At 42.0% G+C, this 118,332-nt stretch overlaps 3 protein-coding genes across 3 annotated transcripts; 2 read left to right on the forward strand and 1 right to left on the reverse strand.

Moving 5' to 3' along the window:
• The first annotated feature begins 5,439 nt into the window (after positions 1-5,439).
• On the forward strand, positions 5,440-7,986 carry LOC137294261 (disintegrin and metalloproteinase domain-containing protein 10-like). The gene has a single exon (XM_067825267.1). It carries the CDS (start codon positions 5,440-5,442, stop codon positions 7,984-7,986), a length of 2,547 nt encoding a protein of 848 aa, XP_067681368.1.
• Positions 7,987-25,732: 17,746 nt separating this feature from the next.
• LOC137295444 (kelch domain-containing protein 2-like) lies at positions 25,733-69,767 on the reverse strand. The gene is made up of 11 exons (XM_067826816.1): positions 69,581-69,767; positions 65,595-65,777; positions 64,264-64,456; positions 63,724-63,991; positions 62,992-63,117; positions 51,752-51,939; positions 31,632-31,828; positions 30,037-30,128; positions 29,838-29,892; positions 27,395-27,492; positions 25,733-27,229 (listed from the first exon to the last, which is right to left on the reverse strand). The coding sequence occupies exons 1-11, from the start codon at positions 69,640-69,642 to the stop codon at positions 27,000-27,002; spliced, it is 1,692 nt and encodes a 563-aa protein (XP_067682917.1). The 5' UTR covers positions 69,643-69,767; the 3' UTR covers positions 25,733-26,999.
• Positions 69,768-85,275: 15,508 nt separating this feature from the next.
• Positions 85,276-86,508, forward strand: LOC137294263 (uncharacterized transmembrane protein DDB_G0289901-like). The gene has a single exon (XM_067825270.1). The coding sequence runs from the start codon at positions 85,276-85,278 to the stop codon at positions 86,506-86,508; it is 1,233 nt and encodes a 410-aa protein (XP_067681371.1).
• The last annotated feature ends 31,824 nt before the right edge of the window (positions 86,509-118,332 follow it).

The raw sequence follows: 118,332 nt of genomic DNA on the forward strand, positions 1-118,332 counted from the left end.
AACCAGGGGGTGTAAGGGACAGGGGTATGTGTATATAAATAACCAGGGGGTGTAAGGGACAAGGGTATGTGTATATAAATAACCAGGGGGTGTAAGGGACAGGGGTATGTGTATATAAATAACCAGGGGGTGTAAGGGACAAGGGTATGTGTATATAAATAACCAGGGGGTGTAAGGGACAGGGGTATGTGTATATAAATAACCAGGGGGTGTAAGGGACAGGGGTATGTGTATATAAATAACCAGGGGGTGTAAGGGACAAGGGTATGTGTATATAAATAACCAGGGGGTGTAAGGGACAAGGGTATGTGTATATAAATAACCAGGGGGTGTAAGGGACAGGGGTATGTGTATATAAATAACCAGGGGGTGTAAGGGACAAGGGTATGTGTATATAAATAACCAGGGGGTGTAAGGGACAAGGTTATGTGTATATAAATAACCAGGGGGTGTAAGGGACAGGGGTATGTGTATATAAATAACCAGGGAGTGTAAGGGACAAGGGTATGTGTATATAAATAACCAGGGGGTGTAAGGGACAAGGGTATGTGTATATAAATAACCAGGGGGTGTAAGGGACAGGGGTATGTGTATATAAATAACCAGGGGGTGTAAGGGACAAGGGTATGTGTATATAAATAACCAGGGGGTGTAAGGGACAAGGTTATGTGTATATAAATAACCAGGGGGTGTAAGGGACAAGGGTATGTGTATATAAATAACCAGGGGGTGTAAGGGACAAGGGTATGTGTATATAAATAACCAGGGGGTGTAAGGGACAAGGGTATGTGTATATAAATAACCAGGAGGTGTAAGGGACAGGGGTATGTGTATATAAATAACCAGGGAGTGTAAGGGACAAGGGTATGTGTATATAAATAACCAGGGGGTGTAAGGGACAAGGGTATGTGTATATAAATAACCAGGGGGTGTGAGGGACAGGGGTATGTGTATATAAATAACCAGGGGGTGTAAGGGACAAGGGTATGTGTATATAAATAACCAGGGGGTGTAAGGGACAAGGTTATGTGTATATAAATAACCAGGGGGTGTAAGGGACAAGGGTATGTGTATATAAATAACCAGGGGGTGTAAGGGACAAGGGTATGTGTATATAAATAACCAGGGGGTGTAAGGGACAGGGGTATGTGTATATAAATAACCAGGGGGTGTAAGGGACAAGGGTATGTGTATATAAATAACCAGGGGGTGTAAGGGACAGGGGTATGTGTATATAAATAACCAGGGGGTGTAAGGGACAAGGGTATGTGTATATAAATAACCAGGGGGTGTAAGGGACAGGGGTATGTGTATATAAATAACCAGGGGGTGTAAGGGACAGGGGTATGTGTATATAAATAACCAGGGGGTGTAAGGGACAGGGGTATGTGTATATAAATAACCAGGGGGTGTAAGGGACAGGGGTATGTGTATATAAATAACCAGGGGGTGTAAGGGACAGGGGTATGTGTATATAAATAACCAGGGGGTGTAAGGGACAGGGGTATGTGTATATAAATAACCAGGGGGTGTAAGGGACAAGGGTATGTGTATATAAATAACCAGGAGGTGTAAGGGACAGGGGTATGTGTATATAAATAACCAGGGAGTGTAAGGGACAAGGGTATGTGTATATAAATAACCAGGGGGTGTAAGGGACAAGGGTATGTGTATATAAATAACCAGGGGGTGTAAGGGACAGGGGTATGTGTATATAAATAACCAGGGGGTGTAAGGGACAAGGTTATGTGTATATAAATAACCAGGGGGTGTAAGGGACAAGGGTATGTGTATATAAATAACCAGGGGGTGTAAGGGACAAGGGTATGTGTATATAAATAACCAGGGGGTGTAAGGGACAAGGGTATGTGTATATAAATAACCAGGGGGTGTAAGGGACAAGGGTATGTGTATATAAATAACCAGGGGGTGTAAGGGACAAGGGTATGTGTATATAAATAACCAGGGGGTGTAAGGGACAAGGGTATGTGTATATAAATAACCACGGGGTGTAAGATACAAGGGTATGTGTATATAAATAACCAGGGGGTGTAAGGGACAGGGGTATGTGTATATAAATAACCAGGGGGTGTAAGGGACAGGGGTATGTGTATATAAATAACCAGGGGGTGTAAGGGACAAGGGTATGTGTATATAAATAACCAGGGGGTGTAAGGGACAAGGGTATGTGTATATAAATAACCAGGGGGTGTAAGGGACAAGGGTATGTGTATATAAATAACCAGGGGGTGTAAGGGACAGGGGTATGTGTATATAAATAACCAGGGGGTGTAAGGGACAAGGGTATGTGTATGTAAATGCTGTAAATCACGAAATCATCTGAAGTAAATCCAATCACATATTAAAGTTTGCCGCTAGTCTTGAATACCATTTAGTGGAGTACTTCTGCATGTATGCAATCAGTGATGTTTTCCTAAAAACAACACTTGCTGCATAGGACATATAAGCTTAAAACAGTTCAAAGGGATTAAATTAAATGGTAGGACTCTAATAAATTGGCACTGATTAAGGACCAGTTTAGTCAGTGTCAGCGAAACTGTTGTCAGTGTTGATCTTCAGATAAGTGTCATGAAAGCTATCCACGCCCGCTGGATGGTCTCCAAGAAATGTGTGTTGTGAGGTTGGCGCCTGTCTGGAGTATCGGATGTACTGATTGAGTGACTTTTGTTCAGGTATCCATTGTTTGACACGTGCCACGTGAGTACAAGTAATGCTAGTAATTAGTCACTCTTCGCGTTGTTGTCATTGCTTAATAGATGTATTGTCTAGATCTATTGTTAATATATATGAAGTGGTGAACAGTAAAGTGAAGATAGGACAGGTTGTTTGCTGATTATTCATTGCATTATACCAGCAAACTGCGTCATGATATTTTTCCAAGCTTAAGTCATTTGCAATTTTTGCAAAAATATCATGCTCATGTCGCAAAAATTTAATGATTGACAGTAATCAGGAGGATGGTAGGGACAGTTGTATAGGTATATAAATATACGTGCAGAACATTGCAGAAGTTGCAAGCAAAATACACTAAGTTATGGCAGATCAAAGTTGTGAGTTATTTCTTGAATTTTTGTTGCTTCTATGCCCAAATGAGTTACAAGAAAACATATTTGACAGCTTACTTTGAAATTATGGATTTTGAAAATTTGTGCACTTCATTAGGTTCAGCTTGTATTTTTTACTCAACAAGTAGTTTGTTTCCCTTTATGGTTTTTCTGAAATCTCGTCAACTGTTTGCAGAATGACTGAATATTTATATGCTACAATGGCGATAAATGGAAATAAACTTTAGTGAGAGTGTTTCAGCCCAGTGTAAATAACCAGGGGCTGGTAGGGGCAGGCAAATGTGTATAAAAACAACCAGGGGTGGTAGGGCCAGGTTAAAGACTTGCAAATGCTGAACAGCAGCCGAATACATACTTCTTCTCATTGTTGACATCCCTCATTCGACGCCCACTCAGATCTCTGCATGCTTCTCTGCTTGTTGTCTTTTCAATTTGAGCTCCAATTGCTCGCAGCATAGACCCAAATCCTGGAACCCATGAACAGAGTGTTTTCGAACATTGAACTAGGTTGGTGAAATAATTAATACCATGACATTAGCAGTTCACCTTAATGTGAGTGATAAACATCTGCAAATATATTCAGCCTTTTATCACAAAAATCATCAAAGATTTTTTGCATGAAGAAAACATTATTTAAAACATTCTGTGAATGATATGCCAGTAATACAATGCATTGTTGATGAAAAGAAATATGTGGCACCTGGTTTATTTACATATCACCTGGGACCAAATAGAATTGCAAGAACTCTTAAATCAAATCAAAAGCCGCCTTCACATCTACTGTGTAGCCTTGTACTAGTTACCTCCCTTCCCTGCCAGCAATCGAGGGACACACTGATAAACTTGGCCTTCAGCAATGTCCTCCTCATCCTGTGTGAGGCGACCATTACAAGTCACAAAGAAATCTGCCTCTTTAAATAACTGCAACGTTACATAAAACACACACATTCAACGTTTAGCAATCATGGATATAAAGAAAGCAAACACCCTGTAACAGTCATCAATACCCCTGAAAATATAATCAGCATATTAGTCCTTATTTATCAAAAGTATGCATTTTTCAGAGTGTCTGTCTGCTGTTTTGTGAAAGTAGTAAATGTTCATTACAGGTGCCTGTGGTTTTGAGACAAAAGTCTTTTGTCATACAACCTCCATCCAGTAAATGGGTACGGTGAATGTAGTTATTTCTTAAACTAATTCACCTACATTGTGTGATTGTTTTTGACTTAGATGTAATTTGTGTAATGAAATTATGCCGATATTACAATTCATCCATGATGACTTATACTCTATGAGAAATATATTTTTGATAAATTATAGCTATTTGATATCATACAGTACTCACAAAGATACATATGTCTCTGGTTCCCATAACAGTTATGAATTTACTGATGTAAGAATTGCTTGCATTACACAGATATATATCCATTTACATGTCAAATGTTGAAGGTTGATTCAATCTAAATAGTCCTACAAGCTTTTTCATTTCCCTCATCTTTCAAGCATTTGTAATCAATCACCACCATCGACCCCTCCCTGCCCTATTTTTAATATTTCTTACTGTTACTGTAACTCAGCCTCATGACACACTGTTCTACCTAAACCAATTTACAACTTTATCTGTTCTTTTTGCTTATGCCTCATAAATCTGTTATTCAATGCAATGATAATGGTCATTGGTGTTTATAGTGTTTAGGTTGTTCTTGGTCTGTCATATTTTTTCACCTCAGCGACTTGTTTAGCTGTCGTGTTAAACTCCGCCAAACAAGTGCTTATTTCTTCTTCGTTGTGGGAGGTGCAGCAAATTACAAACATATCCACATTTAGCTACATGATTAATGAACTCTTTCCCTAATGGAGCGACGAGGAAATATATCATGAAATACTGTCATCAGTTGTGCTTCAGAAGTAAATAGATGTTTCAAAAGAACGATCCTCATATGACCCATGATGTTTATTTTTAGGAAATAAGTTTTCAATATACATTAAAATATCAGCTCCGTTAATCACACAACACAATGACATAATCGCAAGTGAATAAAGTCAACTTACGTTCGAAAGAAACACATTTTTCACATCAGATACCTTCTTCAAATAATTAGAGATCACATATGTCTGTCGTGGATAAGTGTGGATAACTAAGAGAGGCGAAGACATTGTGATGTCGCAAACGACTTCCAAAAATCGCTTTCTGAACGTCACGGTAAAAAGACCGGAAGGAAGTAGAACCGCGATTAGAGCCTCGATTTCGACCAGGTAATGTAAGACACGCGTCAATTTATTCCGCTCAAAGTGAGAAGAGCGCGATGTTCAAATTGTGAACCAAATTACATAGGTTTAGCCTTTTCTTATAATGGCTTGTCCCCCATCCTCTTTGTTTGTGTTTTCAGTGATTTGTCAGATTACATGCACGGCCACAGACTTTGAACAGACAAGGAACTCGTGTCTTACAGCAAGGGCGTCTGTAAATATTAAGCCCCAAGTAAAGAAGGTGTTTGATCAGGTGCAAGAAGTGGAGAAAGTGTTAATCAGCGTCATTCACGCCAAACATGAGGATAGCCACACCTATGTGCGGAAACTATATTTCAGGAGTTTTGGTGTGACGTTTCATCTAATTCTAAGGAGACATTCAATATTTCATAAAGACATGCAGTTGCTGGATGGAAGCGAGCAGCCAGTAGAAATAAATGCGATGAAGAATTACTTGCCGATTATATATGTGGGCTCACCTTCACAGGCATATACATCTCCAGCATATAGATCATATGGTAAACTTGTTGGAAGGAAATTTGAAGTATTCATTCAAAAAGACAACATTTCCTACTCTCTTGAGTGTGATCTTGATGACAATGACAATGTCTTGTACTCTACATATGGATTTATGCACCACACCATGGATAAGTGTCGTGTTTATCGATGGCTCAACCCCCAGATGCCCAAGGTCATGTCAGAAAGTGACAGCTGTGACTTGAAATTAAGAAAGTATAAAGATTTTATACACAAGACCATACCCGAAAACATACACTATGCCATTAAACATGATCGGCATGCCAGACTCACTGAGAGAAATTCGACATCACCAAAGGGAAACTGTGTAATTAAACTTGTGGCAGATCACCTGTATTTTCAACATATTGGTAAAGGTGACGTCAGACAAACCATTGCGGAAATGGCTGTCAGTTTGGCTGAGGCTGACCTGATATTTCGACAGACAGACTTCAATGGTGATGGAAGTGGGGACAACATTGGCTTCAAAATAGGAAATATCACCATTTACAAAGAATACCAGAACTACAGAATGAAGGATGAAAATATAGACGTGTACGCATACCTTGATAGATTCTCTGAATATGACTTCAGTAATTATTGTTTAGGTGTAGCATATGCTTACAGAAACTTTGAGGATAATATTGTTGGACTTGCTTGGGTTGGTAGTTCCAATGTAAATGGAGCTGCAGGTGGAATATGCCAGAAGAGACTTTGGTATCGACCAGATCAGAAATATTATAGCTTTAACACAGTACTTGTCACACAGTTCAGTCATGGCAATGCAATTTCCTCGTACTCAACAGGTTTGATCCTTGCCCATGAATTTGGACATAGCTTTGGCAGCAGCCATGATCCGAAAGAAAACTCATCTTGTTCTCCTGGTGGGTATTTTGGGAACTATTTAATGTACCCCTACACAAATGATGGCAGTCTTGCCAACCACCGACGTTTGTCTTCCTGCAGCATCAACAGTATCTACCCTGTTTTGGTGAAGAAAAGTGCAAGTTGTTTCCAGATTGATCTTGGTCCAGTTTGTGGTAACACACTTGTTGAGGGAGGGGAGGAATGTGACTGTGGAGTGTCAGATGATGTTTGTCAAGACATTGATCCATGTTGTACTCCTGAGCACCCATCGATCTTCATATCTGACCCTCCTTGCAGTATACGAAAATCCTGGGGCTTTCAGTGTTCCCCTAAGGTCTCCCCCTGCTGCACCACGAGATGTAAATATGTCAGTTCCCCCAGCCGAACTGTGTGTCAACATGCCACTGAGTGTCTGCTGGCATCCACCTGTCAGCCTGGCAACGATACATGCCCGACCCCCGCACTTCACCCAGATGGAACATTATGCGATGCAGGACGGAGGCTGTGCAGAAGAGGAAGGTGCCAGGGCAGTGTTTGTGAGTCTCTCGGTCTCCAGGAATGCCAATGTTCAAGAAAACTGCAAGATGCATGTTATGTCTGCTGTATTGCCACCAACATAAGCAGCTGCAATTGCTCCCCCATCAGCTCTTACCAGAGTGACAAGACCCATCTGTTCCGGCATAAAGGAGATCCTTGTTTCAACTATGAAGGATTCTGTGATGATGCTGGTCAGTGTATTCTAAATGATAGCAGTATCTATGATGACCTGAATAAACTGTTTGGTGATGAAACTGTTGTGAATGTTGGCATCTGGTTTAGTAAATATTGGTATTACATAGTCATGGGCATTCTCATAGCTACAGCTCTTGCTGTCATTGTATCTCTGTTTTTCAAACCAAAAGCAGATGAACACACAGAGGCACTGAGGATTGGCAAACTATCATCTGTACTAGCGAAGGTCGAGCAAATCAAAACCATGTTTGAAGACAAGCTGGAGGACTGTGAAGCAGCATTTGAGAGTGTATCCAGTCACTTGCCAAAGCAGCAGAAGTCCGTGACTGAGGCAGTTGCAAGGCTGACAGTGTTCTTCCCTACAGCCCCACTCTCCCTACTCATCAAGACAGCCATGTCCAGTTCCTCAGAAGATTTTGCCGTTAAAATGTTGCTAGTGAGGAACTTTCCAATGCAAAGGTTTAGTGTAACTCTGCCTTTAGAGGAGGTCAAATCTCTCACAACACTTAGACCAAAACAAGCAGTGTCTGCATGAACAACTGAAGTCTTAAAAGCAAAACAAACTATAGTTAGATGATTGCTTTCAGACTGGACAGAATTGAGAGTAGGGGCTATTTTGAAGGAGACAGTGTTAACTGTTAAGGGCCATGTTCCTGCATTCATGGTGCTACAAGAATCAGTACCAGGGAATGGGAACCAGGATGATGTGAGACAAGGTGGGGCTTGGTCACTCCTTAAGAAATCATTTTATATTGAAATAGGAACTATATATACTGTTTGTATAAAACTGTCTCGTCTAAGCCTTGGGTGGATGGAAGCCTGGTTCATATCATGAAATAAATGTAATGTTGGCAAGAATCTGGTTACTGTTTGTTTGATTTCATTTGATTTTGAGACCAATGAATTGCTCACTAACACAAAATGTTATGATTGCAACACCACCAAAGTTTGCACACATGAACTCTACAGACAAACTCAGATGAGCTATGGCACAAGAAAGTTGTTTAATAAATGATCATTACATTGTATCCACTTTATTTACTGAGGGGAGTGAGGACCCCCACTTGCTGCTATAACAGCCAGGTATGCCAGCTGCAGCTGTGAAAATGAAATTTCAATGCACCCATTCAGTGATTAACCAGCTGTTCTAAAAGCAAGAGGTCTCCATTGTTAAAAAATATTGCAATTATTACATTTTGTATTTACATGCAATTCACTGTCTCAAATGAAATCAAACAGACTGTAATTCCTTGGCTAGCCTTGATGGTGTTTGTTCTAAAAATATCTCAGTGAGTTTGTGTTACTTGTTATGTAGATAAAAAAAATGAATGTTTTCTCCGAAGATTCCTGTGTATATCAATGGCAAGTATAAGCCCTCAGTAAGGAAGGCTTACCATCTATGGACAAAAACTTTATTATCATGAGAATGACATTTAGGTGTAGGATCAGGACTGCAACAACCTGGTGAAGCCAGGTAACAACATCAGGTAAACATCACACAGCTTAAGACAGAAGCCTTAACAATTGAAGCCTGTGGTGTAAACAAATGTAATGTGAAGCTCGGTAATGTGGTATAAGCAGGGGCATTAAGACTGAAGGTTGACCTTTGATAAGTTGATAGTATGCCAGAGGCATGTAACAAAGGGCACAACCGGATTGCACTGTATATATACCATTGTAATTTTAGTTGGATCAAAAAACAGAACATGCAAAATTGAGTTATGTTAATCATAAAATGCCTATTTGCAATAGCACACAGCTGTTAGCCATGTTAAAATCAGAAAAGAATCCTATGAACACATTTCAAGGCACCAAAGGTTGAAAGATGTTGAAAACAGAAAAATCTAGTGCTTTTTCATGTAGGAAATGCTAATCATTCCAGGTAGACTACTCAGGCTTTTGTTATTGGCATTATTGCAAAGTCCACATAAACAAGTTTCATATTGATACATGGTGTTGAACGTAAAACTAAACCTCAGTTTTGGATGAAAATGTAAATCTTCAAAATCATACTAATCCAAGAAAAAAAACCAAAGAATAAGACTTTGTGGTAACTGAGTGAGTTTAGTTTTTACGCCGCACTCAGCAATGTTACAGCTACATGGCAACGGTCTGTAAATAATCAAGTCTGGACCAGACAATCCAGAGATCAACAGCATGAGCATCGGTCTACGCAATTGGGAACCGATGTCATGTGTCAACCAAGTCAGCGAGCCTGACCACCCAATCCTGCTAGTCGCCTCTTACGACAAGCACAGTCGCCTTCCTTTCATGGCAAGCATGGGTAGCTAATAGTGAAACAATATGGTAGCTATGGTGTAAAATGAAACTGATGACAACTGACCCATCAGTGAGACACAAAGTCAGTATTGGAGAACACATCAGTGAGATTCCATGTCAGTACTGGTGAACATATCGAGACACCATGTGAGTATTGGGGAACATATCGAGACACAATGTCAGTATTGGAGACGCCATGTCAGTATTGGTAAACACTTTATGGATAACAACTTCTTTATTATGATAGTGCGACATTTCGGTACAGATTCTTGCAGCGTTGTCAAGCAGGAATGAAACATACAGTGGTGGCAAAGTAGTGAGGATAACAAAGACAACAAGATAACAAGGTAATTAAAACAACAGGATGGGGACTGAGGTGATGAAGCCAGTGGGCAGATAATGGGGGAGGAAGTAGAAGTACAAATGTAAGGGATAGTTTAACAAGGCAGAGAGTTTATACAGCTGATTGGGCTTGGAGGAGTGCATCATAAGCTGATGGAATGTAACATCCTTGATCTCAGTTGATAGTAGGCTTTTTACATTTGATATGAATGGCTTCGGTGAGTTTGCGTTTGGTGAAGTCCTTTTGGTTTTTGTCCAGGATGGGGATGATTACACGGTGCCATTTAGAAAGTGGTCAAATGCAACATATGTCACACTTGGGATTTCACTTTCCCAGCAAAGTACAAATGCCAGCACTTTCTTCGGTTGAGTCCCATCCGGGACTCGAACCCGCACCCCCAGAGCCAGGCACCCAATCGCCAGCACACAAAGCCAGCCGCCCAGCTGGCGATTGGGTGCCTGGCTCTGGGGGTGCGGGTTCGAGTCCCGGATGGGACTCAACCGAAGAAAGTGCTGGCATTTGTACTTTGCTGGGAAAGTGAAATCCCAAGTGTGACATATGTTGCAGGATGGGGATGTCAGCCCAGTTAATGAGGTGATTGGGGTTAGACTGGATGTGATCAGCGATGGCTGATTTGCTGTCGGACCTTGTGACTGATGTCTGGTGCTCTTTCACATGGGTGTTGATTGGTCAGGATGTTTCACCTATATAGCTCTGTCAACAATCACAGTTTATTTTGTATATCATGCATTTTGGGTTTTAGGTTTTCTTCCGTTAGCATGGAGGAGGCTGTTGAGGCTGGATGATGATGTAAAAGTGGTATCGATGTCTGCTTGTTGTTTCAGGATTCAGCTGATTTGGTGTGATGGTTTACCAATATAGGGGATGGTTATGGGGGATGACTCAGGTTTGGGCCTTTCAGAGGGAGGTGACAGGGTAGCAGCTATGGTTCTGTGGACTATTTGGGCTGGATAGTTGTTCAGTTCTACGAAGGTTGTCTTCAGGTGTTGGATTTCATCGTTCAGGTTTGTGGAGCAAATATTTTCCGCTCTTCTTGTAAGGGTAGATATGATGCCAGTCTTAATTTTGGGAGGATGATTGGAGTTGTAGTTGATGTACTGATCCGTATGGGTTTTCTGTACACAGTGGTTTGGAGATGGTTGGAGGAAATGTGGGTTACAAGGACGTCTAGGAAGGGTAGTTGGTTGTTCTGCTTGGTCTCCATTGTGAATTTGATGCGGGGTGCTGGTTGTTTAGGTGGGTGAAGAGCTGGGTGGGGTCATGTTCAGGCTGGAGGATGGCAAATGTATCGTCTACTTTCCGGTACCAGCAGGTTGGTTTCACAGGTGAAGTTTGTAGTGCTTTCTCCTCAATATCTGTGATGTAAATTTCAGTTAGAATAGGGGATAGAGGTGAACCCATGGGGAGTCCATGGATCTGTTCATAGAACTCATCACCCCAGGTAAAGTAGGTGGAGTTGATACAGGCGGCAGTGAGGTTGATGATGGAGTCGGTTGAAAGGTTAGTGTTGAGGGGTTGTTGGAGGTTGTCGATTCGGTGTCATAGTGCTGACAAGGCTTCTTCTTTTGGTACACTAGTAAAGAGATCAACATCATAACTGACAGTGGAACCAGGTTTAGTTATATCACAGATTTTGCTGCAGAAATCGGTGATGAATGAGTTAGCAGATTTGCCTAAAGGAGAGAGTACTTGGGTAAGGTGTTGAGCCGTGTTGTGGAACATAGTATCACGGGAGCATACCAGAAGGTGGGTTTCACAGGGTTCTTGTGGATCTTGACTGTTGCACGTTCATAGATAGGGTGGTTGAGGATGGGATGTAGAGAGAGTTTCCGAAACTGATGAAAAGAGAGTCCATAGGTGTCACGCAGGGTTTTCAGGGTGGCCTTGTGTTGGCGATGCAGTTTCGCAGTTTCGATCCTCTTATAGGTAGTGGTGTCGTTTAGCTGGTTGTCTACCATAGTGTAGAAGTGTTTTTTGTCTAAGACCACAGTGGCCCTGCCCTTGTCAGCAGGGCCGATGATGATGTCTGGGTCTTGTCTCAGTTGTTGATGGCTTGATTCTCAGCTATGGTGATGCTGGGTCTCTGAGGTCGGCCTTCTGCAGAATGTTGGTAATCTGGTGTCTGAGGTAGTCAACTTTTCCCCCAGGTGCCAGTTGGTGGAGGCCTTTATCGATGTTAGCAATGAATATGTCAGAGTTAATTCTTGCGGACGTGGGAGCAAATTTGAGACTCTTAGCTAAGACATTTACCTGTTGGTTCATAAGGGGTTTGTTGCTGATGTTGACAACTGCCTTGTTGGTGGCAGGGTGTAAGATCTTGTTGGTCTTGGTTGTTGATGTGGTGAGTTGCTGCAGCTTCTTGATATGTCCATTCTTCGTAGTGGTGTCTAGTTTGGTGTTGGTGCTAGTCTGGGCTGTTCATAGGGAAAAGAACAGTTCTGGTTCAAGGAAGGTGCCGAGGGTTTTGTGAAGTTCACTGATGGCAGCTATGGAGGTAGCCTTGATCTTTCGGTGATGTCCGATGCGTTTGGCGAGAAGTTTTCTGGAGGCGTTTGTAAGATATAAACTTTGTGGACTTGACGGTGTCAAAGAGAGAGTGGTTATCCACAATACACTGAATTGGAAGTCTTGTTTCATTAGTCCCACCAGTTGTAACTTCTGAATAGAGGGTGCTAAGGAATATTCCATGATCTATTCCATCTGCCAATGCAAGTGTCTCACCCGCTAACGTGCTTCGCACAACATGCCTGATTTTCTGTGATTGCCAACACAAAGAAGGGAACTTAGTGTCATCTCCCACCAGCATAACCACATGACCACCTTGTGTCGCCCTATCAGGCAAGTTGCCCAAAGAAGCATCACTAAACACCACAAAACGTAGATATTCACAGGGTCTGAGATGCTGGAACTTCAGGGTCACATCCTCATTTTTCAGTTTTCTGATGACTTTATTGGCTTCCCTCATGGTTTTCACTGTAGCTTTGTTCATTGACGAAGCCAGGCAGCATGGGTCAAAAGCGATGTTCGGTCTGCTCTGTTGTGCAATCCATAAGATCTGTCCAACGTTTGATCTGAACATGTCAAGTTCAGGAATGCCTCCTTCTCTGACATCCTATCCATATCTATGTTCAGACGAGTTAGGTTTCCCACATAGTCTTGCTGATGTAGAAGAATAGTCTCACAGTCACAGAGTAGTGTCATGGCGACATACTTGAAGGTTTTCTCTTCTTCATGTCCAGCATTGAACCGCCCCAAACAAAATCGTGCACATGGCTAGCGCGCACACAATATAGTTTTCCATTTAATATGACATAGAACACTGCTGGATCAACTTGATATACTCTTGCTTCACTTGACTGCAAAGCTTCACAGACCCTGTATTACCAATATAGTGATGCATCTGCCAAGTCATACACACACTTCTGTAGTTTCCACAGGACTCCTTTAACATGAGCTTCCATTTAGTCAGGTCATTTGTAATAGATTATCTCCTGTGTCATATTTTGTTTCTCCACATGTGTGAATCAATGTGAGTGTGAATCTTATGATCAGTACTTTGCTTTGTCTTGTGAACAATCTCCGGCATCACTTTCAGCAGTCGACTATGATGTACTCTCACATGTGAGCCCCCATGTCTAACAAAGACTATTGCTCCATCTTGGCCAATGACAACACCTGGCCCTTTCAATTCCGTCTGGTCAGGTCATTTGTAATAGATTATCTCCTGTGTCATATTTTGTTTCTCCACATGTGTGAATCTGTTTCTGAACAGCTCTTGGTATCCTTTCAGAGCACTCTGCCTCCATAAAGGCCTTTCTTGCTGAATGCTTGGTGATGATGTGAGATTCAACTACCTTGCTCATTGTCTTTCCTTCAAGTGTTGGGGTTTTATCACTCAACACCCATGGTAGATTGGGATTCCGCCCAAAAAACTGACTGGCATGGGCTACATGCATGAACATTCTGTAAAGAGTTCTTGGCCATCAAGGCTCAAGCCATTGCTGTTTCCCAGTCACAATCATTTTTCCGTTTTGCTTTCAGTGTGTGTGTGTGTGAGTGTTCGGTTGTCGTTCTGGCAGTCCGTTACTCCAAGGTCTATAAGCGGCAGTGGTTTTCACAGTGAGGTTGAAGTTTTCTGTCATATCCCGCCCTTCAGAATTATTATACTCCCCTCCATTGTCACTGTACAGTTTCTTTGGTTGCCCATGAATTCCAATACAACATCGGATAAAATTAGTAACAAACTCTGAAGCAGCCTTCAATGTGGTTATACATCCTGCACTGAAGCTTGTAAATTCATCTATGATGTGGCGCTACCAGATGCCTTGTCCTAATTTGTGTAGCCACTGTTTCGTTGTATTCTGTAGCCAGCAGAAACCCTACAGTTGGTCTTGCATTAGGTCTTTTATGTTGCATGCAAATGTCACATTTCCTGACAATTTCTTCCAATATGGTGAAGGTCTCTATATCCTGACTTCCTGCACTCTTCAACAGCCATTTCAGCATGTCCAAACTGATGATAAAGTTTTGTTAATGTTCTTTTCTTTTCTTCAGTTGTCATAGAGTCGGTGAAGTACCTCATTTTCTGTTACAAACTCTTCACTGGGCTTCGTTCTCTTTTGTTTAGGATATTGACACAGTAGTGTCCACTTGATGTAAAGGCTAAGGCCACAGGCTCCCCAAACAGAACTGCTCTAACATTCATCAGATCAAGGATGGTTCCAACTTTCTTTAGCGATGACTTACTGAGAAGTAAGGACAATTCTATGTTAACTACTTCTGTCTCAATAATACAAGTTGTTTTTCCCAATTCTTGCAGGCAAAGGAACTAGTCTGATAAGAATACACAATATTTTCATCGCCAAACTTGAATGCCTTGTTGTTCGGTTTCTTCTTTACCAAATATCTATCTAGACAGTCTATTTCAGACACAACATTTTCTAGTCACTTCTTTCCAAAAACAGTTCTGGTGCATGCCATATCCATAATTGCCATCCCAAGATTCTAATGACAAAATTTCCAAACTCTGACTTGTTCTGTAGTAGTATTATTAATAGCGGTTCTGGACCATGCTCAATATAAGCTCTATAATTTATATATGACGTGAATCTAGACCCGTTTTAGAAAAAGTTCAAAACAAAAAGGCACTGCCCGTCTTCCTTCAGACAAGCCCACTGTAGGGGTTGCCTCCACTGTGGGCCGGCCTATTCCCTTTACTACTCAAATATTTAAATGCGAATTGATCGATACCGACTGAGAGAGTTGGGGTTCACGCAGTGCAGACAGCCTCGATACAGTCTTCGCTGACTGATACATCCGACCCTGTCGTCGCACACCACACAGCGATGTTCAGTTGGTTCTGCCAAAACTGCATTGGGTGTTGATTCCAGTTTACCACCACCTGTGCGAGAGCTGGTTGCGGCCTCACACAATCAATAAAGTGACAAGCAGTTAGAGAAATGATTCATATATACTATGAACCCAGTGTAACATGACTACAGTGCATGAGTTGAAAAGTGAGCACGTGAACGTGATATGCGGGAATATTCTCGTATGAGGAAGTCTGAGTTACTAACTTTATTAGGGGTAGGATATCAAAAACCTGATACTATGAAAGAGTTGAAAAAGTAAGCATGTGACCATGGAATGCAAGGGTATTCACGTATGAGGAAGTCTGAGCTCACTGAATTACTAAAGAAACAACAACCTATAGAATTACAATTCACGCCTACCGTTGAGAGGTGGATCATACTTACCCCTCACTAAACATTTTAAGGATAAGCACGCTATGGTTAACTTTGAAACCCGTGGTAACAACTGTATGAGGATAGCAATAAGATCTGCTAAGTTTCCAGCTGAAACACATTCTGACAGACTTTCCAGTTATCTGGAAGATGATGGGATCAATTGGGAAGGTATAGATGAACCCTATCTCTCAGATCAATAAAATAGAAAAACAAAATCCAGACTCAGCTATAAACGTATTCGGACAAAAAAGTAATAGTGCACAAGATAAGTCCTTTATTGTATAAGAATGGATGTAGAACAATCAATATATTTATGATACAACAAGGGGGAAAATATCACTAACCGTGGATTAAGAGTTTTAGTAGACTGTTGTACGATCAATCGAAGTATGAGGGAAAGAAACACTTTGGTGAAAGGTGCCTCCACAGGTTTTCTAGGGCTAATCTGCTCAATTCACACACAGGTGATTGCCGAGGTGTAGGGGAGAAAGCCGTACGTAAATTTATCAACCACAAAAAACAGATGCCAGTACCATACATTATCTACACAGATTTTGAAGCTATTATTAAACCAATCGATACAGTGGCCCAGGCCCCTAATCAAAGTTTCATGCAGAAAAATCAAGAACACGAAGCGTGTGGGTTTTGGTATGTGATCGTTCGTTGCGATGGCCAAACTAACCCTCCCGCCATTTATAGAGGCCCAGACGTGGCTGGGAAATTTCTAAAGGCTTTACAACAAGAGGCGAAAGTGATCAGGAAAAAATTGTACGACAAAACACCAATGTGTATGACTTGAGCAGATTGGAAAGCCACAACCAAAGCATGCATTGTCATGTGTGCCATAAAAATCTGAATGATGATTCTGTTAGAGAACACTGTCACATTACTGGTAAATACAGAGGTGCGACTCACAATGAGTGTAATTTAAAGTTAAGAATAATTCCTAAACTTAATCATATCAAAGTGGTGTTTCACAATCTACGCGGATATGATTCACACTTGATTATGCAAGCTATTTCAAAGGAAACATATCCTGTATCCCAAACAATATGGAGAGATACATATCCTTTTCGCTAAATGGGTTGAGATTCATAGATAGTGTTCAGTTTCTGTTGTCTGTAGACAGCTTGGTAAAGGGTAATAACCCTGACGACTTAACTATAACTAATCTGTACACAGAAGAGAATACTAGAGCTTTACTGCTACGTAAGGGTATTTTAACCGTATGAATATATATATATGGATGACTGGTCTAAGTTTAATGAGACAGATTTACCTCCCATTGACTGCATCTATAGCAAGCTGTCACACGCGTCTGTCTCGCAAGATGATTACAAACACGCGAAAAATGTATGGGAAAAACAAGGCTGTATATTTGAAAACGGATGTGTTGCTGTTGGCTGATGTGTTTGAGATATTCAGAAAAAACGTGTGCGAAGCAATACGGGTTGGACCCCGCATGGTATTATTTGAGTCCTGGGTTATCGCGGTATGCCCTACTGAAGAAAACAGGAGTGGAGTAAGAATTATTCACAGATTACGATATGCATCTGTTTACTGAGAAAGGGTTACACTGGGGGTTTTCCATGGTATCCAAACGTTATCTAATGCTAACAACAAGTATGAGGAAGGCTGTAACCCTAATAAACCTACAAACCACCTACTATACCTCGATGCCAACATCTGGGCTATGAGTCAGTATCTATCGACAGGGGGATTCGAATGGTTACAGCCTTTGGGTATGGGGTATGGGGTGTGGGGTGTCACCACTGGTGGATGTCATGAGCATAACGCCGGATTCCCCCACCGGCTATATCCTAGAAGTGGACTTAGAGTACCCGTTGGAACTGCATCAGTCTCACAACAGTTACCCACTAGCACCCGAACGGTTGAGGGTTAAGCAAGACTGCATGTCTGAGTACCACCATAACTTGCTTGGGGGTAAGGGGGTGTCCCCCATTGAAAAACTGGTATCGAATTTGATGAATAAAACAAAGTATATCGTTTACTATCGTAATTTACAACTGTATCTATCTCTGGGTATGAAGCTGACTAAAGTACATAGAAAACTGAAGTTTGATCAAAACCCCTGGACGGAACCCTACATTAGAATGAACACTGACCTGAGAAAGGTGGCCACCAATGACTTCGAGAAAAACCTGCACAAACTAATGAACAACTCCATATTCGGTAAAACAATGGAGAATTTATGAAAACGTGTTAACGTGAAGCTAGTCAGGTTGAATGAGGAAGACAAGGTCAGGAAACTGATAGCGAGTCTGGCGTACAATGGAAGTACTATATTTGATGATGACTTGGCAGCTATACATATGAAAAAGACCCATATTAAACTTAATCGCCCAGTTTGTGTTGCTATGAGTACTCTAGACCTATCCAAACACCTGATGTATGACTTTTACTACAAGGTCAAGAAGCTGTATCCGGATAGGGGTGCCCCTACCTGTGAGGTGTTGTACACGGATACTGATTCACTGCTGATGGGAAAACTGTCACATGGTTTGGTCAAAATCTGGGCATTCATCGTCGCTGTGGCTGGACTGGTGTGCGTTGAGGCAAGGAGATTTTTAACCAAATGAGACACAAGCCAACAGCGACCCCTCCAACAACCAGCGCTGTTTTACAATCAATGTGTTGCTGATTGGACGCCTGCATGGCGGGGGAGACTTTCAGTCAGCTGTCCGCAGGACCCCCCCCACAATCCTTGACTCTGGTGGTGATGCCACTATACCCGTTTCACCAGTACGCGTTGATGGTTGTATGTGGGAGATGTTTATATCAGCAATTTACACACAATTTTTTATCAGTCGTGGCGATGATAATTTCAATGTTGTAACCCATTATTTTATTGATTCTCAGATGCATGTCGCTAGGAGCCATGTACAATCCCACAACAAAGCCATGTACAACTTTTGACCGGGCATATTGTAACGTGTCCTGGTGTTGTTTTATAGCCTAAGGTAGATCTTCCGCGTTCGAGTCATTCAAGCAAATGGTGCCAGCATGAGTGAACCCCTCTGATGTTTTTGAGATCATGTTCGTCCAGGCAGTGGCTGAGCCAGGATCGGTTTGCTTTATGTAGCTGACATGGATCTGTTTATTTGTTGTGGGGCCCATAAACATATGGTATCTGGTTTTGTACAGACCACCAGTGTAAGTGAGTCTAAATGTTCTGGATTTATAGAAAAACGTGTAGAGTTTACCAAGCCCGTGGTTCACACCAGGAAGGTGAAAGTCTCTGTTCGTGGGAATCATGAACTCCCCACAAATACGTTTGTACACGCGTTTTTCGTATGGGTTATTGAACTGACTTCAACCTTTATCTCGGGGAAGTGGAGCACTTATTTCTTTCAAGATCCGTCTCGTTTGATAATAAACATGAAACAAGGTGACTGCCTTAGTCAGTTCGTCTATGCTGTAGTGTAGTGATACATCCGACCCTGTCGTCGCACACCACACAGCGATGTTCAGTTGGTTCTGCCAAAACTGCACTGGGTGTTGATTCCAGTTTACCACCACCTGTGCGTTACTGACTTGCATAATGTAGTTTTCGAAGATATCAATAAAGGTTGTTTCACCACGATTTTCATGTGTGTGAAGTCGGAGGCATTTATGTTGTCGCTTTGGGGGTTACATATTTTGGGTTTATGCATATTATTATTATATATAATTTATATTATAATATGTACATTACACCTCCAGATATAACGAACGGTGAGACCGTTCAACTTAAACACACCACTGATAACACGTCTGGTCAACTCGAAATAGCACTATGCGATATCACCTACTACCTGCGATGGACAAACGTAAACCACAAAAATAATGAGCTGTTCATCAATAGAGTGCGAAACAAAAAAACTGATGGTTACTACAGCGTGTGTTCTCTCAGCGATGAAATTTTCAAACCCTTAGGAGCTGAACTCAAAATAAATGACTCAAACGGAATAGTGGTGTTAGACAACAATAATACAAAAAACACACTGAGACTCAGTCACCGTTGGCGAAGATATTAGGACTGCCAATAAGCAATATAAACCCTCAGTCTGTCATCACTGGTACAAAAGTACCAGAGCTAATTCCATACCATGAGTTATGCGTTCATCTCGACCAACTTAGCACAATGGATAATGTACAAAGTGAACGTCCTTCTACGTTGTTGAGGGCTGTCCTGGATAAAACAGAAAAATACAATGAGGGTCGCACTGAGTCATTTTCATCGCGTCAGTATGAAAAATTAACAAATAGTAATATTTCTGAATTAAAGATATCAATTTTAGATACAAAAAACAATGCTGTAAATATGGGATACCCAAGCGTAACACTATATATACAAAATGGCTAGTAATCAAGGACCAGGAATGCGAATAAAAAGATGTGTTAATACAAGTTTATCAGACCTAGGTCATACTCGAGGGTTTGATGACATAGGAATAGATGGTAAAATATACGCTTTTAAGCTTATGAACAGTATTTACAAAAGAGTTGAAGTGCCTGCCGCTGGTGGATCTGTTAGTACTTTTACCCTAGATACATTAGGGTCTGCCAGCAACACACAATACGATATAGTTTGCAAGACGAATGGAGAATACACCCAGCGTTCAGTGGTAAATTGTGTGATTTAGAAGACTTTGATATGTCAACTCAGAGGAGTTGAAATGAACAAACCACAAAATATAACACTCAACAGCGATGCCAAGTGGATGATGTTACCATCTCAAATCAGCTGGCTTCTCAGTGTAACACTAATTTCCCCATATGTTTTCATAGAAAACAAAGACCGTTACTTGAACAAAGTCGTGAACAACGGAATCCTGCTTGCGGCTTACGGCCCATTACATAAACAAAGTGTAACCATCACACCAGTCTCGATTAGAGCAGCTCACATGCTGTTGTGTAAACCCAGAGAGAATGCGGTATTGCAGGTGGTTCCTGCCATGCTAGAAAACATCTAAGATAATACCACGCTAGCCATGCAAGTCTTACTAAGTTAACCACTGCAGAGTGATATTGAGATTGTGAATGGAATCAAACTGAATTAAAAAACATAAGGATCAAATTTGCACAATTTACGAGTGGGTGGGGGGTAATTCACACACCAGTTTGCAAGGTTTTACAGTTATAGTGGAAAACACTATATCTCTAACCAAGATTTTTCTATCCGAGCACATAAGTTTTTTTAGTTTAAAATATGTAGAAAGTATATTACCAGGAAAACAATTGGAAACTATTTTCTAAGTTTTATATATACAATGGTAAGCTATAAAGTAACACTCTGTGATCTAGGAGACACAAATGAGTTCAATTTACCTGGTGAGGAAGACACCCAGTATCTGTTATACTTTAAAGATAACGTATAAAAACGAATGCCACTAGCAGATATTACAGAGCTTGAATGGGTAATTAAAATAACACTAACCAACCCTTACATCATTTTTAATCAAAATGACCTCGTTTCCAAAATTAATAACGACTTTCTTCTCACATCCTTCAGTCCCATAAGAGATAATTCTTTACAAGTTTTACAAATATCACTGGCAACATGTTAGCCCCAGTCAACTCGGATGCCAGTTTATACACTGGCAGAACATATGATTACCAACGTCTTTGTTTTTTTGAGTTCATGTGATATAAAACCACACACAACACTAATTATAGACGTATATCTAGCAGAGAGTCCCTCCAGTCCAGTAGACATTTCAAATGGCCTTAGAATAATTTGGTACAAAAGACATGGGAATAGACGTTGCCGAATCATAATAAGAGGAGGTTTTCCATCAACAAGCCATATTATGGACGGTTACAGACATATTAGTATCCCACCCATTTACCTATATAATAATATGAACCTTATAAGCTTAAAACATGTCAGTCAAAAATTAACTGACTTACAATTAAAAAGTAGTTGTTAGAATTTTTTAGACCCCAAAAGTCACCATCCTCAGAAATCACCCTATTAGAGATTGTTCACACCTATGTCAAATATATCTTTGACTGATGTTGAACCTCTGATTGTTAACAAACTCAAAGTATTAGGGCACAGCATCTATCAGTTGACTACTGTTATTAGTGAAGATGTATTCAAAGAGTATTTTCTGACTGACTTCATTGTTGATAGTTTACGTAACGACATGATAAGACAAGAATACGACATTGAGCCCATAATCAATATAGATACTCTGAATATAGCACATGATTACTGATAAGGTTGTGACCAACTCTCAGCCGGTGCAGACTTTATCGAGGGCGTCTGCAATGTGTGACCCCAACTCTCTCAGTCGGTGTCGATTGATTCACATTTAAACATTTGAGTAGTAAAGGGAATAGGCCAGCCCACAGTAGAGGCAACCCCCACAGTAGGCTTGTGTGAAGGAAGACGGGCAGTGCCTTTTTATTTTGGATTTCTTTGAAAAGGGGTCTAGATCCATGTCATATATAAATTATATAGCTTTCATTCAGCATGGTCCAGAACCGCTATTAATAATACTACTTCCGTTCTTTTGTGAAAAGTGACGTTACCATGTTCAACATTCTCAGGCACATTGTCAGGATCAATTTCTTCTGCAATGTGAACTGATTCTTCCTACACTGTACAGTCTTTTGCCCAGTGACATGTACTCTGACAGACAGCATATCGGGAGCCCTTGGTTTGTACCTCTTGCTACTGCATTATTCTGTGGGTTGCTTGTGCTTGAACTGTTCCTGTCATAGCGTTTCTTCTAATAACCTCGATTCCTCTGGCCTGACTTATGTTGAGTCCAGTATATGCAGATTCTTGTTTTATTTGGATAGCTTCTGCTGCTGTGTTCTGGTTCATACTTCACAGCGTAGTCAAGTGTAGGAATCTGAAGGCGACTGATCAAGACCATTTCAGGCATGACTTAACCAATTCTGCACTTGTCCAGCATCCCCCTGATGATCTTGAAGATCTTGTTGAGGGTTACAATAAGACTCTATCCAATCTCATCAATACGCATGCTCCTGTTACTGTGAAAAATACCAACCCTAAAAAATCATCTCCCTGGTACTCTGAGGTAGTGCAAAATGCAAAACTACATCGGTTTGTCCTATCTCTCTGACAGAGTAAAATCTGTTTGTACTGGTGACTGCAGCTCAGAACCAGCGGTCTTGAAGTACGGTGTTCCCCAGGGATCAGTGCTCGGGCCAATCTTGTTCAGTCTGTATACTTCAAACCTAGGGAAGTATATCTCATCAACAGAAATGCTACATCACATGTACGCTGACGATACTCAGCTACTCAGTGTTTTCTATCCTGGGGATTCTGCCCAAGCTGTCAGTGCGCTTGAAGCTTGTGCTGATGGGTCAAGTCATGGATGACCCAGAATAAACTCCAGCTAAATGATAGCAAGACTGAGGCACTTCTTGTTGGTACTCTCCAAAAATCATCTCTCTGCTCTTGTAGTCATGGTGCAAGTAGGGGACTCGGAACGTGTAAGAAATCTTGGAGTTCTATTTGACAGCAATTTCTATATGGACGATCATATAGGCAATCTGTGTAAAACTTGCTACTTCCACTTGAGGAATATTGGATCAGTTCAGGATTACCTCTCAACTCATATGACCCATATGCTGGCTAGAACTCTTGTCCTGTCTAGACTGGACTACGCGACAGTTAACAAAGTTACAGTGCATGCAGAACACGGCTGCTCGCATTGTGACTAGAACAAAGAACACAGTACATATCACACCTGTACTTGTGTCACTACACTGGCTCCGCATCGAAGCTCGTGTCCAGTATGAAATCTTGATTCAAACATATCAGTGCTTCCATCAGACTGCACCAGAGTACCTGACAGAGTCAGTTGAGCAGTATGTCCCATTTCGTGCATTGAGATCAGCAGATCAGATCCTTCTTAAAGTGCCCAAAGTAAACCTAAAAAGTTTGGACAGAAGTCATTTTCATTCCTTGCCCCATCACTCTGGAATGATCTACCTTTTCAGCTGAGGGCGTCTACATCATTGACTATCTTCAAAACCCACTTGAAGACATGTCTTCAAAAGACTCTACAATGAATGATACATCCAATGACAATACATTTGTACATATATTCTGTAGTGCATAGAGCAGGCACTTAGTGCCTGGAGATTCTGCGCAAGTTTACTTTACTATTATGTTACAGATTAAGATTAAAATGCAGCAGAGAGGGTTCGGGTGATCCTGGCACAGTCAGGCTGGTAAAGCTTATCATCAGCTCAGGGCCCTCGCCCCCTGTACACGCAGCCCAGACAGCGAATGGGACTTCTCCCAGGAAACACTGCCTAGTCGAACCCACCAAGAACTTTCCGGAGAATATGGAGGCTTCCCAACACTGCAGCCTTCTGCATTACCCAGATTGTCAGAAGGGCTGTGCTCCCGGTGGAGAACCCGGGCACTCTCCTGATCTGCGCCAAGAGATCAGGAGGTACCAAACCAAGGGCACCGAGAACAATGGGGAGCCTGACGACTGTGTACTTGGGATGCAAGCGAGACATTTCGAAGGCGAGGTCCGCATATTTATCATGCTTTTCCTGAATCTTGCCAATCACATTGCTGTCAAAAGGGACAGAAAATTCAATGATATAAATAATTTCATTGGCTTTATCAAAAAGGACAAGATCAGGTTTGTTGGCTGGAATTCGTCTCAGGCTGTATATTGGCCTATTCCAGAGAAGTTAAAAGCATCATTTTCCAGGACGCCCTGGACATGTTCAGGGTCGTACCATGGATGGACCTCGGAGTCAAAGCCACAGGCATGGCAGAGACGATAATAAAAGCAGCAAGCCATGCCATCATGTCTTTTAAGATATGCAGTTTGTGCCAAGGAAGGGCATCCACTGACAAGGTGTTGGACAGTCTCTGTAAATTCATTGCAAAGACGACATTTCATATTTTATTATTCATATTATTATTATTATGTTACAGATTAAGATTAAAATGCAGCAGGGAGGGTTCGGGTGATCCTGGCACAGTCAGGCTGGTAAAGCTTATCATCAGCTCAGGGCCCTCGCCCCCCTCTACACGCAGCCCAGACAGCGAATGAGACTTCTCCCAGGAAAAACTGCCTAGTCGAACCCACCAAGAACTTTTCGGAGAATACGGGAGTCTTATTATTATTGTTATTACTACTATTCTTATGGCACTCTTCATGGAGGCAAACTTCAAATCTCCACATGCTGTGCGTGCTGTCTTTCTTTGACTTCTAAGTTTGCATTGTCCAGTATTTTGAATGATAATACTGCATCTGATAGAGTCCCACAAACGTTTTTGACCTGTTACACATTGGTTCGAATTCCAAACTATATTCAGTCATGTACACATAGTCCAAATTCTGGTAATTTTCAAAGTCCGAATAAGCTTCATATGCACTTTCTTTTCTTACAAAACTGCACCATCCACTATTACTGTTTTCACTATCTAAATCGTTGGATGGAATTTCAAGTGCCTTGTCTCTTGCATTACCTGACAATGATAATGCTACCACTAAAGCCTACTTCTCAGGTTTCAGTTCGGTAATATTCTCCGCCATATTGCTATCTCAGTCTTCCGTTCATCATACGTTTGACTTTCAAACTTCGGAGACATTTTGAAGAATGTGGCCACTTTCTGTTAGCCCTGCCACACACTAACACTTTCTGTGCCCATTTCTCACAGTTATGCTCTGCTACGAATGTTAAGCGCTTTATTCAGCACACAACATAAGGGTACATCTGTGCTCACCATGTGCTTTTACTCGACAGCCTTCGAACTGGAAAAAACAGGTGGCACTCTCACACACTTCCAGTCATACACAGCTCCAGGGGAAGCATGCAAGCAAGGACCACATGGAGACAATGTGCCGATGTTTGTAAAAACAACTTTGACACTGTTATTTGCAAACACCACACTATGTCAGTATTTGGAACGTGAATCTGAATGTGGCCTTTATTTGGACTTGTTTTCATGAATTCATCCAACTAAACCAACTTTGAGACAGAAAATTAATGGCACTAAAATGTTTATTCATCGTAAAAGGACAATCAAATGATTTATAAACATAATTCTGTGAAAATGAGGTATTTACAGATGAATCTGTACTATAAAAAGCACTCATGAACAGTAAAATTAGAAACAGTAAAATTGCATCCATTAGATTTTCTTTCCAGATCTCTATGAGAATACAAACACCTTAAAAAATGTGAGAGTAAAACTGTTGGAGTACACCAAATATACATGTTTATATAATTTAGCAGTGCCTACATATAAACAGGGTAAATAGCACTGTCCAGTGGGCATCCATGGGTTTGGCTGACAACTGCATGAAAATATCTGCTTAAAATCAAATGAATTAAAAAAAATATAAAAAATAAAAACCCAAAAAAACAAACAAAAACATTTAAAAAAACAAACAAAAAAAAACAAACCCACACACCAAAAAATCCAAACATGAAGGCAAGAGTTACACAAGTATCTAGCAATTATATCCATCATGCTTGTGAAGAATGGCTTGCTTCTGCTGTTGAAAAACACGATTATAGTGTCCTATGTATAGAAAAAGTATAGAAATAGTAATCAGTGCTTATATGTACAAATACAACACAATACAGAACAAGGGCTGTTCACTCCATTAAAAATACAACTGGTAGATGTACTGCCACAAACTGGCCACTGACAGGCTTCCTAGATGATTCAGGTCTAGGCTGCCTTCACACTTAAGCAAGGAGGAAATATACATCACCAAAATGTGGTAGTTGAGGGTGCAGAGAGGGGGATGCAGGGGGAAGGACAGTGTGAGATGGGTGAGGGAAGGACAGTGTAGGCGAGATGGGAAGGGGAAGGACAGTGTAGGGGGGAGGGGGAAGGACAGTGTAGGGGAGATGGGCAGGGGAAGGGCAGTGCAGGGGAAATGGGAAGGGGAAGGACAGTGTAGGGGAGATGGGCAGGGGAAGGGCAGTGCAGGGGAAATGGGAAGGGGAAGGACAGTGTAAGGGAGATGGGAGGTGGAGGACAGTGTAGGGGAGATGGGAGGGGGGAGGACAGTGTAGGGGAGATGGGAAGGGGGAGGACAGTGTGTAGGGGAGATGGGAAGGGGGAGGACAGTGTAGGGGAGGGATGGGTGTGAGGAGTGTGTGCAGCTAACATTGTTCAGCTTCTGACCATCAAGCCTTCCCTCCCTTCTGCTCCACCAATACATCGTCAAGGACTGGGTTGAAGGGGATGCACAGGCTGAATAGATCGTTGAAGAATGTGCCGTCATTGTCTCCTCCCCCGAAGATGATGACCTCGTCCTCCTCCTGGTTCTCATGGCTGTAAGGCAGACAGATGGACATGTGTCCGGCTCTTGCAGTGGGTGCACCCTCCACATGGATGCAGCTCCAGCTCCGCTCGTCTGAAAGTTGGATCAAGAGTCAAGATACAATATATCTGTCAACAATGACTTTGAAACAGGACTAGTGATGACCTGAGACAAAAGCACTTCATATGAAAAAGATATGCCAACAGATTGTACAGTAAAGACATACTGTATGGAAAAATGACTGAACTGAGATCTTACCTAAGTTGAAAATGTGGGTGTCGTCCAGCGCATTGTTGCCATCGTAGCCACCATGAATGAGGATGCGGTTGTTGCTGAGGGCACAGGAAGCATGCCAACTGGGGGAAAAAAGCCAACACCATTCACAGACCTGACTGATGGGTGGAGACACAAGGTGCCGACAAACCTGTGTCAGAATCTACATGACCCATAACTCACTAACATGCTACCACTAATACAGGTGTAAACAAATCCACCCACCGACACGGTGTAACAATGCACCTCACCAATGTAACCATCAGCGGTTCAAAAATCCCATTGCTCGATGCCCGGGACAAATCAATTTTAATTTTGGACAAATCAAATAATGGTATCTTACTTGTCTGTGGACTACTAGATAATTTCCACTTATGGTTTCAAACTGCAAATAATCTTGGATTTCATTTCATATCTGTTCATAATGAAGCTATTAAAGTTAGCACTAATAATATGGTAGAGCTAGTAGAGAGTGAAATTATCACTCTTTCATGTTACCAAGATGTTGTAACCATCCACCCTCCAATGTAACCATCCACCCACACAGTGTAACTAGCAACTCAGATGTTGTAACCATCCACCCACACAATGTAACTAGCAACCCAGATGTTGTAACCATCCACCCACACAGTGTAACTAGCAACTCAGATGTTGTAACCATCCTCCCACACAATGTAACCATCCACCCACACAGTGTAACTAGCAACTCAGATGTTGTAACCATCCACCCACACAATGTAACTAGCAACTCAGATGTTGTAACCATCCACCCACACAATGTAACTAGCAACCCAGATGTTGTAACCGTCCACCCACACAGTGTAACTAGCAACTCAGATGTTGTAACCATCCTCCCACACAATGTAACTAGCAACTCAGATGTTGTAACCATCCACCCTCCATTGTAACCATCCACCCACACAGTGTAACTAGCAACTCAGATGTTGTAACCATCCACCTACACAGTGTAACTAGCAACTTAGATGTAACCATCCTCCCACACAATGTAACTAGCAACTCAGATGTTGTAACCATCCACCCTCCAATGTAACCATCCACCCACACAGTGTAACTAGCAACTCAGATGTTGTAACCATCCACCCACACAATGTAACTAGCAACCAAGATGTTGTAACCATCCTCCCACACAATGTAACTAGCAACCCAGATGTTGTAAACATCCATCCTCACACTGTAACTAGTCACAGTACAAGTATGATTTGGCTTAAAAAAATCACATTCAGAACTCAGTGTACGAATTTGGTTTTTTTCACAAGCTACACCAAGTGCAGTTAACAGTCTGATCCAGACTGCACCTGAGAGAACAAGACTTTGGTGTGACTTGCATCAGCCTTTGTAACTTTTGACAAACAAACAAATACTGACTTTGGCAAACCTTGGTGAACATATCTGATAAACATTATTTCCTGCTCCATTGTGCTACAGTCGGCAGTGCCATCGCACAACACTGAGAAAAACTCTGTGTTTTTTAGTTCAGAAACAACTTCACTCACTATCCATTCATTAATAAACTCAATGAATTCCCTGGCCTTTTTATCTGATGAATAGTTCATGCCTATATTGTCAACTCCTGCAATTGACATTAATTCCAAAAGCTTTGGAAAGTCACTGTAAGGCTTTTCATTTATTGCCTGTACGCCGTTCATTTCTAAATGAATATGATTTTGGCTTTTTCACCTTTAATTCGTTATGACCATGTTTTTCTGAACTCGCATGTTTCCCCTTCATACCGATACTTGTAGGTGTACATGGTTCGTCAGTTGACTTCTCCTCAACATTTACAGTACTGGGGCTTGTCGTGGTGTCTTTAGGCCTATCTCCACCAACATTGCTTTCTTCACAATCTGAACTTGCTATTGTTTTTTCAACAGGAAAGTAGCTAAGTATTTTTGACTGTCCTGCTGGTCGAGACATTGTGTTATTACACGTGACAGTATACACAAAACCGGAAGACTTTGTTACTAGGTGACGACAGTTTCTGCCTAGTTCCGACGGAAATATCCAGAGACATATGAGCTAACAGTCTTCCAACTTTCATTGGCTGATACCAACGATGACATTATATGCATTAGCCAGCGAACTGAAGCAAGCATTTGTGATTGGTTCATTGTTATGACGATATGGAAATGATCAAAGTCGTTATTTAGGTCAAAACTATTTTTAACATGCAGAAGTAAATTTTTGTTTACGTTTCAAACCATTTGCTTTTCGTTTTATTAATTCATCTTCAAATCAATGTAACATGACAATATATTTCAAACTGCACCTGGTGCAGTCCAGCAACAGGTTCAAGCTGCACACAGCAATTTTTAGCTGCACTGGTGCAGAATTTATATAGTGAATTCGAACGCTGGAACTTGACCTCTCAGTTAGTTACATACAGGACAATGTCATCAAAGAGTCTCACCTCCGTGCTTTTGGTGGCATGCCCTTGACCTCTGGTTTGGACCAATCAACAGTACCTGAAACCAAGGTCAAATGTCAGTTGGGCATCAAGGCGGTTTTAGTGGCATGGAACAAAACACATTTGACTTTATCTTCTTGCCCATAAAAAGGATGCAGAAACACCATCATCCACATGAAAGATGATGTATGGATAAACTCACCCATATCTAGGATATACAAGTCGTTGAAGCAGATTGGGGCATCCCATCCTCCAAACACAACCAGTTGGTCCTTGATGAGCGTGGCAGAATGTCTACATATAACAAAAGTACACAGCACACTAATAGTTTGGTCACAAAAATGTCAGAATAATATATCACATTATGTTGATACACGAAATACATGTCTATCGAGTTATTAGAATACACAGACACTACATCTATCCCTACAACCTCATACTGAACCCCACATCATTCCCTCTGCCATACTGAACCCCACAACACACCATCCCCTCTGCCATACTGAACCCCACACCATCTCCTCTCCCAAAATGAACCCCACAATCACACTGAACACCATCACCTCTGCCATGCTGAACCCCACATCATCCTGTCTGCCATACTGAACCCCACAACCACACACCATCCCCTCTGCCATACTGAATCCCACACCATGCTCTGCCAAAATGAACCCCACAATCACACTGAACACCCATCAACTCTGCCATACTGAACCCCACACCATCCCCTCTGCCATACTGAACACCACATCATCCTGTCTGCCATACTGAACACCACAACCACACACCATCCCCTCTGCCATACTGAATCCCACACCATGCTCTGCCAAAATGAACCCCACAATCACACTGAACACCCATCACCTCTGCCATACTGAACCCCACACCATCCCCTCTGCCATACTGAACACCACACCATCCTGTCTGCCATACTGAACCCCACAACCACACACCATCCCCTCTGCCATACTGAATCCACACCATCCCCTCTGCCAAAATGAACCTCACAATCACACTGAACACCCATCACCTCTGCCATACTGAACCCCACACCATCCCCTCTGCCATACTGAACACCACACCATCCCGTCTGCCATACTGAACCCCACAACCACACACCATCCCTTCTGCCATACTGAACCCCACAACCACCCCGTCTGCCATACTGAACCCCACACCATCCCCTCTGCCATACTGAACCCCACACCATCTCCTCTCCCAAAATGAACCCCACAATCACACTGAACACCATCACTTGTCATACTGAACCCCAGAACTACAAACAATCAACCTGCATACTATCAAACACAGTAGAACACAATGAGCACATACTGAACACCACAGTCACACTGAACAGCATCACTTGTCATACTGAACACCAGAACTACAAACAATCAACCTGCATACTATCAAACACAGTAGAATACAATGAGCACATCACCCCTGCCATAATGAACACCACAATCACACTAAACACTAGGACAGTATGGAAGGGGTGATGGTGTTCAGTGTGTGGTTGTATTCTGAAGTATGCAGGTCATCTACCCTGAGCAGGTGCTCGTTTGTCACCAGTGACAATGGGGTTGGGATTAGGGATAGACTCACAGCTGGATGCTGGTCAACACGGAACCTTAGTGAGGTGAGTTTGTCACCAGTGACAATGGGGTTGGGATTAGGGATAGACTCACAGCTGGATGCTGGTCACCACTTACCCTGAGCGAGGTGCTGGCTTGACACTAGTGACAATCGGGTAGGGGTTAGAGATAGCGTCACAGCTGGACACTGGACACCACTTACCCTGAGCGAGGTGCTGGCTTGTCACCAGTGACAATGGGGCAGTACCAGTTCTCCATCACAGGGCTGAAGATGTGGATCTCATTACTACAACCATCAGGATTAGGGTCTGGGCGGGGATACACTCCACCAAATATCCACAGCTCATGCCGGTACAAGGTTGCACTGTGGTATGATCTTGTTGGGGCTTTGCCATTAACCTGTGGAAGTAAATAAGCTTTTATGTATGATCTTGGCAATATGCTGCAGTAATTTACATCCAAAGAGCCTGAAAGCTGAAACTGAGAAAAGGGCTTTGCATATTTGGTCAGTTACTTCAATCAATTATTAAAAAAATCAATCAATAAGTAAAAATTATATGTATCTATGATCCATATAAATAACCATAAACATTTCATCTTTGGACTGTTACCATTCTGACATGAAACCAATTGAGCAACTGATCATGTTTTCTCAGAATAGATACCGAAGAGTTTTGGAACATAATAATATTTTTCACAAGGTTGTTTCTGTCATTAAATTTACATCTGTGTTTATCCTTTACATCTGAGTGCATAACATAACATAAAAATTTGACAAATGGTGCTCACCTATTATTTTCGATGACTGAATGGAACCCATCAACAATTATGAGATTTTCACCAGTTCCCAACACTACCATTTGGTATACACAGTGCAAACTTAATATTTGGTGTACATGGTATAAACTTAGACAAACCTGTAGATGTTTCCAATTCTTTGAAGAGAATAGTCCTTGGGGTACATATATGCATTTTCTGCTGCCCGAAAATGTCATGTGCCAGCTGTATCAATGTTTTAATAAAATATTGTACAAAAAACAAAGCGCCTCACCATGTGGTGTCACCCCTCTGCCACGCATCCGCAGGCAACCAGGTAAGCATCCAAGCCCGTAGCATCATTCCTTCTGCTGAATATAGCAGTGAACAGAATTGCGGTGAGGCGGGTGGCCCTACCCAAAGGACAATTCTCTTCTAGAATTGGAAACCTCTACAGGTTTGTCTCATTCTTTTTCACAGAGATCATCCTTGGGGTACATATATGCATTAACTCAGACTCCAAAAGACCGAAGGCTACGAAGGAAGGAATACTGACACAGAACGTAATAATAGTAATAGTACAATTGTAATTATGAAAATTAACTTATGCTGAAACGCTCACCTTAGATCTCCCGAAGCTTCCGACAGGGAGCAACTGCACTGATAACAGACCCCAGAGCTAAGAATGATGTATAGCACTGTAAAAAGTGCAAACATAACCCTGCCCATATTTTGATTTCTATAGAGAGCACCGTAAGGGGGAAAACCCAACCTATAACTGACAACAAATCGCACTCGATCAGCCACTCATGGGACACATCATCAGTGGAGACAGAGCACTAACACGCAGTAACAGCAGCGTCAACTGTCAATTAACCAAGACTCACTCTGCCAGGGTGGCAGGAAACTGTCTACTGGAGAGAACAGTAAGGCCAAAGCGTGCTCTATCACGTGAGTGCGTATCAAGCTGTTAATGCTTAATAAACGTGCTGGGCCTGTTCCAAATAGCAGCAGAGCAAATCTCCGCAATGGGCAGTGTCGATGGGAATGCTTTGGAAGCAGCTACTGCCCTGACTGAGTGAGCCTTCAACCTGTCACCACCGTAATAGCAGAACAGATGGGTACCCATACGAATCCCTTGTGTTCATTTGATATAGACCTTGGGGGTCTTACGGACATCCAGGGGGTGAGTGCTCGTTGTAGAGATCCCCGATGTAGAAGGCTGGGTGAGAGTAGAAAGTTTGATAGGAGCAGTCACATGGAAAGCGAGATCAATCTTCAGACGGTAAGAATCACAGTCAGCGTGGAGTCTGCTGACATGGCATGTAAACCACCAACTCTTCTCCCAGTTATCGCCACCAGAAATACCGCTTTCTATGTCAACAGCTGAATGGAAATAGCTGACAGACATGAGAAAGTGGGACCGGACAGCCAATCAAGCTGTTCCAGGTGGACAAATCCCAAGGTGGCTGGTATGCATGATAGCAGGTCGAACCTGATCCACGCCAGCCAAAAAGTGCTGCACAAGAGGGCGCTGGACCAGAAGAGCACCATCGACACAGGTGTGAAAAGTAGAAATAGCGATGGAGTAGCCACGAATGGTCGAAGCCGCCAAGCCTTCATCCAAATGAGCTTGCAAAAACTCAAATACTCAGACTAAATCTACAGAAAAGGGATCTGCAATCCCCCTATCTGAACATCAGCGCGCATAGCGAGACCACCTATCCTCCTACTGAATACTTGTCGAATCCTGCCTCAAAGCCAGAAATGTGTCTGCAACTGCTGCAGGAATTCCGTGTGCCTCGAGGCTAGACCTGACAGAGTCCAAACCAACCACTGAATCCTTGGATTGGGGTGAAGCACAAGCAGCCGAGCTGGCTGGGAGAGGACCTTTGGAATCAGGGGATGTGGTGGAAACGCCCACAAAACCTATCCCGTACAATCCAGCAGGAAGGCATCACACACCAATGCCCTCTGGTCTGGTATTCGAGAGCATAACATGGGTATCTGATTTGTCCCGCTGGGCACAAACATATGCACCTGGAACGATCTGTATAACCGGGAGATAGGTCTCAAATATCCACTGATCAAGCATCCACTCATGCGGGGGCCAGGATCTGCTCGCACATTCTCCATCCCTGGGTGATAAACCGGAATCATCTGACAGTCGTACTGAGGAAATCCCATGTCTCACAAAGGACCGCTTGGGATACCGTGCCTCCGTGCTTCAGGATGTAAGTCATGTCCGTATGGTTGTCCAACTGAAGACAAACCACCTGGCCCCTGACATGATCCAGAAAGCGCTAAAAAAACCCAACCACATAGGTTTCAGTTCAAAGACATTGATGGGAAGACTGGCTTCAGCTTTGGACCAGCGTCCGGACACCGACAGAGTGACCGAATGTCCCCTCCCCCTAAGCTTGTGAGGGACACATCAGTTTGAACTGTAAGAGCTGGACCCCCTTGGAGAGATTCCTGACATCAGTCCATCATCACTAAAGGTGAGGAGACAACCACCCGGGAACTGCGAAACACCTCTCCAGGTCCTCCGAGGGAGCCCACAGACTCGCCAAAGCTTGCTGTATGGGGCGTATCCTCAACCATGCCCGCCATACCACAGAGACGGTCGCTGCCATGTGACCCAAGAGATGAAGCCACGTTTGCGCGGGTGCTTGCGTCTGTGAGAGGAAGGAAGACACCACCTCTCGTACTCTGCTGACCCTGTCGGGGATAATGACACTAGACCCTGATGTGTTGTGAACCTCGTCCCGAGAAAGACCAAGTCCTGAGTGGGTACCAGGTAGGACTTCTTGAGGTTAATGATCCACTCCAGGCGAACTGGAACTTCTATCACCGTGTGAGTAGAATCTTGACTCACTGGTTGAGATAGCGAACCGAGCAATCAGTCGTCCATGTAACGTTGACGCCTTCCTTGGGACCTGTCTAGAGGAGCTGGCACTCATATGAATCTGATGAACACCCTTGGGGCCACAGAGATACCGAAGGGGAGTACCGTGAACTGGTAACACACCCCATCGTAAGAGAACCAAAGGAACTGCTTGAACGAGGGGTGTAACGGCACATGAAGATACGCATCCCTGAGCCAATCGCTGGGCGGAACCTGCTGTCCTTCTAAAGAGCTGCTACACGCTCTATTGCAGACTTGTCCAGCAAAGCCTGAATGACGTCTTGCAGAATACCTGCCTTAATTGGACAGGATGGAACCGAAGTGAGCCTTATGCCGACAAACTTGGGCGGGCCTCGCTTCCTCAGTGTCCATCACGAAAGGTGGACAGCACCCAAGGATTTTGCGTTGCCTTCTCCCATTCCAAGAAGAAAGGGTCAGCAAGGTCTGCTGTGTTCCTGTTGAGTAATGAGATGACGACAGCCACAGCTTGCGCATCTCCATAACTGCGCACATCACCATAGACGCTGCTGACCTCAACGAGTTCTCTTCCGCCTCCAGGGCTGACCTCTGTAATGAGGAGAGGTAAGCCGCATGGACCAATACCCGCACCTGCTGCATGGCATTCCGATAGACATCCTTCTAGGTCTGGTATGAATGCTGCAAGGGGGCATCCGACTGACCAAAAGGGCGACCGATGTGAAAACACACTCATCCAAAAGCGAATCGTCCCCCAGCTGGTAAGGCTGAACAAGCTTGGGCAAATCAAAGCGAAGGCGAGTACCAACAAGGAGGGGATCCATCACATCCCACACCAAAAGTAGTATAGGGAATGGGGGTTCTGGCTCACTTTCAAGAAAATACCTCTACAAAGCCTTATTTACTAAATAAGGCTTTGGTTGGGCTATTAGCTCTTGCTACTATTACCCCTACTATAAAAAAGTTGGCGGTAATTACTGTACCTTGGTAGGAGGTAACACTGTGCCGTACGGTACGATCAATAATTCTTCTCTTACAAATCCCCTACCCGGCCCATCCCTCAAGTAGTATAAGTTGGGTTCGTCGGCTTTTATATCCACTTTATCTATGTTGTAAGTTTTGACTGACCATATAGGATCGGTGGCTCGCTTACGGCTATCGCCCCTATGTCATGTTTATATCGATGAAACAGTTTAACGTGAACCGCCTACGATCTCCTTGGTGTTCATAATAAAGGCTTGCTGGGCTTTTTGTATTCCCTGTGCTATGTACTTTTTTTTCTCGTCCTCGCTGATAGCAGACTTACGAGACTTGGATCGAATATCTTGTTTCATTACGTTATATTTTTTGAGTTCAGAGAGGATTGAACTAAACTCCTCTTCTGAGATCTTACTGTCAGAGAGTGCCGTGGAAATTCGCTCACTCACTGTGTTCAGCTTTGCTTCGGCCAGAACCCTGATCTCGTCGTGTTTCAATGCCTTACGATTAAGTCTGCGTGATACTAACTTAAGCACCAACCCTACCAACCCTGTCACCCCAGCCGTTATTTCAATACCTAGCACTATAGGTGCAGCCACGATGGTGGTTAACAACCCAACGCCTGCCGCCCCTAGTCCCATGCTGGTTGCCATAAGGGTAGTGTCAGCCCCGTTCACGATATTGAAAGCTCTATTATACTTTTTACATAGAGCTTTCCGCGTGTCACGGTCTTGTTCTAGTTGACGTTTCACATCACATAACTGCCTCAAGCGGAACCCATCTACGGTTTCCAACGTCTTCGCTACTTCCTCTACGACTGGGTACAGACCCATCCTATAATATATATTTTGAAAAATATTTTAATTGGGTTTCAGTTAATAGTCTATCAATGTATTTGAAGCCTATAAGGAATAGATCATAACTAATGCTAAGAGGTGAGAGGTTAATAGACTTTTCTGTTGTAATAAAAACCCCAGGGAGGCTTATTAAACGTTTTATAGAACCCGTGGGGGTATCCCGTTGTATAACAATACGGCAATATTGATCTAAGTGTTCGGTAAACCAGTGTAATACCACCCCGGGTAAAAATTGACGTCCTTTCGAGGAGTTTTCCTGGTCAAAATACGTAAACATGACTTCTATGATGATTGTGTAGGGGGAGAATATCTCAAGCTGCCTTTCGTGTAAATAACTACTGCTAAATGTTAATTTACTTTCTATTCCAGAAATTAATCCAATTTTTCCTTCATAAAAATATACCTTGGCTGTTGCTTCATTCCCCGTAATGAAATCCCCGGGCCAGATACCGTTATTCCTAATCTTAGAGATAAACCTCCACCCCTCTTTTGTTGTGATATAAGGTGAGGCGATTGTTAAGTTGATCAGCCATTTGGGTTCTTTTAAATCTGGTAATGACACCAGTCTGTACACGTTGTCTTTGAAGTGTAGGATGTATAATTCATCTTCCTCACCAGGCTGATCGAATCCCTCCGTATCTCCCAGGTCGTTAAGCGTAGTGTTGGGATGATGACTAGTCATTATTATACTATTATGATATAATTTCCAACTGGTTTTCTGATAATAATTCAGGGGTTAACTTCATACCCATGAAGTGTATGTTGTCAGGCAGGAAGATATTGATAAGTGATATCTTGTTTTCCACGATCACGTTGACCCCCTGCAGACTGGTGTTGGAGTCGACACCCACCCGCACGTAAACGTTGCAAACTTGAAACTGGTGTCGTTTCACCCACCCGAGTTTGATCCCCTTCACGATCTCGACATCATTCCCCGATGGTTCCCCTAGGTAGACTTTGATGAACAATGTTGAGTTTGCCGGTAGATCCTCTAGTATCTTGACCACGCCTTCGAATTCAGACACCAACTGCAATTTCACGTTTTGCATGGCCGGTTTACTCGATAGCATGTGGGCTGCTATAGTGTTGACTGGGCTGACGACTATACTACGTCTCTGAGTTGGGACGTAAGCCACGAGCAGGGTTCCATTGTTCACGACTTTGTTTAGGTGGTTGTCTTTGTTATCCGTGAACACGTAAGGGGAGACGAGTTTAATATTGAGAAACCATTTGTTATCGGGTAACAACACCCACTTGTCATCTTCGGTGAAGACGAGCATATATGGTTTGTTTTTGACGACGGTAGTGCTCTCAACATCGTCTAAGTCGAACAGTTTACCACCGAACGATGGGTATATTACCCAATTATTATCACCGGTGTTGACAAGGGTGTACTTAGTGTTGACTATTGCTCTTGTGGTATCTACTATATCACTTAGGGCTCCACCGGAGGGGATTTCAACGCGTTTGTAAATGTTGTTTTTCAGTTGCAAGGCGTACGATTTACCATCTACTCCGGGAGCGTCGAAACCGCGCGTGTCTCCAAGGTCGGAGATCCCGATATTGACGCATTTTTTCACTCCGGGCCCTTGTGCGCTGGTCATGTTACGTGAAGCGTTAAGCTGAGGTATCCTATATTTACAGGATTATGATTTATATCTAACACCGATATTGTCAGCTCAGGTATGTTGCCCTGGGTTAATCTCTTATACTGCCGTGGTGAAAACGACTCGGTTCTACCGTCGTTGAATTTCTCAGTTTTCACCGGCACTGCTCTCAGTATAGTGGAAGGGTGACCTCCTTGAATGTTGTACGTTGTGCTCACCTGATCGAGATGAATGTACAGCTCTCGGTACGGTACTAGGTCGGGTAACTTCGTGCCTGTGACGGTTGTTGTTGGTTTTATCTCGTCAGGAGACATACCGAGCATCCTTGCTAATGGTCGGCCGAGCCTCAAAGGGTTTCTTCCATTGTTGATTAACACCACTGTACCGTTTGAGTCGTTCATCTTGAGTTCGGCTCCCAGGGGTTTGAAGACCTCGTCGTTTAGCGAGCACACGCTGTAGTAGCCGTCAGTTATCTGGCTGCGAGCCCCACTGACGAACAGCTTATTGTTGCTGATATTGATGTTAGTCCATTGTGGTAGGTAGGTGATATCGCAGAGTGCGACTTCGAGTTGACCTGACGTGTTATCGATCGCGTGCGTCAGCTGAACGGCCTCACCGCTCGTTATTCCTGGAAGTGTTATGTACATGTTAGAGTATATATACTCATTATATAATAGTTTTAAAATGTATTCCCCTGGTGTGTTTTACCCTAAACTGGATGTAGATTTCTCCCCCATGAAGATCGTGGTTGCTCCTGAGTTGTATTTCAATGCCCAGCTTTTAGATGTGTTCGATAAGTATAAGCTTATGGTGACTAACATTGAGGCAGTCCACGCGTGGTTCAACAACCCTATGCAGTTCTGGCAGAATCAATTCAACTTTGCTGTGTGGTGCGCTACAACGGGGTGTGGTGTGGCATTGGCCGACTCTCAGCGTGGACCGCTGAGTCAGTCTGTGTTCAAGTTCCACGTGTACTACCAGGTCAGACGTATCCTTAAAGAGATCAGTGCCCCCCTCCCACAGGACAAAGCGTGGGACGCAACAAACAACCCATACGATAGACGGGCCTACGAACGTATTTGTAATGAATTCGAAATAAACCCGAAGACGGATTGGCGTTTGCCGGGGCCGAACCACGGGTTGGGTATTCCTTCTGATGGCGTGCGATCAGTGAAAGAACTAAGTGATCTTGTACTGAAACAAGGTAAACTACGCCCGGACTTTGCTTTGTCGAGTAATGAATGGAGGGATGATCGTATGAACTTTAAAGGTGGTGTTGCTTTCACAGTCCAGAAAGTGGAGCAGTCAACCGCAGACGGGTGGAAAATGTTCATGCTGGACACATCGAAAGGATTCACTCGTGCTGGTACAATACGCTTGAACGACTCGATTCGAACGTACGTGTGGTCGCTGTTGGGTGCGCAGTCGCAAACGCGTTCCAACATCATCGGTAAGGGAACTGCTTACGACGCTCAGAAACAGTTCGTTTCCAACGTTGAGGATGCTATTAATTCTCCAGTTGATCTCCCGCGGGCCATCGAACGCTACCAAAACGTGTTAGAATACGCCAGATCGAAAGTCAACTACGTGTTCGGCGTGGGGCTGTACATGTCTCCGAGTGATATGCAACTGAGAGTAAAAAAAGTGGTGGGTTATAACAACAAAATAGTCATAGCCACGGCGGACCAAAAGTTGGGTATCAACCCCGATATTAACACCCCCTATATCCCACACATCCCACCACGTGAAACGGGTATAGTGGAGCCACCCCCGGAGCCTAAAGTTCATGTGGGGGTACCCCCCACACACCCCCATATTCAGGCCTCCAATCACATCGATAATAAAACAGCCCTAGTGGTTGGTGGGGTAGCTTTGGGACTTATTTGGTTAAAGATTTCTTAGCCGCTACGTACACCAGACCCGCCACGGCGACGATGGCTGCCCACAGGTTTTGACTGAGCCACATGGCAGTTTTAGACAGAGCGCTCAACAACCACGAGACGATGCTACCCAGGATGCCGGGAAGGGCTTCGGCGGCTTTACCAGACAGTTTAGCTAGGCGTTCCCCGAGTTTTTTAATCCAGTCTTTAACACCACCACCACCGCTGGGAGTTCCCCCTCCGCCGGCAGGCCCCACAGGGGTTCCTCCCACCAGTGACACCACGAGGGTTGATATGATGAAACCCAATGCAGTCAGAATACTGGCGATGGTGATCCCTTGCTCCCGGAACAATATCCGAATCCTGTTGGCTAAAGTTGTATCCTCATTCAGTATTCTATCGATTGTTTCCCGAATACGACTGATCTGGGATCGAAGCTGTTCACGATTCGAGGAAGCGGATTCCAATCGTGTACGTCTCTCGTCTTCTAAATCACGTAGTCGTTCATTGATACGGCGCTTCATATCATCGTTTTCAGTTTCGTTGAGTTTGGTTTTTTCCCTAGCGATGTGCTCGTCGATTTCATTCAGTTTCCCCATGTTGTTCACGAGTTCTCCACGCACGCGTTTCACGGCTTCGTCTAAGCCGCGCAGTTCCCTTACCGGAAAGTCAAACCCCGGTAACGGTTTGTCCCAGTAGGTGCTCAACAGTTTTTCTATGCTGTCCGAGGCTTCTGTAGCACGCTGTGGTGTCATTTCATCTCTAGTGGTGAGGTGGGATCTGGTAGCTTGCAGATCTTCTTTAACGGCCTTAGGTATTGCACCACCGTAATCATTCATGTTTAGATTTTTACGGATAAATTCAACACCATAGCGGCTGGCTAGAGTTGACAAGGCCAGTGGTTTTTTATTGCTCTTGTTAAAGAGGTCAACCCCTGGGTCAGACTTAAGGCGTAGAACACCCTTTGTATCAATAAAAAAATCCTTATGGTATCGACCCTGTGGTTCAACGTAGTTTTTATCTCTTCTTAAACTTTCGAAATAATCATTTACCGTTGTTTCCAAGAGTTCTTGGTTCAATGGTGAACTAGTAAATGAGGTCTCCTGCTCATCATCGAATGCCTGGGCACTAGCGCCCGGCATCTCATCCATAGGTATATCTTCATCCATTAGTATTAAAAATATATTTCTTTTATATAACAATGTACGGTAGAAAATTAGATCCTTTCAGAAAATTGAGAGAGCCATTAGGTGCCAGAGCCGTGCGACAGTCGGTGACCATCACCAACAATCCCAGCAAGATAGACCAGAATCAAACTCTGCTGGTTAGATTTCCAAACCTTGGTGAGAATGACCTCATTGTACCAGGCACTGTTCGACTGGCGTTCAATATCACGTTGACCTCCGACAACGACAAACGCGAGCTAGTGCGGAACGTGGGTCGAGCTATCATCAAGAAAACGACCGTCAAGATCAGCGGTAACGAGGTGCTGAGCATCGACGACAGCGACGTGTTTCACTGCTACAAGGATCTCTGGAAAAGCGAGGGAGAACGAGTCAATGATGTGTACCAGGGCATCAGCAAATCAACCCGGGCGCGCATAGGATACGTCTTCACGACAGACCAGCAAGACAAGCTATCGGACGGTGAAAAAGCCATCGCTCTAGCATACGGGAATCGATTCTGCGTGCCGCTCGACTTCGAGTTGCTCACGGGACACGCGCCGTTTTACCAGGCCGCTCTGGGTGATAGGCTCGAATACGAGCTCACGTTTAACGACTATAGCAAAGTAGTGCGTACACCGAACGGTGATGAGGCCAGTTATGCCATAGACAACATCTCTCTGGAGTTCGACATGGTCACTAGCCCGGAGCTGGCCAGGCAGGTTCGAAACCAGTATTCTGGGAAGATGGCTATCCTGTACGATCGCGTACTGAGGCATAGATCAGTCGTGCGAGATAAGAGCGACACTGTGTGGAATATCAACCTGAACGTGCCGGCGCGATCGATGAAAGGTATCCTGGTCGTCCCCGTGGAGGATTATGGGCCATTCCGGAGGGACAGCGAGAAGTTTTTCAACCCCGAGATTGAAAAGGTGGAAGTTACCATCGAGGGCGTGCCCAACCAGCTGTTCAGTCATGGTATGAGGCCACACCAGCAGTGGGATGAGATAAAAAAGCTACCAGTGGGGGACTACATAACAAAGGACCTGGACCTCGGCTCCGTGCAGATCGGTGAATACCTGACCACCAAGTATGCCCTATGGTTGGACATGCGATCCACGGATGATGATAAACTGCACGGTAGCGGGCGTCGTATAGATAACGGCAGCGAAGGGATAACCATCCAGATTACTAAGAAGGCTCAAACCGCTGGTAAGTTGAAATTATATCTGTACGTTATTATGGACGCGCAACTTAATATAGACAATGGGAGATTCGTGCAAGCCATCTACTAGTGGGGGAGACCCCCTGGGGTTACCCACTGACCCACACTGCGCCATAGTGTGCGGGCAGACTGGCTGTGGGAAGACCGTTTTCGTGTTGGATATGTTGGAGGGTTACTACAAGGATGTGTTCGATAACATCGTTATCATGTGCCCTACTCTGAGCATGAATAAAACGTACGCGCGACCTTGGGTGATGACGGACCCGGACGTACACAAAATCGACCCTGGAACACGTCTGCAGGACTGGTTGAAAGCTCTTCACGAGAAATTTAAAGGGGAACCGACGCTGTTCATACTGGACGACTGCAGCGCTAATCGCGAGATAACAAAAAAGAGAGACATGCTATCGTACCTGGCCTTCTCCGGCCGGCATGCAAATCACAGCGTCTGGGTGCTAACGCAGAAGTTCAACTCGGTGTTGAAAGACCTCAGGGAGCAGACGCGATGGGTGGCCTTATTTCACTGCAAGGATAGGGATTCGTTCGAGGAGTGTTTGAGAGAGAACGATGTGATGAGTAAATTAGAACGGGAACGGGTGAAGAAACAGCTCGCTGAAACTAAACACGCTAAGCTCGTTCTAAAGACCGACCAACCAGTAGCATATATAGTGTGCTAAGCAAAGCTAAGCAAAAGCTAAGCAAAGCTAAGCAAAGCTAAGCAAAGCTAAGCAAAGCTAAGCAAAGCTAAGCAAAGCTATGATATTTGAAGTATTTGTCGTGTGCAACTTAACCTTCATTTCTCTGTGTTTTGCCTGTATCGGGTATTATGTAGTTAAAACTAAATCTTACTTGTTATATTATAAGATGGAGTGTGAGGAATTGCTCGAACAATTGTCGTTGGAGTGTCCGCCGGCAGGCCCCACTGATGACAAGCGAGAGAAACTGGTGGCGTTGGCTGTTGGCGGCAAAGCCAAACATTACTTTGGAGACTACACTCCGGATAAAATTAATAAAATGTCAGCCGAAGAAATCGATAAGCTATACGCTAGATACGAGTCCCGGCTCGGAGCAGAAATGACAAAGACAATAGGATCGGCTATGACCCAGATATACACCGGTATTGTGTCACATTTCCTTCCCATTCCACCAGAGCGCCGACTTTACCTGTGGGAGGACCTCGAGAAAGACCCTTTTATCGAACACGCCGTGAGCTCTATCAGCTGCGGGCTGTACCACAAATATGGTATGTTGTTGGCTCCAGTGACGGCGGCGATTATCACGGCAAAACATTGTCAATTTGAGAGAAAGAATAATAATAATAGTATAGATGGATGCTACACAGGAACCAGTGAGTCCCGAGGTGATACCCCCCATACCCCCAACAGTGAGGGAAACCCCAGTGGAGGAAACCCCAACAGTGACCCCTTCACAAACAGTAACCAGGCAGAAGAATCCTAAGAGAGTAGCTGCCGGTAAAAAACGGTGGTGTAACCAACATAAAGTGGCCAACCCAACCCGACTGTTGTTGGCTGTAGGTGTAACTGCTGCCTTGGCTATCTCGTGGTTATACGTGGGGGTACCCTCCCACAGTGAGCCACCACCCACCCACAACAGTGGGGGTATGGGGGTATCCCCCATGGTAGACCCGCATATCATGTTATAATTTTAATATTTTTATATCATATACATAATGTCTGAGGGGAAAACGTTCGTCAACGACGCATACCACGCCACAGTGGTCGCCAGTCTAGCCGTAGGGTACGCTTGGTTGACTAAAATGGTGCTCAAACAACCAACTATCAAGCTAGATTTCAACCTGCAGGATATGGGTATGCTCATAATGAACCTTGGTATGGCGATGGCCACAAAAGACATCCTAGTAAAACAAGGAATAATACCTGATAATATAATGAAATAAATATAGGGATGGCCACGATAGCTATGATGGTCGGTGGGGCGTTAGTGAATGCCCTGGCATTTTCCGGGAGTAATTTCCTCTTCTCGAAAATACGAGATGATCACGCGGCTGAAATACAGGAAGAAAGGAAGCGACACGATCTCGCTACTGAGAAATTACAAAGGGCACAGGCTGACTACGCTAAAAAACGTCTCCAGAGGATCGATTTTATTAACGAACAACTCCAGCGTGAAAACCATGCCATTAAAACATTCTACGATGTCGATGAAGCAATGAAAGAATACTATCTACTAACTGGTAAACAATTGGAACCGCTCAATAAACCCACACTCGCTCAGTACTACACACCATCCAAGGGACAAATGAATCGTGAACTGGGCTTCATAGTGTTGGGTATAGCAGCTACTGCGTTGGTTGCTAAGCAATTAAACTAAAATACCTATATAAGTAAACATGAGACCCGCTCCATACCGATGCGAATACATACTTATGGGGAAGACCGAGGCCTGTGGTAGGAAATGCAGGAATCAGGGGTTCTGTTGTTTCCATATGGGAAGTCCTAACTACACGTGTTCTGTGTGTGGTATCGGGGTTAAAGGACACTACTGTCTATGTAAAGCTCACGGAGCGAACGTAGTCAGACATCAACTCATCTACGAGAATAAAAAAGGCTATATAAAAGAACGTAGGCGACTGCTCAAGATAGCCACTTAAGAGTTACCTCCCCTTACTGTGAACCAATTAGACATTAGTTCTCTTAGGTGTAAACACGATGTCTACTGTAAGCGAGCTCAAGAGGGTCGCAAAACAGAGAGGTGTTATCGGGTATTCTAGAATGCGGAAGTCAGCATTGTTGAGATTACTAGGTTTAGAAGCCCCTCCTACGGTAAAACAATTAAAAGCTCAAGCAAAACAGCTTGGGCACACGGGTTATTCAAACCTGGGGAGAGCCGGGTTAACCGCATTGTTATCACATACCCCCGTAGCACGTCCCACTGTAAAACAACTGAAAGCCGAGGCACACGATTTGGGTTTAGGCGGGTATTCCCGTATGAGAAAACCACAGCTTGTAGAATTATTACGACAGAATAGAGCTACTGACCTACAGTTCGTGCGCACTAAGCACGCTGTAGGTAACTATTTGGGAAGTTGGCGCATGCACGTTGATAGAAACATAGACATTATAGATATCAAGCCTCTGATAGCTGATAAGGTCAACCAGGAACTAAATAATCTAGGAAGTATCAAGTTTCAGATCACAGTGAAAATGTCGCTCGATAAGCAGGTTGGGAGTACCACTGAGTATGTTCAGCCTTACTTCCGAGGTCAACAAGAGGTCGTCACACATGCAGAGACCATTGACGCATCAATCGATACCAGTTTTCAGCAGATACGAGAATACCTAGAACGCTACACACACTTGGGGTCCGGGTGGGCTGTAGATAAAATCGATAATATCTATCTAGACATAGCTAACTACGTGCCGTTCAGAGGCGGGTCATACCTAGCCTTGCCTCCCTACTATAGGAACAAACATGCCATAGTAAACGTTAAGAATAGAGGAAACGATTGCCTGAGGTTAGCTATCAGGTCAGCCTTATTTCCAGCTGGCAAGAATTCAGATAGGCTTTCTAGCTATCCCCAAGATGATGGGCTTAATTGGGATGGTATAGATGAACCCACCCCCATATCCCAGATCACTAAAGTAGAAAAACAGAATAATCTGGCTATAAATGTCTTTGGGCACGAAGGTAACACAACAATAGTACACAGGGTCAGCCCGGTGAAGGATCGTCAAGTTATCAATATATTCATGATCCAGCGAGGTGAAAAGTATCACTACACATGGATAAAACATCTCAGCCGGTTGTTGCACGACCAATCGGCACACAGAGAAAAGAACCACTTCTGTGAACGATGTCTACATGGCTTCACACGAGCTGATTTATTAGAATCCCACCGGGATGATTGTCAAGGTGTGGGGCAGACGGCCATACGAGTCGACATGCCTAAGGAAGGTGAAAATATCCTAAAATTCAGTAACCACAAGAACCAAATGTCTGTACCTTATATTATTTACGCCGACTTCGAAGCCTTAGTGGTTGGGGAATCCCCCACCCCCCCTAGTGTGGGTAGCTTCACCCACAAGACACAAGAGCATAAAGCCTGTTCGTTTGGATACATTGTCGTCCGTTGTGACGGGGAAACGAAAGCTCCGGTAGTGTATAGGGGCCCTGACGCGGCTGAAAGGTTTCTAAAGTGTTTGCAGGAGGAAGAAAAAATTATTAGGAATGCATTGTATAAAATCGCTCCCATGCGTATGACCCGAGCCGACAGGCTAGCTCACGCTAGTAGCACTAACTGTCACGTGTGCGACTCACCACTTAACGGTGATTCGGTGAGAGATCACTGCCACATAACTGGTAAGTATAGAGGCGCCGCTCACAACGCGTGCAACCTCAAGCTTAAAATCAACCCTAAGACAATAAACATCCCCGTTGTCTTTCACAACTTGAGAGGGTACGACTCACATTTGATCATGCAGGCCATCGCGAAAATCGATGGTAATATAACGTGCATCCCCAACAACATGGAGAGATACATCTCCTTCAGTTTAAACGGACTTAGGTTCATTGACTCGTTTCAGTTCCTCCTGTCGTCACTCGACAGTCTGGTCAAGGCCAACAATACCTTCCCTATCACCGATCGATACACAGACGCCGAGACTAGACCCCTGCTTATGAGGAAGGGTGTGTACCCCTATGAGTACATGGATAGTTGGGCCAAGTTCACCGAGACCAGACTACCCCCTATTGACTGCTTTTATAGCAAGCTGAATGAGGCGTCCGTCTCACGAGATGATTACTCGCACGCGACTAACGTATGGAATAAACTGGGTTGTAAGAACCTGGGTGATTATCACGACCTGTACTTGAGGACAGATGTACTGCTGTTAGCCGACGTGTTTGAAACGTTCAGGCGGACTTGTTTAAAGCAGTATAAACTCGACCCCGCATGGTATTACACCAGCCCAGGTCTGTCGTGGGACGCCTTGCTTAAAAAGACCGGAGTTAATTTGGAATTGCTCACAGATTATGACATGCACCTATTCATTGAGAAAGGCTTGCGAGGTGGGATTTCCATGGCATCCAAACGATACGCGAAAGCAAATAATCAATACGTGAAAGGTTACGATCCTAACAAGCCAACCAATCACATTCTCTACCTCGACGCAAACAACCTGTACGGCTGGGCCATCAGCCAGTATCTACCTACAGGGGGATTCGAATGGGTACCCCACGTTGATGTTATGGGGGTTGCACCAGATTCGAACAAAGGTTATATCCTCGAGGTTGACTTAGAGTATACCAAGGAATTACACACATCACACAACAGCTACCCCCTGGCCCCCGAACGTATGAGGGTTAACCCAGACTGGATGTCTGAGTACCAACATAACTTGTTAGGTGGGCGTGTGACAGACGTTGAAAAACTTGTGCCTAACTTAATGAATAAAACCAAGTACATCGTTCACTATCGCAACCTACAGCTGTACCTGTCGTTGGGTATGAGGCTGACCAAAATACACAGGGTGCTCATGTTCGACCAGAGCCCATGGATGGAGCCCTACATCAGAATGAACACAGACCTACGAAAAAAAGCCACCAGTGATTTTGAGAAAAATCTCTACAAGCTCATGAATAACTCGGTGTTTGGTAAGACTATGGAAAACCTGAGGAAACGCGTAACCGTGAAGCTGGTTAGATCTAGTGAGGAAGACAAGCTCAGGAAATTGATAGCCAGTCCGGCATTCAACCGTAGTAAGATATTCACAGACAACCTGGTTGCCCTACACATGAAGAAAAGCCACATAAAATTTAACCGGCCTGTTTACGTGGGGATGAGCATCCTCGATTTATCCAAACACCTGATGTACGACTTTTACTACAACGAGCTCAAGAAACAGTACGGCGACAGGTGTGAAGTGCTGTACACTGACACGGATTCCCTGCTGATGGAGATTCGAACCGAGGACGTGTACGAGGACATGAAAAAACACCTTGATTTATACGACACCAGCGATTACCCTAAGACCCATACCCTACACAGCACGGTAAATAAAAAGGTCCTAGGTAAGATGAAGGACGAGTGTGCTGGCACGCCCATAGCCGAGTACATAGGTTTGAGACCTAAGATGTACTCCATACTGAAAGCCGACAATAGTGAGATCCGGAAGGCTAAGGGGGTTAAGAAGTATGTGGTGAAACAACACATCAAACACGCCAGATTCAAGGAAGCCCTGTTCAAGACCCGTACCTTTAGACATAAAATGAACACACTTAGAAGTGATGGACATAAGATATACGGACTGACTATAAACAAGACGTCCCTATCGCCTATGGACACGAAACGTTGGATAGCTATTGATGGGATAAACACATACGCGTATGGACATGAAAAAATTTGAGGCTATTTACTACAGCCCGCGTGGGTACTGGAAAGGAGCTAGCGCAGTAGATAAGCTAGCTAAACTAGCGCGAGTACCCCCGGAGGAAGCCAAAGCGTGGCTTGAAAAACAAGCCCTGTGGCAGATCTATTTACCGGCACCACGCTACGTGCCTAGAAGGAGGTTCGGTATTAACATACCTAATAGCATTCACCAGGCAGACCTACTGTTCCTACCCCACGACAAGAGGTACAAGTATGCCTTAACTGTAGTGGATGTAGCCAGTCGTTACAAGGAAGCCGAACCCTTGACCACGAAAGATTCGGCCCAGGTAGCCAGAGGATTTGAACGCATATACAAACGCAGCCCACTGACGTGGCCAACAGAGCTGCAAGTTGACCCCGGACGGGAGTTCATGGGTGCCGTGTCACAACTGCTAGCCAAACACGATACAAAGGTCAGGCGTGGCACGGCCGGAGCCCATCGCAGCCAAGCTATAGTTGAGAGATTTAATAGGACTTTGGCTGAGCGCTTGTTCGGCTATCAGTATGCTAGGGAGATGACCACCCCTGGAAAACGATCGACTGAATGGGTCACGAGGTTACCCAAGGTGGTGTCGGCAATCAACCATGAAGTCACCCGTCTCACCGGTAAGAAACCGGCAGACGCTATCAAACTAAAATCAATAGTTGCAGAGTCGGCCGCTCCATTGCGTGGGAAGGAGAAACAAATACCAGATAGGGCCTTAGTGAGGTATCTATACCAGCCGGGGGAACACGAGGGCGATAGCCGTAAGCGAGCCACCGATCCTATATGGTCAGTCAAAACTTACAACATAGATAAAGTGGATATGAAAGCCGACGAACCTAACTTATACTACTTGAGGGGTGGGCCGGGTAGGGGTTTTGTAAGAGAAGAATTATTGATCGTACCGTACGGCACAGTATTACCTCCTACCAAGGCACAGTAATTACCGCCAACTTTTTTGTAGTAGGGGTAATAGTAGCAAGAGCTAATGGCCCAACCAAAGCCTTATTTACTAAATAAGGCTTTGTAGAGGTATTTTCTTGAAAGTGAGCCAGAACCCCCATTCCCTATACTACTCCAAAGGAGGGATAATGTGGAGCTGCGTCTGCAAAGGCTGCCTAGGAGCAAACGCCTTGCTCGACAAGCGGAACTCAGCCGAGTCCGGTTGGCTAGTCGGGATTGCAGCCTGGGGAATACCATGTGCGATCCGCTGACGCACCTCCCGCATGGCCAAGGAAAAGTGGAAAGCCCCCCTTGGACTCCTTAACTTCCCCGATGTCCATAGACTCGATCTCCAATTCCGATCCCAAATCCGGATCCTCTTGGAAAAAAGACCCACATCCGCACCCAGTGGACGACGAGTCCTCCGCTCTCATGGGGTGTGGCAGGGGCCGGAACCCCAGGAATCCTCAATGGACCCTGCGCCAGCACTGAGAGAGGGACTGGGAGCGAATCCTCCCTCTCCGGGGTAGCTGAGGTGTCCGGACCCGAAGCCAAAGGCAAGGAATTGACAGCTGCCTCCAGGCTAGCAGAGCTCGGTGATTCACACCCCTAGACTCCCCGTCTCCCGTTCAGAGTGAGTGAGGAACGAATGCCGGAGACCTCCAACCGACTCATGGAGGAGGGATTTCACCAAGACCATGTGCTGCTGAAACAACTGTGTAGAGACATGTCAAAACCATGACTAGACTGAGAAGAAGAGGGCTGCGAAGTAGGGGCAGAAGACTTAGGTTTACTGCTGGACTTAACCTTATCCTTAGACTTATCATGCTTAGTCTTTTTAGCCTTAGCGTATTTCTCCTTTGGGTCCGGGGGCTGAAGCCCAAACACAGCTCACACACATCGTGCTTATCTTGAGGGGGGAATATTCATCCCATATGCAAGCATAAGCTAACGTCCTACACAGCAGCACATACCTAGCACGTACAAAACATTAAAAATTACGTGGACACCCGCAACATGAACTAACTGGTAATAAAACGCAATGCTTCAACACGTGGGACGCTTACATCCCGCCATGGGAAAGCAACATGCAGAACCCACAGCAAAGCCAGCGCTAAATACAATTGTTACAGACAATATAACTTAACTGCCAGGTTTAATAAAATGTTCTGTTCCCTATTAAATGAATGAATAAACCACACACACAGTAGAAGACTCAAGACATCTTCTAATCACACAAGGGTAAAGGCACAGGGATGTAACCTGTCTTTGCCATTTCCCAGCTGACAATTCTTGTTTAGCAACCACATTCAAATTTCTCTAAGTAGCCATTCTAGTTTGGGAACGAAGTGATTGGTGCATCTGCAAATGGATTAAGTTTAGCACTATATTGTCAGATGAACTGCTGCACATTACTTGCAAGTGATTAGTTGATTGTAACATTCCCTTCATGTGGTGTACATAGTATAAACTCTCTATCTGTAGAGCTAGTGCACAGGGTAGAAATTCTATGAAGTGACAATTTACCCAGTACATTTTGTCAACCGGAAATTATGTGACAATAAAGACTTTGTCACGTCCCACTTTGACCCTGACATGCGTTGTTCGAATGCTGACATGTTGACACTGAGAAATCACCTTAACCAGCTGCCACTTCCACTCGTCCACATCCAACATATGCACATCATGAAACCACTTCAGGTTTTTAGATCCACCATACACGTATATGCATCGAGCTGTGGGGTCGTAGGTGGCGCTGTGTCCCATACGGTACTCAGTTTTCTGACCCTCTAGCGTCAACTCAGGCGACCGCCACCGTCTGGTGTCTACAACACAACAGCAAGTACACAAACTTATACAAACCTGTAGAGCTCATATGAATTCTTTGAATAAAGTCCTCCTTGGGGTACATATAAGCATTTTTATGTCCATTAAAAATTCCTACGACAGTTGTAGCTATTTTTGATAATAAAATATTTACAGACGGTATGTATTATCAGACGACACAGGTAGCTAAACACAGGTAGATCGAGAGGTGCAGTAATACAAAGCAAATGATCGATCTTTGGGCGGTATGAATCCGGTAAGCGTATGCTAACCCGATCCTTATGGAACATAGTTCCGGGTCTGAAAAATATGACGTGTGAGTCGCTAACATGTCCACCAGACGCAACCACCACTAAAAAAGCAGTTTTAAAAACTTAACAGTTGTAACGACAGGTTGGCCAAGTTATAAACAAGAGGAGTGGGCAACCATCCCAACACTCAAAACAAATTTCACGACCGGACGCAGTCTGTCACGCTTGCAAAAAAACGCTGTACCCGGGGGGTATTGTCCCAACAAGGCACCCTCAACGGGTATGTGGAAGGCTCTGAGAATTGAGAATCCCTCTACTTCCACACCAGCGCACATAACAGGCCCAACTATCCTCACACTGTACATTCGTGGGATCCTTCCGCGAGGACCGAATTATGTCTGCAACTGATGCAGGAATGCCGCTCGCTCGGAGGCGATTCCGGACAGTAGCCAGGCCACCCACTGAATCCTGGAAATGGGGTGTGGCTTGCTGTTCTGGGATAGTATGCTTGGTCACCATGGTAATAGTACAAGCAGCTCGCACTAGCGACCTGAGTATTACCGGAAACCAGCATTGAACCGATCACAGAGGTGCAAGAAGCACAAGTGAGTGAGTGAGTTAAAAATTAATGTCACATCGGCAATATTTCAGCCATATCGTGACGTGAACGGAACATTAAAATGGAATATATGAGTATTATAACAATCAGTCGACGAAGGACAGTAAAACAACTAGAACATCAGAGAAGTGAATGTAAAACTAGTAGCTATGCCTAAAACAATTTATCTATAGAGGACAATACAATATAAAACCGGGCTATAGATTGCCAACAACTGAAGGTAGATCACCATACTAGGGACCATGGGGACTTACAGTACTTTTGCTACCTGCATGGACCCTAGCTGGATTTACATCATCCCCTCAGCCGTCAGCAATTTCGGAAATCTAGCCATACAATAAAAATACACTTATACTACCATTAAAAATGTGGAAATTTAGAATTTACTTTGTATGTTTGTGGACTTACGTACCCTCTCAGGAGGACAATAATTTGACAATACTTCAACCCCCTTTGAGGGTACAGCCACCAACAATTCAAGTTACTAATTCAAACTACCAGTCATTAAAATACATCTATTTACAGAAACATATTATTCAAAATTCAACCAAAAAATCAATTTCTTTTAAAAAAACTATAATTAAATGAGAATTAACGCTGGTAAAAAGATCCTTAATTGTTTTAACTGTAAAATACTTATCCCTTGTGATGGAGAATTCAACACAGTCAAGCAGAATATGCTTGACCGTGACTCTCTCATCACAAGGGATACAAAATGGAGGATCTTCACCTTTTAACAGGTACGCATGAATGTATCTAGTGTGGCCAACACGACATCGTCGCAAAATAACCTCTTCAAATCTGGACTGACAACCCAAGTGGGTATAACCAATGTAAGGTTTTGTCTCATGTAATTTATTGATACCCACTTGGGTGTCCCACTTCTTTTGCATCAGATCACGGATATAAGATCTAATGGTGGCTTTGTAATCACTATAAGGAATAAGAAGTGGTGTCACAGATTTGTTGAGTGCTGCTTTAGCAGCAAGGTCAGCCAATGTGTTACCAGAAATGCCTACATGGCTGGGTAACCAACAAAAGACGATGTCGTATTGGCCAGTAGCAAGATCATTATACAATTCAATAATTTCTATTAAAAGTGGATGTTTGCAAGAAATATTTTTAATAGCCTGAAGGCAAGAAAGAGAATCGGAATAGATTATATATTGTTTACGTTTCAGGTGTCTTTGAATATATTTGAGAGCTGTTAATATGGCGTTAGCTTCAGCTGTAAAAATAGAACTATTATCTGGTAATCTAGAAGATATTGTTCTGGATCCAATGACAGTGGCACAAGCCACTGCGCCACCATCCTTGGACCCATCTGTAAATAAGGGTTTGTAATTGCTATATTTATGCTTTAATTGATGATATTCTTGTTTATATTGTAAGTCATTTGTTTCTGATTTTTAAAAAAATGTTAATGTTAGGTCAACTTGTGGCCTGACCAACTGCCAAGGAGGAGAAGAAAGAAGACGGGAAGGCGATATACTTTCCAGCTCAATACCGGCAGAAGAAATAAATGGTTTAATTCTGTGCCCAAGAGGTGGAACAAGAGAAGACTTTTTGTTATACAAATCCTCATAAAGGGGATTGAACACACAGTTATAGGCAGGGTTAGATTCATTAGAATATAATTTAGTAATGTATTGTAAAGACAATTTTATACGACGCTGAGTAAGAGATGGTTCATCGGCCTCAACGTAGAGACTATCAATAGGTGAAGTTCTGAAAGACCCAAGGCAAAGTCTTAAGCCTTGATGGTGGACAGAATCAAGAAGTTTAAGGTTGCTGTTGCAGGCTCCACCATATACGATGGAACCATAATCGAGTTTCGAACGTATGAGTGATCGATACAGGTGTAAGAGGGTTGCTTGATCCCCACCCCACTTTGAGTTGGAAACAACTTTCAACAAGTCAAGAGCCTTCAAGCATTTAGTTTTAAGGGACTTGATATGAGGCAGAAATGTTAAATGTGAGTCAAAGATTAGGCCCAAGAACTTGGCCTCCTTTACAACTTTGATGGGAGTGCCATCTAGAGATAGTTCAGGGTCCTTATGTGGTTTATATTTTCTGCAAAAATGTATACAGTTAGTTTTGGATTTAGAAAATTTAAAGCCGTTTTCAAGACACCATTTATTTATTTTGTTTAAACACAACTGCAGTTGTCGTTCAATAGTATGCATATTTTTCCCACGACAAAAAATATTAAAATCATCCACAAATAACGATCCATCAATTGAATCGTTTAAAACTTTGGATAAACTGTTTATCTTTATGCTAAAAAGTGTGACAGACAAAATACTGCCTTGTGGAACACCCTGATCCTGATTGTAATGATCAGACAGGGTAGAACCCACTCGAACTTGAAACTGTCAGTCCTTTAAAAAATTTGCTATAAATTGAGGTAAACGACCTCGCAAGCCGTAGTCATGTAGGTCTCTTAAAATACCATATTTCCAGGTTGTGTCATATGCTTTTTCGAGATCAAAAAAGATAGACACAGCATGTTGTTTATTAATTAGTGCATTTTTAACAAATGATTCTAAATGCACTAAGTGATCGACAGTACTTCTGTTTTTACGGAAACCACACTGTATATCAGTTATAAGGTTATTTGTTTCCAAGTACCAAACTAGACGATTATTTATCATGCGTTCCATGGTCTTGCAGACACAGCTAGTTAATGAAATCGGACGATAATTGGATGGATCCGTATGATCACGTCCAGGTTTAGGTATGGGTACTACTATGGCGTCACGCCATGAGGGAGGAAAGTTACCCGATGTCCAAATATCATCAAAAATATTGAGAAGAGTTTCTAGGCAGGATTCTGGTAAGTGCTTCAGGAGTTGATAATGTATGTTATCAGCTCCAGTAGCAGTGTCATGAGCTTGATCAAGAGCAGTATGGAGTTCATGAATAGAAAACGTTTCATTATAATCTTCCCCATTATCAGAATTGAAATTAATAGTTTTCTTTTCTTCTTGTTTTTGATATTGCTGGAATTTTGGTACATAATTTGAAGAGGAAGAGTGTTTAGCAAGGGTTTCACCTAGTTTATTAGCAATATCTGATTTATCAGTAAGCAATTGATCTCCATGTTTGAGATGATGGACAGTAGATTTAGTACCTTTACCTTTGATTTTCTGGACCATGTTCCATACCTTGGACATGGGTGTCCGAGAATTTATTTTGGACACATAATTTTGCCAAGATTGGCGTTTGTTTTGTTTAAAAGTACGCCGCGCTTTAGCATTTAAAATTTTAAATTTATTTAAATTATGTACCATAGGATGGCGACGGAAATAATGTTCTGCCTTTTTCCTTGCCTTCCTAGCTTGTTTGCACTCATCGTTGAACCATGGTTTTCTTATGTGTGGAACTACAGAGGAATTTGGTATACACTCATCAGCTATGGAATTCAGTTCATCAGTAAAACATTTAATAGCATCAGGAATGTCAATAAAAAGTTCAGGTTTAAGTTTTTCAGCACACAGTGTTTCATATAAAGTCCAGTAAGCCTTTGTAAAATTCCGCCTTGATGATGGAGGAACATCAGATGGAGTTACAGCTTTTAATATAGTAGGAAAATGGTCACTTCCACAGAGGTCATCATGGACTGACCATTCGAATTCATTTAATAGTTCTGAATTTGTAAGTGACAAGTCGAGAGCAGAATAAGTCCCTGTACCAGGGTGTAAATATGTGTTGGAACCATCATTATAAATACATAAATCATTGTCAGAACAAAAGTCCTCCAACAAGTTACCTCTAGTGTTTGTATTTACACAACCCCAGAGTGGGTTGTGGCCATTTAAATCTCCCATTATAATACAGAGCTTCAGGAGCTGATCATATAGAGCTTGAAGATCGGTTTTGGCAAAAGCCGAAGATGGTGAAATATAAAGAGAGCATAGCGTAAACGCTACATGTAAAATAATTCTCACTGCAACAGCCTGCATATTAGTATTAAGTGAAACAGGGCTTTGAATAACGTTTTGTTTGACTAGAATGGATGATCCGCCAGTGGCCCTATCACCCAGAGGTGAAAAACAATGATATGCACTAAAATGACGAAGGTCAAATGCATCTGTTTGTTTTAAATGTCTCTTGGAGACATAACGCTGAAGGTGTGAAATCTTGGACTAATAGCTGTAATTCATGTAAATTAGTCCTCAATCCTCTGCAGTTCCATTGTACAATATTATTGGAATAAACTATCTTTTGGGGGGATTTTTTGGGGATCTACCCTGCACTCTTTTGGAGGGCGACAAGCTATGTGCCCTAGAATGGACGTTTTCAGAAACGTCCATATCTTCAAGAGACCCATATTTATTAAACAATTGAATTTTATTTTGTGACCCCTTAGGAGCTCTGCCACTTTGTTGTTTTGAAGCATCAGACTTAGGTTTGGGTTTAGTTTTAACAATTTGTTGTCTATCAGCTGTTGAATGAGACTCAGAGCGTGACTGTGAAGATGACTTATGATCAGAGGACTTTGATGTATTAGGAAGTGATTCCTCAGTCTGGGATGATATAGCAGGGTATAAAACCTGTGGGGAGTCGGAACTGACCCAAGTCAAGGTAGTTTGGCATCCTGTGGATGATTTTGTTATTTTAGAGCTGGATTCAGATGATGATTTTGCTACTGTAGCATAATTTTCTAGGTCAGATCTCTTCACCAGTTTCTTTGCCTCAGAAAAAGAGATATTTTGGGTGAACTTTATTTTGTTAATCGCCATTTGCTCTTTCCATATTGGACACTGTTTTGACAAAGATGAATGGTCGCCAGAGCAGTTAGTGCATTTTTTAAAGTCACTGTCACAATCTTCTGTTGTGTGTGTCTTCTCACCACAGTGAGCACACACAACAGACAATGTGCAGGTAGATACACCGTGTCCATATTTCTGACATTTTAAACACCTGAGCGGGTTGGGGATGTAGGTTTCAACTTGGATATTGCAGTAACCCACCTTTACTGATTTGGGAGCATTCGGCAATGAAAAAGAAAACAGATAGGTATGGATTGTTTCATTGTTTTTTCGGGTGGAAAAGCGCTTCACATACAGCACACCTTGATCCTTCATTTCGCATGCTGTATCAAGCTCGGACATGTCAGCAAACAACCGATCACGATCTCTGACGATACCTTTACTTGTGTTCAAGGTCTTGTGAGCAGAGACCGTGACCGGAATGCCCACAAAAGATTCAATGTTCATCAGATTGGTTGTCTGCTGTTTCTTGCCACACTCTATTAGCAATGCACCCGAACGCAAGCGTCTAATGTTCTTAACATCCCCAGCAATACCTTGAATGCCCTTAGATACTGCGAAAGGGTTCAATGGTGTCTTGTCCGGAGTCTCGATAACGAGGATACGTGGCCAATACTCAATCGATAGAGACGGTCTATGAGAAGTATCAACGGGATCAATTTCAAGTGGACGTTTGGGTTTTTGGGGGGGTATTTCATAAGCCATGATTGGTGTCATATGGTTCATCATCCGAGCTCCCCACCCACCTCGGAGTATCACAAGGACAATGCTAAAGCAAGCGGGCCTCCAGCTTGCAGCACCAAGGTTACCCGGATGATATACTCCAGCAGAAGAATTAAGAGATTAATAATTCTACCAGATTGGCCCATGAGCCACCGCCTTCTGGCATAGGACTCTAGGCAAATTACAGAACAACATACTTCAAATTCAAAATGTTTTAGATTATAAAGCCAAGTCCAAATTTACGATTCCAAATGATATATGTGCATTGATAAATATAATAATGCCCCATGCACAGGGCTTGGCATGACCAGCCGATTGGTCGAACCGGGCCTATTCGACCACCCGTCTAGGCGAGGTCAGGGCCGAAGTGGTGTATTGAGCAACAGGAACACGGTTGCAAGCTCCTATTGCCCTCAACCACCAGGATCCCCTCCTCCGCCGACACAGGGCTGCAACCCACGGCAAACGGGTTGGTGGACCAAATATCCCCCCGGGTCCACTACGGGGATGTCGGCGAGCTCTTGGCGTTACCCAGCACCCACCACGAGGAGGTGGCTTGCCACGGGTGCCAGAAGCACAAGTAGCCGCGCTGGTTGGGTGGCAAGCTGAGACAGGAAATCAGGGGAATTGGCGGAAACGCCCACAACACCCTGACCATCCAGTCAAGCTGGAAGGCGTCCCCGGCAAACGCTTTCAGAACCGCAATCCGAGGACAAACACCGGGATCTGACCTGTCACGAGAGAGGCGAACAGATCCACCTGGAAACAACCTGAACAACTAGGAGATAAATATCAAATATCTCCCGATCGAGCAACTACTCATGGGGCGCTAGAACACTGCGTGAGCGCATCTGCATGCACATTGTCCACCCCAGGGACAAGGCCCCAGGCATAACCCATATGCTGACCTGATCGTACCCTCCTGAAGAAGCGACTGAGACACCGTGCCGCCTTGCTTCAGAAGGTATGACATCGCCGTCTGGTTGGACATCTCCAGACGAGCCGCATAGCTTCGAACCCGGTGCACAAAGTGTTCGAACAACAACCTGACGGCTCTCAATTCTAGCACATTCTAGCACTGCTGTGCCAACGCCTGCAGAATGGGATGCATTCTCAGACGTGCACGCCTAACTATATCCACCATTGCCATCCTGTTGCCTAGCAACTGAAGGCAAGTTCGTACTGAGACCACGGGGATCTGCACAAAAAGTAAAACTACGCCCTGTACCTTGGTAATGCGCTCTTGGGACAGAGAAACCAACCCTTGGGTTGTCTCAACTTCGCCCCCAAGAAAACCAGATCCTGTGTTGGCACCAGTTCTGATTTTTTTTTTTTTAATTGATAACCCGACTGTGTGGATTCTCGACTTAGGTGTTGGGAGAACACCCTGGGGATCCAGTCATCCAGGTGTGGGAAACAAAAGCTTCCCTGTGCCCTGGCGACCGGAACTGGCACTAGCCCGAGTGAACACCCTTGGCGTCGTGGAGATGCCGAAGGGAAGCACACGACACTGAAAAACACACCCCGTCAACGGAAAACCTGTGGTATTTCCTGAACTCGGGAAGCATCAGTACATGGAGGTATGCGCCTTTGAGGTCGATTGACGGGAGACAATCCCCTGCCTCTACAGATGAGATCACTGACCGCAGTGTCTCCATCTTGACAGATGCACTTCTACCATGCTGTTCAGACACTGGAGATTTAGAATGGGTCTAAATCTTCTGTCTTTCACGGTAACCAGTAAATATATGGGGTAGAACCCCATAATCTCCTTACCCAAAGGAACCTCTACGGCCGCCATGTCCAGTAAGGACTGGATTTTGGAATGTGGGATTGTCACCTTTTCCGGTGCTTTCGTCATTGGATTGCAGTGAATCCCGGCAAAAGGAGGCTCACGCTTCCACTGTGGCATGTGGCCATCCCTCATTGTGGACAGAACCCAGGGCTGGACATGATTCTCCCATTTCCGAAGGAATAATGGGAGTCGGCCACCCACAGGTACTTTAGACACAAGGCAATATGTCCCGCCTGATGGCAGAGAGACTGCCGCTTGCAACGGAAGGGGGTTGCTCAAGGGGATTGCGTTCTTTCACTCCTGTAGTGAATCAGTCCAATGAGGCACAACGCGGACTGAGTTGGTGGTTAGCTTGAGCCAAGGACTGGAGAGCTGGAGGGTTGTTTGAGTCCGAGTACTTGAACTGACTAACAGCCTCTGTGGCCTCCCTAACTACTGTCAAAGCCCCCTGGAAACAGGACAGAGCCCAGCCGAAAAGGTAGATTGTAGTGCCTGCTGTGTTGCCAGTGAAAATCTGGCGACAGACAGCCACAGCTTACGAAGGTCCAACACGGCAAACATCAGACTCGTGCGAGCGCAAAGAGTCAGATATGAATAGACCTCTGTGAACTGCCACGCAAACGTGGACAAGGTAACTTCCTCGTACCCGTCTCCTGTGATACGATGTAGACAGTGTAGCACAACCTTATGTTGCTGCAAGGCATTCCGATAACGCTCCTCAAAGGAGCCTGACGGTAAGCCAACGCCTGGCTGTGGCCCGATGACCCTCCGAGCGCAATCGAGACGTAGACGCACTCATCGACAACAGGAGAGTCAAATAGCGCATTCTCTCCCATCGAGTAGCGGCGGTTGAGCTCCGGGAGATCAAACTGTGAGCGACAACCCAACTGAATACTGAATAGGATTAACGACTTCGCTATTGAGCGAAGGTAATATGCGCAGCTAGATCTCGGCTACCCAGGAAGACGACCATTGGCGTCAGTACTACAGTGATCCATTCGCGTACATGCCCCAGGGACGATCCGAGCAAAAAGCTCCCAAATTGGCTTACCCTTGGTTCACTGGGATTGACTGCGGAAGCAGGGACCCCTGATGCACTGAGCAGAACCGGGGCAGGCGGTAAAGCCGCTGCTCGAGAACCACCAAATTTGTTGCCGGTAACCCCCGGGGGACCCGCCAACAAGGACAAGGGATCCAGAAGAGCCAAATTGTCCGAATCAGCCTACCCTTGGCTCACCGAAGAACCAGGGTGCCGAGACCCCATGGGGTTGGCTGCCGAAGCAGGGCCCCCCAATGTACTGAGTGGAACCGAGGCAGGCAGCAACGCCGGTGCCTGAGGACTACCAGTTAGGTTGCCAGTGACCAACGGTATGAGATCCGATGGATCAGCGCTGGCAAGCGGAACTGTACCCGAGCCAGTGCTCAGTGCAGAACCCTTAGGGCCAGACCTGAGCCTAGACACAAGGCTTGGGTGCCCCCCTCTACTCTCTCTGCCTCTCAAACAACCCCATACCGCCAAGGTCAGAGGAACGGATGTCGAGCTCCTGCTTATGAAGATCGGACATCGCATCCGTGATCAGAAACCAGACCCCTGATATTTGTTGCTGCAAATGCTAGTGCGGGGTGGGGGGCATGAGAAAAAGAGGTAAGAGGGAAAGAAGAGGGTATATTCCCAGACTTAGCCCGCTAATCCCCTGGAGTACGTAACACAGAGGCGAAATTGGAACAATCAGAACCAAACTAATGGTAACTGATGTACAGAAAACATACGCAATAGAACACACAATATGCAAAATATGAATGCGTGGGCGATAATAAATTGTTGAAATACATTTAACCCAGCTAAACAACAAAGAATAAGAGGATAAATGTAAGTAACAAGTGTGTACATATAATTGCGTAAAGCTATGAAAAAAGACTGAAAGTGTTGAACCCAACCTACCCATTTTGACTGGAACAAGAAAAAAATGGGTTAAGACATCTTAGCATGTAAAACACACTAACAAGAAAAAATGAGACGCAAGCGAAACACTTCCCGCACTAAAAATAAGCCAAAAAGGTCGCCATCTTGCCTGCCCTATGACAGGAAGATAGGACCTGACCGGCAAAGTTACCACAATTCATGAATGAAAATTTCAGTCAAGAAATTCCCACTAACACCCGTGCGAAAGAAAAGGAACCATGCATACAGTAGCTGACTCTTTCTCACTCATAATTCCGTGGGTAGATAGCACAAAAATCTATTTAAATGGACCACGTCTTTCTAGTTGAACGACAGCATGAAAAGTAAGGTGCGAGGTAGATGGCCAGAGTTACCTGCTCTTGGCTGTAGGGGGCCCTGGGAGACCCTGTAAGGGTGTTCTCACAAGACAAAAAAACGAGTTTTTTGTTTTGTAAATATTTTATTATTGAAAACAGTTACAACTGTTGTAGGGCTTTTTAATGGACATAAAAATGGTTATATATACCCCAACGAGGACTTCTTCTGAAAAAGAATCTAAAAGATGGAAACTCAAACATAGAAGCATGGTGGCAGTCAGACAATGGATCACTGCAGAAAGCCTGTAAAAACACTCAGGCAGGCTGCAATACTCCCTTGTAGCACAAAAAAACACAAAAAACAAAACAAAAAAACCCCCCCGCGATTTGAAACTATGATTGTTTGTCAAACAACTTTTATCCTAAAGTTGAATACAATTCTCAAATTTAAATGTTCAAGTGGCCAGGTAAAATTATGAGGATTTGCAATCTTAATTGCACATTCAACTTACTGTTTATTTTGAAGTGAAATTCATCTGCACATTTTGACTGCTATAATTTCTCAAATCTACTGTTTTGGGCAGGCCCAGTCTGATCAATAGCCTTGTGATTTCAAGAGATAGATGTACCTGGGTCAAGCGTCCACACTGCATCGCGGCTCAGCTGCTGCCGATCACCCTGGCCACCAACCAACACGGCGCGGTTGTTGTGGATCATACACATGGACGACCCCCATCGGCTGCTGGGACTCGGGGCTAAAGACAAAACACACACATACACACAACCTTGCACAATGTGCTGATTACAAGAGATACCACACCCTCATTGACATATGATGCTAAAAGCAATCAACATGTGAATATTGGCACTTGGAAAGCATGCCATCTCTTAACTGTTGTATGTCATCCTTGCAATTCTTCAGAGTAGTGCCAGTTTGATCAATGAATCCCGCATAAATTCTCGGCCACACTTTGAGGAAATAGAGAGATTACAACAGCACTGTTTCAGACACAGTGATTCAGCTGTGAAGCCTGAACTCCACTCCATCGCTCCAAGGTTGATTTTTTATATCACTTAGAAAATGATTTTACTACAAATGTCACGTTAAGCATTCTATGGGACAATATGAACATGAAAATTTCTTCTGAACTCAAACGCCACTCACCAATGAAGTTTATAAAAGGTTGGCAGATAATAAACAATAATGTAGCTCAACATCTGGAGATATTGCTAGAAAAATACCTGGTGAAATGGGAGTCGTGAGAAATGTTGTACCTCAAAAACCATGATGCCATTTTCCTAACCCTGACTACTAAAATTTTGAGGTTAGAAGTTTAAACTGAATTAAACCTACAACATACCCCGAATAGAGACATCTTTACATCGAGAGATTCTTGGTCCAGTTTTGGGCAGTATGTCTGAATTCACTTCATTCAGTACTGGCATTCCTACAGTTTCACAATTCTTCTTGCCATATTTCTTTGGAGTTTTGAATTCATTCTTGAGTGCCCTCATTCTGGTGTTGAGTTTCTGCTTGCGTGCAGCAGGGCCTTCTGGTGTGCCATCTGTGCTCTCACGGCCCCTCTTTTTCTGTTTCGTCTTCCGTGGCAGTGGTGATGGCGTGGACAGCTAACATAAGAACAGAAATGGTTGTCAATGTTAACAATATATTTTTAACAACAGCTGGTGGAGGGAGGTCCAGTACAAACACTGGACCTGGCATGGCAACATGGAACCTACTGGACCAACAGCTAGGAGAGGGAGGTCCGGGACAAATGCCCGAACCAGCATGGTAACATTAGCAACATGGAACATACTGGACAAAGGGGATGGAGGAAGGAAGTGGGGACATATTCAAGTACAAATCCTTGTGACAATGAAACTTCCTTTTGCTTGCTGACCTGTGGTGTGTTTTCATTTTCTTCTTGTATATTCTCCTCCTTTACCACCTCTTCCTCCATGGCCGGTGTTGCGAGATAGCTGTTGTCACAGTAGTCAACCCCCTGTACTTCCACACACAGCTTGGCCAGCGACACAGCACTGTTGTTGTGTTCAAGCCTAGCTGTGTCCTTGGTCTTTTCCCACAGAATACATCTACACACAAAAATTCATTGCCTTCAGAATTTTAAAGACAAATACAGTCATCCCTTGTGGTAACGCCCTTCACAAAACTGTGGATTTGGTTCCAATGCAGTTAATCCATGACTACAGTAACAAAAGTAGCCCAAATATCACATGTCATCAGAAATGTATATCAACAAATCTGTCATAGTGCTCTGGGTTAATCATGTTGTAAACTAGCAAAGTTAAATGCGGATAGCAAAAATCAGTGCTATTTACAGCACTGTCTTAGTTGAATAACTGGTAGCACAACAGAATTGTTGTAAATGATTAAATTATCATGTCTGAGAATCAGTTCAGGCTGAGAATCGATTACTTCAGCATTTGTCTCATCCAGGAGCAGCATCAATACCAGTCTCAGTTTTACATCACTGAACACCACTGCAATGGCAAAAGCGTGGAGTCTGTGTAAACAGGGAGCAGCTTAGCCAACACACTTGCAACATTTACAAAGAATGCATTAGATGAACTGAAAAATTCTTTTTAAAACAACATGTCTGCACTGATTTACAAATATAATGAGCCTAGCATCTAGGGCTCCCCGCTGAGTGTCCTGTACGTCTACAGAAGGGTCTACCATAAAAGTGTCCTGTTTGGGTGAAGTGTTGTGAACAAATACATGCTCCAATCTTAGTTCCCACGTAGTATCAAGAGGAGTTATCACAAATTTATGCGACATCAACGAACTTTTAGAAAGGAATGTCAAATAACATTCCACCATATTAGGCTGAGATGAAGTCATTTGAAATTTAGGAGAAAGGTGCTACAGTGACTACAATCAGTTGCTTTCAACAGATCCTTCTCAGATATTCAAGTCCTTGGCCATAAATAGATTGATGGACGATCCTGGGACAATTGATCACTTCTGTACCTGAACTGAGAGACCCAAGTATTAACGTTTCCACATCAGTACTATGATCAAGATTTTGCAAAGTTTATGATCAATTGATCACAGAGCTTCAGAAAAGGGGGCAGATTTGTAGAAACTGCGCAACAGAAATCACCATTACTCAATGACTTTGAAGTTGCAAGAATGTAAATAAAATAGAAATATGACACACCAACACTTTATTGTTTCACCTTGTTGTGAAATTGGGATTTGAACACATACCTTGTGTGTTCATCCAGTGAACCAAACTGTATCCTGTCATCGCCAAGGGTGATGCTGACATCAAGCGCTGTACCTGGCTTCTTTGTTTCATTGTCAAAAGGAAACTTTCCAACGGAGAAAAGCACCACCGTGTGAGGCAGTGGCACCGGCAGCCTGCTGTAGAAGCATGGACTATTGTCTGACCTGGAACAGCAACATACACAGTGTCATGTTGAAATACATAACCAGGTGTTAATCACGTGATCGTCAAGGGCTGAAGTCACTCACAACAACAAAGACAAAAAACGTCTCAAATAGAGTGAGTTATTGAGCCAATATGACTGGTTGTGATTGCTTACAAGTGTTTTGTGCATTCTATGCGTAAATGGCTGCCTCAACTGAAGTTTGGAGACTTAAAATTGGTACATTTTGTCCACGGGTAAGGACTGCCAGGTGAGTGACTGCGAATTGTGTTTATGAAGAAAGCCAGAAAGAAAACAAGATTTCTTTGATGAGCTATGACAAACTTATAATTGATGGAAAAGTGATTATTTTAGATGAAGAGAGCGAGTAACTGCTTCAAACAGGTCAACGCCAAAACTGGAAACCTGACAAAAGACCTCCAAACAACTACAGGAGGGACAGGAAGGTGATGCAGCAGCTGCAAGGTCCCCTCCTGCCCTGGATGTACAAACCTTTACCACATAGGACAGTGGCTGTGTGAACTCACAAAAATCAAAATGTGTTCATGCTGCTGCTAGCATATCTATATGTGCTTGGAATGTGTGTGGTTTGTTGATAAAAAGGTCTGACCTTGTAACATTTGGTCAATGTACAATATTTTCTGTTTTCTTGAAACCATGTGTACTGAAACTTCAACTGCACTAGAGGGCGCATTTACCGGGTTTGTACTTTACTACAGTAATGCAAAATGACAGTACACAAAAGGAAGACTGTCTGGTGGCATATGTGTGATGATTCGCTAAGGCATTGCAAAAACTTTAGAAAGAGTATATGCACACCAGGATAATAACATCCCATGTATAACCAGTGAGAGCTGAAGTTGCACTGGAACAAGCCAAGTCAATGTGTGCGCTGAAGCACGATGATGCACACGTTAAGTAGTACAAATGGTAAAGAAAAAGAAAGCAAGCGAGTGACCTATCCCTGTTGTAGACTATCCCTGGTATAGCTAATGTTACTAGTGAAACATCCTGTATATAACCAACATAACTTGTGAAACATCCAGTGTATAATTAATGTTACTTGTGAAACACCCAGTGCATAACTCATGTTACTTGTGAAACATACAGTGCATAACTAATGTTAATTGTAAAACATCCACTGTATAACCGATGCTACTTTTGAAACATCCTGTATATAATTTGTGCAACATCCAGTGTATAACTAACAAAACTTGTAAAACATCCAGTGTATAACCAATGTCAATAGTGAAACATCCAGTGCATTACTAATGTTCATTGTAAAACATCTCGTAAATAACGAAGTGAAACATCCTGTGTATAACTAATGTTACTAGTGAAACATCACATTATGACATGTATACACCAATGTTACTTGTGCAACATCCAGTGTATAATTAATGTTACTTGTGCAACATCCAGTGAATAACTGATGTTACTTGTGGAGAGTGATTCTGCAAACTAATTTTTGATTGGCATTCTAGAAGTTGGTGATCAAAAGTGAAACACACAAGTGTGCACATAACAGTTTCTCATTAAATCTTAGAGATGTTGGAATCTTTGTTGTTCAATGCAATAAACAAGCTGTCATCCAAGTATTTAAGTATTTTACATTGTAGATGTGACTTATATGAATCCCCTCGGAAGGCTAGACCCAAACACGTCAAGGGGGTGTTACGTGAAATGGCTACAATTAGTATGTTGATATAAAATTTCATGAATGAAAACTCATTGTGGCTATGTTATGAATCGATATCATTAGAGATCAACCCCCAAAAAGTGCAGATTTATTTTGTCTAAACATATCCATAATGCTACACTCAATCACTAACCTTTGATTTGACTTAAAGCAAACATTACCAAAATTGCAACCAACTACTCAAAAAGTCAACTATGACAAGTTCAAATGTTCAGCAACATCTCCATTATTCCTGTCAGCATCCGTCAACATTCACACAAAGAGGGAGTTTAAATTTGTTCTTTTAAAATTTCGGAAAGAGTTCTGCCCGTAACCCACATCTTTTTACATAGAATATTGCCACCTTCCCCGGTGTAATATTCCTGCACTGAAACAAGTTCATTGATGTGTTTTTCGTATCTGTTCTACTTTACTGAAAGTATATCAGGCCCCCCTAAGTAATTGAAGGAATTACAGCAAATTTGAAGGAATTGCATCTCAAATGTAAACAAACGCAGCCCACTCGCGAAACAATTGCAGCGATATCGGTAATTTAGCGGTAATAACAGAAATACATCGGCCCTATCGGAAGCAATGTCGGTAATACTGGAAACACGATCGGCCATCTTCGGAGATTTTTCGGTCGCGAGCGGAAACTCACGCAGCAAAACATGGCGTCGTTGGAAAAAGCACCCGTCTCGGTGAGATTTGTTTTTAGTTTCTACTATTACATTTTTATACTTATCCATCTTTGACCACCCGTGTTGAATGCGTTTAGGTATGAGGTGTTGTCGGGGCAATAGCTTATGTTTTTAGGAAAAGATTGTCACTCTAGGAGAGCGTCACAAGTCATGCCCCTGTAGTTTGTTTACATCTGAACATCGAAGTCGTACCGATGATTACGAACGTGCGCCAGATATAACATCATTTTTTTTTTGTAAAATGTGTTTAAATTTGTCAATTGCACTTCGTAGCAAGAAAAATTATGGCTCATAAACGTCTTCATGGCGCACGTTCATGATGTTCGTAATCATCGGCACGACTTCAATGTTCAGATGTGAACAATCTCCAGGGGCATGACTTGTGACGCTCTTCTGCAGTGACAATCTTTTCCTAAAAACATAAGCTATTGCCCTGACAACACTTCATACCTAAACGCATTCAACACGGGTGGTCAAAGATGGATAAGTATGAAAATGTAATAGTAGGAACTAAAAACAAATCTCACCGAGACGGGTGCTTCTTCCAACGACGCCATGTTTTGCTGCGTGAGTTTCCGCTCGCGACCGAAAAATCTCCGAAGATGGCCGATCATGTTTCCAGTATTACCGACATTGCTTCCGATAGGGCCGATGTATTTCTGTTATTACCGCTAAATTACCGATATCGCTGCAATTGTTTCGCGAGTGGGCTGCGTTTGTTTACATTTGAGATGCAATTCCTTCAAATTTGCTGTAATTCCTTCAATTACTTAGGGGGGCCTGTATATTTAGGATGAGGTATGCATGCCAGTTTGTAATTTTGGCTTTTGATTGGGGTGGGGGTTACTGGCGGAACTCTTACCACCAAATTTATGTCACATATGCTGAATAACAAGAAAAAATTCAGAAATGGCGATAACAATGTCTTGTTAGTTGTTGGGAAAGCAGAGTTTTCACGACCGCAATTCCTGCTGACGATGAACATCTGTCAACGAGCAGGGTACAAGGAGACTGTGGCTCCAATAAGTATTTGACAGAAGGCATGTTATGCTGGGTAGGCCCTGTCCCACTGATCAAAATCTTCTTGGCAGACGACTCAGAGCGTGGCGGCTCATCTGCTGGTTAAGTCTTGCCATGTTACTGTTTACCCTCCAAAAACCTGGCTGGCCTTGGTTTAACCCCACTAGGATACTCGTGACGAATATTCACTACGGACTTCTAATGACCACTAATTACTCCTCTGTAGCTACTAGCCTACTATCAGTACTACTAAACAAGGAACATTTGCCATTTACAACATAAGCCCTCATCTTAACTATCCAAGCTATGGTCGGCTTCCCGGTCGCGTCTTTCAACACACAGTTTATGGATTTTACAAAAAAAAATACAACAAAAAACCCAAACAAACGTGCTCAACATACTTACCAGGTTAGCTCTACAGGCGGTGACTGAATGTCTGCTAACAGATATAGTTTAAAACCGTTCATGATTCTTGTTTTCTCAACATTCAGCCAGCACGACTGACCCTCCCAATCTCGTCCGCCGACAACCACAATGAAATTTGGCGCGTATTTTGGCTTCAGGTCAATTTCTTGAACGAGAGTTACTTCCCCTCCACAAATTGTTATAGTTTGTTTCGGATAAAGTGAACTTAGATTGTGTTAAATGGTGGACAAGTGGGTGTGGGGCGAGTTAAAGTTGCTTACAGGACAGTTTCATATCACCAACAGAAAGACTGGCATAAGTCTGTCACTTATAGCAACAAGGGACCAGTATAGCTGATCGAGTCACTGACACTAACAAATGGACCAGTATACAGACCCGTGCCAGTGATATTCAGACACGTGACGTATAATGTCCATATAGATTTTAGGGTAGTAGACACGGCCACTCCAGGGAGTGGACACGACCAATCCTTCCGATCTCTGGAGGGGAGAGGACACGGCCGCACGTCCAATGGTCCCAGATTGTGGGTGTTGAGATTGCCAACCATAGTGCGGTTGGGTTTGAGACCTTTGGGTGGGGAGCTTGAGTGTCATATTTTCCCTGTGTATGTGACAAACCGGAGGACTGGCTGATTGATATAATTTCTTTATATATACTGACATAGTTCACTGTCCAGAAGAAAGTTTGCTAGTGGCTTATATATACATTGACAGACACCCTGAAACACATGTTTGGGGAATAACTACCAAGTTCAGGATAAACATATAAATATAAACAATTACATACAATCATTCCATATCACATATCATTTCTAACATATAAGAGATAGATCTAATATGAAAACGCTACGAACAGACGCACAATAAGTAATGCGGTAATAGTTATATTGCCATTAACACGATGACTGAGACCGCCAAGAATGATAACTCCTCGACACTATAAAAACGTTTCAAACACGTCGTACCAACGTACTCACAAATGTAATGAACGTGTTAAGCACATTAGACAAAATCTATCAACTATGTGATGAACATAGATACTTTATACATGTGACACAATAATATTATTCATACCCTGTGCGTGACACTTGGGTGTAGAAAAGCCACGTCTCCCAAGACGAATAGACGGCTGCTACAAGGACAAGCAAACAAAAGTCTCAATATTCTAAATATGTATGTATGCAAACTACATCGCAAACCGCTGTCTGATAAATACATGGTTGTGCGTGTAGATTGTTCACAGACCACTTGAATTCATCATTTGCACAGCCTTTCAATGAAATTTACAACTATAAGGCGTTATTGATTAAGTCACTGATCTACAGAATGTAGAGTATTCTATGCATAAATGGTTCGGTGCAATGTGAACGAATAAACAAACATACATTTCAACACACACATAAGCATTGGCCTTATTTGTGAATCATACTGCATGGTACTCTACACGCAAGAAATGCCTGTGCATACTATTTACAATTGCACCAATTTACATTTAACTAATTTCATTATCATCAAGAACATATGACTGATACTAATAACATTGTTATGTAGTGCCACACATATATACAATACTTGAACATTGTTCCTACCTTAGATCTGAGATGTTATTTGTCTGTTGCTCTGAGATGTTGTCGAATTGAAGTGAAGTATAATGGCTGACATGCAAGTAGTATTTTTGTGTTTAAAAGAACCAATCGACACAAGTGTCAAACAAGTCAGAGGGCACAACACAAGCGATGACACAATCTCTTGACACCCGTTATACCTGCAATGGACTAGGCAAGATCTAAAAATAACCATTTAAACATTTAACATTTAGAAAAGGGCCCTACTTGAGTTAAAACTACAGACAATGACAACTTCAAATGAACCATGACTTCATACCTGCCACACTTCTATTCAAACTACATGTATTAACTGTAGACCACAAAGATATTCACAATCATTTTTACAAAGTGCGATTATGTCGTGGAATTTATTGCCTGGTGAATTTGGTTAAGCTATTTCCCTTAGTCAATTTAAAACAATGATACACCCAACAGAAACCCATAACTACTTTGATTTGAATGCAGAAACGAGATTTTGTCAAATCATCCACTGTCGCCTCAAGCTCGACTGTAGTGATCTAAACGCGGACAGATATAAGCGGCACATAACGGAAACATTAGCCATTAGCTCTTTAACTGTCAGAACTACACGAATCTAAGGTCAAATATGTATTTTTATACTCAAGGGTATGATGTTAAAACAACTTTATACGGCAATGGTGCATCGAATAACGTAATAAATAGTGACATTCTCAACTCATGACACCACTTCATTAAAAAAAAATAACCGTTTTCAGTGATTATGATCCATGCATGTACCGGTATATTGAATGTCAGAGAAGCTAGATGCAACAACTTCTACAACAACTGACTTGGGTGAGTGAGTTAATGTTTAACGTCATATCGGCAATATCTCAGCCATATCGTGACGAGAACATTCAACAATGAAAAAGAGCATATAAACATTGTAAAAACCCGTCAACGAAGGACAATACAACAACTAGAATATCACAAATTCAATTAAAACTAGCATGGAAAGTTAAAACTAATAGCACTATTTAGACAATACAATATAAAAACAGACTATAGATCGCCAACAACAGAAGGTAGATCACCACACTAGGAACCATGGGGACTTACAGTACCTTTGCTACCTGCATGGTCCCTAGTTGGATTTACACCATCCCTTCAGCTGCTGGCGATTGTATGAAAAGTTAGTCGACATTAAAAGAACATGAATACTACGATTAAAATCCTGGTAGACTTAAATTTACTGTGAATGTTTGTGGACTTACGTACCCTCTCAGGAGGACAATAATTTTACAATACTTCAACCCCCTTTGAGGGTACAGCCACCAACAATTCAAGTTACTAATGCAAACTACCAATCATTAAAATGCATCTATTTACACAACATAATTTTCAAAATTCCACCAAAAAATCAATTTCTTTTAAAAAACCAATGATTAAATGACAACTAACAGTGTTAAAAAGGTCCTTGATAGTTTTGACATTGAAAAATTTATCCCTTGTGATGGAGAATTCAACACAGTCAAGCAGAATATGCTTGACCGTGACTCTCTCATCACAAAGGATACAAAAGGATCCTCCCCTTTCAAAAGGTACACATGAGTATATCTAGTGTGGCCAATACGACATCGTCGTAAAATAACCTCTTCAAATCTGGACTGACAACCCAAGTGGGTATAACCAATGTGAGGTTTTATCTCATGTAATTTATTGATACCCACTTGGGTGTCCCACGTCTTTTGCATCAGATCACGGATATAAGATCTAATGGTGGCTTTGTAATCACTATAAGGAACAAGAAGTGGTGTCACAGATTTGTTGAGTGCTGCTTTAGCAGCAAGGTCAGCCAGTGTGTTACCAGAAATGCCTACATGGCTGGGTAACCAACAGAAGACGATGTCGTATTGGCCAGTAGCAAGATCATTATACAATTCAATAATTTCTATTAAAAGTGGATGTTTGCAAGAAATATTTTTAATAGCCTGAAGGCAAGAAAGAGAATCGGAATAGATTATATATTGTTTACGTTTAGGGTGTCTTTGAATATATTTGAGAGCTGTTAATATGGCGTTAGCTTCAGCTGTAAAAATAGAACTATTATCTGGTAATCTAGAAGATATTGTTCTGGATCCAATGACAGTGGCACAAGCCACTGCGCCACCGTCCTTGGATCCATCTGTAAATAAGGGTTTGTAATTGCTATATTGATGTTTTAATTGATGATATTCTTGTTTATATTGTAAGTCATTTGTTTCTGATTTTTTAAATGATGTTAATGTTAGGTCCACTTGTGGCCTGACCAATTGCCAAGGAGGAGAAGAAAGAAGACGGGAAGGAGATATACTTTCCAGCTCAATGCCGACAGAAGAAATAAATGGTTTAATTCTGTGCCCAAGAGGTGGAACAAGAGAAGATTTTTTGTTATACAAATCCTGATAAAGGGGATTGAACACACAGTTAAAGGCAGGGTTAGATTCATTAGAATATAATTTAGTAATGTATTGTAAAGACAATTTTATACGACGTTGTGTAAGAGATGGTTCATCGGCCTCAACGTAGAGACTATCAATAGGTGAAGTTCTGAAAGACCCAAGGCAAAGTCTTAAGCCTTGATGGTGGACAGAATCAAGAAGTTTAAGGTTGCTTTTGCAGGCTCCACCATATACGATGGAGCCATAATCGAGTTTCGAACGTATGAGTGATCGATATAGGTGTAAGAGGGTTGTTTGATCCCCTTCCCACTTGGAGTTGGAAACAACTTTCAACAAGTCAAGCGCTTTCAGGCATTTAGTTTTAAGGGACTTGATATGAGGCAGAAATGTTAAATGGGAGTCAAAGATTAGGCCCAAGAACTTGGCCTCCTTTACAACTTTGATGGGAGTGCCATCTAGAGATAGTTCAGGGTCCTTATGTGGTTCATATTTTCTGCAAAAATGTACACAGTTAGTTTTGGAATTAGAAAATGTAAAGCCGTTTTCAAGACACCATTTATTTATTTTGTTTAAACAAAGCTGCAGTTGCCGTTCAATAGTATGCATATTTTTCCCACGACAAAAAATATTAAAATCATCCACAAATAACGATCCATCAATTGAATCGTTTAAAACTTTGGATAAACTATTTATCTTTATGCTAAAAAGTGTGACAGACAAAATACTGCCTTGTGGAACACCCTGATCCTGATTGTAATGATCAGACAGGGTAGAACCCACTCGAACTTGAAACTGTCTGTCATTTAAAAAGTTGGCTATAAATTGAGGTAAACGACCTCGCAAGCCGAAGTCATGTAAGTCTTTTGAAATACCACATTTCCAGGTTGTGTCATATGCTTTTTCGAGATAAAAAAAGATAGACACATCATGTTGTTTATTAAATAGTGCATTTTTAACAAATGATTCTAAACGCACTAAGTGATCGACAGTACTTCTGTTTTTACGGAAACCACACTGTATATCAGTTATAAGGTTATTTGTTTCCAAGTACCAAACAAGTCGATTATTTATCATGCGTTCCATGGTCTTGCAAACGCAACTAGTTAACGAAATCGGCCGATAATTGGATGGATCCGTATGATCACGTCCAGGTTTAGGTATTGGTACTACTATGGCGTCACGCCATGAGGGAGGAAAGTTACCCGATGTCCAAATATCATCAAAAATATTGAGAAGAGTTTCTAGGCAGGATTCTGGTAAGTGCTTCAGGAGTTGATAATGTATGTTATCAGTTCCTGTAGCAGTGTCATGAGCTTGATCAAGAGCAGTATGGAGTTCATGAATAGAAAACGTTTCATTATAATCTTCCCCATTATCAGAATTGAAATTAATAGTTTTCTTTTCTTCTTGTTTTTGATATTGCTGGAATTTTGGTACATAATTTGAAGAGGAAGAATATTTAGCAAGGGTTTCACCTAGTTTATTAGCAATATCTGATTTGTCAGTAAGCAATTGATCTCCATGTTTAAGATGATGGACAGTAGATTTAGTACCTTTACCTTTGATTTTCTGGACCATGTTCCATACCTTGGACATGGGTGTCCGAGAATTTATTTTGGATACATAATTTTGCCAAGATTGGCGTTTGTTCCGTTTAAAAGTACGCCGTGCTTTAGCATTTAAAATTTTAAATTTATTTAAATTATGTACCATAGGATGACGACGGAAATAATATTCTTCCTTCTTCCTTGCCTTCTTCCTTGCCTTCCTAGCTTGTTTGCATTCATCGTTGAACCATGGTTTTCTTATGTGTGGAACTACAGAGGAATTTGGTATACACTCATCAGCTATGGAGTTCAGTTGATCAGAAAAGCATTTAATAGCATCTGGAACGTCAATAAAACGTTCAGGTTTAAGTTTTTTAGCACACAGTGTTTTTCAGCAGCCCAGTTAGCCTTTTTAAAATTCCGCCTTGATGATGGAGGAACATCAGACGGAGTTACAGCTTTTAACATAGTAGGAAAATGGTCACTTCCACAGAGGTCATCGTGGACTGACCATTCGAATTCATTTAATAGTTCTGAATTTATGAGTGACAAGTCGAGAGGAGAATAGGTTCCCGTACCAGGGTGTAAATATGTGTTGGAACCATCATTATAAATACATAAATCATTGTCAGAACAAAAGTCCTCCAACAATTTCCCTTTAGTGTTTATATTTGCACTACCCCAGAGTGGGTTGTGTCCATTTAAATCTCCCATTATAATACAGGGCTTCGGGAGTTGGTCATATAGAGCTTGAAGATCGGTTTTGACAAACGTCGAGGATGGCGAAATATAAAGAGAGCATAGCGTAAACGCTACATGTAAAGTAATTCTAACTGCAACAGCCTGCATATTGGTATTAAGTGAAACAGGGCTTTGAATAACGCTTTGTCTGACTAGAATGGATGGTCCGCCAGTGGCCTTATCACCCGGAGGGGAAAAACAATGATATGCATTAAAATGACGAAGGTCAAATATATCTGTTTGTTTTAAATATGTCTCTTGGAGACATAACGCTGAAGGTGTAAAATCTTGGACATATAGCTGTAATTCATGTAAATTCTCTGCAGTTCCACTGTACAATATTATTAGAATAAACTATCTTTTGGGGGGATTTATTGGGGATCTACCCCGCACTTTTTTGGAGGGCGACAAGCTATGTGCCCTAGAATGGACGTTTTCAGAAACGTCCATGTCCTCGAGAGACCCATATTTGTTAAACAATTGTATTTTGTTCTGTGACCCTTTAGGAGCTCTGCCACTTAGTTGTTTCATAGGATCTGGCCTTTTAGGTTTAGTTTTAACAGTTTCTGAAGATTTTGGAGTTGATTGAGAAGACTCATGATCAGAGGATGCTACTGATTGGATTTGAGACGAAAGTGACTCTGGCGTTTGAGTAGATATTGCAGGTGAAAAAAATCAGAGGAGCTTCTGATGTTATCCAAGTCAAGTCAGTTTGACAGCTTGCGGTTGATTTTGTACTTGCTTCCGACGATGTTTTAGTAATGGAAGCATAGCTTTCTTTAGGTTCAGAACTTTGGACCAGTTGTTTGGCCTCTGCAAAACTAATGTTTCGGGTGAATTATAGTTTGTTGATCTCCATGTGATACTTCCAGACAGGACATTCTTTGGAAAACGATGAATGGGCACCAGTGCAGTTCGTACATTTCTTAACGTTACTGTCACAATCTTCCGTTGTATGTGTCTTTTCACCACAGTGAGCACAAACAACAGACAATGTGCAGTTATTAACCCCATGGCCGAACTTTTGGCATTTGAAACATCGAAGAGGGTTTGGAATGTACATTTCAACGTTGATGTTACAGTATCCTGCTTTCAATGATTTTTGAACATTTGGAGAAGAGAAAGAAAACAAATATGTATTTGTGTTGACAGTAGCATCATTTCTACGGGTTGTAAAACGTTTGACAAAAAGGACACCTTGCTCCTTCATCTCTGAGGCGATGTCAAGTTCTGACATGTCAGCAAACAAACGTTCACGGTCCCTGACAATTCCTTTGCTCGTGTTAAGTGTTTTGAGATCGTAACTGGAATACCGACAAAAGATTTAGTACTCATAAGATTGGTGGCTTGCTGTCTTTTTGCACACTCAACCAGAAGGGCACCGGAACGTAATCGCCTATTGTTTTTAACATCACTAGCGATGCCTTGTATACCTTTAGCTACGGCAAAAGGATTCAACTTTAAAGGGGTCTTGTCAATGGTCTCAACAACAAGAAAACGTGGCCAGTAATCAATTGAGTTGGGCAGTCTGTGGTCAGTTTCAATGGGATCAGTATCAGGTTGACGTTTGCTCTTTTTTTGAGGGGTTTCGTAAGCCATGTTTAGTTAGTTAGATTTCATCATCTGAGCTCCCCACCCACCACGGAGTATCACAAAGACAATGCTGAATGAAAGTGGGTCTCCGACTTGCAGCACCAAGGATACTCATATGATATACTCTAGCGGAAGAATTAAAAATAACTAATCCACCAATCCACTTCTGGCATAAGACTCTAGGCAAAGTTCATACGATCATAATTCAGAATAAAAAAGTTACAAATCAACAGTCGTGCCAAGACCGAATTTCAAAACAATTCCAAATATCAAAATTGTGCAATGACACAGACACAGTCCATGCACAGGGCTTGGCATGACCAGCCGATTGGTTGAATCGGGCCCATTCAACCACCCGTCTACGTGAAGTAAGGGCCGAAGTGGTGTGGTGTGTTGGGCAAATGGAACGCAGTTAAAAGCCCAACTGCCCTCAACCACCAGGATCCCGTCCTCCACCGACACGGGACGCAACCCACGGCAAACAGGTTGCCCAATTTAGTCGCCTCTTACGACAAGCAGTGGGGTGCTGTGGACACATTCTGTCCCGGATCCACACGGGAACAACTGACTTGGATACTAGACATAACTAAAACCTACCAACATGATATTTTGTCGTCGAACTACTTAAACTATATGTCCACCTATTGGAGAACTTCAATGTACTGGAGCGGCGTTAATATAAGCTTCTTAGCTTGTTCGCCTATCCAGATTTCATCACATTTTGGAAATATAAATATGTTTAAACTAAATATGGGTTGGGTAATGGGGTATATTCACTGCTACAAATAATGCTCCAGATTGTAATCAGCTTCCGAGTAGCATCCTCCAGATGTTGCCATACCATGACTATTGTAAACCGTCTAAGATTATTGCCCATTGCATCTCTATGATTACCCCAATGTTATGTTAAAATGATACATACCAAATGAATACAAATAATGAATAGGCCATATTCTTTTATTGTTATTCCACATTTGAAAGCACATACCTTGTTATAAAAAAACATCGTTGAATGAATCATTTATGCGTTTCAAAAGTATTAGATCTAATTAATATTTATTATATAATGTGGTAAAAACCATTTTCTAGTTACTATTACTGGGCGTTCAGTTTGTTCCCAACTCACTTTAAAGGAGAACATGGGGCCAAATCAACGAATTACACATCATCAAATTTGCTGAAATGAAGATGTTAACTACATTCAATCAGTGATCGTTCAGAGCCATGTTGTATGTGTACGATTTCGTGGTAATAGCGACCTGACACGAAATATTGAATCACGTATCGGTGATGAAAATAGGGTGTGTGTCATTGATTGCAGATCACCCATGTAACGACGATTTTCGTGTTTGAATCTGCTGTTTTTCCAACACTGAAAGTAACGATGGCCTTTGTTTTGGTGAGGTAGACTTTGCCATAGCCTTTGAAAAGGCTACTGTGGTTTGGGTTGACTTACTAAACAAGGAAAAGGACAACAATATAGGAATAATGACCAGTATTATACAGAAAACTTTGCACTTGAAAGATCTTGTTAGTGTCCTAGAGCCTCTGTTGTGGCTGCACTCATGTGGTAGTTCAGGGCGGTGTTGAGCAAACACTAGTTGCATCGATATGTGTGTTATATACCAGTACCTTGAGCAAGCACTAGTTGCGCAGATATGTGTGTTATATACCAGCACCTCGAGCAAGCACTAGTTGCGCAGATATATGTGCTATATACCAGCACCTCGAGCAAGCACTAGTTGCGCAGATATGTGTGTTATATACCAGTACCTTGAGCAAGCACTAGTTGCACAGATATGTGTGCTATATACCAGCACCTTGAGCAAGCACTAGTTGCGCAGATATATGTGCTATATACCAGTACCTTGAGCAAGCACTAGTTGCACAGATATGTGTGCTATATACCAGCACCTTGAGCAAGCACTAGTTGCGCAGATATATGTGCTATATACCAGCACCTTGAGCAAGCCACTAGTTGCACAGATATGTGTGCTATATACCAGCACCTTGAGCAAGCACTAGTTGCACAGATATGTGTGTTACATACCAGCACTTTGAGCAAGCACTAGTTGCACAGATATGTGTGCTATATACCAGCACCTTGAGCAAGCACTAGTTGCACAGATATGTGTGTTACATACCAGCACCTTGAGCAAGCACTAGTTGCACAGATATATGTGCTATATACCAGTACCTTGAGCAAGCACTAGTTGCACAGATATGTGTGCTATATACCAGCACCTTGAGCAAGCACTAGTTGCACAGATATGTGTGTTATATACCAGCACCTTGAGCAAGCACTAGTTGCACAGATATGTGTGTTACATACCAGCACCTTGAGCAAGCACTAGTTGCACAGATATATACCAGCACCTTGAGCAAGCACTAGTTGCGCAGATATGTGTGTTATATACCAGCACCTCGAGCAAGCACTAGTTGCGTAGATATGTGTGTTATATACCAGTACCTTGAGCAAGCACTAGTTGCACAGATATGTGTGTTATATACCAGTACCTTGAGCAAGCACTAGTTGCACAGATATGTGTGCTATATACCAGCACCTTGAGCAAGCACTAGTTGCGCAGATATATGTGCTATATACCAGTACCTTGAGCAAGCACTAGTTGCACAGATATGTGTGCTATATACCAGCACCTTGAGCAAGCACTAGTTGCGCAGATATATGTGCTATATACCAGCACCTTGAGCAAGCCACTAGTTGCACAGATATGTGTGCTATATACCAGCACCTTGAGCAAGCACTAGTTGCACAGATATGTGTGTTACATACCAGCACTTTGAGCAAGCACTAGTTGCACAGATATGTGTGCTATATACCAGCACCTTGAGCAAGCACTAGTTGCACAGATATGTGTGTTACATACCAGCACCTTGAGCAAGCACTAGTTGCACAGATATATGTGCTATATACCAGTACCTTGAGCAAGCACTAGTTGCACAGATATGTGTGCTATATACCAGCACCTTGAGCAAGCACTAGTTGCACAGATATGTGTGTTATATACCAGCACCTTGAGCAAGCACTAGTTGCACAGATATGTGTGTTACATACCAGCACCTTGAGCAAGCACTAGTTGCACAGATATATACCAGCACCTTGAGCAAGCACTAGTTGCGCAGATATGTGTGTTATATACCAGCACCTCGAGCAAGCACTAGTTGCGCAGATATGTGTGTTATATACCAGTACCTTGAGCAAGCACTAGTTGCACAGATATGTGTGCTATATACCAGCACCTTGAGCAAGCACTAGTTGCACAAATATGTGTGTTATATACCAGCACCTTGAGCAAGCACTAGTTGCACAGATATGTGTGCTATATACCAGCACCTTGAGCAAGCACTAGTTGCACAGATATGTGTGTTACATACCAGCACCTTGAGCAAGCACTAGTTGCACAGATATATACCAGCACCTTGAGCAAGCACTAGTTGCGCAGATATGTGTGTTATATACCAGCACCTCGAGCAAGCACTAGTTGCGCAGATATGTGTGTTATATACCAGCACCTTGAGCAAGCACTAGTTGCACAAATATGTGTGTTATATACCAGTACCTTGAGCAAGCACTAGTTGCACAGATATGTGTGTTATATAACAGCACCTTGAGCAAGCACTAGTTGCACAGATATGTGTGCTATATACCAGCACCTTGAGCAAGCACTAGTTGCACAGATATGTGTGTTATATACCAGTACCTTGAGCAAGCACTAGTTGCACAGATATGTGTGTTATATACCAGTACCTTGAGCAAGCACTAGTTGCGCAGATATATGTGCTATATACCAGTACCTTGAGCAAGCCACTAGTTGCACAGATATGTGTGTTATATACCAGCACCTTGAGCAAGCACTAGTTGCACAAATATGTGTGTTATATACCAGTACCTTGAGCAAGCACTAGTTGCACAGATATGTGTGTTATATACCAGCACCTTGAGCAAGCACTAGTTGCACAGATATATGTGTTATATACCAGTACCTTGAGCAAGCACTAGTTGCACAAATATGTGTGTTATATACCAGCACCTTGAGCAAGCACTAGTTGCACAGATATGTGTGTTATATACCAGCACCTTGAGCAAGCCACTAGTTGCACAGATATGTGTGTTATATACCAGCACCTTGAGCAAGCACTAGTTGCACAAATATGTGTGTTATATATAAGTACCTTGAGCAAGCACTAGTTGCACAGATATGTGTGTTATATACCAGCACCTTGAGCAAGCACTAGTTGCACAGATATGTGTGCTATATACCAGCACCTTGAGCAAGCACTAGTTGCACAGATATATGTGCTATATACCAGTACCTTGAGCAAGCACTAGTTGCGCAGATATGTGTGCTATATACCAGCAAGTTGAGCAAGCACTAGTTGCACAGATATGTGTGTTACATACCAGCACCTTGAGCAAGCACTAGTTGCACAGATATATACCAGCACCTTGAGCAAGCACTAGCTGCACAGATATGTGTGTTATATACCAGTACCTTGAGCAAGCACTAGTTGCACAGATATGTGCACTATATAAATATCCTATAACAAAGCTAAAGTTTTGTCGCCATGTGCTCAGCGTTCGAAATAGGTACTGGTCCGCTGACCAAATGTTAGATGATTGTGAATCGGGCTAGTTAATCTGGTCGAGAACTTGCTGGATCTTCTGGACCACCTTCGGTGGAAACAGCCAGGCTCCAGGGCAGTGATAGGGAGTCTGTTTCCGAGGGTAAAACCAAGGCACATGACGGTCTCTGCCTACAAGCGGAAGGTGGAGGAGGCGAACCGGCGCTTGAAGAAGATGTTGCGACGCCGTCTGGATGTCACCCTATGGGACCACAGCCAGCACATGAGGATGTGACCTGCAAAGGATGGCGTCCACTTGACATCAAAAGCCAATGGTCAGTTCTTGCTTTCAATTCGTAAGTGTATGTGCAGGTATGTTTAAACATTCACTCACTTACTCCCTGTGATATCAAATCTGAGCTGTTTTGGATCCCAGCTTTACGTCCATGTGCAACATGAGAATGGGCCGCGCATGGTCAGCGCCCATGCGGTCGTTAGGTAAAGGCACCCAACGTGTCTTGTCCGCTGATATACCACTGACATACTGATAGTGGGATCAAATACATCATATTCCATCAAAAGGGATCTAAACTGTTCTCTGATTTCCGAAAGAAAGATGTTGTCAGGATCCAGCTGTACAGCACTAGATAAGTGTACAGCACTTGAGGGGTTACTTACAGTCCTTGGAAATGCTGTTAATGATGGTGATTTGAATCAAGGGGGTTGGTTACAGAGGTGGTGAGTACGTAGTAAATGTGCTCATGTCGTTTGTTGATCATGGGATTGTCTGTCATGTTTGATATTTGTATCTGTCCTGCCACACTTGTCACCATTGCAGAGCTAGGCCATTGAAGATCATCTGAGGAGTTCTTGCCGAGGTTTCTTCTAGGTTCGATGGCAAGGTAAAGTGGCCTCATTTCCTCTGGGAGAGCAACTTCGATGAACTCTCCTGGCCAAATTGTTGTAGCCATGCCGGGAGAAGGCCACTCATTTGATGAGCTGTACAGGTAAGTAGCATCATCGCCCAGTATGATCTGATATTTCCCTGGACGAACAGCTATGTCATTCAACTTCATGAACGGGATTCCTGCGAGAATATCAACGTCCAAATCCTCCACTACTAAACCTTCAAACTGGAACTCTCTACCATCTCGAACAACTGAGAAGCGTGTTTCACCTGAGACTTTCTTGGGGAGATGCCATTTGCTTGGCGTGACGACTGGATGGACTCTGCATTTTGACTCCTAGGTATTTTTCAGTTGACAGACGAATCATATTATATGTTGTCCACCCGGTGACTGTGAAAAGCAGTCATTGATGGAGAACATCCGACTTGTATCCGCATTGCGGAAGCCTGAGGTGCGGGTCTGACAGCACACTGCAACTCCGCACCATCATGTTCTTCACATATGTCACTGTTTGGACGATCTAGGATGCCAGCAATTATGCAGGCTTTCACCATATACCTTTGTCATGATCTGGCAAAGTGTCCAGTGTTGGTTCTAAATGCTTGTTTTCACAAAAGACAATCTTTGGGTGGGGGGTTGATGCTCTGGGAATGAAACGAGATGATTGTTGGTAAGTTGACTTTGAGTTGAACCTGGAGGCAGCAGACCTCAGGACTTTGACTTCCCCTGAGAAGTGAAGCTGATCTAACAGCGTTTTAGCCTGTGAAATCTCCGGTTTCTAGGAGACTAGAGTTCTGCACCGGAGATCCATACTGTACGCCTGTTTGACCAGACGTGACAAGTCCTTGTTCATGAGTTGAAGCCAGGTAAGTACGATGAAGTTTTCCAGGGATGGGGACGTTTCCTCATCTTCTTCAATGACGTCATTGAGGTGGATAATTCCTCCATTTTACAAACAAGTAAATTGTCCTCGACAAAGGCATTTAGTCTCTGGATTTTAATGTCAGAAAAGTGCAAGAAGTGGGCACCAGTTGATTGAAAACCATAGTGCAATCTGATGGGCGTTAACTCTAGCACGTTCACTTTCTGCTCAACATACCTGTGAGGTATGTTTTCCTCCTCATCAACAAATCCCCTTAGAGAGTCAGTTCACCGTTTCGTTCTTGCTAAGGCACTACTGCTTGGGGGCACGATGGGATTGAGTCATTTTGGTAAAAGCTCAGCACACGGGAGATGTAAATATCACACAGTGTCAAATGTTAGGGTATTGTCAAGTGATCGAAAACCGAACGATACACGAACGTGAGTTGTGTCCGTCACCAAACACTTCTAGTTTGGCTGATCGTTCACCTATGTGGGAAATGTGGGCTATACAGACTTGTTGATAAGTAGCGCAAGTAGACGTGAGTATTTTGCAAGCGCTGACACCACACCAGTAATTCTACAACAACCAGAAACGACAACAACACGGTTTCTTGGCAAACGGCGGTTTTACTTGACAACGGAAGGATGGAGAACATTCAGGGGAGTAATACCATATGATGCACGACTAATCACAGTGACACTGGCGCTGAGTTTCCGTCTGACCCAGTCATCCAGGAAAAATGGATACAGTTTGTTTGCAACCCACAGACATAATAACATTTCACGTGTACAAGTATCATACCTGCTTGTGTAATTGCATAATGTGACAAAGACAGAAGTCAGGTGCACGAGACAAAAATCAATGTACATGTATTTCGTTTATGGTCTATAGCCTGACAGGTGTTTCAAATTGCATGTGGTCAATGACTTGCGCCTTGTATTGTGTGTATCGCATATTGTCATTAGCGGACAGACAGCTTGATTAACACCATCCCTTCAGCTGTTTGCAACTGTAGATAATCTAGCCATAAATTAAGATAACATCCGATCAGTGTAGTGGCTTTGTGACTTATGTACCTTCTCAGAAGGACAATAGATTTACAATACCTCAACACGCATCCGCAAAGAAACTGGTGAGGTTATTAACAGAATTGTATGTCCACACCTATGGTCATTCTCTGGCTAGTCCTCTCTTCCAAGTTGAATTATTGTTGCTGAGACGTGAATGTAGCAGTCACTGCCTCAATCGCTACATTTTTTTTATTGCATTGCTTTTGAATGTATCCTGCAACACAATTCTATACTGCCGGAGTACTACATCTTTTTTCTGAAATTTAAGAATACCGTTGTTATTTACAGCACGTGACCCTGTTGTTTCGTGGTTCATCGGTGGTACTCCGGCAATGTCGAGTTGGGAATGGGACTCAACATGGGACTCAACATGGGACTCAACATGGGACTCAACATGGGACTCAACATGAGAATCAACATGGGAATCAACACGGGAATCAAAATGGGACTCAACATGGGACTCAACATGGGACTCAACATGGGACTCAACATGGGACTCAACATGGGAATCAAAATGGGACTCAACATGGGAATCAACATGGGAATCAACATGGGAATCAAAACGGGAATCAACATGGGAATCAACATGGGACTCAACATGGGACTCAACATGGGACTCAACATGGGACTCAACATGGGACTCAATATGGGAATCAACACGGGAATCAAAATGGGACTCAACATGGGACTCAACATGGGACTCAACATGGGACTCAACATGAGAATCAACATGGGACTCAACATGGGACTCAACACGGGAATCAACATGGGACTCAACATGGGAATCAACACGGGAATCAAAATGGGACTCAACATGGGACTCAACATGGGACTCAACATGAGAATCAACATGGGAATCAACATGGGAATCAACATGGGAATCAACACGGGAATCAACATGGGAATCAACACGGGAATCAACACGGGAATCAAAATGGGAATCAACATGGGACTCAACATGGGACTCAACATGAGAATCAACATGGGAATCAACATGGGACTCAACACGGGAATCAACATGGGAATCAACATGGGACTCAACACGGGAATCAACCTGGGAATCAACATGGGACTCAACATGGGACTCAACATGGGACTCAACATGGGACTCAACATGAGAATCAACATGGGAATCAACATGGGACTCAACATGGGAATCAACATGGGAATCAACACGGGAATCAACATGGGAATCAACATGGGAATCAACACGGGAATCAAAATGGGACTCAACATGGGACTCAACATGGGACTCAACATGGGACTCAACATGGGACTCAACATGAGAATCAACATGGGAATCAACACGGGAATCAACATGGGAATCAACATGAGAATCAACATGGGAATCAACATGGGAATCAACATGGGAATCAACACGGGAATCAACATGGGAATCAACATGGGACTCAACATGGGAATCAACATGGGAATCAACATGGGAATCAACACGGGAATCAACATGGGAATCAACATGGGAATCAACACGGGAATCAACACGGGAATCAACATGGGAATCAACATATATTTCAAATCCTGGAGCAAAATGCCTATATTATGCAATGACTATACCAGTGTAACATGTAAATGAAATTCATTACTCACGGAGTTATACCATACATCACGTACCACATCAAAACATCGGATCGCAAAAAAGAAAAACGAACTGTTTTCATTGATGAAGAATTCTTTATTTCAATCTCTGCATGTTAGCATCTTCGGGAGTTGTTCCTTGGCGCCATTTTCCCGAGTCCTCGGGACCATTGTCACCTATTCCTGTCAACTCCTCACCAAGGTTTCGCTTCCAAAAACTCCGTTTCCCAAAAACTCCTGTACATAAATGGTCAGTGTGTGAACGAGTTTGGTTTTTCAGTAAACGAGATAATGTACGTGTGTTACAATCTGTATGATGAGGAACACTGCCGTCAGTGGTGTCATCTTAAACTCAACGTGTTAGTGTCAGAAAGTGAGCAACCTTTGTATCTTCAATTGTTACTGATAAGAGTGAATGAATAAGTCAAAATCTATCAATGCATCGGAAGTGGTCCAGGGATATTGTGACAAAAACTGTAACATTGTTAAATATCTGTCCTAAACCAACGTTAGAGATAAAATGAGGAGTGGAATAAACCAAATATAGGCCACAGGGGCTTGTATCGCTTTGAAACGGCGTTCGAAAGACATACAGATGTATTGACCCTACCCTAGTACTATATAAAAGGAAAGGGATGTAACGAGGAAACCACCCCCTCCTCGATCAAAGTTACCTGTTACCGCGCAAAATATTTTTAAGGCCCCATCGAGGCCAACGGATCGAAAGCCAGATGATTTCCCTACAAAATGAGCTATAAATGGTCACAATCGGATCATTCTTTCCAAAGTTATACGCTACGAATCATCGAAAACAGCTACCTCCGCAATTTCACGCCAAAATCATGGATCACCCAATACGGCGAAAACTCACCTTTTAAATTCGTTTATTAATTCCAGCCACGTTGGCAGCACCAGCGCTGGGCTGGATTCGATCGGCCGCGGTATTCCGAGGGGCGGAAAACTTTTTACAACATCTACATGTCATTTTTTCGACAGTAAGCAAGCATTTTCACCAAAATAGCCGGCAATCCTACTCACATGTCGGCCATAAGCGACCTTGACATTCAAGTGAACTGAGCAGATCCGCACAAACAGACTCGGGCCATCCGACTGGTTGGAAACAAAATATACAGTGGAAATGGCCAATCGGTTGGCCCGAGTCTGTTTGTGCGGATCTGCTCAGTTCACTTGAATGTCAAGGTCGCTTATGGCCGACATGTGAGTAGGATTGCCGGCTATTTTGGTGAAAATGCTTGCTTACTGTCGAAAAAATGACATGTAGATGTTGTAAAAAGTTTTCCGCCCCTCGGAATACCGCGGCCGATCGAATCCAGCCCAGCGCTGGTGCTGCCAACGTGGCTGGAATTAATAAACGAATTTAAAAGGTGAGTTTTCGCCGTATTGGGTGATCCATGATTTTGGCGTGAAATTGCGGAGGTAGCTGTTTTCGATGATTCGTAGCGTATAACTTTGGAAAGAATGATCCGATTGTGACCATTTATAGCTCATTTTGTAGGGAAATCATCTGGCTTTCGATCCGTTGGCCTCGATGGGGCCTTAAAAATATTTTGCGCGGTAACAGGTAACTTTGATCGAGGAGGGGGTGGTTTCCTCGTTACATCCCTTTCCTTTTATATAGTACTAGGGTAGGGTCAATACATCTATATGTCTTTCGAACGCCGTTTCAAAGCGATACAAGCCCCTGTGATATAGGCTATATTTGCTATGTTTTTAAACTGTTCTTTTCTGCTAAATAGCTGAGTCAAGTCTTAGATCTCTATAGTTCTAATGTTTCGAGTGTCCAAAAGAATTAAGTGGATTTGTTGAACTGGTTGAATTTTATAAAGAAATTCCAAAATGGAAAGTTCAATGCAAAAGGTGAGTTACTTCAATATGCTCATAATGCAGGTGCAACGTGGGATAAGTGTCATCAAATTTCACGCACAGTGCTTTTCTACATCCTTTCCCTAAATACATTTTACTGTATACAATTTGTTCTTATGCATAGTTACCTTTTTTCCATAATTATGTATTGTCTATGGTTAAAAATCATAAAATAAAACGTTTTTCTTAACACAATACATTTGTATGTGTGCCGCCACATTAAGTTGACCTGTCTTGTTGGACTGGCATACTCACTATTGCCACTGATGACGGCGGATGCTGAAAAACAAACACACCTGTACCAGCACATGTACTGAGGTCATAAACCCAAGTGTGATCTAGAATAAAGGGCCTTCTCTAGATATCATATTCTCCACTTTAAACTGTGCACTTAATATCTTAACCATGTTATGAAGAGAATTTTCTCAAAATGGCACGCCAGTTATGCGGTTTAGTGAACTAAACAATATCATTACTCCATATCTGTCCAATGTATTGTGTTGTTAGCGGAGACACAAAGAGTATCGTCTATATACTGTCTCTGGGGACTAAAGGGGCAGATGAGTGATCCAAAGACTGTTCTACTCACCATCCACAATCCCAGAATGTGTATTCATTTGTACCATGGAAATAACTGACACATATAAGCGAGAAAACATATGTTTCAGTACTTTTCTTTGTTGCCATTCTCACCAACACTGGATGAGACATTCCACTGACTGACATGATGGACTTCGATACGATGACATACATCAGTCAGGTGCGTGCGTCTGATGTGATACCACTAACTAAAACTAAGGGAATTGATTATAAGTGCATTGGTGAGTTGAAATTGAAGGTCACCTTGTACAATATGTTAGCCATTTAGTGAAGAGAAGACATATGTTAGATATATAAAATATCAGTCACAGGGAAAGTATTAGCAAGTTGAAAATGTAGGTGTAAAGGTATTTGAAATGCTACAATGTTCTGTTTTATGGTTTCATGTTACACGTAATACTATTATCACTGCAGGTAGATCGCTATACAAGGGACCACGGCCACGTACAGTACCTTTCCTACTAGTATGGACCCTACCTGGATTTACATCCTCCCTTCCACACAAATTAGCCAAACATTAAAAATACATATATTCTACGAATAAAATCACGGAAATGACACTTTGAATGAAGTTAGACTTCTCAGGAGGAAACTCATTTTAGGCTACTTCAACCCTGTGGAAGTCATCGTTCTTCTTAGAAATAGTTACGGTCTTCAATCCATCTAGAGGGTGAAAAATGGCTAAATCGCATCTTTCAGGAAGAACTCGAGTTGATCTCAAATGGCAGAACTGTTTTTCAAAATTGCGATTGTTTTTATCTCTACAATTGTCTCTCATAGCCAAGGTCCATATTATGTACGAGGACTTATTATGTATGTGTAACATTTCTGATCACGACATGGCTGAAATTTTACACTATTGGTACTTACTTTCGGTTTGGATTCAATTTAAGTAAGTTCGTTTCATCCCCAGGAAGGAAGGTGGTCTAATTTTGGTCGCTATTAGGGCTGTCACGGGTACTCGTGGTCAAGTCAGGTAAAGCAGGACTCGAGTCCAACTGACTGGACTGGAGGACACGCGTAAGAGATACCTCTAAATGTCAAGATATGGATCATCGAGGTAATAAATCAAATGTCTGGAAGTATTAGATCTTGGTTTAGTGGTCCAAAACCCGAAATATTTTTAGTGAGGTTTCCTTTAGTTATTCAAGTAGTACACGTTCTATGTGCAAGCATTTACCCTGTAAGTAAATGTTCACTTGGAAAGGTAGAATTATGAGGATTCGCAATCTTAATTCCACTTTAACTTCTTTGTGTGAAGTGAATTTCATCAGTATGTTTTCACTGCAAACAGACAATAAAGAAATTATGCGTCGTTAGGTGTTTGGGGTCCTCACAGCCTTATGAAAGGCCACAAATGTTTGTAACACACGGTGGGCTAAATTTCCAAGAACCATCAGAAGGAACAGCTTCATGTTGAACCGTGTGGGTAGTCGTCAGGAAAGACGTTTTGCCCATCAAGACGACAGCCTTATAAACGTTTGCACAGCACGGAGTACATTATTATTGGTTACAGCTGTGAAAGGTATGGTTCCTTGTCATGTGCCAGCATAATGAATATCTATTGATTCTTGACACTGGCGACGATTATTTCTGTAATATATACTTTTCTATTCAAAAGTATACACCTAAAACACTCACAATATGCTATGCATACATGCATGGTTACATCGAAGATCGATATCTCCATTAACATGGGGGGCCCAGCTGCAAACCTGCATGTGAACAGTTGCATTGTGGTGTAAAGTTTTGTTAAGAATTTGACAATTTCCACCGACGTCCATCATTTACTTAACTCATGACAATGATTCTTTGATTGTTTAGAACTTGTATTACAATACATCAGTTCGTGTGTAAACATTACCTTTAGAGTATGTTACAAATGTCAGTATAGAACAGTTCCCTGAGGTAAGTGGCTATATTGATGCTAATGAGTCTAACCTTTTGATCATAAGTATATTTGAATACTGTCACAAGAAAACACAACAAACTGACTTCAAAGGTAACTTTTAGGTTTACCCCGAATTATAATCAGCATAAAGTTTGCAGTTTTTTTCCTGCACATTGTGCGTTCTTGAAAGGAGGTTAGAAACTGTACGTGAAATTAGTTTGAAAAGATTATCCAAACAAAGATGTCTCGCTAGCCTGAAGACCTAGGTTAGAATTGGTCTTCAACAACCCTTATTTATAGTAGGAGGCTAGTTATGGAGTGGAGTGGTCACACTCGTTGCTGACGCGATTGGTCCGTTCCATCGTATCCAAATTACATAGATCGATGGTCATAGAGACAGTCACTGGATTGTCTGGCCCAGTGGTCTAAGACATTTTCATAGATTCAAAATGGCAATTCTAGGGTTCTGCGTCTTGACTGCCATGTCACAGCATGAAGAATATTTTATGACTCTTGATGACATTGGCGGCAACGTTTTCTATAACATGTTGGAATGTTGTCATATGAGCGCACATTGAACGGAATACAGCTATACAAATTTAAAGTCATTGTCGCGTATTTTCTCCTACTCTTAATTAACATAAATTTAACATTTTTTCCACGCCTCATTGTTCTTGATAAGAGATTAGAAACTGTACCTGAAATTGATTATATTGCTGGATGATTATCAGGTGTGGCATTAGACCTGAGGAATAAGACCTATCCGATGTATAATAGAAAGGTATGCATTTAGGATATTGTTTTGGCTAGCTAGGTAGATCCTTCATCAGTGCCCGAAAGGAACCAGGGAAATTCTTTGTAAAATTATAATAAAGGTCGATGTTTGAAGTAGTATCTCAATAGCCGAAATATGTCCTGCGCAACAAGGAATACATATGGCAAATTTACTCCGAATGTGACCTCTAAAAACATCAGGTCAACATTCAGGACCTGAAATGACCTTGACAAGCCTTGATCAAGCATGATTCAGGAAAAGCATGCTAAGTATGCGGACCTCGCCTTTGATTTGTCTCGCTTGCATCCTAAGCACACTGTCTCCTCGTTGCTCTAGATGCCCTTTGTTTGGTATCTCCTGATCTCTTGGAGACCAGGAGAGTGTATGGATTCTCCACCAGTAGCACAGCCCATCTGACTTGAAGTTCTAGAAACTCACAGGAGTTTAGCTGCCAAACACGTTCACCCAACGTTGCTCAACTTCATCTGACAGTGACCTGAGCTGCAGAGAACCACACAAAAAAACCAGTGTTCAAGCAAATCTAGTTCATGTTTTGGTACATCTACGATGTAAATGAGTGAGTGAGTATTTTTACGCCGCCTTTAGCAATGTCCCGGCAATGTAACGGCGACAGATATCAGAAATGGATTTCACAGATTGTACCCAAGGGGGGAATCGAACCAGGATCTTCGACGTGACAAGCGAACGCTTTAACCACTAGGCTACTACACCAACCATCAGTGTACACATGTTGAAGTATCATGTCATACACAAAATACACCAAGATTGAGACACATGGCACATGCGCAGAGCAAGTGAAAATATTTACCGGTCAAGTTCCGGTTTGGTCGTATGCTTACCGATAGTGTAAATACACTCAAAACAATATGATTAAATAAATATTATTTACGAGGGACAACTGTTCATAGCTGACTAAATATATCGATTTACATATGCTTTTCAGGTATTGATGTCCTATTTTGGTTGCAGCTGCATCAGAAATGTGTGTTTTTATAGTAGTGAGAAGGGGATGTGCGGGAAGAACGGTGGTGGTGAGATGTGTTTATACAAGAACTTATTGACATATATCAAGCTATTTATTTCACTACTCCCGGTCTTTTGTACATACAGGTATAAAAATAAGTTGTAATAGACATAAAACTATATATTTGGCTTGATTTTTCGTTTCCTTTAGGGTGTGTTTACACTATCGGTAAACGTACGACCAAAGCGGAACGCGACCAGTAGATATTTTTACACGCTCTGCGCATGCGCATAGCGAGTCTGAAATTAATGTGAAACCAACTAATATACTAAATCGGATGGTTCGCCCCCTACCACGCTTCCAGCATAGAAAATGGAGTTCGAGTTTATAAAATCAAGACTGCTTACTACACATTGCTGACCAAGAGGAGTTTGCATGGATATAACGCTTTCTTCCTCGGGAACGAGGTTGTGGTCGAAGTGACAATATTATCGTAAGTAATATCATGTTGACCCATTATATTGACCGCTTCCGAAAATGAAAGTGTTATCTTATAAGCAATGTCATGTAAAATCCTAATGTCCATCAATAAAATACATATTTTACTACCAGTCGAAAGTAATTTTGATTTTGTAAGTCGGTGAAAACAAACTTAAATAGCATTCATCCTCAGACAGGGCGCCGCCATTTTTTAAAATCGTGAAGTCACGGATTATTGAAATTATGATTTGTTCTCATCAAGTCAGTAACTCAAAACTAACTTTTACTGGTAGTTAAATATGCAATTAAGTCATGGCCAAAAGGATTTTGCATGACACAACTTTTATCATGAGGACTTCTTCCATGGAAGCGAGGTGGGGTGGAAGTGACATTTATATTGCAAGCAATGTTATATTGACCTCCACCTCACTTCCAAGAGTGAAATTGTTATGTTATAAGCAATGTCATGCAAAATCCTATTGTCCATCAATAAAATGCACATTTTACTACCAGTAGAAAGTAATTTTGATTTTGTAAGTCGGTGAAAACAAACTTAAATAGCATTCATCACAAGACAGGGCGCCGCCATTTTTAAAATCGTGAAGTCAAATCCATTTGAATTAATGAGATTATGGTTTGTTCTCATCAAGTTAGAAAATCAAAACTACATAAATATGTATTTGAATTATTGCCAAAAGGAGTTTGCATGACACAACCTGTAACATAACCTAAGCGAGATCGGGGTCGAAGTGAAAGTACTGCGCGATAAATTTCTTCACTTTCTAAATTTACTTGGTTTGTAACGTTCACTCACCATATGTAGAGACTTGTCAATATACGTCTCTATACCTGATCTCATAATCCTAATTACTATATAATCATACTTGTATGCATTTTGAAACTTAAGAAAAAGAAGTGATCTGCGAATGTATAACAGGAATGTAATACTGTATAAATATTGTTTGAGTTAGATATCCTGCCATCAGTATGTAGACATTTATAGTTTGCCTATATGAATCATAATTCGCATGCACGCCCAAGTGTATGTCTGCATCATTACACTTCACGACGAAAACAATGATTCTGTTGAAAGCTACAATTTAATAAAAACAAAATGCAAATATTAAAATTTAAGTTATAGGAGCAATTTCAGGCTATAACCTTCTTCGAGGAATGTATCCATCAATATCCACAAAAACAAGTGATATATAATTTCCCAAGTGATGTGTCTTTTAACAGTCTAATATACGAAAACGTGATGTATCGTTTCAGGTTTTTCACATTGCTGTATAGTTTCATTGGTTACCCAAGATAGCACACCTGGCAACTAATTGCATAATGTGCGTCATTCTTTCTGAAAAGTTATTTAGTTAGCCAATAATGAGCAATCAATCAATGTACTGGCGGTTAATCCTTTGAAAGAAGGGTGTTGTTTTACACTGACACAGACACGACAGAGTGTATTCAGTATAGATTAGTAAATGTACATACATAAACACTACCTTTTGACCAATCCCCCATTTAAATCCCCATAAAACTAATGAATCGAATCAGCGTGTTATCGGTTAATCCTTTGATCGATCCAGACACAAGAAATGCCAAATGGGGGCCTTTGTCGGGTAATCTAAGTGGCGTTACCACTAATTATACCTGTTATAAATTAATTAACTGAGCATCAAGTGAATGATGACAAATAACGTGTAGATTTATACCATCTAACACGGATTACAACCTAGCGACACCAAGTGATTTTGACAGAATCGTCTATGAAAACAAGGGTTGTAACTCGAAAACTAGGCAAAGCAGGAGACAAAACTAAATGATAGTAGATTGTGAGAACATATAGCTTTCATTTTTCTCAACAGCTTTCGCGATTTCAGGTTTGTACAAACCTGTAAACGAAATAATTTACCCCCTGAAATGTAGATGAATACTGCAAAGACCCCCATTTCTATACCTACTATCACGTCACGGAGACGCGCCGCTCTGATTGGTTGAAATTTCGTTTGCAACTGAGAATTGTGCACTGCTGACATAAAATTCGATTTAAGGTAATTAAAGATAGAAATGAGCAGTGACGGGGTTACATCTATAACGATGTCAGCAAGTGATTTTGCATTTGTACCCTATTAGAGTATATGTGACCTTTAAGACAATCGTGACACTTAGCAATTGCGATATCTGCACTTTTTGACCTTCTGTATAACTGTATGTTAAAGGGGCACTGATGCGGAGCAAATAATGTTTCTCGCCAACGGTCTAATTACGAAACCAAGCTGCAGATTGGTCAGCGCCTGCTCCCTCGACCGTGACGGACAAAGGGACTGGACTCCGGTCCACATTAATTAGCAGAATATCTTCACCTAAACAGTCAGGAGGCCGGATGCCCATCATATGCCATTATTTCAAAATATCCATGGTATTCTTTGTCTGATCGTAACAAACTATCCGAGCAGTGTAGTTTTTTTCTGATGCCTAGATGGTATAGTGACTGATCCAATTTGTTCCTATTTCTGTGTTGTTTATTAAATCATGTTATGTGAAAATATGATGTCTACAGGCACGTAGCAAGCCATTAGTTTCGGTCCGAAAGATTACAAAGCTTTATATTGAGATAGTTTTGAGTGTTGGCGGAGCTGTGATAGCAAATATCATACGTAAATTTGGGTAGCTATGGTAGCTACCTTGGTTTATTATCTATGATAATAAAAACATACAGTTGATTTATTTGAATTCGTAAACTAAAAACAATGACTTTGCCATTGGTAGAGAAATCTGAAAATTTTCTTACATAAAAAACTGATTACATCTATTTACCCAAGTACACAGCAAATGCCTGTATGTATTTCTTATGTAACGAAGTTCCTTGCTGTAACTCGCGTTTGATGATATAAACCTACACGTTATTTGTCATCATTCTCTTGGTGGTCAATTAAAGAATTTATAACACATGTAATTAGTGGTAACACCACTAATATTACTCAACAAATGTTCCCATTGGGCATTTCTCCTGTATGGAGTAAGTACTCAACATTATAAATTAAGGTCTGCAGTAGAAAATGTATTGTATATTATGTAATATGTGCATGTAAGTGATGCAAGAGGGTTTATCAGCTGAGTTACAAAAACAAACATCGATCAAAGGATTAACCGATGACACACTGATTGATTAATTACTTTTATCCTCTACAGCGGATTTGTCAAAACACAGTGTGTGTGTAGATGTACTAATCTATACTGACTACACCCTGTCGTAAAGTGCGAGTGTAAAAACAACATCCTCCCTTCAAAGAATTAATCACCATTGCGTTGATTGATTGATAGCTCATTATCGCTTAAAGGTCATCATGCAACCAAAAAATCAAACATAATTAAAACACGTTTATCACTTATTCATGACATATAATATACATTGCTGCTTTTAAAAAAACAAATAAACAAAATTATAAGCGTACAATCGCGATTCAAAAGTGAAATATTTTGTATTTGGGCTTACTTCCCTAGAAACGAGTGGATGTGTACTCAGTGTAACGACGGCTTCCGATTGGCTGTTTCATTTGCTGACATGCTGAGGGTTCATTGTGTGTAAAGAAAGATGATCTGTTTGATGGGCATTTTAGAAGCATAGCCAGTCACAAGAAAGTAAGAATCTTTATGGATAACTTCTTTTTGTGTACTTGATGTGTCGTTTCTGTATGGATTCATATACTGTTTTCAAACAAAATCATATACACTAAAAGAAGTCGTTATCCATGAAGAATGTATATAGGGATGTTAGGTTTTGAAAATACATGTTCTCTGAATTTGCGCTCGATCCAGTAAAAATCATGTCAGTAGAGATGGTAAACTACTGCGTGACTGGAATCTGTCATTCGTCCAAGTACAAAGCAGGACTTGAAACTGACAAGAGTTTGCACCAGTTTCCGTCAGATCCAGTCATCCGAAAAAGATGAATGTAGTTTGTTTGCAACCCACAGACATAAAAACATGTCATGTGTATCACACGTGCCTAATTACATAATGTGGCAGACACGGGACTCGGGTGCACGAGTCATAAATCAACTTATTTTCTTTGTGTCGTATAGTCTGATCGGCGTTAAGGTCAAACTGCACGTGGTCAATGATTGAAGCTGTGTATTGCATGTTGTCTTCAGCAGACAGGCAGACAGACATACAGGTGTGAATAAACCAGACACTGAGCTTTCTCTGTGACAGAGACTGTTTACCACAATCAACAAGTTGTTTCACGTAACGAGTAGATTATTTACTTGTTTGTGTACACAACCAAGATTAGACTACTGCTCACGACCTGAGACGCTGGGCATGCATACTGTTTCAAGCTCCACGAACCTATTCACTGCGCATGCGTAATGGACGCAGCGCAGCACAGCTGTTGAAGCCAGTTTCCCCCCCAGCGCTGGGGGGAATTTAGTGAAACGTTTGAACTCCGATTTCGCGGGCTTTTTTTTCATCGCGTTTTTTTTCAACTTTATAGGTTGAATTGGCATTTTTTATGATTTGTTTCGGTAAGTGCATACCGAAAGGTACCAGAATCTGCAACGTTGTATTTTACGTTGCATGTGACCTTTAACTAAATTACTTAGAATAGCGGACATCATAAAATTAGTTGCCAGGTGTGCTATCTTGGGTGACCAATGAGAGGTTTATCAGGTATTCACTAGCGTGAAAGACGTGAGACCATGTGTTACTTTTTCGCAAATTAGACTGTTGTAAGACACACGACACAGAGCAGGATTATTTACCAGCTTGGAATATCGTTCTTTTATGTGGATATTGATGGATACATTCCTGAACAAGGTAGTAGCCTGACATTGTTGCTATAAAATTAGTTTGTTTAACATTCATTATTTGCATTTTGTTTTAATTTATTTGTTGTAGCATTCAGCAGAGTCTATATGACAGAAAACACACACTAGATCGCGTATGTGTGTGAAATAGGATCCACATAGGCAGCCTAGACAATGTGTAAATGTTACAGTCATGTTTGAAACTTACTTTAACTATAAGCAGACCGTGTGTTCTTTTATCAATTTTCAAAATCATACAAATGCGACAATAAACTAAGTAGGGTTATGAGACAAAATATAGAGACGTACATGCGCTTTGTTTTTTCCAACCTAATAATATTTTACCATTTCTACCACTGGCAGATGATTAACCTTCACAGTGTTTAATTTGTTTTCATAATACTTTTGTAATGAAGTAAAAATGACTTCACCTTAGTTGATCTGTCTATAATTAAACTATCATTTGCGCATACGGACTGCGCAGCAGAGATCACGAACCAGTCACGAATTCTGGGATATCATCCGGGTACTCACGGGAGAAAAACAACAAAAGTTTAAACCAGTCCACGGAAATTGCTCCGCATCAGTGACCCTTTAAGACCAGCGATACCACATCTGAATTTCGTCAGTGGTGTACTCAAATGAACAAAAGGTAATTACTCGTAAGTAGGTTTCCGGCATAATATTAAGTTTATAGGTTGAATAAGTCTGCAAATAATTGGAAGCAGTCACAGAAGCTGACCATTCTTGATAATAAATATCTTTACATCTTTGATGAAGTATATTCATGAACAATTCATTATTACCTACGTCTTGGTTACACCAAGCATAAGACAAGCCATGCTGGAACAATAACTCTCGCACTGCTGAGGCCTAATTAGTATCGCCCGAATCATCTAGACGTTTTAACATGCGGTACGATCTTTTCGAATTTCGACAGTCAGGTTGTCTGAGCAACCATAACCAATACGATATTACTCTAGCTTTATAATTTACATGGAGTGGATATCGTCCACTTACAGCTGAGATAGCTTTTGTGGATGAGCTGTCCCCAAAGATTTCCGCCCCACACAATAGGATAGGTTGGATGTTTTCATCAAATATTTTAAAAGCAGTGTTTGGAAGTACTGATTTATAGGTACAGATAAATTTCTTGATTGGATACAGCGCCTTTCGGCTTGCTGTGATGTGACAAGACTTTAGAAAACTTGTATATATTTATAGTAATTGACAGTTCCAAGTTTCTCATTACCGATGTGCCACTTTTCATGTTTTGCTACTTTGCCACCATTTGTAAACACTACGTCCTTGGTTTTGTCGATATATTTAGGGAGTCCCCATTTCTTGCAATACATTCCTAGAATATCAATTTTCTTTGTAAATTCATGACACTGCCCGCAAATAACAGCTGTATACATACTACGAAGCAAAGCGTTCATTTTGCCCTATAGGCCATCCTTTAGGAGAACTGAAACTGTGTCACATATGTCATATTTGGGTTTTCACTTTCTTAGTAAAGTACACATTCTTGTACTTTTTCGGTTGAGTCCCATCCGGGATTCGAACCCGCACCCTCAGAGTCAGGCACCTAATCGTCAGTCGCCTTGCCCGCTCAGCCACCGCGACTTCCACAAAAACGAAAGTCGGGCAACTGGTAGTCTATACTGCGTACTTTGTGTACCCCTCTGATAAGTGTAAATTGGCACGGCTCCCATGACCGAAAGCTGTGATTACACAATGCCATTTTGAAAGTGGTCAAATGCAACATATGTCATATTTGGGATGGTACTCAACCGAAAAAGTACTAGAATTTGTACTTTACTAAGAAAGTGAAATCCCAAATATGACATATGTTGCATTTGACCACTTTCTAAATGGCATTGTGCAATGAAACTGTGTAGAAAGCTTTCTTGAAACCGACGGAAGAAGAATAGAATTTGCTGCGTTTCGTTCTGATATATTTATGTATTATGAGAATAAATATTTGGTCAGTTGTGCTATGAATTCCCCTAAATCCCGACTGTGACTCGGATATCAGTTCTTGTGTGGTGACCCACAGTTTAATGTGTGATTCTAGTATGTACATGAATAGCTTACTAAAAATATCAAAAAGGGCAATTCCCCTGTAGTTCCCTGTTCCCCTGTTTCCAGTTCTGTATAAGGGCCCAATCAAACACATATGCCATGATTCTGGAAGGCTTCCTGTGTTCAATATTTCATTGAAGAATCGTTTGTAAAATGGCAATAGTAATGAACATGACTCTTTCAGAGCTTCTGCGGGAATACCCGCACCAGGGGATTTACCGCTCTTAAGATGCTGGATTGAATTCAAAATTTCTTCGTTAGACATGTTGGTACGTACCAGTTCATCACAATTTCTACACTCATCGAAGTGCAACCGTCTTTGTCAAATTGCGAATTTTCAGTTAACTTGGGGTTTCGGAAATCCCTAAAATAACAAAAACATATATCGACCGATATGTTTGCAGGTGAATGGTTAGTTTCACAATGTCTCTTTGTTGATTTCGAAAAGTTTTTACAACTTTTGCTTGTCGCAGCGTTAGCAGTTTCATTAGTTATACTCTTGTCATTGGTTGCTTGTTTGTCCCTGCATAATTCCTTATAACATTTGTTTTGTGTTTCAAAGTAATGTTTGAGTGTCCTGTGTCATCCGTTGTTCTAACTCTATATAAAAGTTCATACCTTTTACGTTTTAAGTCCTCGAATTATTTGTAGCATGTACAGTGTTTCTGGGAAGAGTGTCGACGAGTGAGAAACACTGATTGAATAAGTCTAAAAGCATTTCAAAGCAGAATCGACATCACCATTCAAACAAGGATCAAACCTGTGTGAAACTGTATCAAGAGCATGCTTTATAATATCATAGAACCTACCTTGGTATTCCACTCCCACTGGCTGGTCACGTGATGTTATCATGTCAACTGTTATTGGAAGATGATTAGAATCTTTTTTGTTAGGATTTTGAAGTTCTTAACTTTATGATAGATGTGGTTTGACACTATGCAGTAATCCACTACACTATTCCCTTGGCAACCTATGAACGTAAACTTCCCTTTTTGGTCCAACTCCGATCTCCCATTAAGAACATGTATTTTCAAGTTTCTGCACATGCATAACATTTGCGTCCCCACTGTGTTGACATCATCCATAGAACTTCTGAATATGTCAAATGTGTTGCTGTTGTATTCTCTCTCTTCAGTAGGAAGATAGCTCACATCGTCGTTTTCAACAAAACATTGTTCCTTACCGATACGAGCATTAAGATCCCCTAAAATGGTAAATACAGCCATGGGTAAGTCTGTATTCAGTGTCATCAATCTGAACTCCAACAATTCAATGCTACTGGAAAGTTAAATTCCATGTATCGGGTGACCCTTTTGTTTAATAGGTTGGCAATTCAGGCCGATACGCGCCCTTAATAGCTCAATGCTCACCCCCATGCTACGTCCACCCAGTACCATTACAGGTGGCGTTCCTCCAAATCACTTATTCATGACATAAGATGTACACTCAAGTGTAACGAGATCTTTGCATGGCTGGTTCATTTGCCAATACTGTCAGGGCTTATGTGTGTATAGAGATGATCTGTTTGACTGGCATTTTAGAATTATGGTGAGTAATAAGAAAGTAAGAATTTCTGTTTTTCTGTGTTTCCATACACACACATTAAAGCATTCCAGTTTTGAAGCTGAGCAATTCTTAACAATGGAATTAGTGTGCTACACTTTCTTGAAAAGTTGCATTGTGAAAGTGCAACCAAGCACGGAGCCAGTGTATTTTTATTTCTGCAGATCCAAGATGCTTGCAGTCACAAGAAACATCTCTTGTTCTCCAAGTTTGACCAAAGAAATAATCCTTGCATGCATCAATTGCTGTGCCACCTTTCCGGTTCAAAACATGTGAAACTAGTGGCTGCACATACGCTTTGGATGCAGTGCAACTCATCTGTTGAAGCCCCTTTTTACCCCTGCGCTGCTGTGAATTAGTGAATCTGTTGAAGTTTTCCATCGCATTATTTTACAAGTTTCTTAGTTCAGTTTTTGATAATCTGTTACTGTAAGACAAAACAAAAGGTATTCCAAATTTACAAAGTTGTCCTTTGCTTTGCATGTGACCTTTAATGGATATTCCGGTGATTGGGCGTTGAATATTGCCCAATCGTAGTGTGGTGGAGTAACCTTGGTTGCTGAGGATCTATCTGTGGTTAGGTTGTTCTCAACAGCATTTCTTGACAGATGTTTAATATAATACAAAATTCTTGGATAATATATAACCTGTTAATATAACCGAGCTACAAACCCGTCAGCGGTGGACGGTAAAACTAGAATATAACAGTACACAATCCCTCCAGGACGTAGCAGTTGTAGATAATCTAGCCATAAATTACGATAATATACGATGAAAAAGAGTAATGGTTTCTAATTTACGCTGAATGATTTGGGACCCTTGACGTATTTTCTCAGAAAGACAATAATTTCACAATAACTCAACACACCCGCAAAGAAACTGGTGAGGTTATTTTCAGATTTGTGTGTGACCAACTCTGGCCATTCTCTGGCTGGTGCTTTCTTCCAATTTAAATTGTTGTTGCTGAAAGGTGGATGTAACCGTCATTGTCTCTCAATCGCTACAGTTCTTTTATTGCATTGCTTCTGAATGTATCCTCTCACACACTTCCATACTGTCGGAGTAATACCTTTTTGACTGAAATAAGAATACCATTGTTATTTAAAGCGCATTTCTCTGTTGGTTCCTGGTCCACACATAGTACTCCAACGATTTCGCGTTTTAATTTGGGAATCAACATATTTTTCACATCTTGGAGCAATATGTCTATATTATGCTATTGGGTTACCAGTGTAACATGTAAATGTAATTCACTAACTCACGGAGCTGTACCATACACCATGTACCACATCAAAACATCACATCGCAAAATGGAAATCAAACTGTTTTCATAGAGCCGGAATTCTTTATTTCAATTTCTACATGTGAGCATCTTCTGGAGTTCTTCTTCGGCGTCATTTCCACGATTCCTCTACCTGAACACCATTATCAGGTATTCCAGAAGGGTCTGTCAACTCCTCACCACCGTTTCGCTTCCCCAAACCTCCTGTACATAAGAGGTCAGTGTGTGAACGAGTTTGGTTTCATGGTAAGGGAGATAATGTACGTGTGTCGTATTCTGTATGATGAAGAGCGCTGCCGTTAATGATACCATCCCCTTCATGACTGTTAGGTTGCAATAGTGAAAGACATCTTGAGCTGAGTGATCTTTACAGCAGACATGCTCAAACTCCATTTGTCAAGTTACGTCCACTGTTGGGACCAGAAAGTGAGCAAACGTCCGATCTGCAATTTTTACTGATAAGAGTGCATGAGCGAGTTAAAAGTTATAAGTGCATCGGCAGAAGTTCAGCCATATTGTGATGAAAACAGTTACATTGTTAAATATCTATCTAAACAAACGTTAGAAATGAAATACAGAGTGAAGTAAGTAAAATAGAGGCTATATTTCCTATGTGTTGAAGTTATTCCTGCTACAAATATTTTTGTCTGCTGAATAGCTGAGTCACGTGCTGTAAGTATGTTCTGGTTCTAATGTTCAGAGAGTCCACAAAATTAAAGACGAAGTAGATTTGTTGAATTGATGACACAATACTTTACCAATTAATCTCTGGTCTTTAATACAAATTGCAAAACGTTTTCAAAATGCAGACAACGTCGAATAAATGCCATTACATTTCACGCACAGTGCTTTGCTACATATGCATTCTTTTCCAAATAACTTTTATTCTGTACAATTTGCTGTTATGCGCAGTTACGTTTTTCTACAACTGCATGGTCTATGAATCATAAAACAAAAAGTATAATATACATATAATAATACATTTGTATGTGTGTGACCAGATTAAGTTTACCTTTCTACAAAATCTGGTAACATCGAAATGGGAAAGGACACTTTGGTGATATCCTGTCGCTTTTCTTTACATATTTTCATTTAGTGCTGTTGGACTGCCATACTCACTGCTGCCAGTTATGGCGGCGGATGCTGAAAAACTAACAAACAAACCAACCTGTATCAGCACATTTACTGATGCCATACACCCAGGTTAGATTATGGATAAAGGGCCTTCCCTAGATAGCATATTCCCCATTTTAAACTGTGTACGTAATATCTTAAGCATGCTGTGAAGAGAAGTTTTCTCAAAATAGCACACCAGTTATGCGGTTTAGTGAACTAGACAATATCATTACTCCATATCTGAAGAGTGTCTTCTACATACTGCCTCTCGGGACTAAAGGGGCAGATGAGAGATCCAAAGACTTTTCTACTCACCATCCAAAATCCCAGAATGTGTATTCATTTGTATTCAAGTAGATTCTAGGGAACACAGCCACTTAAATTAACTTTGCTACCTGCATGGACCCTCGCTGGATTTACATTCTTCACTTAACCAAATTAGCGAAACATATATAAAAACATATATTCCACGAGTAAAATCATGGAAAATGATAAACATTTGGAATGAAGTTAGGCCTACTTTCGCCCTCAGGAGGAAACTTCAACCTTCTGAAAGTTATCGGTCTTGTTAGAAATAGTTAAGGTCTTCATACGCCAATATGTAATCCTTCTAGAAGGTGAAGAATCACTAAATGCCTCTTTCAGGAATAACTGATGTTCAACATTAACTAAACACTTCATAATCCACACACTTTCCATGCTACCTAGATGGAAATGGCATCAATACAACCCCCAATACGTTCCCTGCAGCTTCCCTTCGATATTTGGGACTTGTTGAAGAATGAGAGTAAAACACTTTCTACGTCTCTATTCACAAAACACATTTCAAGATACCTTAAGCAGGACTGGACCCTTTCCCTTGGATAAAAAACTGAAAACTTTTTTTCAAATTTGCGATTGTTTTTATCTCTGCAATTATCTCTCATAGCCTTCATATTCTCCTGTCCTTCGACAACAGGGCTGTATTACATATATTTATTATGTATGTGTAACATTTCTGGTTACCACGTGGCTGAAGTATTACATTTGTACTGACTCACTTCCGGTTTGGATTCAACTTAAGTAAGTCCGTTTGATCCCCAGGAAGGAAAGTGATCTAATTTTGGTCGTTATTAGGGGCCAAGTCGGGTAAAGCAGGAGTCGAGTCCAACTGACTGGACGCAAGGACGCGCGTGTAAAGTACCTCAGGAAGTACGTCAAGATGGACCATCGTAATAAAAAAAACCCAAAGTCTGGAAGAATTATATCTTGATTTAGTGGCCCCAAACCCGAAATATCATTTTCGTGGGTTTTTCCTTAGTTATGCAGGTAGTTCACGTTCTATGTGGAAACATTTGCCATGTAAGGACCCGCAAATAGGCAATGTAGACTGTAAACCAGCCTAGCCAAACGGTTGAACAGAATTCTGAGATGTAAATGTTCATTTATACAGGTAGAATTATGAGGATTCGCAATCTTAATTCCACTTTACTTGTTTTACTTTCTTGAGTAAAGTAAAATTCATCGGCGCATTTTCACTGCAAACAGACTATAATGAAATTAGGCGTCGTTGGGTGTTTGAGGTCTTTACAGCCTTTTCAAAGGCCATAGATGGTTTGTAACACACAATAGGTTAACTTACCAAGAACCATCAGAAGGAACAGCTTCATGTTGAACCGTGTGGGATAGTCGTCAAGAAAGACGTTTTGCCCATCAACACAACAGACTTATAAATATTTTCACACCACGGAGAACATTACGATTGGTTCAAGCTGCGAATGGAATAGTTCATGGGTTGCTGAAGTTCATCTTTCAGTATAATGGATATTTACAGAACCATGACATTGGCGACGATTTTATCTGTAATGTATATTTCTCTTCAACACTCACAATACGTTATGAAAATATATATGAGTACATCGAAGATCGATTTCTCCATTAAGTTAGGGGAATCAGCTGCAAACCTGCTTGTGGACAGCTGCCCTGTGGTGTAAAGTTTTGTCAGGCTTTCAAGGTTGAAATACAGAATAAACTGGTGGGTAGATAAGGGAATTGTGAACAAGTTGGGGTCACTAAGGTGTGACCACATGTATCACATGTGCTTCGTTGTGGCATAGGATTGAAATTCTAGAAGGATTAAAGGAGTCAAGGTGCGAAACACGTTCTCCCCTCAAAGGTCTCTCCGCGCCCAACGTTGCTCAGCTTCAACTAATTGGGACCTGAGCTCCTGAGAACCATACACTGTCATCATGAAATAGTCCTAAAAGCAGTTTTCCACCAAATCCAGTTCAGTTGTAGTACCTCCTGCATGAGATTTTGGGTTTATCAGCAATGGATGTGAGTAAGTGAGTATTTTTACGCCGCCTTTATCAGTATTCCAGCAATATAACTGACTTCCCGGATTGTGCCCATGAGGGGAATCAAACCCGGGTCTTCGACGAGACGATCGAGCGCCTACACCACTAGGCTACCACATCGACAGTCATCAACAAAGAATCCCACTAGCTATGAGGCATGAGGTGACATTCATTATTTTATGCATTATTACACATATGTTATTCAGAAACGTATCCACCAGCCATAATCTCCTCCTTTAACATGAAACCCTGAACAATTTGGCATCAACGTACGCTTGCTGAGATATCATATCACACAGTACATACACCACTATTGATACATATGCTACACCCCAGTTATCTGCTCCTGCGCATGACTTGAATATTACAACAAGTCTCAGATTAGATCAAATAAATACGAATGCCATTTGTCAAAACAAGATGCACACATATATCAAGGATGTATATATGTTTAATACATCTACACTAAACGTTAAAACATACGTTATCATCCTGCATATGATTCCACATCGTTTGCTTTAAAATGCAGGAGAAACTTTCATCCTCACTCGAATAGATCGTAATGGATCTATTTTGGGAGAAGGGGAAACGTTTCTTTTGTTGCATGTCATTACATTCCGAGTACCATGATACCTCGTAGAGTGCATTATACCTACTTCATTTCATGGGTGTCAATTATTGCACACGCACCTGCACATATCAATACATAACTACATGCACGTATGATATATGATGAAATTATATTGTTACACACCACACAACCTGCGAGGAGGAAGACCTTAGAAATGTACAGATGAGTCAATATTCAGAAACCTTTACACAACTTACTGCTTTGTGGAGCTGCTTGTTGAAGTGCTGGTGAATGAGTAAAGTCGCTGGTCGACAACTCAGTGTAAACTTTGTGATAGTTACATAATGAGGGCAAACGCCCAAGATGCGCCAGTGCTTTGGCTATTGTAATGTTAGTATGCATGCTTTAATTGATGATGTCTAGCTGTGACATATGAGTCTGCAAGAATAAATCATTACACTCTGTCTGGGTGAAACAACGCGGTATTTCCTTGAGGCAGGCTCATCCGTTTCTGTCTACAACGTCGCCTGTCATGTCTTCATGATTCTCCTGACAGAAACCACGTCAGTGGGACTATTAACAACATCGACATGGCTGTTTTGTCACTTCTAACATTCTCAGCAGCAATTGATGACATTTGCTGTTTCACTATTAATAGATCTATCTCCAAACTTTGAAAAACTTTTTTGTATCACTTTTATCCATGTTTCCATAGTGTAAACAGATATGAACTTTTATTAAGGTGTCACTTTGCAAAAAGAGGTCACCTAGGAACTATAGTTCATCGATCGTAAAAATGCTTGAGTTTTTTAAAATGGTTTTGACACTCGTGGAGCCTATGCGACTTTCACGAACTCTGTCTATGCCATTTATCATCATTTGTTAATAATTGGGAGTCACGAGATTGCTCTCGCGTTCCAATTGGAAGAAAGTAGCAGAACGTTTGACCACAGAAATCTGGGGATATTATGATGATTAACACTGATTGTTTGTGGTTTTCAAGTTATGGGTCCATGAACACGTATGGCGTGGTGATTATTACTAAAGCGTTGCTAATTTTAAGGCTGTTTTATCATTGTTATTATTTCTTTCACCAAGGTCAACTTAATTTAATTTATATTACTATTTTGCACACTGTTTTTCGAATTTGGAGTTGGAGTAGAAAAAAATGTCACTGCTATAGCCTGATGTGACCATAATGAGACCATGGACCATAAACGTTACCACCTGTATATTTTGACATAAACCCAGAGCTTCCAATGCCAAGGTCATTGGAATATAATCAAGAAAGATAACTCGGCCCTTTATCTAAGATTATACGACATAGCATTCATGCCTCCGACTTTATCTTTCTCATAACGTCTGAAAGTTTGGGACTTCTTTACGATTACAAATTTGATGTGACAAAAGGTGTAAGAAATCCCTTTAGAACTAGCAAAGTATAACACTGACAAGTCTAAAATATTCAGTAATACCAAAAGCAAGATACACAGATTCACAATAGAGGTTTCTAATGCAATGGAACTGAGTCAATTCTAAAGTAATGGGTCACTCAAGAACGCATTACTCACCTAGAAGTTAGTGCTTGTTCCTTCCCTAATCTGTCTTCATACAAAATACTGATGTCACGTACTAAAACTTCATCAGTCGAGCACTTATCTAAACTGATCATATGTGTATGTTCTAGTTTTCAGTACTAATTGCCTATATTCCCTATCACCTTCTTGCATACTTTCTATATTCTGCATTCCATTTTATGTACTCATGTACCACCAGAGGTGGTTCTGTTTTGAATAATAAACTCTGGGGAAGGTATGCGTTAGCCGAGAACATAGTGACAAGTTCATGAAAATGCAGTGACAAGGCAGAAACCTCCGTTGGATTTCTTGACGGGGAAGGAAGGGTTGATGTATTCTGCTGTGATCCCTTCATCCTCTGGCTTCACAAAGACTCCCAGGCTCTCTAGACTGTCAAATTTGTCTTGAAGTTCTACTAACTTGTCTCTGAAATAGTGAGGAAACCGACCTTTGCATTGTGGCTGTTGGACGGGACCCATATTGACAGCAGCTTGGAAGGGGCCTGACACACCGTTGTAGCCCGTGATAGTGGGATCAAACACATAATCATATTCAATCAAATGTGATCAAAACTGTTCTCTGATGTTTGGCTGGACGAACGGTTAAGCCATTGAACGGGATTCCTGCGAGAGTATCAGCGTCCAAATCCTCCACTACTGAACCTTCAAACTGTAACTCTCTACCATCTGGAATAACTGAGAAGCCTGTTTCACCAGAGACTTTCAGTGGGGAGCTGCCATCTGCTTGGTGTGCTGACTGGGATGGACTCTGCATCTTGACTCCTAAGTATTTTGTGGTAGACAGACGAATCATATTACCTGTGGCACTATAGTCAATACTTATGTTGGCCACCCGGTGACTGTGAAAAGCAGTCATTGATGGAGAACATCCGACTTGTGTCCGCATTGCGGCAGCCTGAGGTGCGGGTCTGACAGCACACTGCAACTCCGCACCATCACGTTCTTCACTTATGTCACTGTCTGGACAATCTAGGACGTCAGCAATTATGCAGACTTTCACCATATACCTTTTGTCATAGTCTGGCAAGAATGAGCATTGACTCGGGAAGTGTCCTGTGTTGGTTCTCAATGCTTGTTTTCACAAAGGACACACTTTGGGTTAGGGTTGATTCTTTGGGCTTTAAACGAGATGATTGTAGGTAAGCTGACTTTGAGTTGAACCTGGAGGCAGCCGACCTCGTGACTTTGACTTCTTCTGAGGAGTGAAGCTCATACTAACAGGGATGTTTAAGCCTGTGAAATCTCCAGTTTCATAGGGTTTTGCACCGAAGATCCATACTGTACGTCTGTTTGACCAGACGTAACAGGTCCTTGTGGATGATTTGAAGCCAGGTACGTACGATGAATCTCAGCTGTTTGCCTGTGGAGAACGTTTTCCTCCTCATCAGCAAATCCCCTTTGAGGGTCAGTTCTTGTCTTCTGTACTCATACGGCGCCATCAACACGAAACAAGTCTTGGTCAAGAGGCAATGTATACTCTAGATTTTGCTTCCAATTTTCAAAAGGTGTTCACCGTTTCGTTCTTGCTAAGGCACCACTGCTTGGGGGCACGATGGTTGTGAGTCGTTTTGGTAAAAGCTCAGTTCACGGGAGATGTAAATATCACACAGTGTCAAATGTTAGGATATTGTCAAGTGATCGAAAACCGAACGATACACGCACGTGAGTTGTGTCCGTCACCAAACACTTCTATTTTGGCTGATCGTTCACCTATGTGGGAAATGTGGGCTATACAGATTTGTTGATAAGTAGCGCAAGTAGACGTGAGTATTTTGCAAGCGCTGACACCACACCAGTAATTCTACAACCAGAAACGACAACAACACAGTTTCTTGGCAAATGGCGGTTTTACTTGACAACGGAAGGATGGCGAACAGTCAGGGGAGTAATACCATATGATGCACAACTAATCACAGTGCCACTGGCGCTTAGTTTACACGGGTTCCATTTGACACAGTAATCCAAAATGTCTATATTATGCAATGGCTTTACCAGTGTAACATGTACATGTAATTCAGTAACTCACTGAGTTCAACAGATGTCATGTTTGGGATTTCACTTTCTCAGTAAAGTACAAATTGTAGTACTTTTTTGGGTCGAGTCCCATCCGGGATTCAAACCCGTACCCTCAGAGTCAGGCACCTAATCGCCAGCACACAATGTCAGCCGCCTAGCCCGCTCAGCCACCGCGACTTCCTCAACGTGGGGGGTAAGTGCCATCAAATTTCATGCAAAGTGCTTTGCTACATGTGCATTCTTTCTTTCTTTCATTTTCAACGTCTCTAATCATAAAACACATTTCAAGATGTTTTGACCATGACTGGACCTTTTGCCTTGGGTAAAATGTGAAGTAGAGGTTTTTATCAAAATTGCGATTGTCTTTATCTCTACAATTATCTCTCATAGCCTAGTTATAATGCTTATCAGGTCACCATATCGCTGAAATATTACACTAATGGCACATTAGCACTGACTCACTTTCGGCTTGGATTCAATTAGGTAAGTGCGTTTGATCACCAGGAAGGAAGGTGGTCCAATTTTGGTCATTATTAGGGCTCTCAGGTGTAATCAGGGCCAAGTAGGGTAAAGCAGGACTCGAGTCAAATTAACTGGACTGAATGACTCGATAAGAGATACCTCTAAACATCAAGATGGATCATCGTGATAAAAAGATCCAATGTCTGGAAGTATTTGATCTTGATTCAGTGGCCCAAAACCCGAAATATTTCATGGGGTTTCCATTAGTTATTCAATTAGTACGCGTTGTATGTGCACGCATTTGTCCTGAGAGGTGGCAAAAATATGCATTGTAGACAGAAAGCCAGCTCAGCCTAAGTTGAATAAAATTCTGAGATTTATATGTTCACTTGGAATGGTAGAATGGTGAGGATTCACAGTCTATAATTCCACTTTACTTCTTTCACTTTTTGCGTAAAGAGAATTTCATCAGTATGTTTTCACTGCAAACAGACAATAAAGAAATTAAGTGTTGTTGGGAGTTTCAGGTCCTTACAGCAGAGGGGTGTGGGTGCAATGTTGGGCAACACACTCACCCACCCCTTTTTTCCTCAAAATTTTATGGAAACTATCGTAAGAATGAGATGTGTCCCCCCACTCCTACCTCGAAAAGCTGTATCTGATACCGACAGGGCAACTGTTTTTACACCCACCCACACCCATAATCTTAAGGTTGGGGCTTTGATCAGATATCAGGAAGTAGTATAGGGAATGGTGGTTTTGGCTCACATGGCCAAATCACCTGCAAATTTGCGGGGAAAACCAAAAAGTACACCACATCTGAGACCAATTATACAACTACTTTTCATCTGCAAAAACCATTCACATATAAATTTACAGAGGTGTGGGGGAAACCCCCCGACGATGGTATACCTAAAAAATAATTACAGTTTAAATGTGTGGAGACAAGGCCCCATGGGGAATTCCCCATATATGGTGGTGGGAGGGTTTTTCTCATCCTCACTTATAGAAGATGTCTTATGACTCTTTGATCGAATCACCTTCTTCATTTGGTTGTATTTCTCTAGTTCGCCTAGGATCAAACGAAACTCCTCTTGTGAGATTTTCTTGTCATTGAATGCGGTGGAAACATGATCTTCTAGTTTAACTTAGATACAGCAAGAATTCTAATGTCATTGTCTTTCTTTGCTTTACGATTCAATTTGTGGGATACAAATTTAAACATCAACCCAACTCTTCCTTCACTACAGCTGCTAATTCAAGTCCTAACACCACTGGTGCGGCTACGATGGTTGTCAACACTCCTACTGCTCCTAATCCCATGCTAGTTGCCATTAGGGTGGTGTCAGCACCATCTATGTAGTTTAAAGTTGTATTTTTTATGTAGCGTTGCCCAGATATCATGCTCTTGTTCTAACTGATGTTTTATTTCACATATCTGTTTCAGCCAAAATACATCTACACTCCCCTCTATATTTTCTTCATCATCTACGGCTGGATACAACCTGATTCTATTTGTCTACAATATAGTTTATAAATTAGTCTTTAATTATCTGTCACTTAATTTTTGATTGATATATTTTAAGCCTCTAAGGTTTACATTATCATACAGGTAAATGGGTGAGATATCAATAGGTGTGTTTTCATCCATAACACGAATACCATAGAGGCTTATTGATTGCTTATAGCCTTGTCTTATTATGATTCGACATCATTTATTCTCATGCCTTTTAAACCAAAATATTCTAAGACCATATAAAAGTATTCTTAGCTTGGACATTTCTGTGAGATATATGTCTATAATTAGTGTTGTGTGTGGTTTCATACCATATGAATCCGGGAAAAAAATCACGTTGGTAATCGTATATACTGTGAATGACTAAACTGGTAATGTTAGTATTTTAATTAACCAATCACGTTCTGTAAAATCTGCCAGTGGCATTCCTTTGTATACATTATCTTTAAAGTATAAGAGCTACGGGGTGGCTTTCTCACCAGGTAAATTAAATCTCTTTGCGTCTCCTAGATCTCCGGGTGTTACTTTAGACCTTACCATTGTTTTTAAAAATTGTTAGAAAACAGTTTCCAATTGTTTTTCTGATAATGTCTCAAACGTGAACTTTAAACTAATAAAATTGATGTTCTTGGATAGAAATTCTTGGTTACAGATATAGTGTCTTCCACTATCACTGTGACACCTTGTGGACTGGTGCGTGAATCACCCCCCACCTGCAGGTAAATTGAGCAAACCTGGTGTTTTTTGACCCAACCTTGTCACACAACCTAACGCTATAAAACGATATCATGACATGCGAACCTGGTGTTTTTTAGTTTAATTCCTTTCACAATCTCAATATTGCTCTGGTCCTGCGTAGCTCAGTTGGTTGAGGCGCGGGCTTATCCAGTATTGCGCAGCTGTGCATTGTAAGTTCGTATCCCACCAGTTGAATAAACATTATTTCAACATTTATATTTCAATTATATAGGAGTTGGTGTGTTGACAACCGTCATAGAGCCGCATTCCTGTATGGAACGCCGTTGCTATGCTGTTGTTCACCCAGGATACCGTGTTCATATATGAACACTGGTGGTGTAGTGGGATACCCTGTGGGGCTTTGTGCCCATACATTTGAACTGTAACTTTTTTATAGGTATACCATCCTCGTGGGTTCCCCCCCCCCCCCTCCCACACACACACACCTATGTAAATTATATATGAATGGTTTTGCACATGAAAAGTAGTTGTATAATTAGTCTCAAATGTGGTGTACCTTTTGGTTTTAACCACAAATTTGCAGGCGATTTGGCCATGTGAGCCAAAACCACCATTCCCTATACTACTCAAGAGTATGAGAAACATATATGCCTCCCATGAGCAGTGTCTGCATGTTTGTGTGCTGAGTTTTTTTTACCAAATGAAGTACATTGGTTCGGTACAACACAGTTGAGGTTTTTAAACTAACTGTATTAAATGTTAAACATTTATGTGCTGCAAAGTTATGTTTTATTAGGTGATGTCATTGTCATTATTGTCTAGAATTGGGATTATTAACGGTCACATACAACCAAATGATAACCAAACATAACATAACATCACAACACGATTACAGACAGACAGATTTTATTGTAGGAATGGCCATAAGGCCAATAGTACATCAACATTCATAACAGTATTGAGTCCGGAGTGCCTGCATATTAAGTTATACATTAACAGTACTTGACTGCACTATTTTGTATAACACACAGCGAAGGGTGTCCCATTCTTGACCTTTGCCTTGACAAGGCTCTTACTTTGAGGCTTGATAATAGTGTCTCCAGCCAAGCGTATAATGGATGAGATGTGGACGTCATCCTCTAGTGGAACGTAGGTTTTTCCTACTCGTAGGCTACCCAGATCAAAATAAAATCTGACCCCTGCTGCTGTTAACCAGTCATGTCCCAAGATCATATTTCTGTTCATGTTACTGACTATATAAAACATACCCCTGGCGTACCCCTTAAACTGAAGTCAATGTTAACACTGCCCTCAACATCCGAGAACTACCATATACTCCTTGTAACGCTACTTTCTTCTTATTTAGCTGAAATATATCTTTAACTAAATTGAAAACCCTCTTGTGGATAATTGAGACCTCTGTGTCTGAATCTATGAGACACCTAAATCTGTGTTTCCCTATCTTCACTGTACAAGGGTTAGGTCTACCGGCTAGATTGATAGAATATGTGGTTAAACAATCTTGCTCTTCCTCATGGGCTTCTTCATGGGGAAGAGGTTTTAGTTTAACCGAGGTGATTGGTGACGGTGTGTGGGGCAGTTACGTTTGAAGTGGCCTGGTTTCCTGCATGACCAGCAAAGTCTTTCTGCTGATGTGTCCGTATTGCCCCCACACACTGCATTGACCCGGTGTTGTGGGTGACTTCGACTCTACTCGGCCACAATTGAGGCAACGTGGGCGGGGTCGGAAGTGATCTACATCCATCGGCTCAACTTGTCTGTCATGGGTTTCATTTTCATTGTTCCTGCCAACAGGCAGAGCGAACCTAGCCCTAATGTTTTGCTCATTTGTAGTGGCCAGCCAAATTAGCTGGGTTCTCCCTCATGACTTTCATTTTTTAGGTAGTTGTGACTCAACCCTACCAACTGCCTTTCAATGGCATCCCCATTGTCGCCATCTTGTCTAAACCCAGCATACATTTGCACACTTTCATTATGTTTTTTTGTTGAAGAGTGTGCAGCAACATAAATGCATGTTGTGGGTCTGTAATCTCAGTGAACCTCCTAGTAAGTTCTTCGCGTAACTCTTCATAGTAACCTCAGGGTGATCCAAAAAGTACCTCTGTATGAAGTCACTTACAGTCCCTACACTAGCTTGATATGCTATTACTTTGATTTGTCTATCGTCCGCACCTGACAAGACTGCATACTTTTTGACAGATTTTATCCATTCTTTGAATTTCTTTTGCTCTCCATCAAACGGTTTTATTATCTGTGCTACCCCATGTGCTCCCTGGGCTTTCGTCAAATTATTCAGCTGCCCAGTTATTTGATTTGCTATCCCTTGAAGGAAGTCCCCTAGTTCCGCCATTTTGTTAAGACAGTATACAATCTAAAAACCACTTAACTGACTTGATCTGGCTCCTTCTGACTCCTAGTTCCTCTCGTAACACTACACGAGTCTCCAGCCAGACTTTTCAGGTTTCACAACCAAATGACGGACTCCAGGGGTGTTTTCTTCAATGGCAGTGGCTTTATTGGTTACATGACAGATATATACAGTATATACAACAAGTTACCAGTCCATATAGAAAGGGTACTGGTTAGGCCAGCGAACCGACCTGTACATCTTGTTAGGACGGCCGAGAAGTTCAGTTCTCCGAAAAGCTCAGTTCTGCTCTGTCCATCGGCTGGGGTGCTTTTATACCCATTCCCCAGCATCCAGACCACGTTTCAGCCAGTGGTCATTAGAACTACTAGTGTCATTCTGTCTATCATCATTGACGGTTGATGGTAATCAACATGTGATAACAAGTTGTTAATTGACGTTGCATATCGGCTAGCATGATCCTGTCCATCACTGTCGACGAATGGTGATAAGGAGCATGCGATAGCAAGTTATTAATTGCAGCTGCACATCAAGCAGTTTCATCATGTCCATCACTGTCGATGACTAGTGATAATTAACATCGATAGCAAGTTGTTGATTGCCTACTGGATTTGACCACCGACTGACACCTGGCTGACTGGCCACTGCTCAGGGTCGGCTTACCTTGTTACAATTATACATCTGCCTAGAGTCTTTATTTGCCCAGAAGGCGATGACTCATGGGCCAATCTGGTAGTACATTTTATTCAAAGTTACTGCTGGAGTATACTGTCTTGGTATCCTTGGTGCCGCCTGTTGGAGGCCCACAGGAATATGGCATTGTCCTTGTTGACACTCCATGGCGGGTGGGGAGTGAGGAGTGAGGAGAGTGAACCACAAACTATACAATCATGGCTTCACAAACCCCCCCCCAAAACCAAAAACGTTATCATGCTGATGATACTGACGATGAGGAAGATGCAACTACCAGACTATGTTATTCAGAACGTGAAACCTGGCCTCGATTCGTTGTTGCAGAGAAAAGTGAGAAAAAGTGAACTTCATGTTGTCCTTTTCTATTAGAAGAAGCAATTTAATGTATTTCTGGAACTGTTAAGAATGTAATCAAAATTAGATCTGGTTCACTTTTGATAGAATGTGTCAAGAGAGAACAGGCAGCAAATCTCATGGAAACAAAATCATTTGCAAACATTCCTGTAAAATGTTATCCACACAAATCTCTTAATTTCAGCAAGGTATTATCCGAGACAGAGATAGAAGTCTTGTTGATCTCTCCACGGATGACATTGTGAGTCAGTTAAGAATGCAAGGTGTAGTTGAGGCAAAGCGTTTAACATTCAAGAAAGATGGTGTCTATTCGCCTTCAAACACGTATTTGCTTACGTTTGATGTTCCAAAGTTACCCCAATCTCTTAAAGTCGGATGCTTCTCCATGAAAATTGACCTCTATATTCCTAATCCTCTCAGATGTTTTAACTGCCAGAACTTCGACCATGGTCAAAACTCATGTAAAAATCATGCTGCCTGTTTTCGCTGTGGTGACAAAGATCATGATAGTGGTACTTGTGCGTCAGAACCAAAATGTGTGAATTGTTCGGGTCCACACATATCTTCCTCTAAGGAGTGCATGGTTTGGAAATTTGAAATGGCCACCCAACGCATCAAAACAGAAAGGAATGTTAGTTTTTCAGAAGCAAGGAAATTAGCTGCTTCAGTTACACCATCCGGCGACACTCCACTATGGAGTAAGTTAATATGCTGAAGTGATGAAACCCTCTACTCATTCCGTTGATTGTCCGTTGATTTAACCTGGGTGACTACACAGACACCCGTCTGTGTTAATGATCTCACTCTTGGTGCAGTTACTCAATCATTATCATAAAAAGTATCAAAATCATCTGAAACATCTGCACCACTTGTTAAAAAGAAAAATGCTAACGTTGATTATTCAAAAAGGCCAAACAGAAATGAAAGCGTTGCAAAAGGACAAGGAAACCCAGTGCCAATTCTAAATAGGTTCGATTTTTTTGATGACATGGAAGTGTCATCCCAACTGAGCACCTGCTCCAAGAGCCACTCTCAAACGAGGAAAGGCCGGGAGCTTTCTCCAATATCACACCCTAAATGAATGCTCAAAATATAATCCAGTGGAACTGTAGAGGAATGAGGAATAATTTGAGTGATTTACAGCTTTTAGTTCAAGATTTGAAACCGTCAGCTTTATGCTTGCAGGAGACGTATATCAAGTCAACTGATACATTTGACTTACGAGATTATACATCATACCATTTTCTTACCCTTCAGGCCGTAAGGCTACTGGAGGATCTTCAATTATTGTAAAGCAGGGTTTAATCCATAGCCCCATCTCACTTAATACCCCTCTTCAAGCCGTTGCTGTTAGGCTGCATTTGCATGTTGTCTTCACTTTATGTTCTCTTTACATTCCACCCTCATCCTGTGTTCAGCAATCAGATCTTCGAGAGTTATATGATCAACTCCCTAAACCTTGTGTTATCACTGATGACTTGAACGGCCACAATCCACTTTGGTGTGGTACAGTTATAGACACGAAGGGAAAAGTCCTGGAGGATTTCATCTCGAATAATGATTTATGTATATTCAATGATAATTCTCCTACTTACCTCCTTCCTGGAACTGGAACTTATTCTTCAATAGATATTTCGCTTAAAGACTCAAACTTTGATTACACGATGCCATTTAGAAAGTGGTCAAATGCAACAATGTCATATTTGGGATTTCACTTTCT

This window comes from Haliotis asinina, chromosome 8 (assembly GCF_037392515.1).
Source record: "Haliotis asinina isolate JCU_RB_2024 chromosome 8, JCU_Hal_asi_v2, whole genome shotgun sequence".
Classification (NCBI taxonomy): domain Eukaryota; kingdom Metazoa; phylum Mollusca; class Gastropoda; order Lepetellida; family Haliotidae; genus Haliotis; species Haliotis asinina.

Coding starts and splice junctions, on each gene's coding strand:
- LOC137294261 (XM_067825267.1), top strand. CDS start 5,440: ATGGCTTGTCCCCCATCCTCTTTGTTTGTGTTTTCAGTGATTTGTCAG.
- LOC137295444 (XM_067826816.1), bottom strand. CDS start 69,642: ATGAACGGTTTTAAACTATATCTGTTAGCAGACATTCAGTCACCGCCT. Junction 31,829..51,751: donor GGAAGTGGCAGCTGGTTAAG/GTGATTTCTCAG, acceptor TTACTTCCACAG/GTTAATGGCAAAGCCCCAAC. Junction 29,893..30,036: donor CTTGTATATCCTAGATATGG/GTGAGTTTATCC, acceptor CCTTGGTTTCAG/GTACTGTTGATTGGTCCAAA.
- LOC137294263 (XM_067825270.1), top strand. CDS start 85,276: ATGGGACTCAACATGGGACTCAACATGGGACTCAACATGGGACTCAAC.